This window comes from Tetrao urogallus (assembly GCF_951394365.1).
Source record: "Tetrao urogallus genome assembly, chromosome: 1".
NCBI lineage: Eukaryota > Metazoa > Chordata > Aves > Galliformes > Phasianidae > Tetrao > Tetrao urogallus.
Window position 1 is genome coordinate 140,441,610 of NC_136813.1, and position 122,940 is coordinate 140,564,549.

A 122,940-nucleotide genomic window follows, 5' to 3' on the forward strand; every position below is an offset into this window, starting at 1 on the left:
AGGTTTTGACAACATGCTTTCAAAGAAAAGGCACCATCTAGTCCCAGGGCTCTTATTTACCAGATGGAAACCAACCAACTCTCTCTCTCATAGCTAAAAGGATTCTCCTTCCTCACTAAACAGATTTAGCAGGCCTTTAGGTGTTTTTCAGTAGAAAATAACTTTAACTGGCAGCCTTCTAGCAAAATATTTTATTTCAGTTAAGAGTTCTGTACATTTGATAGAAATTGGTAGGATGCAGCTATGCCATCTGATAATAGCTCTGCTGTGTTCAACACTGACCCTGACCATGGAATTCACGTCACTCGGCAGCATTCTTGAGGGACTCACCCAACTATTCAGCCCAGAAGGTTATCTTCTCTTCATTTTCTTGGTTTCTCTTGAGCCCCATTACTTATAATTATCTTCCTTCCAGAAAGACATCCAGTGTTTTATGAGGGAAACTTCAAAAGTGAGGGCTTCATAGCTTTTAGAACAGTCTGCTTCAGTGGCTGATTATCTTGACTATTGTCACGGAGTTGACCAGATCAATCTATGTCCGTGACAGGGCGACAGGCCTCTGCCCTCCCCCCCCCCACCCCAGTCCCACAAAAAATGGGAAGGAAGGAAGGGAGGAAAAGAACAGCGGCAACAATCTATGGAGGAAAACTTATTTTACTATAATATCGGAATACAAAATAACACATTATATACAATTTAATTGAAATTGAGATTAATAAATCAGACAAGATAAGAGAGAGAGAGTTCCCGGGACCGATTCAAACCTGAAAAAGCTTGGAACGGCTAGGAAAGCACCCTCCAGCACCCACTGCAAGGCAGCAAGAGAGCGCCCCCCCCACCCGGAAGGGCCAGATCCCGTGACTGCTGTAATGGACAGGGATAGGTACTTGGAACTGGGGCAGTGACACTTTAATGCCCCGTACACTACATGATGTTTTGATGTGGAATACTGAAACCCAAAAACAAAAAACAAAAACAAAAAAAACATAGAACCATGACAACTATTAAGACACTAACCTTAATTTTTTAACAGAACTTGCCTGATATTAGTTTCCAGGCACACATTTTCTTGTGCCTTTATTTGACTTTATACCTAGTGTTTTCCCGTTCTTGAGCTTTCTATTGATGGACTGATGATGAACAACTTAAGCATCTGCCTGTCTGACAGGCTTTCCAGCCACTGTGTCATTCTATTTCTTGCACCTACTTTGAAATATTCAAGATTTTTTTTGGAGACCAACACGGTACAGCCCAGTGCAGTGATGGAATGGCAAGAGAAAGATTAAGGAAGATGAAGTAGCTTTATCTTTGTGAAGCTAAAGCAGCTAAGATAATCTGAAGTTTCCTTGTGACATTAGTTTTATGTCTTGGCCTCACCCAGAACTTTCTTAAGGAAGCCAAAACAAGGGAAGATGATGCCTTTGCTATTTATGTGAAGTGCCCTAAAATCTGGTCAGTAAGGTCCTATGTTTGAGCTCACACTTGGCCCTCAAGACAGGTCAATCATAGCATCCAAAAGAAGAATTTGGACCTAAGGGAGCAATTGTATACTCCTAGTGCAAGGAATATACACAGTAATTATGTGCTCCTCAAGTGTACAATACTTGGTAATTATATACAGCAGACCCAAAAATATCATTTGACACGTGTGCTGGTTTTTAAGGCAAAAATAATCATGAATTTGCTTTGTGATTATATGGTCCTTACCACGTTCACTCTCTGCCAGTATTTGATTCTTACCATGTCACTAAATGTTCAGCAATTGCTTTGAATGCAAAGCATGCTTGGAAAATTTTTCCCTGCAAAATAAAGCACTATCTAGAAAACATTACCATTTTGCACCGTATTGTTTTTTTTAGTGGAAAATAAACAGGTCTTGCAGTGCAATTCTTGTCTACATTTTTCTGGAGATGTTTTGTGTCCCTGTTGATCTGAGCAAGCATAATGATGGTACTTTAAAACTCTTTCTCCTGGTTTTAATCACCGTTTCTCTCCATTCATTTTCTTCTCTGAGTCTTTCCCTCCCAGGCCAGAAATAATAACTGAAAGCTGATTGTGATTTTAAGCCAACAATATTCCAAATCTTCATGAAACCAAGTTCTGTTTTAAGGATCCTTGCTATGCAGATGGTGTAACTCCACTGAAATTAACAGTGTTGCAGAGAAAATGCTTGGGCACAACAGCAGCAGAATCCATCCCAGCAGGAGGAAGATCTCTTCCAATTTCTGCAGACCTGATCATGCCTACACATGCATGAACGTACGCCAGAGCAAAGCTCACAGACCTCAAACTCTCTTTAGCTTCATCAGCACATTATTTTGTTTGATTGCTGGACTCTGGCACAGAAACATGTAACAGCCTGACCTGGCATGAGTGCAAATTAAAGAAAAAAGTGGCCTGAAAGAAACAAAGAGACAGCTTTATTCAGCATACTTCATATCAAGGCATATAGGAGTTTAACCAGAGTACTGTTATGGCTCCTACTACAAGTACTGAATTCCTACTTTGCTCTTCTGCTTTTGCTTGAGTTTTCTTTTTATTTCAAGGATCAATGAAAACATTTTCATGGTGATTCATAATAATGTGACAGCAGTTCAGTTGTCAGACTGGAATTCACTCGTTTTCGGAAGATAACTGAATAGCTGTACGATACTGCATTATCCAAATCAGGTTTGTGGTTAGACCATGGGAATGGATGGACCTCATGCTGGGCTGCCTACATGGGTGAGAATTTTATCCCATTCTTTCACAGGTCTTTGCCAGCATGACAATCCTCAGGACAAAATGTACCAAACAGCAGCGTGTGTGTAGAAGACACAACTGTCCTTAGTTCCCCTTGGGCATCCCTAAGCCTGCAAACAGAATCTAATGGCTCCCACCACAGCTTGCTTTCAGGCCTGGTGAAAACAATGAGTAGCTCTTGAAAGCAAAACCGAAAAAGCTAATGAGCAGCTTGGGTGGAAAAAGAAGATATGAACATAGTACCTTAACCACAGAATGACTTGCTGATTGGTGGGTGCAAACGAGTGATTTTAATAGCTACAATGCTGGACCACATGTGATAGTTCAAATGATAAATGTCTGACTAGAAATATTTTGTGGACTGGATTCTTCAGTAACAATAAAGTGTTTCTCCTCTGAAAGCAGCATGCTTTCTTCAGACATTCTCCTTTTGAGGAAAACCACCCATTTTCAGATGTTTTTCAGTTGATGGATTGCCACATTGCCTTTCTTTTGAAACGGGTACATTTTGCCTGTCTTATTGACCATGTAATACCATAAACTATTTGCCCTGGAATCTGCTTTTTGATCACTCAGGAAAAGCACTTTTCTTGGAAACCCAGTGCAACCACTGAATGACTGCTCTCATATGTTTGTTAACAGCTGAGACAAGACCTAGGCTTTTGGGCACTCATATGTTTTAATATTGCTAAAAACACTGTGAGCATTAAGTTTCATCCTTTCCCTGATCATAACATCGTGATTCTTTTTGCTCTCCCACTGAGATCAAAGTCTACCTCTTGTTAACGAATGAGAAGCTCCAGAAAGCATCACTGAGAGCTTGGCTGGCAGCAAAGCCAGCAGATCTGCTCTGAAAATAGAAGCTGCAAAAAAGAAACAGGCGATGACTCATGGCTCAGCCCAGCTCTTGTTTATAGTGGCACCAAACAAGAGCAACTCCCTTGAAACTGGTGAATTTCGCACCCTTTTAAGTAGCCACACTTCTTGAGCAATCTTACTTCAGCCAACATTGGTCGGCATGATTCAGCTTTGATACTGGATCGAATCAGCTGGCTTACAACTCAGTGTGCAGCTCCAATGCCTCCAAATCAATTAAGAGTAATGAGTTCAACTGAGCAGAAGGGTAGTGGTGACAATTGGTGCCATGATTAGGGCCACACAGACTCGACGTAATGCAGACTGTCCCAGACAGAAGACCCCTGCAGTGAAAGGATATCTGCTTAAATCAGGCAGTTTAGAGTAGGAAGAGAGACTGACCAGGGAATGAGCAAGTGATTTCTTGTATTGCTTATACTTCCTTGCTGTTACACAACACAACTTTTACTAGGGTAAGAGTCGGTGGGGACTTGCTGAGCACAGGATGGGGAGAGGGTTTTGTGTGCTTATTTGTTTTCCTAAGAAAAGTGGAAGGTTTCTCATTAAGAATTTATGGGAAATTCAATTATAATAAAGATGTTTCCGTTTTAGTGGAAAAATTCACTAGGGGAAAAAAACATTTCTCAGCCATCTGTACTTCATGCTTTCAGTTCTCAGAAAGAGAAAAGGAAGGTGCCTGAGGTCCTGTGGGAAGTCCCAGGAGAGGACTATATAGCATATGCAAAAAAACTCTAAAAAGTTTGGCAAACAGACCCAGGGCAATTAGAAGCACATAAAAAGCTCTAAACAATACCCAAATTACTGAGCTATCCACTGTCATTAGCAGCATAAATACCGATGGAGGTATTCTGCTGATTCAGGAGCCTATGGTGTTCTGGCCAGACCCCCCACTTAGATTCTGGGCCACCTCATAGCCAGCAAGAGAAGTTATCAGACATTGTTGATTGTCCGCTGAGGAGTGGAAATGAAAACATCTGCTATTCTTCACGGCAGCATTACAGCTCAGCTAATGCAATTCACCTAGCTAGCTTTTAGGCAAACAAAACAGTATGCCAGCATTTCCAATAATATAAATCAAGGATACAACCTGAAATGCTGTTAGAAATGCTATAAATAAAGATAAGTATATGCAGGGTGGGGGGCAAACTAATAAAAAAGATCCCACGTCTGTGGGGATTTGTGCTGTTGCTCAAACAAAGGGATGGGATTCAACAAGCACAGCTGTTCCTTGCCTGTTGTTGCCTCCGCCCTTGCATTTTAAACAGCATTCATATTTAATTGAGCATTGAGCATGATATTTTCCCAAGTGCTTTTGAAAGGTCTCTTTGCTGCATTTTTCAACGGCATCTTTATCTTCCAGATGCTAATTTCCTCATTACTGAGGTCTCCGTCATTCACAGAAGGTCTAGATCCCAACTGCTTTCACTAGATTTTAAGATTAATATGGCAGGATACTATGTATGGAGATATGATGGAGGAGAAAGGGTAATTTTTAAAAGTAATTAAAGACATATCATGACTTTAAAGATATATCCAGAGAAAGTCAATGCCTGATTTTGTCCTCATTTTAGCAGCATCGAGTAGCATGTGAGTGGCATGCTATGCTTTCTCTTAGACTCATCAGTGTAGTTATCTGCTGCCAGCAGAAGGCCGCAGCTTATGACCCTCCCTGCATTTAGCCATTGCATCGTGAATCTCAAGCCTTCAGAATGTGGATACGTGGACTTCCACAATGGCACACAGGGTGAGGTGAGGATGCTGAAGCTGGTGTCTTGGTGTTGGCCCCAGACCTGGGGACAGAGGTGCAGCTCATAACCCCAATGGAGAGCCCTAGGTATGTCTTCAGCATGGTCCATCCTGATGCTTGACTACATCACATGGAGATGTGCTGATGTCTCTATGGAATTCCAGTAGGGAGGAAGGCATCTCAGAGAATTAAACCCTGATGTGCCTACACAGTTTTGATCACTGTTATTGCATGTACATTTCAGCTGGATCCAAAGTCTCACTGCTAAAACACTGTAAAGCCAGATACATAGGGTGCATGAAAGGCAAAGGAGACCAACAACACTTTGGCAAATTAGACTACTTTCACAAATGTTGAATTGCCTTCATTTTTGCTATAACTCCATCCTGCTGTCTCAGGCCTGTCCCTGCACCATATGACTGCAGTTCTGAGCATTGGGCCACCTGGAGATGCCCCAGGGCAGGCATCACTCTGCAGCATGATCTCACCCCAGTTCTCATAGGAGAGATGAAGATGGCGGGGCTACAGCTGGGATATCACAGAAAAGTGAAAAGCTGTCATCCAAGCAGTGCAGCACATAGGCACCCCAGTGTCTTTGCAAGAAGTCAGCCTTGGCTTCTGGCAGGTCATTCACATTTGGGGCCATCTGAGCCTGAATAACAAGTGCCTGCCCAGAGGGTCCTGGCCCAGGGCAGTTGCACAATACAGCAAATGCCTTGCATTAAGTGTGATATCAATGAAAGCATAGGAGAGGGTCTAGTTCTCCTGAGAGGTGCTATGTCTGTATTAAAGTCAAAGAAATTTTGCTTGGCAAACTGCACAGTTTCAGGACCTGTGCTTGGATGACTGAATACCTTCAAACATTAAATTAAAAGGAAAGGTTGAAAGGAATGAAGTGGCAGATGCAGACAAAGTCACTTCAGAGGTAACAGGCATTTTTTATGCCTTTAGCCTTCTGTATGGCTCTTTCCATCACTTTCAAAGTGGTAAACATCCCTTTGAAATACAGCGGTGTTAGAGGGCATGATTGGGCTGCGGATGAATGGTAGGATCTCATTTTACAGGGGATGGAGACACAAAGCAGGGGTAAGAAGTTATTCAGTCTGCTCTGCTTCATACATTTCTGCAGTCAATGGATGTAGCTGACACATCAGAGGTAAGACAAACATTTTAAAGATGTAAAATGTATATTAAGATAGGTATGCATATATATCTTAAGGCGTATAATCAAGAAAAGTGTTTGCTGAAATGTATGGTTAGCACAGCTTAGATGCAATAGCTGTGATCCATGTTATGCTGTGCTTGCAATATCATTACAATCCATGTAGTTGCCCAAGGGAGACTTGAGTAGGAATTTAGTGCTATCCGGATGAATGCAGGGGAAGGGTTTGCCCTCCTGAGATGGATATTTTTTGTTCCCGAGACTGAACTGTCACTGTCATTAACTTTGAAATGCCACATACTGGGAAATTGCAAGCACAGAGAAAGATACCTGGTAGATAATGTATATGCCTGCAAAAGAGGTCTCTTTCTGTTTTTAATGAAGCAAAACACTAAAACTAGTTCATAATCCCAAAATGGATTTGCATTTTTAATCTAATTATCCACTAGACTCTGGAAAACCCTGGGAGTTTTCTGTTCACACTGCCTGTCTTTATCACTTCAAGGCTCTGTGACACCACAGATCTGATTCAGCAGAACGCTAAAGCACACACTGAGCCCAAGCACTCTGAGAACCTGCCTTCTTATTAGCCAATACTTTCAACCACCTACAGAATGTTGAGCGTGCACTTCCATCCCTTCAATTTCACTGAAGCATAAGATCTACTTAAAAGCATTGTTTAATGAGAGCATACAGAATGAAAATATCATCAATGCAATTTGGTTTACTTTGCTAGCTTCTTTCCAAGTAGCCCAGCTTGTAGATCTATTTGTTTGTATTAGTTTTAAATTCAGAGCTGGGGGAGCTCTACAATCAAATTCTCGGTTCTGTTCCTTTGGTTTTCTCTGCAGATGTGGGGGTTCCAGGCCCTTTTGGGAAGTGTGGAGCTGCAAAGGATTTATCACAACACTGAAGTTAAATATGGCTACGAATCAGATTCACTGCATTTTTTTTTTGACAGAAGCAGATGAGTAAGCTAAGCTCTGTTTCAGTGTTCTTGGGTAAGATTCTTGCATCTAGTCATTTATCTTTGGCTCTAATCTTGCTAGCAATACATCAACAAATACTCTTCATCCACTCAAATATATCTTTTTTGTCTGTGGAAGTAACTGCAGAAAGTTTGCAGGCACGGATCATTATATAAGAAGCATAAGCAGTGGAAACCCAATCAAAAAGAGATCACGTCCATCTGCCACTGAAATCAATGTCGATTTCCATCTGGTTTCATAAGAAGCAGACGTGGTGCCAGAGCAGGACCTCTGTTCTCTCTGCAGTGCGTATTAGCAAGCAGAAAGATTGCTTTTCTCAGACTACTGTCACATGAAACAAATGAGCTTGGGCAAGGCCATCTACAAATCCTCTCCTCTGCAATCTTTTTTATAAGGCTGGATAATTATATGGGAACTAGTTCTCAGCCTGAATTTTCTCATATAAGACAAGGAACGTAGGCATGGTAGAGAACAATAAAGCTGACTTTGAATGAGCAGTTATTAGGAGTTTCAGCTCTCTTGTTAATCTGCAAAGTCCTTACAGATGGACTCCATGGGGAAAAGGTTCCTGGAGACAGCAGAAGATGGTGGAGCCGGGGCGGCTTGCTGTAAATCTCGCCGTGTATCATGTTCTCACTGTGCTGGCCGGTGGCTACACGGACTGACTCAGGGCTTTGTTCTCAGTGCCAGCTCGATCCCTGCATTTTCTTCTGGAAAAGAAAGGAGTCATAAAATTTCAATTGGCCTGAAGAGAAGAGATAACAAAAGGAACGGGAACAGAGAAAGGCTGTTATTGCCAAGTTTTGAATGTATTAATACAATAGCACCTGAATAATACAAGGAAGAAGTTTGGCTCTGTCAGAAAACAAGTTTTTTTTTTTTTTAATTGCAAAACTGTTGTGTTATGTCTGTGGTCCAGGCTGCACAGCCTGTGTGTGAAAGCATCTCCAGGAGTCTTTCCCCTTAGTGGAGGACTCTATACTAATTTCTTCCTGACAAAAAGGCACAGCTTGATTCCTAAAGCTGTAGGATGATGTGCCAGCTGCCGGAAAATCTGGCAACTGTGATGAAGCAGGAGGGGTTTTGGCACTGGACCATGCCCCACAGGAGAGCAATTTCACCCTGCAGCTTGACCAGAGGGAGTTTTAAAGAGGTATCCTTTCTCAGGGCTTACTTAAGAGAAAGGCCATCCTACGGGATGTAAAGACAAGTGGTAAAACTCTACTGGGTTCAATAAACTATGCTGACAGAGACATCGGTCTCGGTAACAAAATGAAAAGAAGATTAATCTAGCTTTGGTGATGCTAATTCGCTAGAGAATCAATTAGTACAAAGGGACTGCAGAAAGCCCTGAAAATCTCAGGATACCAAATTGTTGTCAGCAGGTTCTTTTAGAAAAGACCAAGATATCCTGGCAACAAGAATCTTTTATATGGATAGAGATATATACAGACAGAAATCAGCCACAGAGAGATAAACATAAATACAGCTTTTACTCTTTGCTTTAAAGAGTTTTACCCTTGAGCAGATCTAAGCAAGAGTACCAAAAAAACATCTCTAAGGGGAAAGGTGGCTTAACACAGAACCGCCATCAAGGACGTACCAATTCTACACCCATCCTCTTAGCTAGAATTCATCTCAAAACTAATCCCAGGTATGTTGAATCAGTTTTCTGAAACATCCATATAAAGTGTTCCGTTGCTCTATGATTCAGCTCATATCTTCTCCATGCAGAGCCTTGGGTGGTGGGTGAGGAAGTCCCATTGGTGAAGGGGCTGTTAGGCTTGAGGCTGTTAAGTCAAGGTTGTTTCCCTGTCTTCCATTCTTCACAAAGAACCCACTCCTGAACCCACTCTTTTTCCAATTTTTCTACTTAATTATGGAGTCCTCTGCATGTCTGTTTACACAGAGGTAAAAGAGGACCTAAAACACCACATGATGAGAGCAAACAAACAGAGAGTTTTCTGCATGGAAAGATACGGAAAACACAGGCCTGCAGTGCTGACCCACATTTTGGCAGAGCTATCAGCCTCTGGCTTGGTGTGGTCCAGCTGATGGGCATTCATGAGGTGCTCCATGAAGCCCTGAGCAGTCTGATTTTGAAAAGGGGAGGTTTTTCATGAGATACAGATCACAAGTCAAACTCCATAAATGCCAGCACTGCAACAGCTCAACTCTGCATTGCATTGGGGCACCCCATAGACATCTCACACCACACCAAGCGCCTGATGGAGGAACCAGCAATAAATAAAAAGTCCCGGGGCTGTGCTTTTGCCTCCCTGGCACTGTCACCCTGGACTGGATGGCACACCCCCTTGAGCCAAAAGCCAAGGCCTTGTGCAGGGCACCCGGCAGCCATCAGCGCTGCGGCAGAGTACCTCATTTAACCTTGGTGAGGGAAACACCAGCGCTTTTCCCTCTCAGCATTTGTTTTCAGTTGCTAATCCAGGAAACACACGTCCTTTCTATTTACTTAGAAAAGAAAGAATAATAACCATGTTTCTGCTCGGCTCCTTCCCCCTCCCCGGCCCTCTCCTCGCTCCCCCCTAGCTTGCTATTAAAATGGAAACCCCTGTGTTACAGGCATTGCTGGGCTGCTAGAGCACTTAAGCAGCGCACTGCGAGCTGCAGCCATTTACTATGTGCGATTGTTTCTGCGAGACCTAATAATTCTGCCATTGTTATTATAACACTGTGCACTAATACAAATGAGCTTGTAAATAGGGGTCCAACTAAAATAAAACCATTATAATCACAGGCCAGGCTGTAAATCACAGACTGGTGTGTTCTGCTGTGGTTTGACCAAGAGCCAGGCAATAGTCAAATAATCAAACTGCAGATGTTGGGATAGCAAATCTGCTTAAATTTAAACAGTGGCAAAGGTCCAAACGATGGGGGGAGCAGAAAAGCGTCCTTTGCAGAATGGAGGAATTTTCCCCCCCTTTTCTTGTTAACTGGGTCTATAAAGCAACCAGACATCTTACCCAATAATCACACTGTTTCTCAGCAGATTGCTCGCACCAGTGCCAGCTCAGAGGCACAGGAGCCATGCGAAATATCTGCACAGCAACTGATTGTTAGCACTGGCTGCCCGGCTTGCCGTTGTGTCCCTACTGCCGTCCCCAGAGCCACTACCAATGGAAAGTTCAAACCCTCCAGGACTATCCAGGAGGGTAAGTACCCAATAATGTCCTGTACCACAAACTTAACAAAACTCAACGATATAGGGGAAGGACATGACCCTCCTTAATTTCTTGAGTTTTTCCTACGACTTACCTTACCTCCACCTCCATTTTACACGTGAACAATCCTATTTCTCCATGATGCAGCCCTGGACATAGCTGCAATTTGGCCTTCTTGCTGAGGGAATCTCATGATGGGCACTACTGCCATAAGGGATCCATAAGGATCATCAAGTCCAGCTCCTACCTCAAAGCATCCTCACAAAGATACTTGCCTTCCTACAAGTCTTACGAGAAGGGTCTGAAGCAACAGGGATTATTTAGTCTGGAGGAGAGTTAGGGGAGACTTCCTTGCTCTCTGCAGTGACATGAAAGGAAATTTGGCATCTTTTCCCAAGTAACAGTGATAGGATAAGAGGTAACAGCTTTAATATGCACCAGGGGAGGTTCAGGTTCAGTATTAGGAAAAATTTGGTCTCAGAAAGAGTGGTGCTGCTCTGGAACAGGCTGCCCAGGGAGGTGGTGGAGTCACTTTTCCTGGAGGTGTACAAGAAAAGTGACATGGTCTAGAATGGTCATGGGCATGGGTTGACAGTTGGACTAGCTGATCTTATTAGTCTTTCCAGTCTTAATGATTCTATTTTTCAAAGAAGAGGACAAGCCACTGCTGCAGAGGAGCTCAGAGGAGAGGTTTGCTCAGTATCTAAGTTTTGCCATTAGAATCTGCTGGCTGTTTCCACAGCTGTGGTAGAAGTAATGTGCTTGTTTCTCCTCCTAGCCAGGACTCAGGATCAGTGTCAGTAGTGTACAAACGCAGACAGTATTCTCATTTGGAGAATACATGAGCTTTGGCTGTTGCTCTGTGACATTTGAAATGGTGTTATAAGCTTCTTTAGGGAAAGTATATGGTCATTTGTTTCTCTGACAGCTCAAGGCAAACAAATTGGATGGGTCCTGTTTCTCAGCACGTTGTCACATGTGGTCACAGGAGGGCTGTTAAATGTGAGAACCTCCTTCATGTAGCTTTAACTTACCATGAAGGATATTTTTTACTGATTTTTTAAATGTAATATTTAAGTGGCTGCTGGGCAACAAGACATAAAAGAAATCAATCACATAACCAAATGCCTTGTAGATAATTGTCTTGAGCAAGTTGCTCAAGAAATTGCTGAGGGGATCAAGCAGCCGTCTCTCTGAGGGAAAGTCAGCAAAATGAGCTTGCCAGCCTTGGATGGGATACAAATCAGTCATCCTCCTGAAGCTGCTTCTTCTCTGTGGCAGTGACACAAGTTGTGAATAGTAATGTTATTTTCCCTAAAAGCTTGTGACTCAATTCCACCAGCAGGACAATTTGCCTTTCTTGCTCAGGAAACATTTGCTGTTAAAATGACTCGAAGGAAACACGAACCAAGTGTGTTCCAGTCCAAAACTGTAGGGACCCCAGGAGAAGGGGATGGTTATGAAAAGCTCATTCACTGATTAAAAATCTTTTACCTTGAATTCTTCATGCACTGAACTTGCAAGAACATCCTCTGCCCTCCTTTTTTCCACTCTTGGGTCTTTTTAAGGCACACCATAGCTCCTGGAGGCAGAGAACTTTTTCTGCCTGTCTCCCTTCTGGAGGAAATAAATGTTAGAAGCTGAAAAATGTGCTGCTCCTAGCACACGCTGCTAAATTAGCACCTTGTCATGCACTCCTTGCATATCCATTCGGCTGGATCCAAATTTCCACAGGTTTTCCTGCTCATTTTGTCAAGGGCACCATTTTTTAAAAATGCTATTCATTTTGCTTGGGCTTTACGGTAAGCCTGTTGCTCAGAGGAAGCCTGCAGAGAAAGCTTGGTTTCCTTTGATACATTCCTAAGTGTCTTGGGGAGAGGAGTCATTCTGCTGTGTGAATCAGGCTGGCTTCCTCTGCTCACCAGAAAAACGGTGCAACCTTGCGTTGCTACATCGTGCCACGCTGCTCAGGATGTGGTTCGTCTCTACTGCTGCTGCTGCTCCGCTGAGATCTGCTTCGCAATGTGTGCAGTAAGCAGATTAAAATCAGTGCTGGAGGTTGTTGTGAACACCAAGCATTAAATAAACTCCAACATGGTACCGTAATTCCGCATGAATGATTAGATCATCCTGCTGGGAGTGCTACCATTATACAGAAGGCAAATGTCACTGGTTGTCTCATAAATTTAGCATGCGAGTATTAAACTTATTAGGTCTGATTCACTGCTGCCTAACTTTGGTTTATCCTACTATGAGGCAGAGGAGTTTCATCAGCAGAAATGTGTGGTGAAACACTGGTTCTGTTCTCTTTTAAAGGGATCAGCTGTTTCCAGTGACTTTCGTAAGACCGACACTAAGTAGATTCACAGTAGCTCTGCTCAAACTATAAGTGTCAGATCATGCAGGGGAGCTAGTCCCAGGAAAAAAATATAGGCTGGTATTTCTGGCATATAGCTTGCACCCCTTCATAGTGAAGGTAGGTCTAGACTGCAAAACAATGATGTGCTTTGGAGCTACACTGACAAAATCAAATTAGCTGCTTGGCTTCAGGCACAGGATAGCTACCCAACCACGAGCTCACCACGTTGAGTTGGAGCTGAGGATGTGATTCAAAACCCAGACTGTCCCCATTGCCCTGGCACTTCTACCAGAGCACCCTGTCACACTGCTCACACTATCACTCTCCAGAGGAAGGGAAACAAAAAGGCATGACACCATCGGAGTGGGCTGCAGCCCCAGATACAAATATGGTGACATTCTCTTGATAGTTCAGATTTCTCATCAAGAGAGTCACTTTGCTCAAAAAGAGCTTCCCTCCAGCTCCTGCTTGTCAGAGTGGAGGTAAAAATCTCAGGACATAAAAACATTGTTGGGAAAACCTTTGACATCACATCCTACTGACAGCAGCCCAGATACGAGAGCAGAATGTGACCTCTGGAGCTCAACATCCTTGACTTTCTGAGTGAAGGATTGTTCCCCAAAGTCCCTCCTGATGCATGTTGTCCGAGGTATTTTTAATGAGGTGCTGACTAATTCCCTCGGGAAACTTTTCCGCAGTCTGACAGGTCTCATTGTTAGCCTTCTAACCAGCCTGAATTTCGCTTTACCAGACTTCAGCTCAAATTATTTCCCTCTTTCCTTGGTGTATTTTGCATCTTTCAAATATTTGTAGGCAGTTATCATATCCCCATTTTAGCTGTCTGGCAGCCAAGTTAAACATAATTAGCTTTTCTAATCTTCCTCCATAAATCCAGCTTGCTTTCTTGAAATCCAGTGCCTTTCTCCTGCTTACGTGTCTTTTTGGTATGATGAAGCTACATACTTTGTGGTTGTTTTTCACACGCCATCACTGATACCAGTAGGAAGAGACATCACAAAATCAGACAGTACATTGGGAATGGTTTCTATTCTAGGTTTGCTTTTTGCTCTTTGTAATATAAACTTAGCTTTACTGTCAAATAATTTAGGGTTTCCTTTGAATATTTATATCAGTGAGCATTTACAAAACTCAATCCTTGTTCAGTATTTTCAAAGTGAATTTCTGTTAGAGATAGATTAAGAGCTTTGTACTCATTTTATGTGCACAAGTAGACATCAGGGAAAACTAATTTACCTATAATGAAAATTTGTTAACTTGATGAAGGAAAGTGATGTTTTGTCAAAAGTGTGCTACACGAATGGTGCAGAAAATGTTATCCCAGACTGGTTTTTGTTCAGCGCAAGTCAATTGAGCACCTGTATGTTTCAGCTCTGGGCATGGTGAACATTGGCCACAGAATGCCCATACCCCATTTTTCAGATCCAGGTAAGTGAGAAGGAAACATTTCAAAACATATTTCCTATGGGAATTGATGGAAGTTTAACCTGAGAAATGTTTTGTGCACCCATTGGCTTTGGCCACGAGCAACACCTATTGCTCTTTATGACCCCTGAAAGGAGATGGCGGCCAGATAGAGGTCAGTCTCTTTTCCCAGGTAACAGCAATGAAATGAAAGATGATGGCCTTAGGTTGCACCAGGGGAGGTGCAGATTGGATATTGGGAAAAAAATTCCTCTCAGAAAGAGTGGTGCTGCAGTGGCACGGGCTGCCCAGGGAGGTGGTGCAGTCACCATCCCTGGAGGTGCTCCAGAACCATGTGGATGTGGCACTGAGGGATGTGGTTATGGGCATGGTGGGGATGGACTGATGGTTGGACCAGGTGATCTTAAAGGTCTTTTCAGTCATTATGATTCTGTGATTCTATTTACTCATTTAATCATTATTTAGTATATAGCCAGATCTTTGGAGGGAAAAAAGCGCACACACTGGGTGTGTTGTGTATTCATATTCTCCAACCATTTTTAAACTTCTCTTTGAGATCAAAAGACTTCAGGACTTAATAACACTTTCCATTTCAGATACGTTGCGTAGGGACACTGCTGACATGCTACAGAAATTTGTCTGTATGGAGATTTTAAAGGTGAGCTGCTTTCAGAACTTGAGCTGCTCCACTCTCAAAGTGACTCTGAAAATCTCAGTTTCGTCTATTAGAAAGAGATGTCTGAAATGATTTCCTAAGGAATGCGATTGATTCTTCATCCATTGGAATGCTTGTATCAGAGTTTGTTAGTTTCTATGTGATAAGCTGTAACTTAAACAGATGCAAGTAATGTCTGGTAAATCTCTGTAACTTCTGTTTAGCAAAAAGGCCAGATTAGAAGCTAATCCTTTGTTTGCCTTTAAGCATATACTCACAGCTCTTTCCTCCATTGTATATGTACAGATCTGTAGAATTTCATTTTGTCTCTCTCAAATATCATAGCTATGGCAAAAAAAAAGTGTAAAGAAGTCAAAATGCCTTCAGGAAAAATAGCAAATGAAGCAGGAAAATCCCTGCTGCAAAAAAATCCCCCGAAGCAGGGTAGAAGCATGCTCAAGTACATGCCTCCTTCAGCTTTAATATCCTTCCTGAGGACAGAAGTCTTTGTTCTTCAGGCTCTTACTTACAGATTCCACAGTCCCCTCTGAATAAGCTGCAGTGTGAATGATCAGCATGGCTGCTTAGAGCTTTGGAAATTTTGAAACATGCTAAATGCTTTAATTACAATTTTAAGAGAAGCTGGAAAAAATATCTAATTTTTCTCACTTTTTTCTTTTTCTTCTTTTTTTTTTTTTTTTTCTTTTTGGCAGATTATATTGTTTTTACAACCCTTCCTGTGGGAATTATTCTATGATTCTATCTTTAGCAGGGTATGCTTTGATGGGACAAGGGGAAATGGTTTCAAGCTACAAGAGGAGAGATTAAATTGGATCTAAGGAAGAAGTTCTTAACAATAAGGGTGATGAGGCACTGGCACATGTTGCCCAGAGAGGTGGTAGATGCTTCATCCCTGGAGATACCCAAGGTCAGGCTGGAGGAGCTCTGAGCATCCTGATCTAGCCACAGGTGTCCCTGTTCATTGCAGGAGAGTTGGACTAGCCAGCCTTCAAGGGTCCCTTCCAACTCAAACAATTCTATGATTCTATGAACATGTCTGTGCCCAAAACTGCTTGGAAGGAAATTGTGGTGTGCTTCTTTGGTTTAGCTCAAAGTTCACAAGGAACACAAGTGTGGAAAGGCTATGAAAAATACTGAAGTAAATGAAAATCAGAAGAGAAGGAACTGCATTTGTTATTACGAAAGCTCAAAATGCCCTGGACAGCTGATTTCACACACTGACAGAAGCAAAATCAGAGCTACTTTCTGCAAGATCTGCACAGAGCCTCTCCCACAATCACTGTGAAAAGTAGAACAAAAGCTGAAGCAGTCAGGGCCCTGGGCACAACTGTACACAGCCAAAGGCTGCGGTAAAAACGAGCATAAATATGGCACAGCTAGATTTGTGTTACTGTACCTTCACAAGGAGTTCACAACCTGCATTGTTCCAGCAATGATAAAAACATAGCAGGGTGCATCTTCTGCATCTACAGTTTTATTTCTTAGTTTACCTTTCGGGAATTTAAAAAAAAGTGTTTTGTTATTACTTATTTTTATGAATAGGGAAAAAAGCTAGATGAGCAGACAGGAGCAGGCGCTTGACTGAAAGAAATGCATATGGATGAGGGCAGACTGCCATTGTCACCTGTCGTAGCTGCCATCTCAGCATGTTGCTGCAGGCCTGAGCATCCCACCACGACTTGCCATCCCTGCTTTTCAGCTCAGCAAACAAGATGGCCTTCCTTCAGCCAGATGGGGATTGCCAGCAGAGAACCAACTATTTTGTTCCCTCCAGTCCTTCCTTCTTTCCTGTACTTGGTGATATGTTTTTAAAGGAAATTGTTCACCCCAGCAGAAGGAATACATTATAGAATCAGAGTCATAGAAACATTTGAGTTGGAAGGGACCCTTAAGGGCCATCTAATTCAATCCCCTGGAATGAACAAGGACACTTAGAGCTATCAGGGTACTTAGAGCCAGTCTGGCCTGACTTTGGATGTTTCCAGGAATTAATCCTGTCTTAGGGAACACAATGAGACTAAACCATGAGGTGTGATGTCCTGCTAAGATTTGGATTCTGTCGTGGTCTGTGGCTCATGCCAGCCCCCAGTTCAAAATAGCAGAGGACAACTGGGAAAGTCAACTCAACAAGGGTCCAGGAGGTTTCCTGGTTGTGATGGCACTTTGGAAAGAGAAGGTCTGGGCTTGCATAGAGGCAAGATGTGCCAGTGGGGACCTGTGCTGGAACAGTGGGTGCAGACATCAATGAATGGTGGACAAAGCTGGGGAGAAGCTCTGAAATATCCATGTATTTGAGCCCTGGCTTTGCCTCCTTTTTTTCATTCAAAGACTGTTTACTTTGGCACTTAAGAAGAAATTAAATGCGGTAAAGGTCAGCTTTATTATTTTTGTTGGTTTTTTAAGAAGTTTAAACCATGGCCATAGGAGATTTCCTTTGACATTTGGGAAAGAAATGTCTGCATATAAAATCATTCATTTTAGACATAAGTGATGATGCCCCATTCACCACAGCAGGGAAGATTTTATGGATACAAAGTAAAAAGAAGACAGGGACTCTGGAATAAACTCTTTAGCATTTTTCTCTACCATTATACTTGTTGAGTTGTTTATGAATTCTTACACATACAGTATGTATGCGTAAAAAGATCAGGATTGCCCTTATAAACTTGACAAAATGTTCATTCTGTATGTAATAATTCCTATACAGATCCCACATGAGATGTGAAAAGTTTATTCTTGTGCAGAGGCATAGGAAAGGCTTTTGCAGGACTATCTGCAGAAAAAGAAAAAAAAAATCACTGGAGTTTTGCCAGTGGCTTGAACAGGAACAGAGCTGGGCTTATGTCAAATGTTTTTGAAAATCTCAGCTTTGATTTTTTAATGACCACTTGTATGATGGACTACTGCAAACCATTTATCTGCAGAAATAAATGCTCAAAATAAAAGAAAACAGGACATGGTCAGGCAAGCTGTGGTTTGTACCAAAGCTTCAGATTTGCTGAAAGACAGATATATAATATTCCTCCGTTTTTTTTTTTTTTCCTTCTAGAAAACCACTACTGAAGAAGTTTTGCCAGCCTCTTCAAGTTCATGTCAAAAAATAGTACTGAAAACTGACCTTTGGGGATTTTCCTGGATAGCATTTCACCATCAGATATAAAGCCATAGCCCTGAGTCAGCAAGGAACAGGCAGGCCTACCTTTAAACATGTGAAAGTTATTTATAGGAGTAATTTACTGAATCAGGCCCCATAAGAGAGAGATAAGGGGGAAGATTTCATAAAAAGACTGAGCTACAGGAAATCCTGTCAAGGTCATGTTTGAAACATCACATGTGTGCCCTCCCAGCCCATCCTCTAAAAAGAATTTATAGCAAAACCCATCTTTACAAAAGCAGTGGTTTACTGGAAGATGAACTTGGTGTGCCAGCCTGATGGTGGACTTACACGAAGCTGGAGTATGAATTCCAAGGAAAGCCTCCGAATACCATTGCAGGACAGATGCTGGAAATCTTTGCTGTTCTAGTAGCAAGTTGGGCTTATAATTTTTGGTCAAAGAAGCCAAGATCAAGACTTGCAAGAGCACCTACATTTGTTGTTTCCTCTCTAAGAATTGACCCTTGTCAAGGTGTCTCAAGAGGGACACTAAGGAACTGCAGTACCTCAGACCACTAGACATCATAGAAAACCCTAGTCTGAACCTACAGTGCATTAGTCCCCCACCAGAACTGATCCCTGTAACAAAAACTTCCTTGTTCTGCTGAAAGACAATATCTGTAACCACTGGTAAGAAGACCACATTTGGTTATTTTTTGTAATTCTTCCCCACCCCTTGAAGCAAGCTGAGATGACCTTCCGATAATGGTTTATTTCTTCTTGGCTTGATCCGAACAAAAGCTTTCTATTCACATGCGTGTGAAAGAGAGTGTGGATGTTTTTGTGGTGAAAGATCAAATCTCTCTTCTGAACTTTGCAGTGGATAGGCTAAACCTGTGGCATCTCTGGGGCTTTTAGTGGCCTTTCAGAAAGCAGACAACCAAATGCTTCTTTGGAGTGTTTGCCTGAAGTAAGCAGCATATATGACAGATATGGGGAATAAATTAGAGTCCTCCAGAGCATCTGTGAGCTCAGATCAGCAAAATGCACTTCCTACCAATAGCTGATGTGGCCTTATGGTGCATCAAGGAATTTGCTGCTGGCTGTGCAATGCTCAGTGCAAACTGCATCATAGAACCAAAGAATATCCTAAATTGGAAGAAACCCATAAGGACCATTGAGTCCAGCTCCTGTGGACAAGCAGTGTCATAAATCATGTATAACCCTGTTTCAATTCTCAGACTCAACAAAATATTTTTTCCTGTAACTGCAGCACCTTGCTTCAGCTTTTAACCAGGGTGTCTTCAAGACAAGAAATGGTTTAAGGGGTGATAAAGCATTTAAATTAGACGAGGGAATTCCTTTCTCAGCAGTATCAACTTTGCAAGAGAGAAAGAAAGAAAGAGAGAAAGAGAGGGCGAGCTCTTTGGTGGAATGGGTACCATTTAAATTAAGGTTTAGTGCATGTGACAACAAAAATGGCTTTTCTACCTTTTGAAGCAATCTGGTTTTCTCAAAACACTCTCTTTTTTAAAGCATTTTTTGTCGTGGCCTCTGTGGCAAGGGTGATTTTGCAGGTGTTGAGGGGCGTGTTTCTGTCAGAGGGGAAAATATGCAAATCTTCCTTTCTTTGCATGGCGGAATTTTAACAAAAGCTGCCCCTGACGGCCCCATTCAGGCATGTGATGGATTCTGACCCTTCCTGCTGCTGTTGTCTTTGTACCAGGGCTCCCAGGAGGGGCTCTAAGAGTTCTCCCTCTGCCCTTATCACACAAGATGCTAACCTATCCTTCAAGTGCTATTGGAAGTGGTCACAATGTGCCAACTTGCAACTCTTGTGAACAAACCTAGCTGCTTGTGTTCACCATAGATAAAGGAAGGAGGAAGTCTCCAGTAGATCTGCTGCAATATTACGATGGAATGTTTGGAAATTGTTTATTCATTTATCTATCCTGTACGAAAAGACTGTCCCTCTGCTCTTGCACCAAGATGAAACGCAGTCTCCACTATGTCTCACTTTCGTTGTTAATTGCCAATAGTTCTGTTTCTTCCAGAGGTATCTATATGAATCATTGCCAGATTATGGCCACAATTTGGAACTTTTCTGGTGAAAAGGAGCTACGATAATGGATCTGGACACCACAATCTTTACTATTTGTTTGTTTGTTTGTTTGTTTGTTTGTTTGTTTGTAGATTGGGTGACATCATTTATATACGATCTGAACCGTATTTGAATCTTCTCTAATAATTGTAGAATCATTTAACCTGGAAAAGATCCTTAAGATCATTGAGTCCAATCATCCACCTAGTTACCAAGTCCAGCACTAAACAGAAAGTAAATTTATACGTCCATTTAGATACAGACTGATTTGCATGCAATTGCCTCGGATGTGTTGGGATGCTCTGGGTTAAGACCAGGTTAGAAACTTGACAAAATGTATGGCAGATTGTTTGGACTATAGCAAAAGGTGTGAGCTGTTGGGAGCTTTGCCCATGTTTCATCTGCAGCAGGCTGAGGTTCTCCATCCTCTGAACTGTACTACAACTCATCCTGTCCCAAGAAATGAACAACATTTTGATTTCCTGGAAAAAAAAGCCAGTAACGATCAATCCGTTTCAGCTGCAGAACTGTGTAATTTCCCCAAAATCTTGGAAGCAGAGACTTATCTACACAACACCCTGGCATGTCCATAATTTGAAAGGCCCTTGCCTGCTCAGGCAAAGCTGATAATTTCAGAGGAGCTCTGTTGCTTAGAGTTTCTCCATTTTGAAGCATCCAATCTGAGGTACAGTAAGTCTTATCCTGTGAGCACATAGTGATCATGGCTCAAGCTGAAGTTACAGCGAGCAGAAAACAGCCATCAGTTTCAAAAACTCAGGTGTGAACAGCTCAAACAGATGTTTCTAAAATATCATTTTGAAAATCTGGAACTCACTGCACAGAAGAATAGAACGGTCATCACACAGGACACAAAGTTATTCCCACACAGTCCAACCAGAATCTCACAGTGATGCAAATTTATTTTCTAAGTCTGGGTGCTCATCCAAGTTGGGTCAGCATCAGTTTGCACAATCTGGGGATCTACTACTTGACCAGTAGGCATTGCCTCTTTCCACTCTGACACATTTTTTTCCTGGGAGGACAAGGGGATTTACTACCTCAGGGTTTCTGAGGACTGGAGCTGGCTGAACATTCCTCACAGCCCAGAGTTGTATGAGAATTTAGCAAGCCTCTCTTCTCAGGCAGCAGATTCCTCATCTCAAGAAATCTTTTGATTAAACTGTCAAGCTCTGGGACGTGCAGCTGAAGGGAACAACAGATTTTGAAGAAACATTTAAAGAAATATTTTTGATAATTCCCAGCACAGACAGAACGATGACATACTGTGGGTCTAGCAAACTTGCCTGGCAGGCAGTTGTGGCTTTGTATGTAAATATAAACATATATTTACATATTTCCTAACATCTGTTTTGAATTTGTGTTCCCTTTAGTTCTATTTAAAGTACGTCTTGTCCCATTATCTCTGAGGCTGAAATTTGGAGGGCTTTGCTAATAAACTCTAACTCTGCAAAGCAACAAGACACACTCTCCTCCTCCCTGTCTTTCCAGCCAGTTCTTTTACAGCTGTTCCTCACTTGTATTCCAAAGTGCAACAGCATCACCCAGCCTGTGGAAGGAGCACGGTTTCCTAAGTAGATTCAAATCTGGGTGTGTATTGTGAGAAATGGTCAGTGGTCAGTGTCAAAAGACCCCAAGTGTGATCCAACAGTGGGGCTGTTTTGAGCAACAAAGGTGTGGAGTGATGGCCCAAACTGCCAGTGCACCAATGGCCAACAACTGCAGCTGATGTTCTTACTTTGATGGCAATCATCTATTTAAACCTGCTGTGGCCTTGTGTCACATCTCAGTAGCTTTTACAAAATGCTTTTCGAAGGAATAATTAAGCACTAGGACAAATACAGACCTTAAAAGCACAAAGTTCTGTGTCACCAGATGATGTACAAATCAAAGGCTTTTCTGTGCTGATGAAATTCCAGGAAATGCAGGGTGGGGGAGAAGAGCTATGGAGAGATAGCCAGAAACAAGATGCTCAGATCAGCCATCCAAAAAAGTTGCTTCTTCCGCCAAATTGCTGAGTTTTTTTTATGAGAAAGATGTCTTGGTTTGGCAGGGAAGAAGAGACTGCTCCACTAGACAATAAATAAAAAAAAAGCCCTAGTTGAATGCTAAATACCATTATTCCAGGGGAAACATGACTTGTTCTCTGCTGTGGCAAAACTTGCAGCTGAAACCCTGAAACCAGCAACCCTGGAACAGGAGCCAGAGAGCTTGGGCTGATGCTAGCAAACCCCTAAGTTTCTATTGGCTCAGTAAATGCATTTCTGCTGCTTTGTCTCCAGAAGCATCTCATTAAAACGAGATGCGAATCACGAAGATAAATGCCTAAGTAAATGGATAAGCCTCTCATATACATCATATTTACATGAGTACAGGCCTTCTCCCTTCATTGGATGAGTTACGGCTTACCCTGTAGCTATAACTGAGGCTCTGGTGGTACAGAGTTTATTATTACACACACTTAAGGCATCATTAACAAACACATATTTGTCCACAATAACTGAATGTGCCACCTCTGCCTCAGTGCAGTCCTTGAAGCCTCCGAATGAAAGCCAGACAGAGCTGTGAGAAATCACAGCTGTAATTAACACGGTGGCTTCTCTGGCTGGGAAAGGTGCTCTACCACCCCACTCTGAGTATCGCTCATCCTGCCAGCGCTATGGGTGGTTGTGGGCACGGCATCAAAGGCTGTGACACTGCTGGAGGAGAGCTCCCTCCTGGGGTGTTGGCACCGATCCTTCCCACTGAAGCAGTGGGTTGGGGCTGGTGAGCTCTGAGGAGCAGTGCCACGCTGGCCTGTGAGCGTTGAGAGCCTCGCTCCCAAGGCTCCTGCATCGCTTCCTTGCTCAACCCAGAAAACTTCAGCAATTCCTGAGAAGCCCCGAATCCCCATGAAGTGAGTAGGCTATAAAGAAGACCAAGTTCGGCTACAGACTTACCGTATAACTTCAGCAAAGGCATATCACTCTGCACTTATTTCCTTTAATAAATAGGAAAATGAGACCTCCCCACCACACCCCAGCATGGTTAGCTCGCAGAGCTGCACAAACATGTGTGTAATTACTCCTCAGTGCTCGCCACCGAGGCGCACCATACCCAGCCGTTCCGAATTTTCTTTCCGAATGTCATTATTTTTAAAAGAAAACAAATGGCTTGTCTTCAATTTCTTTTTTTTTTTTTTCCCCTACCATGTTAAAAAAAAAAAGAAGTTTCATAATTGCTATTGCAGAAGAGACTTGCATTACACTTTCCACCATCCAGCACCCACACAGCGAGACCTTATTCACCTCAGGTGCAAGAACATGTGCTGACTTGAATATGTACCTCTCACGTTCTGATTTAATTAGCATACGGCAGCTTACCATTCCCTTTGCAATATATTAAGGGCTATTTGCTTTTCTGCATCGTTGGGTTTTTCTCCTTTATTCCCACTGGTTATTAAGTGGTGATGATAAATAAATCTTGCACCTACAGTCATGACTTTTTGCTTTAAAAAGCTCAAGAGAGAATGAATTAGAAAAATGCAAGTCTCTTCTGCATGAGATCCAAACCTTGGTTCCAAATCCGGACTTCCCATAATTTAAAAAGCAGAAGAACACACACCACAGGTATCTTGGCTGGCTACATCACGGGTGCAGTTTAATGATGTCTTGCTCAGAGCCAGCTTCAAGACGGTGCCAACCATTTCCTTTATTTTAGTAAGTCACCAGCACACACAGCATACCTAACACCCAGTTTCCCTTATGACAACCACCTGCTTTCCAAGAAAAACAATCTGAAGCCTTTTGGTTATCGAGGAGTCTCCAAAAACCGAAAGCAGATTCAGTTTCTGCTTCTCACCAGCTGACTGCTCTTCCTGTTCAAAGCCATCTTACACTCATCATCAGCAGCAGCCCACAAGTCTTCAGCCAGAACAACTATTAAATTACACCAACAATGACTAGAAATGCTAACAAACCATCCTCTCCACCAGAGAGGGGAAGAGACTGTGACTAGGTGTCTTTAGGCTATAAATGAGCCATGCTGTGACTCAAGAGCCAACCTGCTCTGCCTTACGTGCATCACACCTGGCCCACAGACCTTCTTGCCTCCAGCAGAGAAAGCCCACTCATCTGCCCTTCTCTACCTTACACTTCTCTAGCCAAAAGCTCTGGGTGTTTTGTGGTGCAAAATCGTTCACAGCAGGAGCCTCTGTGGCCACCCACATTACACTCAAACGTGCAAATGAGTCAAGAAGCTCTACATAAACAACTTGGTACAATGTGCTGTGATGCTGCTGTATTTCTGCATGGTAATCAAAGAATCATAGAATAACCCAAACTGGAAGGGACCCATAAGGATCACCAAGTCCAACTCCTGGGATAAGTTCATCAAGGTCTTGGCTTGTGCTGATGTTCAGTGAAAAAGAAAAGAGAGGGAAACTCTTCACAGTTACATTAATTCCATTTTATTTAATAAAAAACAGTATCAGATTAAAAATACACTTTGGGTGATTATCCAGCGTTTTCCCCTGTGTGTCTCCTAGAGCTCAAACCAACTGAGGATAGGGAGAAAAAAACAATAAAACAAAACAAAAAACACCAAACGATTTTGGCCGGAGCTGTAAAATAATGTTGCACCAATTAAATTACACCAAATATATTATTATACCTTTGAAATGGCTTTCAGACCAATAAATAAAAAAAAAAAAAGAGACAAATTCAAATAAAAAAAGTCAACTTTGTATTACAAAAAAATTAAATAAAAATCACAACACTAATAATAACAATGTGCAGTCAAGTGTTTTGGTTTTTTTTTCTTCTCTAGGAATGATAACATGCCAGTAAACATGTAACATGCCAGTAACATGCCAGTAAATCCCTATGTAACATTTCCAGTTTGGCAGCAAGCAGTCACTCACTCATTCACATTTGTACACAAGGAAGCAGGCCTGGGCAAAAGCCTAGGTAGATTCAAGCCTTCAGGGCACTCCTCATTCCCTGCTGCAGCTGGTCAAGTGCCCTTCCCTTCATCCTAAAACCCCTGTAAATCCACTCAGGATTCAGCAGGAAACCCATAGGGAAGGCATCACTCAGCACAACCCCACCGAAGTGCTGCTCCATCACATCAACACGACAGCACTGAGGTGTGCCGGCTGAGGAGCCGACTCTTCTGCTCCAGGGCCACTGTGCTGCCTGTTAATCAAATACGCTGCAAAACAGGGTGTTGGCTTTGGGTGGGCTGTAGGAGCAAATGCAGGGCCTGTGAGAAGACGGTATCTCTAAGCATCACACCAAAAGCATCCTACATCTACAGAGAAATGCCCTGGAATTCCCGTTCCTGAGCAAATGAGCAGTGAGCCACATTTCACTTGACTGCCTGAGAGCACATCTCTCTTAGACTTCGTGGGTGTTGATGGCATTGACTCCAGGGCCAAATTTGGTCCAGTGTTTTATAATAAAGAAAAGGTTCTCCACAGAAACAGATTAATTGACTTAGGAAATTCGAGCTCATTCATCTTTATGCTGGTTGGTTTTTAGGAGGAACCAGCAGACTGAAGTACCGTGACACACCGAATAAACAATTTGCAAGTGAAACTGCTCCCTGCCCCAGATGCCAATGTTTGTGGGGTTATCCCTGATACTCAAAGATTAATCAGAGGATCTCTATTCCATTTCTGCATAGTCTCTAGGATTTTGAGCACAGTGGGCCAAAGTCTGCTTTCAGTTCCAGTTCCAGGGGAGAAGTGAGAACAGAGTTTGCCCCATGCTTCTCTCTTCCGAGTATGTCTGTATACATGGATTTTACAGCTGTGGCTCTTTGATATCGTAGGCTGAAACCTGCCATGTATTCACACCAGTGCACCTCCAAGAAAGCTAGGGGCTATGTGCTCATGTAAATGAGAGTGAAATGGGCCTTATGATTCCAGTTTGCCCAGGCCTGTCAAACACACAGTGCCTTTCTGACATAGGCTTACATTCAGATAATCCAGTAGACCCATGTGGTACCTTTATGGGAGTTGAAGCCTTTAGTCTGGATATTTAGGTATATGTGAGAATACACACACATACTCTTCTCGTTTATTCAAGCTGGCATCACTGCATATGCAGTACCAGCTATGCTATCAATATAGAGGCCTGCATTATGCTAACTCTGTTATCAAATCTACCGTTATCACTTCATTGCTCAATTCTTTCTGCTCCATTCCTACCTACTTAGAAATATTTTCACTTGGAGAAAGGCATATTCCCACCAACTTTCTGGCCTCTATCCGTTTCCTACATGCTACAACCTTTTCCCTAACATTCTGGTCTCAAACTACCTGTCACCCTCAGATACTACAAGCTAATAGCAAGGTGGAACCATTTGCTGACAGTGACTGAACTCAAGGCTAGAGGATCTGTTAGCCCTTAGGACCTATCTCTGGGCATCCATCTGGCTGACCTCTTTCAAAAAGTCACAAGTAGAACAACGCTTTGAAGAGTCACTGCTTACAACACCAATTACTTCCAGCTCCCTTTCTCATTTCTCTGACTCTGTTTTTGCTGGTAGGAGTGGTATTGGAAACAATTTTAGGGCCTCCTGCTCTCTGAAGAGCAACAGCTGTAGAAAGGGCCAGATCTGGATGCCTACTCCAATCCCTGTATACATACAGCTGTGTGAAGTTATACACTCACAAATTATCTGTTACAGAACGGGTTCAGGAATCTCTCAGTTCACCCTAATGGAAGGAAACAGGGTGACCATCCAGCCTGGCCTCCTGCATAATGCAAGATGAAAACTCTTGAATGAAAACATTAGATGTCTGTATCCTGATGAATAACTTCAAGGGATAATAAAGGTTCTCTTTCTGAAAGGCATCCAAAATTGACTTGAAGAATTCAGCTTATCTCTTGATATAGCTAATTTAATATGAATTAGAAACCTCTCAAAATGTGTGTGTCTTGTTTCCAGTTTTAATTCTGCCTAGCTTTCACTCCAAGCCATTAAATCTCAATGCTTTTGTCTGCTAGATCCTAACACACTTTCATCACGTATATAAAGACCAAAGGTTTTGCTCTGGTCAGATAGGTAATATTCTGAAGACACAAAATTAGAGAAGTGTAAGATGACTTTGTGACTTTGGGGCTATTCAAGACTTTGCTAGGAGTTCAGTTAAGTAGGTACAGTCAGATCCTTTGAAGGAAAACCTACCATTCTCAGCAAATAGTAACTTGGCTAACTCCACCATAAAGGTACCCAGAACAACTCCTTTCCCTCCCTTTCCATCTTCCTGCTGCTAGTTGAGCTTGTTGCAGATCTCTAGGGCTTTCTTGTAGACCTGAGTCACATCATCCATGTCTGTGAGAAGGGAAAAACTGCTGTCCCCCAGACGGTTGCGATACCGTTTTAGGTACTGTGGCCGTGGGTGGTTCTGAAGTCCTTCGAAGTCTTGGATCTGTAGGAAATTTTCAGCAGAGACACAGCTCCGTATCCTCTGTCTGTTTGGCCTGTTCTCTTGCAAATCCAGAAAATCAAAGGAGTCACTGGACAAAATACTGTCATCACTAATCACGCTGGAAGGGCGACTGTAACTTCGAGGTAATGCATCTCCAGGCAGGACTACTTCTTCCATGGCCTCCAGAGTTGGTGTATCAGGGCTAATTAGAGCAGATTCAGTGCTGCTGGTAGAATACTTGCCATTATGTTTCAAGATACCCTTACGCCTGCAGGAATGGCTGTAAGACCCATTTCTGGATGGTTCTGTGACCCCTGGAGAGGTGTCACTGTTCACTGTTTCATCATTATTGTCCAAGAGCTCCGAAGATTCGCTTCGTTCTGGAGAGGAGTAATAGCCGGACTCCCTCTGCTGAGTCTTCTTTAAGATTCCTTTTTTTGGCATTAGTGAAGACTGCTTAGTGCCATATTTGCCAGCTACCTCTCCCTCCACAACAGTTTTAATGGCTACACCAGTCCTACACAACTCCTGCTCCAACTTAAAAGCAGAAGGTAACACTGGGCTGACCACACCTTCAATGAACCCTGCACTGTGAGATCGATGTTCACTGTTGCTCCTTTTCTTCAGGATGCCTTTGGGTCTTTTGGAAGTGGGTTTGGATGTATTTTCAGCTCCTCCTTCCTGGATGGACTGTGCAATGTCATTTTCCTTTTTTGATTTTTTCAGAGACCTTTGTCTTTCTAGTGTGACTTCTGGACCTTTGGGCTTAGAAAGGCACTTCATTTTTGTATCAGTCTCTGGTTGGAGGCCAGTAGAGCGGTGATGCCAATCAATGAACCTTGCTAGCAATGGGGACTCAGAGTCCCTCATGGCATCACAGTCACAAACACTACTCTTGTAGCCCCAGTTAACCCACCAGTGGTTGGCAATGTCTTCAATGGTTGCTCGGCGTTCAGGGTTCACCATCAACATCCATCTGATGAGACCACGAGCATCTACAGACAAAGAATAGAACATAAAGTTTAATATACTGGCGTTTCTAATTTCCTCCTTCAGTTTCAAACTGAAATGTGAAGCTAATCAAATAAGCAAAAATAATGGTTCTTACAACAGAAGCGAAAGGGGGCAAGGCTTAGTGCATCAGTCAATGTTAGAAATTGAATTTGAGGATTACTTCCGATCAGCAGAAAATGATTCACCCTGGCAATTGTACACTGGGTTATAAAAGAAATTAATATTTGTATTGTATGAATGTCAATGTCCCATATCACTGAATGTTGCACACTACTAAAGAAGTCAGCGACCTGTCAATTCTAATGACTACAAAAATTAAGAGGAAAACAAAGGGGCATTGGGATATTTTAAACAATTATTACTGATCCTGTATTTACTTTTTCCACAAAAGTGTATTCTTCCGTGTACCTTAAAGGAGTATTTTTATAAAGAGAGGATTGTGGCAGCAGGAAATTGAAAGAATGGCAAACAAATGATGAAAGAAAAATATTTAGTTAAATATAACAATATATACACATATTTCTTAAGTCTGGAAAGAGCCCTAGACTTAGCTGATGCTTTTCTGCCTGGTGACAGCTTAATCTGTTACCCTCGGAATAAACACATTTAATTCAAATTTTGGCCTTGCTTCTCAGATAAGAGACCTCTTCACTCGGACCATTCATCTTCTCTCAGCATAGTCAGAGGACTGATCTTTACCAGTGTGTTGTATTGGTTTACAGCTTGTCTGAACAATTCCACTCGCAATAGCTAACAGACCTTCCACTGTCATAGATTTAGTTAAAAGAGCTTGCTGAAGCTTCCCCAAGGCAATAAAATCTATATGCTATAACATTTTCATTTCAAAAGGACTTTTGGTAAATGCTGTACCCAAATAGGAATGGACTGCAGATGAAGTTAGTAGAGGAATGAGAGATTTTTTTCTTTGTCATTCTAATATAACACAAAAACAGGCTGGAAGGGCAAATCCTCCATTCTGAACTCCTGTCAGCTCAATACATTGCCCTTGCACCTTTTTTATACCTGAGGTCTGCGTTGGTTCACGATATTCTCCACTGCTGATCTGCCTGATGAGATTTTTGTGATCAAAGCCATCAAAGGGCATGGTTCCATAAACCAGAGTGTAAAGCAATACACCAAGGGCCCAGCTGTCAACCTGAAATACAGAGACAATGTGCATGAAGGTCTGGAAAGCTGACCGCCATAATTCTCCCTGCCATTACCACCACAAGAGTGGCATCGTGTCCAGCTATGCCTACTGATGGACAAACTGGTATCTAACATTTGACAAACACAGACAAAGCAAATGGAAGCAAACTTTCAAGATGGGAGACACTCACTCACACCCACACATGCAATAGCATTGGCACTAAGACTAACTCTTAAGACTATTATCATAAAAGACATCCCCATATCACCACTGAAAAACTGACCCTTCTTACCTCTGGGCCTCTGTAAGGTCGTCCATTAACAATTTCAGGGGAAGCATACAGTGGGCTTCCACAAAAGGTCTGCAAAAATTTGTCTTTGTGATAAAGGTTGGAGAGTCCAAAATCAGCAATCTGCAAAGACAATTGTACAAGGCTTCTGTAGCATTAACAATACCTTAACATACCAGAAAATTCTTTATCAGGAAAGACTAAACTATACTTGACCCTGCTATAGGGCAGAGATCTTGACATGGATAACTTCTCAAGTTCACCTGCCAACCAATTATTTTGTGATTTCATGATTTCTTTAAAGGCCTTCTAGAGAAGCAGATAAGACCCCAAGATAAATCCTCTGGATGAGGAACAAAGATGCTTTGGTTCCACTTATAGACATGTCATGGCTCCACAACCATCAGTCAGTAATTCTATCCTAGATTAATTGCATGTGATTGCAAAGACAATTTCATACTGGGAGGCACTGGGCTATTGTCCACTGATTGCTCTTCATCTTGTATAATCATTAACACCAAAAGCACACAGAAAGTACTCCTGTTCTTATCTTGCAGATGCAAGCCCAAAGTCAGGACCTTTAATCCAACAGGAGGAATGATGTTGGCATATCATGAGAAACCAAGTGTTAGCTGTCGGATACAAGTGATTTTTGAAATCATCTGGAATGTCTCTTGTTGAAAACAGGGGAAAGTGAGGCACCCACTGACTGCTCCAGATTCAGGGACTTCAAGATGAGGAATCTGAGCCACTAAGTAAACGAGATGTCTATCACGAGATAATAAACACAAGTCTGGTTCCTAAGTGGAAACAATGGGCCCAAATCCGGCTTTCCCAACACAAACAAAACACCCCTGGGGACTATTGGGAATTTTGCCCATGTAGAAATTGTAGGATCAGGTCCAAATAATTTGTTTACTTCAATTCTCTGTTCTTGTTCTTACAAAACAAAGGCTGAGGACAGCAACACTAAATACTCCCACAACCTTTGCATTTCCTTTGTTTCTGTAGCAGAAAGCAACACATCTCGTTTTTTTTATCTTATTTAAAACCTAAATGTTTCCGTTTCCCAGAGATATTTTTATGACTGCCAACGATTGACATAGGACATATATAAAAGACAAAGCACAGGCATAAAAAAGGTATTATCAGTTTATAGCTTTAAGAGATATAAGCTTTCTTTGGGCTTTCTTTACCTCATTCAGATCCTTTCTACCAGAAAGGAATTAAACCCCAGAAAGAAGCAGTGATTATCTGATATTACAAGAGAAAATTTGAGAAAACGCAAAGTGACCAGAAAAGAAAGGGATTTACCAGCAGCATCATTCACTCCTGGCTTTCTAAAACATGTATAACCATTGCTGCTATTATCTGTTTCAACTGCAATGTCTAGTGAACTCTTGGGAGACATAAAGGCTTTGTCCCTATTAACTACCATGTCTCAGTTGAGACCAAAGTAACAAAGCTGGTGAAGTGTGGACAGAAGTTCCCAATTTTCACTCTTTACCCCCAAATATACAAACACAGATATATATTCTCTTTATCCATAAATACCTATCTATCTATATATGACAGATATATACTTTTATAACAAAAATATAAACTTATTTTATGAAGTATCATTTTTACAACATGTTTTACGTCAAGGAACAAATATGAGGTTTCACACTTCATCCTCTCCTGTTTTGATGCTCTGCTTGTGCAGGTGTTCCACTAACAATTTGGACTCAGAGTATCTTGTTCAAAGAGCAGCTGATTCCCATTCACTAATGTTAATTCATTGCACCAAGTCCATTCATAGCTTGAATTTGCTCAGTCCCCCAAACAGCATATCATCAACCCATAGCAGAAAATGCAACCCTTAAATAAATGCGGTTTGTAAAATCTTCATTGTATGGCTGGAATGTCATTGAAAACATCTGGTGTACAATTGCAGTCTGCAAACATATTCTCATGGCTCAGATTGCACTTAATTGCCCTAAATTCCACTTTCTTATCAAGTCACCCTGACTGGCAGGAAGTTGGTTTTAAGCCCTATGAAGTGTGCCCTGTCAATCAGGGGAAGAATAGGATCATTTCAGCATTACAGCTTCGTGCTGGCCACTGAGTTTTATTTTAGCTCAGGATGCAGCTAAGACAAGGACAGACACTGCACAGTGTGATTCCTTAAGAAAATACATTCCCTTAACACCATGGAATGTATAAAATGCATGTAGATGTGCATGAACATACATAGAGGGATAGACATACCATTGCTCACACTAACAAACTCTCAAACTTGGGCATTTATGTTTCCATTTTGATAATTCGGGAAAGAAGTATTTATGCTGCAGTCCACTCCCATACTTACCAACTGATGTTTACCAGCTTTTCCCATTAAAACTGTCATGCCCTCCCCTCAAAACAAGATTAATAGAAGCCCAACGTTACTTCATGTTCATGGCACTTGAATGGAAGTCAAAAAACTTCCTAAACTGGGAGGAGCTGGGAAGTGGGCTTTATTCCCTTCACTTCAGGAGGTGGATGTTTCATATTTACCGTTACTATGACCAACCAGATGCAATTTATTGTTTAAGCGTGGACTATAAATTCCACAAAGTTTGCACTCATGGAAATCATCAGGTTCTCCCCACTTCAGAATTCTTGTCTTTGTACTGCAGACATAGAAATAATTACGTCTCTTAAAGCAAATGAAACATATGTGCAGTGGGTGAGACTCCCAGCAAGGTAAATCCCAATTACATACACTTACTCTGTATATATGAAACCCCCATGGGCTCTCAGTGGTTAGTCAGATTGGTGTTCCCTTACCAGCAAAAGAGAAAGTGTAGTAAGTAGAATTGTGTAGCTATTAGACGTGCATTTTTGTCTCCTATCACTTTGGGGCTGATCATTCAGTTTGCGTCAAGGCCCGCCAGACATCTATTTTAGGTGCAATTCCCAGTCCAGGAGCCATCACAGCCCTCTCTCCATCGCGCCAGGGCTGCATGACAGAGGCACCCTGGGGGTAACTCGTGGCATAGGGCATTGGCACAGCATTTGGATAGCAAGTGGCACTGATTCCCTGGCTGCTGCATTGTGAAACAGTGTCTCTCCAGCTCACTGCATGCAATTTGGGGGTTTTAGGCGCTGGGGAGGAGCTGCAATGCTGCACATGGACATGTGGTCCTCATCACATTGAAGTGCAGGAGTAATGGGCTAATGGAGGCAGCTACACCTTCTCCCCATTGCTAATTCTTCCAGTAAAAGTCACCCCCAGGGTGACTCAAAGGCTAGCATCTGAGTCCCTTCAGGATGAATTGAGAAAATCACCCTCCAGATTTGGCTTGTGGACCTGCAAGATTTATCAGCCTTCAGAGACTGGCCTTTCCTAGTTGCTATACTTCCAAGTGATTGCTTCCAGAGACTTTCATTCACTATTTTAGCTTTTTTAAAAAAAAAAAAAAAAAAAGCTCATTATGTCTCCTAACAGCACCACTTCATGACCTTCATTTGTATCACTAAAATTTACAAATGGAGCCCAAGTTAGTGCGGTATCATGTAAAATAGGTCGGGGCCCTTTCAGCCCGGATAATATTTTCTAGTGGATTAATTGTTCTCTTTATTTCCTGTTCTGCAAGAACTGCTTGAGTCGTGATGCATGGATCTATTTTTGCAGTATCTTGCTAATTTTATCCTCTTGTCACTGTGACACATTTGTATATACCACAGCGTATAGATCACTGGCTTCTTCAGAGGCGTGTTTCCTATGGCACACGGCGCCCAGGAACAAAGGGATTCCTCTCATTTTGCCATTCTTAAAACCAAACTGCCAACTTTGTAAGCGCCTTGTAATCCACTGAATGAAATGTAAATACGGGGAAGTACAGACACGATTATCTCTCCCACTTCCAAAAAATGCCTTCCACTGAGCATTTGAGGCCATCAGACAATGCTGCATATTTTTCTTTTCCTGCCTGAATAAACCATACAGAAATAATCTCAGAATTAGGACCTGATAGATTTGCTCCTAATAAATAATTTACAGCTCCATATGTGTTTCCTTGCCAACGGTTACTGTTTAGTAAAACAAAGAAAAAGTGGGAAGTTAAATTTTGCACAAGTAACCCAGAAACCACAGTTAATGTATTCAAGGCTTCAGCATCAGGGAAATAGCAGCAATATGTTTAACACTGCGTATTCAAGGCTGATCTTGGTCTCAAAGTAGGAAAGGTGTCAAAAATGAGCCAGAAGAGAGAGAAAGGAAGGAACTGAGGAAGGGCTGGACGCAAAACACCCACGAGGCAGCCTAAACACAGCTTAGTTCAGGAAAGAGAAGCCTTCCCGAAAAAGATGAGGCCAAATTTTTGGAGATGCAGCTCCCCATGCAGTGCCCAACTCTACAGCAGCTGAAATACATCTGTGGTTCTGCAGTCCTGCAAGGTCTGGAGAGCAATCCCGAGCCCCATCCTCCCAGCAGGAAGGCCGTGGCGGCTGCTGAGCCTTTGGACAAAGTGCAGCTCCCCGGAGACTTGGGAAAGTGATTGGTTTTGCATATGAGGACTACAGCTCCAGGATCCAGGCCACCGCAGCTAGCAAATTCCACAAATTCCTCTTTTCTCTCAAGAATTCCCTGATTAGCTGGGAAGATAGCTTGGCGTGTATTGTGGAAAGAAAGGTCATCCTGCCTGCGGAAGCCTGTTTCGTATACAATGTCCTAGAAAGGCAACTTTTTGGTTTCAAAAAACCCAGGTCTACAGCAAGGAGCAATGCTGCATGAGAAGTTTGCTTTGCCACAGGATGTTAACAGCACACTGCCCGAGCGCTGCCTCAGATGGATCCTCTGAAAAGCCTACTTTTAGGAGCTGCATATTGACATGTCTTTAATCCACTGGTTGATTCAAGTGAGTTTCTGTCATCAGTGCTACACAGATGGCAGCTACCATATGCTACTTTCCATTTCCATTGCACATCAGCTTACAGTAAAGAAGATCTCTTTAGCGCAACACAATGCGTGCAGCCTTGTGATGTTCAGCAGAAATAAAATGAAAACCCAAGCAACTCGGATAGCTGGCTACACAGAAAGCAACTTGATTGCCTTGTCTTGCTAATTAAGGAAGGATGCCGAAGAGTCAGCAGAACCTCTTTGGCATCTCTGCCACTGTCTGTTTGCAGATCGGCACACCCAGCCGCTCTCACACCCAGCTCGCCAGGCAGCAAAAAAGCTGAAAGTGAAACAGATTCAGCCACCTACAATCTTCATTAGTCCCTGCATTATCTACCTTTGTGTTGCAGCTTCTCGGGAAAGAAAGAAGAAGGGAAAAAAAAGGTCATTCCCATGCTTTCACTGGGGAGAAATGACATGGAAATGACATCACTATCCAAAGTATATGTTTGTGTCTGGAGTTCCAAGGCCATTTCCTAATGAAGCACATGTGCTTTACTCGGTTTATTTTGAAACTCTATTTGCTTATTTTCCAGCCATGATCAAAAGGACATTCAGAGTGTTCTGTTTGAGGCACTTGAACCCTGCAGACCAGGCGAGGTTTTCTCCTAGCCCCAGAAGCAGCCAGCAATAATATTGTTCATAAAATAAACTCATTTGCACAAAATGCTCTGCTGTTTCCTACCAGTAAATAGATACTGCTTTGGGAATCGTGGTCTTGGGGCAGAAGGACGCGGCCTTCTCCCTTGTATCATGCACAGCTTCATTTAGCTTGTATGACTCGTCACCAGTGGTGCTCCCTCCCCAGCCTCCAAACCCTGGAGCCTCTTGCCAGATGCTGTTGCTTAGTAGCTGTTGCCATAACACTGGCTCTTCTAACACCTTGGATAAAAATGTTACAAAACATGCAAATCCATTCAGAGAAACTGAGAGAAAGAATCTTACCTTAATATTAAAATTGTCATCAAGAAGGATGTTTTCCAATTTTAGGTCCCTGTGGACCACGCCATTCTGAAATAAAGAAGGAAAAAGAGAATATAAGAAAATGTGCAAATGAAAGGTGAGCTGGCAGGGTGGTCTTTGCATCTGCATTTCAGGGCTGATTTCACTGTCATAACACTCACGGCCCAGTGACTAGTGACAGGCGATGTATTAGTCACTTGGTGTGTGGTTAAGGGAAGAATGACTGGAATCTGTCCTCCCACAAAGCCTGTAAAACAGCGGAGGGGGCAAGGGGGGTCTTTTCAGAACTTAATTCTAGCCCAGATCCTGCCCCCACTGTGTGAAAGCAATATATTCTTCCCAGGCACCAGAAAATATCTGTCAATGACGTTAGTCCCTACAAAAGCCCTCATTCCTCCAATACGCAGCCGTGTGGATGTAGGGAGCTAAAATCCTAAAAGACCCTAAATGTTCAGAATGGAAATGAAAAAGTTGGGTTTGGGTCAGAGCCTTCTTTAAAGAAATTTGGGGAAAACTAACAGTGCCAGGAAGGCTGCTGCAGCTTTTCAGCACTGTGCAGTGATGACTTTGAAAACTTGCCTTGTTTATCAGAATTCAGATGGAGATCAAAACGTGCAAGAATTCAAACAAAACACTGTGTTTGGTGCTTGTTGCCTTTAGCTTGATGCAAGTTTTGGCTCTGTGCAGCTGGTTCAAGTAGAGATAAAAGATCTATGATGACAGCCAGTCCATCACCCGGGGTTTGACTGTTTGAATTGTCATTCGAGTGGGGACCTTGATGGATAAAGTCATTAGCAAAGAGTATCTTTCTAGTGCTCCTACAACATCTGGAGAAGTTATTTTTGACTATCCAGAGTAAGTACATGCTAAGGCTGAACAGTCATACTTTTCTCCAGCTCTTTTTTTGGTTTTATATTTTCTATCTTCTATTTCAAAGTTGTTCACTTGCATATTGAACTTGCAAGCTATCATTCGTTTGAATATATTAATACAAACAATCTAAAATTTCCAGTTAATGTTGTTAATTACTTTCTTTATGTCAGAAGAATTATTTCCAAGGGGAAAACGGGAGGTATGGCTAACAGTAAGGGAGTGACAAGTAGTATGCTGCAGCACAGGAAAACATCCTTAGACTATAAAAACAGGCAGTGAACTACTGTAGAACTTTCACACAAGATCTCCCGGTGTACTGATATAATCACATGCTGTCATACTTAATAATGAATGCTGTTGCCTCAGACGTGCTTTGAAATACAATCACTACGCAGCCTTCAAATAGCATTTATTAATATCAAATTCCTTGCTTACCTTGTGGCAGTAATGTACAGCAGAGACTATTTGCCGGAAGAAGTGTCTTGTTTCTCTTTCGCTCAGTCGTCGCCTCTCACTGATATAATCATACAACTCTCCCTTACTTGCGTACTCCATGATGATCACAATCTTATCTTTATTTTCAAACACTGCACAAGACATAAGAAAAAAAGAAACCCACCGCTTACTGAAAACATTTTTAAAATGACACTTTAAAGGGAGAAGAAGGCTTAGGATGACTGAACACAACCTGGTATCATCACTATAGCCTGGAAAGTGACACTTCCAAAAGCAAGTTTCAAAGCTACATTTTCCAGAGAAAGGCAACAACATTTCAGACCAAGAGAAGGAAGGCTTTGAGGAGCTGCTGACTTTCACACGGCTCAATGAAAGAAGGCCTTTGTCTCTATAACATGGGGTCACAGGGTAACAGTGTCAACTTGATCCTCATGAGGTGAGGTAGGAACTTGTGCCTGTGCCATCCGAATTCTAATCCTGGCTCCTCTTACCAGCAGTCCTCATGGGGCCAGATGACAGAAGGAATCAGGAGCTATCATCATCCAGAAAGGTTAAAAAATGGACAATTGACTGTGCCTTCAATTAATGCTTGATACAGAATAGCAGCCTGGCTTATAATGACTGTTGGCTTTTACCTACCATCAAAACCCAACAAACAAACTGATGCATGCATCCTCTTCCAGCCCAACTCTGCAGCAACATGGTGGGCACAAACACCTGAGCGAGCAGTAGCTGCAGTGTCTCCAGAGCTCTACCACTCCTGTCACAGTCCCTCTGCAGCCTATCTCATGCACCCAGCCCATCGTTGAGCTCAGTTGTCTCCAGCCTCTGCTGCATGACCCCTAGCCTGCTGGAGATATGACCTTTGTCACTTCTGCAGAGCTAGCAGGGACACGCAAGTCCCACGTAAGTAGGAAGAGGAACATTCATCTGACCTATGTCACATTGATGCTGTTCCTTCAGAGCTCAGGATACTTTGTGCCACGTGCTGTCAAGGACTTCATTGGGAACTGCAGATAACTAAACACTTAATCTAGTAAAGCAGGCAATGAGAAGTCTCGAATTGCCACCGTGTCCTGGCTGCCAACGAGTTTTTCCCCTCTGACACCAAAAATCTTCCACAACCCAATGGAAACATCCTGCACCTGCCTCACATTAAAACATAGTGACTTTCTGTTTTATCCTCTGGTGGCAGCCTGCTGTCACACTAGCAGCAAAACATCTTCAGATGAAAGAGGTTATAGGGGTCATTGCAAGCGGATGCTAGTTTTGACCAGCCCTGCTGGAACGACGCCTTCTTCTATCAGAGCAAAGCCCTGCCAGTAGTCTTTAGTGTTTAAAAGAAGAAGGAAAAACACACAAAAAAACTTCAGCTTTTGCAGCAAAATGCAAAGCTGCCTCTCTCAATGCATGTGTATTTGCTGCTCTTAGGCTTTGCCTCATATCCTCTCACACCTTGTCACTCAACTCCACAAGCCAAAACCTCTGCAGCTCCCTCTAACACCCCTGAACCCCAGCCAAACAGCTCTGATAAAAGGCAGAGGGAGCAGCCAGATAAAATTGGCCGCTGACTTGTCTGCTGGCCTCACTGCACCCCGAAGCAGAGGTTCCTGCCAGTGATTACATCCTATGTGCATCCTCATTAACAATAAACTTCGGAAACTGGAAGAGCCGACTCTAGATGGATTGTGTTTATGGCATCCTCTCCAAGAATGACAGACTGATATGTTTGGGAAAAACTGAACAAATGCCGTGTCATATATGGAAGTGCTGTGGTGTGTTACCATTAATGCGCAGACTTGCCTCTCTAAGCTTGGAAAGGGTTGCTATACAGTTACGCAGGAAGGTGAAATGTAGTTTTGATAAGTCAAGACAAACCAATAAAAAAAAAGCAGTTTGCTTTTTAAAAAATAACAATCAAATAGCAGATTCATTGTGCTCGGGATTATACGATGCACACACAGGTGGAGCTGCCCCAGGGCACCATGAATCTCACTCAATGACTCTCATCAGCATAACAGCAATGACAGTCCTACTACAATGTGACACTCTAGCAACTTAAGTTTTGACTAAAATTTTGCCTTCATCACTCAGCTCTAAGGGCTGAACCCTCCTTGCTTGTCCGAAGTATGAAATTCTAAAATCTAATTCTTCTGAACCAAAATTTGCCATATTAATAAAAGCCCTTATCCAGGCATATTTTCGTACATTTATACAAAAATGATGCAGAGAGCACTGAGTCAGGAGTGCATTTAAAGATACTTTCCACTACCCTTGGACTTAGAATCATAGACTGGTTTGGGTTGGAAGGGGCCTTTAAGATCATGTAGCTCCAATTATAGCTCCTGCTATAGGCAGGGACACCACCCTCTAGACCAGATTGCTCAGAGCCCCATCCAGCCTGGCCTTGAATGCTTCCAGGGAGAGGGCATTCGCAACCTCACTGGGCAACCTGTTCCACTGTCTCACCACCCTAAGTTTGCAGAGGCTTGTTCAGTATGATTGTAGCTGAGTGACTACAGGATTGCGCAGCAATTTATTTCTTCACCATGCAGTAGAGGCAAATGGAGAATCTTTTGTTTCAGGGAGGTAGGAGGAATTTTTTTTACAATTCTCAGCCCATCAGCCATGCACACCACGAATTTTCACAGCAGCAGTTAGGATGCCAGGCAGACTTCATACAGACACTTCTAAATTTCCCTTCTGAGCATAGTCTGCAGTTCTATAAACATATGCTCCAAGAAAGCATTGTGGCCAACGGCTGGGGGGAAAGAGGAGGGCATTAATTAAAGGCTGGATCGACTTACTGCAAATAATAATGAGGTAATAAATATACTGCCCTGTTAACACCTGGGTTGTAACCTGCAGGCTGATGACGGACGGATTGCCTCCATATAGCTTCTGGGACGGCTCGGTTCACTCTTTGTTTTTGCTCCGTATGATTTATTATCTGCCATCCTACTGCATATTCATTCCAAAACTCACCCCCTCTTCTCAGTGTGCCTGCAATCTGGCTGCAGCTCCTGCCAATGGAGAAGCAGGGCTCTGGTGGGATCCCACACGCCACGAGCATCCCATTTCTCCCACTGAGGTATTGCCATGTCACATTCAGCCAATACCCCTCAACCCTAACCAAGGTCAAGGGAGGGAGAGAGGTTGTGTATGGGTGAGGTAGGGCTACTCCTTCTTCTTTCAAAGCACTGGTACTCTACAAACAGAGCTGCACAAATAAGATAAGTGGAAAGTCAGTGGTATCAGCACTCAGACAGGTGGTAGCAGGAGGGATGGCCTGCCAATCACATATCAAGAAACCATGGTTTCTCAGATACAAGACATGAGCTCCACAGATTTAAGGAGAAAGCAGCAGGAGGAACGCTTGCTACAATTTGTATGTCATATATTTTTGAGCAGCTATGTTTATTTCTACTGCTCTGCAAGCTGAATGATGCCAAGAGAGCTGCAGCAAGGCCTCAGTGCTGTGGGAGGCCTGCTGCATCACCTCAGCCATTGCGGTCAGGCAGTGCAGGGCAGTGGTTGCAATATCTTTGTAGATAGAGCCTAAAGGACTAAAGGTTGACTTCTGAGACTCCTGCACTTCCATCTGGCCGTGGGGTAGAAGGGAGAACAGTACCATGAGAGCACAGCAGGAATCGGGATCAGGGAGTGGTAATGAGATGTGCCACACGGTACATGGAACAGCATGACTGCACCCCTAGGAGACGAGCAAGACAGCTGTGTTAATGTATGAAGGCAAGGCATATGGCAACATGGAGAAATAGCATCTTCCAGTGAGCTACAAGATTGCTTGCTCTGCCCATCACTGAGAGCCTTAGTGGAGGCTAAGAGGAGTGCTCTGCACAAGCAGCGAAGAGTGCTTAAGTTCCAGTGGTCAAGGATAGATTTCTTACAGCTTTTCTCTAAACTCTTAACTCTAATATGTTTATTTGTTTATTTTATTTTTTTTTTAATGAGAAGAAAAAAAGAAGAAGAAAAAAAGAAGAAAATGCTATACTTCTCAGCTGATAATTGAAACCAAATCTGTTGGCTTCAAAACTCATTGAAGAATAAAAATGTGAAACTGGGAAAGAATTTCACTTCTCACTACCAAAGACATATCTGAGACAAAGTACATTTTGTAACATCAACAATCTGTCTCTTTCACAGGCTGTTCTACTACAGCAGTAATTCTTGGATATAATCTCTCTGCATATTTATATTTAGAGGCCATGAAATGATGAACTCAGCTTCTATCTACAGCTTTCTATCTTCTAAATAGCACTGGTAGGGTAGGAACCTCTTCCTGATAAGCACTCTTCTTTTATTTTCAATCTACTGCTAAGTTCTGCCTTTAGCTCCACAGCCATCAACTCTGCTGAAACTGCTTGGGACAAGTCTGTCATTGGATGAACATACTGTCCAACTTAGGCGTCGCCAAAGATGGACTTTGCCCCAAAGGTGCTGAAAGTCCACACAGACCCAGTTTTGCAAACGTCAGTCAGAAAGATTTCAGAGTACAAGTACACTGGACATCTCTCTGCTTCAGACTTATTTGAAACTAAATATAAAAAGCAAAACGAAGCAGAATGCTTTTGCCCTTTCTTAAGCTTCCAGGATGCTGAAGGCTGTTTGAGTGCTGAGGGGGGAGGATTTCTTCCCCCTTAATGGACTACCTCCTTGTGGGCTGATTCCATTTGGTTTACATGTAACCCTGGGGTAAGGATTTCAGTTTGTTAGTTTAAGAGGGGCAGCCAATCTCTTTGCACTGGAACCATTTGAATTCTCCTCATGCCTTTGCTCTCTATCAGAGCAATCTCCTAAATTAGTTCCAGTATGTTGACATTCCTTCCATCTGGTGTCTTTCCATTCAGCGGTATTTTTATTACTCTCCTAACAGCCGCAGACAGAAGTACCTTTCCACTGCTACAAAATGCTCTTTTATTAAAGGTCAGCCAAATCAAAAGAACAAGCGAGTTTGTTTTTAATTTTAGAGATGCAGACGAGAATAACCTTTTCATTGAGAAAAGTCATGTATGACCCAATTACCTCACTCATGTAATAAGGCACGAACTTTTCTTCAAAAGATAAGTGAATACTGAAGCATTTTTTACCTTAGAAATTCTGCCCTGTGTGTCTTTTGTGCTCTTGACTGCTCGGAAAGGTTTACAGCTGCTTGATGTAAAGATATGTGAAAACAATATTCTTTATTTTATTATTTTAGTAGTTTATGGCTGGCTGTGAACAGCACATATAGCAGCCATGAAAAAATCCAAGGTTTAATTGAGTAAACCGCTATATATATGTGTTTAAATTTATGCATATGCTCCATTATGATGGAAGATAATAACACAGAAGTATGCGTTTTAAAGATATGCATGTGCTAAATTGCTTTTCTGAATTATGGCTTTATTGCATCTCTTCTTAAATTAAAGGAATGCAGTTAAGATCCTGCAATAATCATTTTAAATCAGACAGCATGCTACAGTTTACTTTCCAGTGGGGATTAAATCAAAATGAGAACCATTATCCTTGGCAAGGTTGTTTCTCAGAGCATGATACTTAGGATATGCAGATTTTGACTATATACTATTTAAAAAAGGAAGGGGAGGAAAAATGAGAGCTGCTAATTCAGCCACAATACTACATATTACACTAATTGTCTTTTGTTTCAGCGAAGAATACAAGAGTTAATTTCCCTTTTCTTCTTAATTATGATTACAAACTGCTGAGGAACCTCAGACAAGCAAACATTTACACTGCAGTGGGAGGCCTGTGTAAGTGGAAAGATAGAAATAAATTTCAGTGCTGCTCGCCATCACTTTAATGTCCAAATTGAACTTGCCAGTGATCTCATGCGTTTGGGTCAATGTCAAGTCAAACAAAGTGGTGTTTGGGCAGTCATCCTGAATGAGAGGAAATTCATAAAGGTGGGGTATGAAAACCGAAGAGTTAAGTTTGTTTATATTTGCTTCATTACTATCGCCAGACTTTAGAAATATTACTTTGTGTTCTTGGATGTTATCAACTGAAAACAATGGAAATAAAGCACTCTAAGGTCAAAAGCCTACATAGTTAGAGGAAACCAATTAGAAATGTGCTTAAATACTGTCACAGCTGAAGTACTTTCTGTTGGCAGAATTAAAAAAAAAGCCATTCCAGCTTTCCAGCTTTCATCATTCTTGTTAAAAGCCCTGCCATCCCCATGACATTTCAAGGGATTTGTATTGACATTTTTAGGTGTTTCGCACACAGAAGGGTTCAAGTAATTAGGCACTGAGGTTTGTTTTGGTTATGTCTGAAAAACATGAGAGACTGGGACGGCCTGCACAGCACTGTCAGACTGAGATACAGCATCAGGCTGCTTTCCGTACAGACAGATCTACAGACAACGGGTGCCACCACTGTTCTGCAGGGCCTCCATCCTGCAGGGATACACACGGACAGTTTGGAAGCACCTGCCTGAAGCAGTGCTGCTGCAGAGATGCAGCCTGTCTCCAAAGGTGCCAGTTTCCTGGAGATGTTGAAGAATCATGTAGATGTGGCACTGAGGGACATGGTTAGCAGGCATGGTGGGGGCTGATGTTTGGATGAAGTGATCTTAGAGGTCTTTTCCAGTCGTAATGATTCTGGGATTCTGTGTCTTGCCAGCTGCTACTGGACAGCTGTTTTGCAACGTGTCTGCTCTTGCTGATGTGGTTTGACTGACACGACTCAAGCAGCATGCACAGAAGAGAGACCTTTGTGCTTCTGAAACACCTAATGTTTGTTTTCATTTTCTCGTACAGAAGTCTGTTACCAAGTGTGAGGTTGAACACGTACTTGGCAAGTAAAATTAGCACCATGAAATGCTATGCCACCACCAGTACACACCATCAGATTTCCTTCCGTTGTCTATGGTATTTCAAAGTACAGAAAAGCTGAACTGATTTTCTGATGAACCAAAGCATGCTACCTCACTCGAGTCATTATAGTTGGAACACCTTTCTGCTTTTTTGCATTTTTTTTTTTACCAATACGAAAAATACAATGTAAAACAAAGAAAGAAGTCTGCCTTACATGGGAAATATTCTTTTTTTTTTTTTTTTTTTGTGCCTTGTTGCTTTAAAAGGTCCAGCACTCCTCTAAGCATCCTGGCCCCAATCCAGCAAAGCACTTAAGCACGTGCTTTCCTTTGGCTACTTGTTCATGTTAATGCCATCGTGTTCCACTGGCACTGAATTGCGATCCTAATATTTATTCATTCTTCAGGGAGAATCTTCGTTAAATTATTTCTATGAACCTGTTAGCAAATAATCTATTTATTTTCAAGTGTCATTTGCAAATGGATAGACATTTCTATATGGTTATGCCTACCAAGGACAACTCTTCCAGCATAGAAATACATAGGTGCTGTATTTCATACTACAGACACTCAAGAGCTCACTTCTGACTGTCCCGAGCATAACTTCATTCTTGTGATTGGTCTAACACATATTTAAATGTTTACAGAATCAGGCCCTGTGTTCTTCCCCAGCTTTAACTTTTATAAAGCATTGCCAGATGGAAGCGATTTTGCACTCAGACTACTCCTGAAAAAATACGCTAGCTCTGAAAGGCTTTATTATCAAATCCTGGAGTTTTCAAGGCAAAGAAAGAAATAGGGCAGGGGAAGGTGGGGTAAAGGGGAGACAGACAGAGGTATTATTCTATAAATTAAAATTTATGTCCTGAAATCAGAACACTGATAGCAAAGCTAGCTTCATTTATCCAGTCCCTTTCAAGGAGTTTAAAGTCACTTGAAAGAGCACTTTCCTTGCAGCCGCACTCAACCGATTGCCAATTACAGCCCTGCTGAGAGGCTGGAATTTCTTTGGACTCAGAACTGTACAGCTACTCTCATGGTAACAGGCAAGATACGTTCCTTTTCATTAGGTTACAAAAAAAATATATCATTAAACTGAAAAGCTTTGTTTCCACCCATTTGGATTTGCTTGATATTAAAAAAAAAAAAAAAAAAAAAAAAAAAAGATAAGCTCTTGTTTACATCAAGTTGACAAATTCAGAGGTTAATTGCTTTCAAGCAGGCAGGTCAAAAGGATACCTAAACAAGGATCCTACTTAAGGAAAACACATGTTTGTCAATGTTGTACAAAGAGTTTTCAAAGATGCTACAGAGAGATGTAGCATTGTCCATGCTAGGTAGAGTCAGTGTTACGAGATATGCAGAGGTGGTTTGAATACCTACAGTGAGCTCAAAAAGGTTCCCACAAGATAGGTCCAGTCCACAAGTTAAGCATCTGACTTAAGTTAGTCTGTTAGACTCCATCCATCACCAAAAGCATGCCATTTACCCCACCTAGCTGAAAAAAGTTCTCCTAGGAGAGAGCAAACCATCAAGTATAGATGTTGATCTGTCCTGACTAAAGAGAGGGAAATAAGACTTCCGGTGTAGCTCAACTGCCTAAATACTGGATGGCTCCAATTTAGTGAGTCAAAGCCCAACATTTTGAGTCAGTGAATGGCAATATTATCATTCTTTATGCCTCACTCAAGAGGAACACACACATGTGTTTAAAATCCACTTCAACAGGACAAAAATACTTGAGTCCTAGATGTAGTCCCATAAGCTTACTAGAAGTATACTCTTAGGCTTGAAATGAAGCACAGCTTAAGGGTCACTGAACTCACAGCCTGATCTTTGGGCAGTACATGACCATGCTTCTGGACCCCGCTGCTCACCCACACATCTTCCCAGTACTATGACATCCAATGTTCCAGTGTTGGCTGCTAAGGCTGAATACTGACCCTGACTGCTTGCAAAGGCTGGACAAGCTCTACAAAATTCCATCATCCAATGGGCTGCATTCAAACCAAGTGGCTGTCTTCCGCTGTCCACCCCTCCAGGGCATGAGTTAAACACAAGAGGCCATGAAAAGCTGCTCTGCTTTCTAGAAAACTAAAAGGAAACAAACGAGCAACAGAATGGAAAACTTCCCAAAAATGAGAGAAAAACTGCTTCCAGGTTTGTCTCCACAAAGGGCTGCTGTTGGCTGATGGAGCACAACAGCAGGGAGATGCAGAGGGAAGTAACATCACCCACCACAGGCCACCCACCACTTGTCCTCCTGGAGATGGGATGAACCTGCCTGATTCTCTACAGCAATGACACTCCTCACTCCATGGAGAGGAAAGGTTTGCTCCCACAGGTCTTTATCATCTGCTTCTTAAAAATACTGTAATGCTTTTAACTTCTATAAATGTTTTAACTCAGGAAAAACTATTCAAACTAAGGATAAGAAGGGCAGTTGGTCAAAGCACTGCAGCATGCTTAATCTTTCTTTCTTTCAGAGTTCCTGTGCACATTTGAAATAAGTTTTATTCCATTTGCAACCCACATGCTGACACAGCATCCCTCCTCTTTTCTGTTCCCAGATCCTGTTATGAGTTTATTCAATAAAAAGACAGATATTCATCTCTTTTCAAGTAAAAGAACATGCTTTTGAATAACTCAATATGTGATACCATAACAGTACTCCAAGCCAGCCCTTCTTTTAATCACTTGTATTGACTGGATTGTATTCCAATCAATTGTATTGATTGGAGTGGACCTGCCATACACATATCATCACCTTGCACATTTACCTCATGGGTATGTAAATGCAAAGGGCTAAATTTGGGCTTCCTGCTATGTGTATGGAAGAGGTGAACCCCTGGAAGAAGTCCACCCAATCCAAGCCCCTCTAAGCCTTCAGAGACCACAGACCAGGTCCATGGATGCTGCCCTTCTTGTAGGGCCTGGCAGCGAACCTCTTAGCTGGTGTCTTTCTGCACATATCCCCCTCCCCCTAAAGCTATTTAGCTCTATCTGGGATGTTGTAGACTTTAGGAAGGAAGGAAGGAGGAGGATATTCTCCTGCAGAGTAATACTCTATAAATATATGAACAAATAAGCGAAAAAAGGAAGAATGCTCCAGCTTCCTGATCCTTGCTCTGGACAAGGGAGCAGTTCTAGGAGCCAGGAATTATCAGGCTTCACTTCTGTGTCCCAGAAAGAAAGGAGTTAGAGAGAAACAACAGGAATACGGAACATGAGTGATAGGCCAGTGACCAGAACAACAGGAAACTGCAGAGGTTGGTCGGAAGTGGATACCGGGATTCATGGTAAAAAAGCAGCAATCACAGAACCAGCAAGACTAATCTGTAGGTAAAGGAGGACCACACTTAAGGAGAACATGTTTATAAATAAAATGGAGAGCGTATTCAAAATCATACAGACAGACACAGCATTGTCCATGATAAGCAGAGCAAACAAAACCAGTCTTCTGCAGCCCAGGGAAGAAAAGTCTGTAAGGACTGGCAGAGGGGTTGGGGACACAAAGTGACATGGAGCTGCTGTGTGAGGGGGGGTGAAATTAAATTGAATTTTCCAGTGGGAGAATAAATGATACATGCAATGATATCCACCCACCGTAGACGTAACACTTAAGTAACACATGAAGAAGTTCCTCTGGACAAAGGGATACAAGTCTGAGAAACACTGATTGTTCAGAGGGAAAGCAGCACTCAGAACAGTCTGTTTGTTAAGAGATGGATTATGCCATGAGTGAGAGTTTGGGGCACGACCTCAAGAAGCATGAATATCAGGTCCAAGAAAATAACTGAGTGGTTGGAGAGGAGAATCACGTTCACTAACCTTCATATATGGTGATGATATGAGGGTGGCTGAGGGATGACATGATCTCAATCTCCCGTCTGATGTGAACCATATCTTGCTCATCCTTAATTTTGTCCTTACGAATGGATTTTATTGCAACCTATAAATTCAGGAAATCAAGCATTATTCTTGGAACTGAACAGATGCATATAATCCATTAAGGAGAGTTCAGAAAATAAATACAGATGTTAGATGTTGGCAGAACACAAAATCACCAAAACAATGTTTTAAAATACAAACCTCCACATCCCAGCTCCTTCATTTGAGAGCAATACACTCTCACTATGGCAAAGCATGACATGAAGCTTCATGATCTTCAGGACTTCTCTGAGAGGGAGCACAGCACTTTGTGGAAGGACCTCTGTGTTAGTCTAAGCAGTCTGAGGCAAACAGTAAAACTCCCCAAAGCCTTTGATGGGAACAACTTTCAGTTGGACACGATCACTTCTGACTATTTCAAACAGAAGCTTTGGAGACAACTTCTCTGAAACAAGACTGAGATCTCTGATGGAAAGGAGGCAGAGAATCCATGGTGCTGATTACAAAACAGATATTAGTCCTTGCTAATACACTGTAGACCGCATCCACACGAGTTCTATGGTCCTCCAAAACAGCTGAACTGCTCGTGACTTATTTCAAAATCAGAAAAAATAAATCTTTGAAATTCACATCTTAACTCGTCCTCATATAAACCCATGGCTTTCAGACCCTGCAAAGCACTTATGCAATCACTGCAAAACCATATCCTTCCTGCATCCTTCCTCAATCAGCAACCTTTTTACAAGCACATCATGTGACTGGGTATCTTTCCAAAAGGCAGGGTGGGAACAGAGGAAGCGACAGCTGAACCCGTGGTATAAATTCAAATTATAACAGCCCTTGTGAGTGTGTGAGCGTTGCCTGTGAAAAAGGGCTTATCTGAACAACTCCATAAATAATTGCAGAGGTCAGCTTGTGCCCTTTGAGAAATGCCCATACCAACAATGGAGAGACGCTGGTGTGAAGGAAGGTGAGGGCACTGTGCAGCCTGAATGGCAGCATAGCCTTTATTACACTCAATATTTAACTGGGTTTTATTTTCATAAGGCAGAGTTCAAGGAATAAATTATCGGCTGGCTTAAAATCAAACCAAGAAGCCTTTGAAATGCATCGCTGACCTGCTGAGATGACCACCCCTTAATGGGTAAACAACACTTCTGCCATTCAATGCTGCCAACTGCTATGGATTTCTCCTGCAAAAACATGTGTAAATCTGCGATTTATGTGATTTCCCTGGTTCCCTTGGAAAAGTACTTTCACTGCCTACTTTAGTAATTGCAAGTAGCCTGACCAGTATTGTTTTTATTACATGATGTAGCATCGAGGATGCTAAAGAAAGAAGGGAAAAACCTTACAATATTAAAAAAAAAAAAAAAAAAAGGAAATGCATATAAGCAGGAGCTACTTTAAAGGATCAGGTTTCCTATAAGGCCTCCAACTCTGAAAAGCAACGTTGTTCACAAAAGCAATAAGCATATGCTCCATTCCTTTGAATTCCCAAGGATTTCAGCATGTGTTTAAAATCAAGCACGTGCTCGAGTGCTACCCTACTTAGGGACAGAGGAACAGAAAGCAGAAGTCAAATGACTAACTGATCAGCATGCAGAAAACAAAACAGCTCTTTTCTTCCTCATTACCTAAATGTTTGGTACAGAGATTTTAAAGGTAATAACACAACTACGGTCTTATCTACGCTATGGGTATTTCTAGTAAAGGTAATGCAATGGATCCCAATTGTATGAGTGACCCAGGTAATCTGCTAGTGACTCTAGAGATAGAGAGGCCAACCAACAGTACAGAGGAGGCTGCATTTTCCCCCCTTCTCATGTTTGCAGTGAGACAGGCTGCAAATGCAAATACACCCTGTATACAAGAAGGATGTGGGTGGCTCTTGGAGCAATATGTGCATTCCTGTAAGAAATAAATATAGACATGGGTAAAAACACGTGTTGTTTTTTTTTTTATATTATTAAAAGACAGCCTTGTACTTGGCTCTGAGGAAGAATTTAAGAAGGGTTCCATTGTCAAATATACAACGGGAAGCAAATTCTTCATCATTCATGGCTGGTAGAGAAATAATGGCACCCCAGAGGGCCTGCCAATCTCCCACCAACTCGACTCTGTGCTTCACATACAGCACTTTTGTAAGTCTACACGCAATTACTGTAAATAGCCTCTCAGGAATAACTGCACATGTGAAAACATATATTTTTAGATACAGAAATGCAAATACAATGCAAAAGAGTGGCAGCACTCAGTAAATATATGTATAGATTAATCTTCAAATGCAAACAGATGTGTTTCCTGGGAACATATATTATTCTACAGGACCAGAGAATGTACAGTTTCACAGCCCTTGTTAAGACTGGTTAATGCACCTAGCACCCTTAATTTTTAAAGGTTGTTTCTAAAGATGTAACTGAATTTTGAAAAGGGTACATGAGCACTCCTGGAAACATCATTCACCTTTTAAGTGGTTGAATCCAGCTGAAGTACTTGGGGTTTTCTCAGTGACGTCCAGGCTGCAAGTCCTCATCCCAGCATCGGGAAAGAATGCGTGCCAAACACATGCCTCAGCTTTTACTGTTTGGGGCTTTCTCTTCCCTCCCTCAGCCACTTCAGATCTGTGACAGTGACTGGCATTTAGAAATGGGGAAAGACAAGAGGCAGGTGTTCCCTCTCTCGACAGCATTGACATCAATGGCTCACACAGGATGGCTGGCTCACCCCTAGCACGTACCCACACTCAGACGTATCTGACCACCTGGACAAACAGCAGGAGCACTGCAAGGAAGACGATGTCCCTTTGCAGAGGGAGAGGACATACCAGGATGAGTACTGCATTCTGAGCAAGGATTGAAGCACTCACACCTACCGATGCAATGCTATCACTGGGTATTGGCATAGAACACAAAGATGCTCAAAGTGCAGTGTGGCCATTTATTATTTAAGCTTTGGGAGGCAAGTGGTGATTTTACACTACACACTTGCTTGGAGGAGATGAGAAAATCAAAACAGATAGCTTGTGTGACTCCTAAAGGAAAGGAAAAGCCAGTAGCAGCTCAGAAGTGCCGTTTGTGTCTTCTCCCAAACTTCAGCATACCACGGTAGCATCTGTCCCAACAAGCCACAGGAACATTACAGGCTAATTTCCAATACCTCTCCTCATGTTTCAGTGGCTACTTTTCCCCTCTGAAACAGCCCCAGGGAGGCAAGCCGCTCGATAAACACCTTCTACTCCATGCTGTCTGCCTGGTGGCCTGCATAGGCCCTTCCCCAACGGATGGGCTCAAGGAATCACTGAATCACAGAATGTGTTGGGTTGGAAGGGACCTTAAAGTCCTTCCAGTCCCACTTCCTGCCATGGGCAGGGCTGCCACCCACCAGGTCAGGCTGCCCAGGGCCTCATCCAACCTGGCCTTGAATATCTCCAAGGATGGGGCATCAAAGGACTATCAAGAGTACCTGGTGACCTGTCCCAAAAGACCAGCGAGCAAATGGCCGCTGTCAGCGGGCTTCCACAGACCAAATGGCATCCTGAAACAGGATCAACGGTGAAGCAGGACAGTGTACATTCACATGGGTGCTGCTTCCAGCTCCTCTCCTTTACATATGGGATCTCTGCCGACTGAGTGTATCTCCCACCTCCATCAGTCTGCTCAGATCGCACCAGCAAGGGTGTATGGACTCACCTTCCCTGATGTGAAGACATCAACACAAACGAGAATGCAGCCCACAGTATTTTTCAGTAGTTCATAAAAAAGCCACGAGTCATGATAACATTTTCTTTATTTATAATATATTTCATAGTTTCCATCTTTCTGAGCAAAATAAGATCTCTATCTGTGTTCGTTGTTGTTTGGTTGTAAAGCAAATATCAATAACAGAATTTCTTTTATGAAATGCATTTTGCTCAGATGTGTATTCTGAAAAATATATTTCCAAAGTGTGCGTATGCTTTTAACACCCAACAGAGCTGGTTTCATTTTTTAAAACCTCACTGGACTGGTGCCAGATATGGTACACGACAAACCCGAACAACTTAAGCCTAGTAAGAAATAATCTCAGTTGAGAAATACCTTATGAAAGGATTTGTTTGTCCATTCTTTAGGTCCTTTTCTTGCTTGCTTATTTGCCTTCATTTCTCTGCAACAGCTCTAGTGTGTGCACCATCAAAATTTATTAAGGGTCACAGTGTATGAATCAAGAGCAGAACAAATGCAATATGCATTTTCACATCAACTACATTAACTGCTCAAAATATTCCAGATCCGCAGAGAAAGTGCTATTAGTCCCTTTGGTGCTCTCACAGCACTGTACTTATACCTCTACCACATTTCCTCGATACATTTTACTGGTTTTAAGTCTTAGATAATTTAATTATAGTATTTTTAGTAACTTTACTAGTGGAGGAATTTGTACTTTTCCTAGCTTCTTGTCTTAATGAGAATTTCAGATAACTCCAAGACCTTGAGTTCATACAGAGAAACATATCAGGTTCTTAATAATGAAATCTAAAGCCTCTTACCCCAACAAAACAGGTTCAAGAGCACCCAAAGCCCCTGTAACCACAGCACACAGTCTGGCAGAACACTTTAACACATACCTAACTTCACACATGTGACTTTTGTGGGAGAGCTCACACATGTAAAACTAAAGACGTGCATAAGCATCAAGGTCAGAGCTCAAAACTAGAGCATGTGATGGTCCCTGTGGGGATTAGTACTGAGCGATTTGATGGCCTTAATCTAGCTGCTGGAGTTTATTGCTTATGTGCATGCGTGCAAGTACACGCATACACATTTCCCATTAGGAGAACCTTTGTGAGATAAATATCCTTGACCTACAAATCAAAACAACCGTGTCACCATCCCTCACTGGCCGTATGCAGCAGGAGCATCTTCTACAGCCTTCAGGAGCACCTCCTCTGCTGCCCTGATGGCAACAAAGTCCCACGGCCACAGGGGGTGATGGGACAAGGGTGCACCAGGGATGGACCAAAACCACCTTCACCTGCACAACCAGTTTGAGTACCAGCCCCTGCAGGTAGAGGGAATATCCTCCTCAAAACGTATGGCAGAAGGGACAGAAATCAAGGGGCTCCAGCACAGTCACACATTTCCAAAGGGCTCTGCATGAGCATGGCTCCTGCTTGGCCGCTCCTCTGTCCTTAAGAAACAGATAAGAAAGAGGGAGCACAGCTTTTGGCTTCCTACCTCTCTGTGAGTCAGCTTGCAGAGCCTGCTGGGCAGGAAGCATGGAGAAATAAGCTGCTCTCTTCAAGGCTGTAATAAATTGCCTGTCTCCGTTTGCTGGAAAGAGGATTTATACTCACTCTCTGAACAGTGCAGAGAGATTATGAAGTATTTTCCAATATGCTTCATGCTTCTTTGCTTTTGTTTGGTATGAATAACTTGAACTGAGCCATAAATACTTCAAAAATATGATGGTTGCAAAGGTTTCTGTACATTCAGTCCTATCAGTAAGAGAAACGTCTCTTCCTCTATTTGCTTCTCAGCTGCTGAGCAGAACACAACAGGTGGAATTTTCTTTTACAGATTCAGACCATTGTGTACAGCAAAATATCTCAAAGCTTGAACATCTGGTAAAGGACAGAGCAGGCAGTAGGTGCCCATTTCCATATCACATCTCCATACCTGCTGAGTCACTGCTGCCTCATAGGGTGAGCACAAAGGTATGTTTTTATCAGAACACTGAATATTTCTCTTGATTTCAGGAGGTTGGTTCACTCACGTTTGCCTCATTTCCAGCTAAGATGCACAAACACAAAGGTGCAATTAGCCACACTGCATAAAGTCCCAGATTCAAGTCTGCTGCTGCTGCTGCTGAAACCCAGGCTGAGCACATGAATGACACGAGCGGCTGAGCCTTCCCCAGCAGCCTCTGCATGCAGTACATTCAGTCCCATTGAAAACTATCCTCCACTCTCATTATTTACCACGGTTATTTTTAGGGCTGTGGCAAGATATGAACAAACTGCTTTTCTCCACCGGGGAGGCTGTGAATTGTAAGCTGGGTCCAGCCTCTGTGCATACCACCCGAGCTCCGGACCAAATTCCGATGGGCTATTGCAATAGCCTTGCAGAGAGTTGGGAAAATGACATCAGGAAAGAAAGAGCAGTCTCCTGAGGAAGGGAAAATGGCTTGTTGTCATGGGGAGATATGTCAGAAATGCAGCTTAGCAAACAGTATTAAAAACAATTTTCTCTGGGTGCAGTGGGAAGGGAGGGTTATGCAGCCACAAACCTCTATCTTCCCAAAGCTGCGAAGCGAGGCCAGCCCCAGCTAGCAATGGGAAATGGGTGAGTCCAGCCTGTTTCACAGCTCCACTTCCTTTCCTTGAGACTCTTAGGTGGGAAGTGCAACGTGGTGAGTGCCAGCAAGGGTGGGGAAGTAAAGAATAGGTGAATCGAGACGGGGAAGAGAGAGGCAGAGCAGAGGATGTCTGGGGGTGGAGAGAGAAAAGGCACATTGTTCTTTCTCCAGCCCCACGGCGCTTAGCAAGAAAGAATAAGTCTGGCACCGTGCAATGTTTTTCCAGGGGAGTCTGGAAATGCCTATGGCTCTTTTTCCAGGGGAATCTGAAAATGCCTATGGCTCTTGGCCCAGACATCACCAACACAAGAGGAAGAGAAACAAAGCTATGAAATAGGGTGGCCCCCAAGGCTCTGAAATCCAATGATAAGGAGGGGAATGCTGATAACGCAGCTGCATTGAAATGGCATTTCCAGGACTTGCGCAAGGAAGAGAAAGGAAAGGCATGGGATGGGCTGGGTAACTGTCTGGCCGCCAGATCTTCCAGGTGAGAAGAAGCCAGGAGTGAGTATCTCTGCAGGGAAGCCAAGTACTCAACAGGTTCTGCAAAGGCATCCTTGTGCAGACTACTTCTTGTAAGCTGCCTTGCCCACAAGTATTTATTTGCTGTGCTCCCTGATATGCAAGAAAAGAGATATCTTGAGAATCCAATCCCAGACCCAACACAGGAGTGAAGAGCATCATGTAGGATGTGCTTCTGCACTGCCATCAGAACACTTCATGAACTAACTGAGAAGATGGACAGAAGGCCACTGGGAGCTGAAGCAAAATCAGCAGCTGGCATCGTGTGTTTTGTTTTACCACCTCTGAGAGTTTTCTTTGGAGAAAAAGAGTAAGGTTGATACAGTGCCATTGTTTTGGAGATTGACACTTTTCAGATCCTAAAAGTCAGATCATCTCTGTGGTGATACTGCCTGGGAGACAAGTATACAACCAAACCCTAATTAATAGCTCAACCCTACTGCTTGGTAGGTTGGCCAACTAGACAATAATTGAGGAAGCTGCTCAAAGAGGAAGACAGTGCACCTGCACCCAACAGGACACTGGTGTTCCAAATCTCAAGGCCTCTGTCCATTGCTCTGTTCTGCAGCATGTTTTCTCCTGCCATTATATAGATGTTAACAAAGACAAAATGCTGTTGTTATTTGTAAAGTGCCTTTCATGAGAACCAGGGTAATTTCACCATTATTTTCATTTTTCTTTCCCAGTTCTGCTGGACATATTTGCTCTTACTATATATAAATGGAGATTCAGCAAGTGAAGAGGAACTAACTAATCACAAATACTAGGAAAAAGGTTATATCTCTTCCTAGTTCCCCCATCATTCACACAGAAATATGCCCACGGAACCAAGTTTTAATGAACAGGAGAAAGCACCAGGTTAGCACATTTGTGCTGTACATAGAGAAGGTGGATGCCAGAAGGAACATGTGCAACGCCCTTCCTCCACTTCTTTTCTCACCCCAGCATAGCGCCTGTTAACAGGATTGGTGTGCACATTTCCTGAGCAGCTACTGCCCTACTGCAAAATTCATAACCCTTCCCTGCCTTGTACCTGCTGCCCTTGGCTCAGTACATGAAGACTGACATATTTACACCATGAATTCTCTGAAAAATTTTTCACTGAATGCTGAGAAACCTGGCCTTGGGCTGTCCTTGCTGCCTTGGATCTTATAGCTGTGTGTGAATCATTTCAGGACTGACACTCCATCAGGAGTGAAAAGAAAACCATTCATCATTTCCAATAGCGTTTAAAAACAAAGGTTAACAATGTGGTTATTGATTTTCCACTTTGAAGCAATTAGTTTTCAAAACAAAGAGAAGGGAGGGCTGCAGATTTCAGAAATGGGCAGGCTACTGAGGCAAGTTAGAAACGTATTGAAAAATCTTTCCCTTCCCAAAATAAAAGATTTCATACTGCATTAATGATGTCCTGCCTGTGCTAGTAGCAGCAGAGGGTTACAAAGCATTTGATGAAAAGTGGAGGTTGGACAAGACGAGGTTATAGGAGATGTTTGCAGCTGGGACTGCCAGGACCGGAGCCCAATACTGGCAAGTTGGAAGTCTCCGCCACATGCAGAGTTCAGCTGCCTGGAGAGAAGAGTCATCATGCTTAATCTTTCTTGACAAGATCCTTCTGAATATCCAAAGATGCAATATTCAATACTTTGAAATGCTTGCATAAAACCTACCCTGCACAAAGCAGACTTCTGATCTAATTCTGAAGGACTAAGGAAAAGTGGGGGAAAATATGGCCAAATTTAAGTTTTACAGTTGTCATGACCAGACCAATGGAGGACCATCTCTTTTCCAAAGTCTAAGAACGTACAGATACTCCATCCAGCTGCCTTCAGGCTTCCAAGGAAAGCTCATGTTTTGGCACATGAGGAATTATATCTGGAAAGTAAATGGGGTAAGGGATTTCCCTTAGGCAGTGGAGGTTCATAGCAGTAATTAAAAGGAAAAAAAATGCTTTAAAACCTCAGCTATGGATCATTCCTTAATAGATATCAACCAGCAATGAATGCCACATTCACTGAAAAGATGAAAACTGCATTTATAGTTAACTTCTGGTGGAGTTGCCAAGCAGATGTTTATTTTTGGCTCCCACATTTACAAAAGCCAAATGCTATACTGAATTGGGATTACACAAAGTCTGACTGCTTTTCTTCCAGGTTATGATTTTGTTTGAAAAAAAAGAAAAGCTGACCACTTATAAGTAGGAAAAAACCTGGTAGCATCCGTTTCTATCATGTCTGTTTATATCATAGTTTAAATAAGGTTAGAATTGTGCAATCATTACTGACCAACTTCCAAATACAGCACAGCTTCATCCAGCACATGTGTATAAAACAGGAAAAGTCATTGGAAGTGAATCATGTGTCGGTCTTTTAACTTCTGCAAGTCTATGTGCAGACTGTTTAGCACTAATTAAATCACTGGCAAGTCAGGTTAAAGAGGAGTGAAAGAACTCACAAGCCCCAAGTTTACTGTTCTCAGTGTTACATGGATATTACAGATTCCCTCTCCAAAAACTGGAAGATAGATCTCACATTCATTTCGAGGTTTGATCTCACAGCTACCAAAGCTGCTGATGTAATGCAAATTGCTAACCTGGGGCAGCAGAGAGGGACTTTAATACAGTGTTGTTTTTTTCGTTGTGAATAAGCAGTGAACCACACTGAAGTAATCCTCCACTGCAGGAGTGCACGCTGTTCAAGGCACTGATTTGGGGATGAAATGTAAAACCAAGATCCTGGCTACTTCATTATAAAGCCCCAGTGCCTGGATCTAGTTCCAGATTGCAAATGATAGTCTCTTACAATTCCTCCCAGTAATTTAAGTTGGAAATGGGGATATTCGCACCCTTTAAGAAACTGCTGCTAAGTATTGTGATGTTCTGCTAAATAATTGCTAAATAATGGTAACCTGAGCAGCTACCAGAGTCTCCAAAGTGATTCTGCATATGTTTAGGTGAAAGGTGCTATATCAGTGGAAGGCTGTAATTCACATTAAAGAATGGAGGGGGGTGGACATCGTCTAAACACTTTCTTGCGTCGGGTTTTTTTCCAAGAAGCCACCTGACAGTGCATTTTCATTCACTGGAAAGCTCTGCTGAAGGAAGCTGTGGGTAAACAAATGTAACTCAGCCTATTCTCTCTTTCCCTGAGGAACCTGTGGGTTCAGAACCACTAAGAGCTTTGCACATCTTTACAGTGTCCCCTCCATCACAAATGCTGTCACCTGGCTTTGTGCAAATCCTTTAATTCCACTCTCCCAGTTCTGCAGTCCTTCAACAAAGGCTACAAGTTCATTGAAAGGAGAAAGTTACTGCACCACCAGAGATAGAACAGAACCTGAAAAACCTGAGAAGGTTCCTTCTTCAGTAATTGTCCTTCAGACCCCACAGTGCTAAGGAAAACCCAATACCGTATTGCTTGACCACTTCAAACTCCTAATTAACTCAGCAGAATTTTAAAGCATGAGGAGGCATTAGAAGAGTTTAGAGTTTAGGCTTTGGATTAATATTAATGAGCAGGACGAGTGTGGATGGTGGGCCACTCAGGCTGTATTGCAGAACATGGTGGCTTGTAAATAGTCAGAAGGGTTAATCATAGAATCACAGAATCATTAAGGTTGGAAGAAACCACTAAGATCACCTAATCCAACTGCCAGCCCATGCCCATTGACCAGGTCCCTCAGGCCACATCCACAAGGTTCTGGAACACCTCCAGGGACGCTGAACGGTGAGTGCACCACCTCCCTGCGCAGCCTGTGCCACTGCAGCACCACTCTTTCTGAAAAGAAGTTGTTCCTAATGCCACTGTCCTAATGTGTAATTTTTCCTAATGACTATCCACTCAGAAGCACCTATACATACGACAATTTTCTAAATCAAAGATTGACTAAAATATAAACAGCACTTCCTGGTGGGAGCCATAGACCCACATCCTATCTGGAAAAATACTCTTGGAAAACAAAAAGATTGGCAACTGTGTATATCAAGCCTCACCCAGGTTATTTTGTTCCAAGACTTGCAGATCACGTTGCAGTATTAAATTTATTTTTGTAAAAGCATTGCTTCAGTACTGCATTGGCTAGGCTGGATGTTACCTATTTAATGGTCCTTTTCTGGAAGGGACCCTCCTAGAATTTATGACAGAGAGTGGTGGAATTGCTACAGGGGGAGGAAAGGACTTTATTCTCCATCCGTCTCTGATTTCTAAGAAATATTTATACCTCTGAAGGTAGAGGAACCTCCTGTTGTTCCCTTTTATTTATCAAAAGTAAATTACCAGGGCCACCCTAATGGCTCAGTGGAGAGAATAACACAGAAACAGGAACACTCCTGCTCCCCACAGCCAGTCAAGCTTGGAACGGACATGATGGGGAGGAATGAATTACACTTTCCTACAGTGCAGTGGCTGGCTACCATGCAATTTTACAGCCTAAAAAGCACAGTTCTAGTTTGCTACAAGAGAAGTGCAAAACTACAGGCAGTCGTTATAAGCGGTTCTGGGGAAAGTCAACTTGGAGGGGAGAAACGGCGAACTGTTACGTGCTTCTTTTTAAAGAAAGAGATGGAAAGCTTTTGGCAGAGCTCCCCTGGACTGCGTGATCTCGAGGACTGTTGCCCCCTTCTTCAACACACACAGACACCTTCCTTAGCCTGCACTTTGGCCAGGGTCGGTTGAATGAAGGAGAGTCAGCACTCAGATTTCTTGAGTCCCAGTGCCAAAAGTGAAGTTGTTAGGTAGTGCAGAAGCAGCAGCACAGGCTTCCTCTTCACCCTGCCAGCGACCTTCACACAGACTTGGATGTACCACCTTCCTCCGAGTGAGCAGTAATTCCCTCTCATGCTGCTCGGTCCAGAATCTCATCTTAGCAAATCCCACAAATCATGTCATACCAAGCAAAACTATTAAAGCAGTGCTGCGCAACGCGAATTGCTGTCCACAAGGGACTGGAACAAGAGTCTGCCTAACCCACTTTGTTTAAGTTTTTGCTTAAACAATCCTGAAAGGGGAAGCTGCGTTGCTACTTTGGAAATCACAGTTTTCATCTCATTTGAGCCACGCATTCCTCAGCTGAACTGCAGAAATAGTAATAAGAACAGACTACCAAATAAAACTTTTCTCTACATTTCCTACATTTCCTGGAAATATAGCACTTCTGATGTTGCAAAATAAAACCAGGCTTATTAATTTAATCCGGTTCAAGTTCTTCCAGTAGCCCCACCAAACTCCAACATCAGGCTAATCACATGGATTTACTGGTTTTGCATTTCCCCATTCCTCAAAGCAACGACATGCAACAGCACCGTGACATCGATCATTTCCCACTCAGCCCTCTGCACCATTTGCACAGGCTGCATTCATCACTCACTTGCACTGCACCATCTGTGGCAGGGATCGATAGCGCTTCACTGGAAGCAGAGCGAGCTGAGCTCCCCCTTCACACTAACTGCTTGCTCCAGCTTGCTCAGAGGTGCCAACATTTACTGTGCTGTTTAAACATCATGTAGAGTTTTGCTGGGGAGATAAGAAGAATAACTTGGGTGTACAGTAAAACAAAGATAGAGCTATTTGTGCCAAACATTCGGTTTATGGCAATACTTCATAGGAATTATTCCCTGCAACAACTGAACTGTCATATCCTACAACTACGTCCCAGGCAGCCTCCCAGCTGAGCTCACCAAAGCTGCTGTCTGATGCGCTCTACATACAAACACCCAGCACTTCCCAGATGTTCTCTATGTAAAACATTTGGTTTCAAACACGCAGCACTTCTTTCCAAAAAGCCATTACATTTGTTTAATGGACTCACACAGTTCAACTCAAATATCCTGGAGCAGACATTTGACTGCAACACTACTCTACAAGCCCCATCTGCAAAAAGAAAAAAGAAAGAAAAAGTAAATGAGAATGCTTTACATGATTTATTGCTGTCTTTATGATCAGCCAGTTCATAAAATACAAGCTCTGCTCTACAGACAATAACACAAATTGCTTTCAAGTGTATTGTTTAGCCCTCGCCTGTGTTAAACAAATATTTCAATTGAAACAAAGGGCCAAATTCTACTCCTCGATTTACAACAGTGTTAATGTAACCGAGAGCAGAGCTACACCCACGGACATCACAGGGGATGTGATTTTTTTGTTTTATGCTCAAAGTGAGTGAGTAACGATATCCAATAATGATAACCAGTTACATTCACCACTGCAGAGTTTTCTCTACATCTGAGAAAGGCTGGAAGAAGGCTCAAGTACAGAATGAAATTCCTTTCCCCAATGAATTCCTCACAAGCAATACGCAACCCACAGTGCAGTTTCATGGGTCCCATTAGACTGCATTTTCCCAAGGAGATGCCAAACTAGATGAACTGGGAGAATACACTCGCTTCACTGGGCTGAAAACTTGCAGCCTATATGCAGAAAGAGTGTTGGTGAAAAAGAGGACTGGTCCCTGGCCTAGATGTAAACACTGCAGTCACAGGCTCTGATCCTCCCAGGCCTAAAGGACTTACTGCAGCACCCAGCAGTGACCAAACATTACTAAGATCCAATGGCCGGCAGGCTTTGGAAAATGCCACCATCCTCCTGCAGCACTACTGCAGCTATGAGGAGGGCCTTCGTTTACAAACTGCCCACCCAAATGAGGCGGGTACAGAAGTAAAAGCCAGGCCCAGCCAACACTGAAGCTGTGGTGTACTTTGTTTCTCTCCATGGGTCTGCCAGAGACCTGCTGGGTAACCTTAAGGAGACCACTTCATGCCTTCAGTGCTCAAAGCATCAGGCTATACTTCCTCATATCACCCCATTTCAACACCAGAGGAAAGTAAACTGCCTGTGGTTGGCAGAACTGCACCAACAGTGCATTGCTAGGCTGGCTCACCAACTCTTCCACCTGGTCCCATAAGCTGGTAAAACAGCGAAAGGCAAATACTGACCCATTTCCTTTCTGGAAAAAAATGAGAGTGACTCTATATACCAAACAGAATAACTGTGAGGCTACAGCAGTTTGTGAGGTGCTTTGACAGCAGGGTGATGAGTGACAGGCAAAAGCCCTGCAACAAACAGAGATGAGAGAAAGGTCAACCGTATCAAAGGAAAAGTCAGCATAAAGGACACTGCATGACTCATGTAGAAAGCTCTGGCTGAAAATGAGAGGGCAATATGGATGCCTCTCAACTGTATCTCTATGTAGGTCAGCTAAGCCCAAGCCAAATTTATCAGTATCAGAGCCAAGAGAATTACAAAAAATGCTAAAAAGTCCAGCTAAGCTCCTCCAAAAATCTAACCAACTGTAAGTATCACAAGTCAAGTGTCAACTACAGACATCAGCCCAAGTATCCTGCTTATTAATGAATGCTAAGTACTTGTTTGCTCAGCAGCATTGCCTTCCAGCAGGCATTTCTGCAGGCACTTTTGTGCAGCTCTCCCATACTCCAGGCTGTGCAGTGTAGGAGGGCTCAACACCCAAAAGGCTGCACCCTCCCGCACTCTTTCACCAAACACTTGTTTTTGCTGTGCTGAACCACCTAAGTAGGCTCCTTTGCCCCAGCCTCAGCTAAACACCCTATCAGCATTGTCCAGGTTGGGTCCGTGCAGTGCACAGTGACAAAAATTAGCAAGGATATGGCAATCCAAGCTCATGAGCTGATTTGCAACAAATGACACGCCATATTTTCCTGCTAAACCTGTGCAAAAGATTGTTTTTTGTACTGATGACAACAAAATGCTGTTTCCTCTGCCAAACGTTCATCTCTTAAAAAAAAGGAAAATTTGTTTAGTACCAGGAGGTTCAAAGAGGTATTTTTATCCAGTCTCTTGTGATCAATACCACGAGCAGTATTCACTTTTTAAATAACGCCTTCCTCTCAAATAAAGGGAGGCATCATTCAGGAGTCTAACAAATTGTAACAGAGATGAAATGTCTTTTGGTGTACAGGAAATGAGTTATGGAGGCTCTGTGATTTCCATCTACAGCAGGGCCCAAATCTTTCTGATCTTTTCATGAGCAGCTAAATTTAGTCTCCAAGTCTGCAGCGGTATCTTTTCACAAGAACAACGAATTTTTATTTTATTTTTAAGTCTAATATCCCTTAACTACTGTCTTTATTCCAAGGCAGTAGTGCTGAAACCCAAACACGCTGACTCAGCTCTCTGACACAGCGAGACATTAGCATAATTGCAAGCCCCTCAAGCAGCCAGACCTCAGAAAAAAGACATTTGGCTCCTCCAGCATTTCTGCTTAAGTCGTCCCATATGCCAGCAGCAGGGCCAGGGCAGCCTAGGGGTTCTGGGTTTAGTAGAGTATCTCAGGCTTACCACAGGCAATGGGGACAGAGTGGACTATAGAGCGTGCAGAGGGATGGAGAGAGCAGCTGGGATGAAGGTGAGGATGGTGTGAGCAGGGCAAAGAAGAGGACAAGGAGAGGGCTGTGTTACTGGTGTGGCTGACGTGAGCTGGGGATGGAGCGAGGGAGATGGGAAGGTTGAGGAGGCACACCGAGACACAGTTATGGGGCCTGTATGATAACCAGAGCAGCCTGTGCTGTCTTCTGAGTGAAGTTTCTGGCTGCGCTGCTAAGAGCTGCTGGAGTGGGTTCTGTAGCATTGAATTAATTTAAGCAAATTCGCATGCACCTACAGATGGCCAGAACTATTCTGAATGCACCAGCCATGCCAACCACCCTTCCCATAACTGCTGTGCTGCTGGCTTTTCTTTCATTCATTTTTTAATTTTTTTTTTTAAATAAAATGAAAGGAAACACCCATTAAAAAATTTTATTATATTCCGCTGTCTGCAAGAACAGAGCCTGACAAAAATCACACTTGAGCAAGATCCAGAGCTTGCCTCCAGCCATGGACCAGTGACAGTTTTAAGGGCTGATGTCTTGTAAACCACCAAAACTAGTAGCAAATCCCACCTGCCCTGGGAGAACTAAGACACTGAAAGTATTAATACTATGTATTCCTTTGACAGGGTTGGTTAATGGTGTTCGGTTCAAAATATAAAAACTACAAGAACATTAAAACAGTGTCAGAGCAATGGATGGCTACGATCTCATCCCCTCCATGCATCCCCCACTGCAGCACACAGCAAAGGTTACAGGAGGGCCCCCACATCTATGGAACATCTGGCATTTTTGGTGTGGGTCCAGGATGTTTGATCAGGATGGCCAGACACCGCCGGCTCATGGAATATCTCACCCAGCCCCCTAGTGTTCAGAGGTCTAGGATCCTCTAATTTATACAATGTACCACGTTGCCTGTGAAGACATGGTGATAAATACATTCTGTTTAAAAGCAGATACTTCTCAAATCATAACTTGCAGATGCTCAAAGTCTTTCATGTGGGTAAGACAAATGAGAGCCATAGAGACTGATTTTGTAGCCAGGGAGTACAGGAAGCAACAGCAGGAGAACACTATTGAAAGCCTGGATACACTTATGGCTTTAATGAATTGGTCATCAAATATAACAGCACACATATGCAGTTTTACCTTGCTTTGTAGTTTGCTCCCCACCCCCTACTTTTCCCCATATAGCTAGTAAAGTGGAAATTATTTCGAGTTTAGTTTATTAAGCGAACACACATGGTACCCACATCTGTTGGAAGATATTTGAAGGAAACACTGACAAATATCATTTGCATATTTAGCAAGAGACCTTTTCATCCGAGAGGTTTCCTCTGACATACCAGCTATGCCAACTACATTGACCCACCACAGCCAATAACAGGAGTATTTTCTACAAAATACTCCTGGGCAATTTAGGAACAAATCCTCAGGCAGAAGGCAAGCAAGAGAGAAGACCAATACTCTGCAGGCTGCAGATCCCCACATTAACACACATCACAATAGCACGCAAACAAAAGGTGAGGTTCGGGTTGGATGTTAGTAAAAATTTATTCTCAGGAAGAGCACGGATGCATTGGAAACAGGCTGCATAGGGAGGTGTTCCAGAACCCTGTGGATGTGGCACTGAAGGACACGGTCAGTGGGCATGGTGATGGGGATGGGCTGGTGGTTGGACCAGATGATCTTAGACGTCTTTTCCAATTTTAATGATAGTATGGAAACTGCATGTTAGAGCAGCACCCTCAACCCCTGCACACATTGGGAGTCCCATTCTACCTCAAGCCCCAAGGCACTTCTTCAGTGATACTGACTAGTACCAAAGCAGAAGACGTGTTTGATCTCACTTTGCATCGGTAGGGCATAGAAGACAACAGTAAAGAGAACAGCAGTGTCCCACTGCATGGAACACAGCTCTGAAGAAAGGAGAAGGCTTGGCATCAGCATGCAGGTTCATGCAGGCAGAGAGGTTCCCAAGCATGGTACAGGAGCCTGAGACTTAAGCCAGGAAGATGCCTTCACCAAAGCCACAGTTACAGCCAATCCCTGGCATATGCATGATGGAACTGTGTCACATGCACTCTGCACTGCAATCAGTATGGCTTTACACACACTGATCTCTCTGTGCTTAAGACTGATATACCTACAACAGTCCTCTTCCTTGGCACTGATGTGGCCACCACGTTCACCCTCCTGATTCCTCTGGCCAGCAAAAGAATTTCTCTCTAGTTATTTATTTACCAGACAAAACACAGACTAACTACGATTACAGTACTGCAAAGAATAAACAATTGCTCGCAAGAACTCCACATTCCACACGGTTTTATTCAACATGTATGACCCCAAACTACAATATATACAATAATTGCCTCCACATGGCAAATCCACATTGTGGTTCTTAAAAAATAATAGTAATTTTTAAAACACATGCCACCAAAAGACACAGTATATTTTATCCATATCTAATGAAAGACTTTGTTCAAGCCATTTCCATTCTGCAGCATATGGTGCTTTGAAATCATCTGCACTAATGCTTAAGCATTTTACAGTGTTTCGAGCTGAAGTCTGCATTATAAACATGGACTCAAATTCTGTTGCGAATTTCACAACAGAATTTGGTTAGTGGGATTAAAATAGGCCAAAATGTGCCCCAGTAGTCAACTTGAGTAGTATCCCTCCCCAGTGGGATATAATGGCACAGGAAAGCTAATTGACCTGAGCAAAGTTGTGCAACCTAGCCAGAAGGAAAAAAAAGAAGTAGCAACAGTTTCTTTTAACTTGGTAACTCATTCACCTGTAAGGCAGCCCAAAATCTTCCAAAGAATGTTACTGGATGCCCAAAGAACGTGATGTTCTTTAATTTAGTAACAGATTCGACAAAGTAACGTTGACCTTACTGGCTGGTCAGACTTCTCACTGAACTCCTCTGAACAAAACTGCTTCTGCAGCAAGGGCTGGAGGTGCCTTCCACAGCCTGCATGCTGTGATCAGTTGCTTCCCTTTGCAGCCCTTCAAGTTCAAGTTGTCTTTGACATCTCAGTTACACAAGTGTTTATGTAAAGACTGCAGTCACTTAATACAACTAGGTGGTAGTTCCTATTGTGAGAAGCACACAAGCATCCACAGTAAATCACATTAGATTAAATTTGGTGGGTTTTGGGGTTTTGTTTTTCCTTTTTAATCATTCTCAGAACACAGATAATAACTAAGAGTGGAACAAGTAAATTAACAACAAAACCATTTGCAAGCCTTTTTACTGTGTGTATACTCTTTCCAACTTGCATTCATTCCAGATCTAGAATTTCCATGCTTTGGTACAATTTCTTATTATTTTTTGTTTGTTGTTTGTTTGTTTGTTTACCCGGGTTTCACTAGCATGCCTTCAGCACCATGAAACCACGTCCAGATTCGGTCACATTCTGAGTCCCAAGCAGCACACATTTTGCACACCTTCAAGAAAGAAGAAAACCATGAAGTTCTGGCACCAGGTTTTGCAAGGAGCCTGCCTTGCAGTGAGCGCAGAGTGGCTGGAACAGTGCCTGCAGCAGGCTGCACACATGCTGCTGGCAGCTCCCAGCTCCAAAGCAGTGAGCACGGCTGCACTCTCAGCACGGGTCATGATGCTGGCATGCAGAACAAAGCGAGAAGCAGCAGCAAGTGAGTGCAAAAGGGTCGGGATTGAAGGCTGACACCAAATGTCACACTGGGACAAAACTTTGGGCAGTCCAGAAGGAAGGCGCAATTCAGCTCTGCAGGAGGAGGCTGTTATCTGTAGGGCCCCGATGACACATATTCCGTATAGCTGGAAAAAATCAGGTGTTAGGCTGTACACTCAAGGCTAGCTGATACTTCTGATGGTTTTGGCTTTAATCTGTAAGTTTTCTTTCTCTTTTTCTTGTATCATGAGATACAAGCCATTGTTACCATTATCCAAGTGTATTATCATAGCTGTAGAAGCCACATACATGAATCGGGATCCTGCTGTGCAAAGTACTGTACAAGCACTTCACATCACAGCAGTGTTGTGTAGATACTTCCACCAGTATCTGCAATAAAGTAAGATATCTTCATAAGAACAACAAAGAATCTCAAAAAAAAAAAAAAAAAAAAAAAAAAAAGAATAAATAAACAGTTCTGCCTCAGATCTGGACATGATTCTGCAGAGGATGAGCACTGAAGGATCAAGATAAAAATCAGCATGAGGTAGTGACACAGGTGCTGAATGAAGCAGGAGTGCTCAGGATAAAATAGAAGTACACCATGTCATGATAAAGATAGCATGATAATTCACACACATAAGAGTTAAGAGGGGAATACTTGCATTTTCTGCTTGTGGAATCCTTGATGTTAACATAGGCATTTTATTAATTGGGTAACGCCAGTTCTTGAAAGACACCCGAATCCTTTTAGCTCCTTGTATGGAAGATTTGCTGAGAAAACAAAGGGAATGTGTCCAGGCAGTCAGTGAGGAGCCACTGAACCGCAGCACTGACAGCTAACTGGACCCAGGGTCCTGACTGGGCTGTCTGAGGGCAGCAGACAGCCGCTATCCTCACAGTATCAACAAAGCAGGAAAGAGAACTGGGACAAACGTTCTGCCTGGCTTTCACCAGCCCTGGTGACCCATAAGCATGCTTCTACCTTGGTATTCAGAACACTTAAAAGCCACACTGCCAACACACAGATGGCTGTGTAACATGCAAGTTCTTCATTACTGACATGGCAGGGCTGTTGTTGGTGCTCACATTTTGTTTTATTATGCAGTAATACATAGAAATATAATCAGCAAAGCAGAGGTCTTCCTTTTATGTAATCTGCTCTTGTTTTGGGGTTTCAAAACCCTGCGTGACTCTCCACAATCTCCACAGAGCACAGCTGTTTCAAAGCAAAGATGTTCACTCACACTGCAACAGAACCTATTTCTGTTGATTTAAAATTTAGGGTTTTTATAAGCTTTGAATTTGGAAACCAATGCAATTTGGCAGCATCCTTCTACCTGCACTTCCTTGCAAAAGAAACAGCACACGCAACTAACGGGAACCCGCCTGCACAAGTATGTGCCGCACGCCTGCTCTTCGTGCCAAGTGCAGCCTGTCATCAATTCCCCACATAACTGGCGTGCTGGAGGAAGGCTGGAGAAGAATACTGCTTCCTCCACCTGCTGGCGAGGAGGAAAAACAGAGGTCCTGACTGAGCAGAAAGGAGAGACGAGGCTTCTGCAGCTGCTCCCCAATAGAAGCGAGGGAGAAAAGCTCCTGGCTCTTGCAAAGGGGAAAATCAGGCTTCTGGACAGGAGGCACCCAGCAGGAAGGGCAGAGAAGCCTTCACACGAGAGTGTAAGGAACAATGAGCAATGCATGAGAGCTGCAGAACCAGCCAGAGGAACAAATGCCTGCCCACGCTGTAAGGAGCCATCCAGTCGCTGAGGACCGAGTGTCTTGGCCTTCCCCAGGCACCGCACACAGGCTGGGCTGGAGGTGGTCAGCACACAGCTTATCTACTGCTGACATAAGTGTAGCTGGAGATTTCTTGGCTAACACATACTGACTATATAACACAAACAAAAGCTCAGTTCTTTGCTCTAACATGTGCAAGATGACAAGTGGAGAAAACACCCACAGAAACGTCAACATGAGTGTTACTTCACAGGCCCGCAATATCATCTCTTCATCCTTACACTCACTAACAGGTGCATTAATTTAAAATATCTTAAGTTACACTGAGTATGCTGAGAGAGTACTAATGAAGGAGATCTTGCTGGGAAAATTGGGCAGCCTATACATCACGCAGCGGGTGTTATTTAACGGCCTGCAGTCACTGTGGTAACCCATACACAAATTCACCTAAGTTGTTTCCAATAACAAACTACATGCATCACACAAGCTACCCTGGAGCTTTATGGCAGGAAACCTTATGATCACGTATCACTGAGCTAAGAGGAAAGACAAGGAAACTACAGCAACCTGAATAAACCTGTAGCCTGTTAGCAACTGCCAAATACTACTTTCATTTAGTCAACAAAAACCCTGCTAGGGCAAGAGACCAAGGATGTACACACCTCAGACTGAGCGTCTTTACACCTTGTTTTTACTTCATTAACTCAAACTTGCCAATTTCTGCTTCAATCATGAGCTGTTTATTGTTGCCATATGGATGACAAGAAATCCAATGTTCGTGTTTCACATTAAAAGCATGGAAGATATCTTCATGAAATGCCACAGAGTGAAAGAGATTGCTAAAGGATGGGAAAAGCAGAAAGGCCAAACAGGAGAAGAGCCCAGTGAGGACAGCTGGCTGGGGACACAGTGTGACTTCCAAGGTCCAGCCTTGCAATCTGTTACCATACAGACTCAAATACCTGCTAACCACTGAGTAAAGAAAAGGCGATTAGCTAAACCAGCAGCAGAATAGGAAGCAAACAGAGCAGACCAGAGCGACCTTGGGACTCGGCTACCTGGCTGCTGGTTGTCAGACAATTTGCATGGGAAGCAGTGCCAGGAACAGAGCCGGCTCTCTCCTGCATCCCCTGCTGGACATTTGGCCACAGCCAGGCCAACTGTTGGGCCTGCTGCACATGCTAGATATGACAAGGACGTGAGAAAGAGATGGGAAGAGGGGAACTGGAGGGAAGCACTGTGCCTCTCTGAGCAACCATTCCTGCATTGAGAGCAACCGGCCGGTTGGGGAGACCCTCAGAAAGCAAGAAGTGAGCTTTCTGTTTATTTGGACTGGGCTCCTGGCAGCTTGCTTTTATTCTGTGCACAGACAAAACGTGGGTATTTTACATATGCTCACAGATGTTAAGTTCAAACACTCACGCAGCACCACAACTTGCCTCTAGACTAGTTAATAATTATGAAGTGCCACACGCCGAGGTTTATGTTACCGCAGTATAAAACTAACACCCCTGCGAGGATTTGTTTAGCTTCTACATACCAGCTGCTAGAGCCCGTGTAACAATTTTACTGCACTTAAGATCACACAGGTATTTTGATTTTCACTCTCCATCTCAAGATGGGATCAACGAAATATATATATTTATATATATTTATATATATATAAAAATTCATACAAATTCAGCTCAGGCCATATTACTGCGTATCCTGAGCTGCTGGTAGAGCAGAAGTGTACGACAGATGCAAGCAGCAAAAGGACCGGGTGTGTTGTTAATGCGGATGTGCATCTTTGCTACATCCTTTCCACAGAGAGTCCTTCCCAAATACAAATCTCAGTTACAGCACAGTCCAATTTTTCTCTTGCTGATTATCCAAGAATTTTAAAAAGTCTTCAATATATTCTCTTATTTACTGCATCATGTATTCAACTCCAAAATAATCTTCTTACAAAATAATAGTAAATAGTACAGCCTAAATAATATAGCCCTGGAGCTTTTGTTAGCCTGAAATTGTGAGACGGCCAAAATAGCAAACTTTAAAAACCCTACATTTGGAGTGAGCATGTGCAGAGATGTCCATCTCTGGTTTCTCTTCAGCCAGCCTCCAAATGAGCTAATAAACTGAAAGCATACATGATCTGACTCCACGGCTTGGCTGAAACCTCAGTTTCACTGTCGGCACAAAGATATTTGGTTGCAAAGTAAATGTCTCTTATTAAAGCCAGCGCATCTACAATTTCTTTTGCTGTTTTACAGTTGCCTCTGGGTGCATGCTGAGCTCCCAGACAAGTGAAACGGGAAAATAAATGAAACAAAACCTGTAGTGTGACTGGGGAGATGCCTTGCTTTTAGATGAAGCCTGGTGAAAACTCGATTAGTCTGCTTCACAAAAAGAGCTGGGCTAAGACCTCTTTGAAAAACCATCTCCGGGCAGCCAATGCCTGCTTCTCGCTCGCCGGTCCTCTGAAACCGAGAATGACACGAACTCTGGCTAATGCGTGCACTTCTCCAGCCGCACTTCTGTGCTCCGGTACCGGCGGGGACACGCCGAGTTCGGGCAGGACTCGGGGCTCGAGCACCGGCGCTGCCGAGCAGTGACACGGATCGGGGAAGCCAATGGCGCTGCGGTTTTTTTTTAGGTGTCAGCAACGTTCAGGTCACAAAAGTATGACCGAATGACGGCGTTTAGAGCTGCAGAAGCGATGCCTGCCATTCTGACAGCGCTTTGTAAGCGGTGTCGGCTGGCTGGGGAACGTGACAGGTTTCCAGTTGGGAAAGAATAACTATCCACGGGAGACCCGTGTGTCAGAGTCAAACAAGCACAGCAAGCCACCCTCTTTTTCCAGTAACATCATTTCTAAACGCACCGATGAGCTGCCAGCCACCCAGCCACCCCACCCCCCAAAAAGGGGAGCTCCTGCGTAAAACCGCGCTGCGCGGAGCCCCTCGGACCCGACCGGCGCTGCTAGGAACGCCAAGCGGCGGAACCCCGGGGCAGCCCCTCCGCCCGCCTCACTCACCACTCTGCCGGAGAACCGCTCGATGGCCCGCTTGACTTTGCCGTAGGTGCCTTTGCCCAAGGTCTCCTGCAGCTCGTAGCGATGCTTCAGGTTGTGCTTGTGGTGATGCCGTTTCACCCCCTGCTGCTTCCTCGGCCCCGCCGCCGCCGCCGCCGCCGCTACCCCCGGGGACGCAGCCTCCCCGAGCGGCTCCTCCATGGCCGCTGCCGCCGCCTCTCCGCCGCCGGCCGGCGCGGAGCCGCAGGAGGAGCAGCGGGGCTGCGCGGGGCTGCTGCTGCAGCTGCCGCGGGCGGCCGCCTCGGCGCCCTCCATGCCCGGCGGCGGCGGGCGCTGGTGTGATCGCCCCGCCGGCCTCGCAGCCTCTGCCTCAGCCCCGCGCCCGCGCCGGCACCATGGGGCGCGGCGGGGCGGGGCGGCGGCGCCCCGACATCCCCTCCCCTTCCCCGCCGGCCCCTCCGCCCCGCCCGTGCCGGCCGCACCGCCCCCTCGGCGGAGAGAAGGCGGGGAGAGAGCCGTGTCCCCCCGCGCTGGGGGTAGAAGCTGCGTTGGCGGGGCCGAGGGTGCGCGGGAACTCCGCGGTGGGGCGTGGGCACCTGTGGAGCGGGTGTGCGGCCACGGGCTGTGTGGAGAGGCGAAGCCGTGCCAAATCTGGGTCTGGAAAGTGTATTTTTTTTTTCCAGAAAACACTTTAATTTTCCCCAGTAGCCGAACGGGCGACGGTTTCCTGTAGGGTTTCCATGTAATTGGAACGCACAGAAAAACACGGGCACACCCAGCCCCTGCTTGGCAGGGCTCACATTGTCAGGGCTGCCAGGGCTGTTTGCCATATGGAGCCCACTGTGCCCCAGTGCTGCTGTGGTCCCTATTCAGGCAGTGCAGCCTCACAAACACAAGCTGAGCAGGCTTTCACAACGATCTTTGGAAACCCTGAAATCATAGAATCACAAAACTGTTTGTGTTGGAAGGGACCTTTAACGGCCATCTAATGTAGCTGTGCTGCAATTAATAGGGACACCCTCAACTAGATCAGGGTGCTCAGAGCCCCTCCAGCCTGACCTTGGATTTCTCCAGGGTTGGGGCATCTACTGCCTGTCTGGGCAACCTGTGCCAGTGCCTCTCAGCACTTAGTGTAAAAGTCTTCCTTACATCCAGCCTGAATTTCCCCTTTTAGTTTGAAACTGTTTCCACTTGTCCTATCACAACAGACCCTGCTAAACAGTCTGTCCCTGTCTTTCTCACAGCCTCCCTATCGATACTGAAAGGCTCAGGCCTCCCCAGAGCCTTCTCTTCTCTGGGCTGAACAGCCCGAGCTCTCTCAGTCTGTCCTCATAGGAGAGGTGTTCCATCCCTTGATCACTTTAGTGGCCTCTGGATGCACTCCAACTGCGTCTCTCCCGTACTGAGGACTCCAGATCTGGACACAGTACTCCAGGCGAGGTCTCACAGCACAGAATAGAGAGGCAGGATCACCTCCCTTGCCCTGCTGTCTGCAAACTTCCCTTGATGCAGCCTAGAACATAGTTGGCTTTCTTGGCTGTGAGGGCACACTGCTGGCCCACATCCAGCTTCCCATCCATCAGTATCCCCATAAATGCCAAAATGCCCACCAATACCCTTATCTTGCCTCCCACGCTTGATTCTAGATCATTGGGAGACAGGTTATCAGCTTGAGCCCCAGAGCCTGAAATGCAGCATCCCTCACAGAATGCACTGCAAACTGTCTGGCCCAAAGCAGAAAGAGCAAGAGAAGCCTGCTTCTCTGTTACCATACAGAAAGAGAGCTGTGTCCTCCTGCAGCCCCTTCCTTTACTTTAATCATGGAAAGGATGAAATCTTGTCAGAGAACTGGCAGCACGGAATGGTGCCTTTGTCTGCCACAAGGAGTGACAAACTGTCTTGGCGCATGTTCACCTCAACACAACTTCACTTAAATAGATTAAATCTCACCAAGTGCCAAAGGTGCAGCAGTCTGTCCAGATGAAAGTCCTGCCTGGCTCCTGCAGCACCCAAGGCAGCTGGCTGTGCCCTGGGTGCCCCCCTGGGGCAGGAGGGAAGCATGTCTGGCTGTGGTTGGCCTGGGAGCTCCCTCTAAGCCGAGCTTGGTGTAGCCTCCTGTGCAGCTCTTGGATAATCCCAGCTATTAAAATACATTTCATTATGTTGCATGCATGAGTATTGTTAATATTCCTGAGATTAGTCTCTTTTAACTACCTGGAGACCTACAGCACCAATTCCACAAGGAAGTCTGTCACAAGAATCGTTGGGGCATACTGTGATTGATATAAGGCATAGTAAATAGCAGAAGCTCCAAAATGAAAAATGCCATTTTTATAATGGAATAAGCACAGTGCTCTGTAGCATGCAAATGCCATGGTTCCTTTCAAATCTCCACACTCGTCAATGTGAAGCCAGAGGGCATTAAGCAAATTAAGTGTACAAATTAAAACTGGGCACAGGAGCATCTCTGTGCTCACATGAAATAATGGAAATGGAAAATAATGATAATTAGAGAAGTATACGTAAGATGAAGTGTATCGCTGGTATGTGGAAATGTTTCCTTTTCAGTTGTAACATACTGTCACCTTTGTAATCTATATTGTCATTACAGGAATAAAAATCATGAGAGCAAATAGTCAAGCAGTGCCCTTTACAATATCTACAAGAATACCAAGAAGTAAAAACCACAGAAGAAATGAGAGGCAATGATAGAATGGAGGTGGACAGTCTTAAATATGGCTTTTTCAAGATATTTTGCATCACTCTAGCTGTTCTGCGTCACTGTAAGAAATGCAGTGTCTCCTTGTTTCTGCCGTGAACAGTTGGTGAGGATTTCAGTGCTCTGAGTTTGCAGGCACCACCAGGGGATTCTTCATTTCTGACATTGTTATTTTATGTAAATGTTTTCTTTATTCACAGAAGGAATTATCCTCCCATTGAAACCAGTAGATCTCTGCTAACCAGCTTCAAAGGAAATAGGATTAGGCTTTAATTTGCAAAATAGCATCGCAGAATATGTTGTACCAAATCTGAACTATATCAGTGATCAGAATAACAACAATAAAACCATTGATTTCAGTGGGCTTATCTTCCTTAAGTCAGTGTGAATTGAAGAAAAATCTTAAGATGGCAACATGTCAGCAATATAAGTTTATCACAAAACTCAGTACATTTTTAGGATTAATTTTTGCTGTGAACTTTCAAGCAGCACAGTTTCTTTGGTATTTGACATAGAGACATCCTTGCCATTTAATATTTTCAAGCAAAGTGCAGCTTGCTGGATCAAGTTGAAGTGCTCAGCACTGTTCAGCCTTCAAATCTAAAGATTGCATAACTGCAAATATTTGGAAGATGCTGGCAGGCAAATCCAGAGGACATTCCCTCAACTGAACTTTCTCCTCTCTATGAGCTCACACTGATAGGGAGCTTTTTGGCCGGATGAAGTGAAAGCAAGCTAATGTGCTTCACTCAATGATAGGGATTATCCTGTAGAAGGAGATGCGCCTGGCATCCATCTGCTTCCTGCAGCAGGTATCTGCATATTATCTGCCCTGCCAGACCACATCCAATCCTTGAAATTGCGTGTGCTATGGAAATTACAGCAGTCACGCCAGTTCAGGATTAAGGCTGTAACGCTCATTTTCTCTGTACTGATTCCTGTAAATCTTTACCTTGACAAGCAGTCATCTTTTGAGGTGTAGCTCAACCAGGCAGTTATATGTCCATGAAGCATATTCTAAAATTCCATTTAGAAGCCTCGACCTTTCTTCAATGGATTTAACGAGGAATTTAGGCAATGACTACGTTATCATCTTTTCCTTCACACTCATTGCTTTTTTCTGCTAGTTGATGTGAAGCACAGAGGATACCAACCAGCTGGATTTACATCTCCAGGTTTGAAATTCATTTACATATTTACATATGCATGTATGTGCCTGCATGCTTATGTCACACACACATACAGATTTTTAATCCATTTCACATCTGCTTTTCCATACTCAGCCATTATGCACAGTTCCCAAAACCTCTGCAGTGCCTACATTGGGGCACTCAGTGTGGCTGACCAACAGGGAGAAGGTATCCAAAATTTACCAGTGAGAAAACTAACATGTAGATGCTGAGGCCCAGTGTTTCTCCTATTGCAGTGTACAGGATTTCCAGAGAGATTAAGCACGTGCATTTCCTTCTGCTTTCAAATTTCTTGTTTGGCTTAGGTACTCCTTCAGTAAATATTGGTGATGGTATAAGTGTTTATTGTGTTATTTATATACTACTTTTATTAAATAAATTATAAAGGCTTCCCTTCAGCCCCCTGAACATAAATCCTTTCCACATTAAAGTCCACTCACATCAGCAGGCTGTAAAAAGGAAGCCCAACATTACAGCTTTCAGCACCGTTGGCAGGAAGGTGGGCTGGGGGTTGCTGGCTTGCACATGTCACCAATGAAAAGCGCAAAAAAAGAAGTGACAAAAGTCACTAAGTCACTCAACAGCATGCTGCCCTCCTCTCATCACTTCCCCTCCTTGCCCTTGGTTGCCTCCCTTCCGCCACAGCTGTTTTTTTGCCGATTCTTTGAGAAATAAGCTGGCTGCATCACCTCAACCATCAGCACATCAAGCCATGTGTGCACTGCTGGATCTCAGCTGGGGTCACTGTGCCCGCACCCTGACCTCGCATGTGGAACGACATCAGCATCTCTTATAGCACACCGATTCTCCAAAGGACCACCACAAGCAGTTGTCCCCCCAGCACCATTATCACAGTGCCTCTGTCACCAACTTCCCCAGCGCAGCAGTGCGTGCGGTGAAGCGAGTAAACCATCTCAGCCTCGCTTGTTGGTATTGCAACCCCGAGCTCAGACCACAGCGGTGCCTGTGGGTTGCGGCGGAAAAGGGTGGAGGCGTGTGGCCAGGAGGCAGCTGAAGCGGTGAAAGGGGAAGCAGTAACCAAAATGCACCCGAGGCGCTCCCCAACTTGGGGGCATCCTGCAACCGATCCCCAGCCCACGCCATAGGAGCCTTCACCCAGAGACATTTGTACAGGAACATAATGGAGAGCCATGAACTTTTGCCATTTTGACCTCTTCGTCCTGGATGACTCACGGATGAGATGGGGCAGATACATCCCTCCAGGACTTTGGGATTTCCTGCCCAGTCTGATCACCACCCGGCAGATCCTACGAGAAGCGGCATGTTAGCTTTAGATGTGGCTTCTGTGTGGTGTTCTTTGCTCTGTGCCTGCGATGAGGAAAACCAAATGCATGTTTTGCACCAGATGTTTGTTCTGATATTGAGGTCTTGGGGGTCTGTGTCTGGATTGTAGATCTTTTCACGCTGTTCTTAGATGCACAAATAGTTTCTTTGGAAACACAAGGATAAGGCTATTCTAATAATGCGTGGAGTAAAAAAGTACAGATTTCTTTTTGTCTTTCAAATATACACATACATTTTAGATTGAAGAAGCTTAAGCATAAGATGTTATGCTAAATGTAGCATCAATCAGCTTTTTGGATGATAGCACCCTTGGATGCACTCATTCAAACAAGCTTTTCCAAAGACTGGGATAATGACAGCAAATCCTGCCCTATTGCTGAAAATCAACCCCACAGCACCTAAAACATATTATCTGCTGTGGTATGGGGGATGCATACCATACCTTCAGAAAGAACAGCATCAGTTGATAACACATATCACTTTCCGGTTAATGTGTGTACCTTCCCCAGGCAAAGCCTTTCTTCTTCATTGGGATGTTTCAGATGGCAGCACAGAACTGCTCCCCTCACCACCATCTCCATGCTAGGAACGTTGAGAAACCACCTCCCTGTCTTTTCATTCCTCAAAATTCCCACTGACATGCTGGAATTCAGCACTAGGCCTGCATCATGGCTCCCCTTTGTAGCTGTGATTCTGTCCCTGTTTTTTTATTCACTGAAAATTATTTTGTTAAAGTTGAGACAATACTAAACTAGAAAATACACTCAGTACAGGGGCTGCCAGCTTCCTTTGGTTTTATTTTGTTTACTTTTCATTTGTCTGCAGCCACTTCCTGGCTTTGGAGAACAGTGTTGTCTATGACTTGTAAATAAAATTAGGTCAAATAATAAAAGCCATTAATGGCAGACTAATCATTTTATGGTAAGCAATTACAAAGATGAAAACAGAATATTACAACTTTAGGATGTATACCAATGATATAACATGATTTCCACAGGAAAAGACATACCCAGAAATCTGGGGCAGCAAAGCACAGAGCACAGTTAAATGGAAAATGATTCTGTTCGTGCATAGATGCACAAGGATCTAATATGATCTTCCATTAGATCTTTTTAAAAGCACATTCTCTTTGTCTATTTTCTAGCAGAGACAGCTCTTTAAATCAATAGCAAATTGGCTAAGTGACAAACATGATCAAAGACTTATTATGCATGAAAATTTCATTATGCTGACTAGGGAATTGCGAGGGGGAAGGTTTCATTGCTTCCTGCGCATCTTTTGTGCTTCTAAGGCAGTATAAAAGGAATAGCAAATGGCAAAATGGCAAACAGGGGGATGCCACCTTTCACGTCTTTGTGCCCAGGAGGGCAGCAGTGACTCCAGCACCATCCCTACCACTGAGCCTACAGCAGGGCATGCAGAGGGCTGGGCTGGGCCTCAGGGCGGGGAAGAGCTGTGCTTGCTCTGCTGAGATGCCAGCAGTTTTTACATGGTGCTAGCTCCTCCACTCTGCACCCTTCTCCAACACATCAGCTAGGGCACCGACAGGCACAGTGAACAACCCTAAGATGAGAGGTAACGGCCACAGTTCGTTTCAGATTAGGTATTGGGAAAAAATTTCTTCTCAGAAAGCGTGGATGTGTTGGATCAGACTGCCCAGGGAGGTGGTGGAGTCACTGCCCCGGAGGTGTTCCAGAACCATGTGGATGTGGCACTGAGGGATGTGGTCAGTGGACATGGTGAGGGTGGATTGGTGGCTGGACCAGGTGATCTTAGAGATCTTTTCCAACCTTAATGATTCTGTGATTCTAAGACAACACAAGTCTTAGGAGAACTACAGGAGGAATCCTACAGGAAGAATCAAAGCAACATATGGATGCCACCAGCTCTTCTACATCAATTCAGAGCACATGACATTCTAGAAAATGCTGATAGAAGGGAAGAGCTACCTTCCCCATCACGTCTGTAGAGACTTGGAGAGATTCCTCTCTGTCCTCCATCAGCCATGGTGAAAACCTGGCCCAGTGCCTAAAAACACTTTTAAGCTTGTGTCTCCTTATCTCTCCTGCAGAACTGGAATACTCTTTCCTGCCTCCCAAGAATTATACAAAAATAAATCTCCTCGGATCTGCAGAATGCTTTGCTGACATTAATTGTGTTATAAGAAAGAAACATTTATTTTTAATGGAATAGGACACTTATTTCTAAAGAACATTCTTAAAGGCCTGTTACCAAGATGAAAAAAGCATCCGATTTTAATAAGAGGAGCAATGTGACCTCCGCATACTTCCCATTGCTTTAGCAAGGCTGGATCCTTCTCACTTTACCTCAGCTTGCACTAATCTCTGTGAGGGCTCCACATACAGGAGGCTTTTCTGGCACTGAAGCCTACAAAGATTTTGCACACCACTTCGACTGCTTGGAATCAACAGATGCTTCCGCAAAACCTCTGGAAATGATGGACCTTCTCCCTGCACACTCATCTCCCATCAGCATGATGACACCTGAATTCTACCTGCCTCTGCTCCCTTCTCACTGTGGGCAGATGAGTCAGCTTTGCTTTAGGCTTTCCCCCTTAGGACCTGGATTGGAAGCTTCAGAACTCACTGCCTCAGGGCTTCTCATCACCCTCCTGCCATTGTTTGAAGGAAGATTGTTACCTTTCATCCCCTCGTGCCAGCTGACACCCACAGGGTGCGACAGGATATTCCAGAGAACAGGGGTTGTTTGTGACCATCTCTTACTGACTTTGTGCCAAGCAAAGGTGCATCCTCTGTTCCGAGAGCTCTTTTTGCTTGTGCAATCCAAAAGCTTTCTGTGAGCAATGCTGCCAAAGAAAAATAAACACTGGTTCTGGATCATCGGGGAAAGCAAGCAAACGGTGGCATGGAACACGTTCATGTTCAGATGGGACAGTTCTCCTGTGGTGTCCCTGCAATATTCAGCCCCAATGGCAATGTGTAGATCAAATACCTGACAGTTAGAGATTATTTAAACTAGCATTTAATAGAGAAATGAGATAGCTAGATTTCTAAAATTTCAACTTGAACAATGCAAAGGCGATACTGGTACTGGAGACGTGAAGGGAAAAAGGGTGTTTCTCATCACCACTTTATCTAACGATAGATGTCTCTGGATAGCGATCGTTGCGAAAGAAACCTGCTTTGCTCTAGAAAGCGGAGCATCCCTTTCTGTAGCACCACCCAGTGGCTGTAGAAAAATGCGTCTGCAAAACAGAATCACCCAGCGGTGCTACCCAGCAACACTTTTCAACTACTTTTTAGCGGTAAATATAATTTTTGGCATGCAAACCTGGGTGTAAGTTGGGCTTAGCATCACTAAAGCCAGACAGAGTGTGGGTGAGGATAGTATTAGGCATACTGCACTCAAAGCAGTCATGAAGAGACTGATCAAATCTGAATGCTTATGTGTTGGTATTGTGGCTGCACTTTTGGGAACGCAGCGGAGGACCCATCATTCCTGATGACAGACAGATACTGTCAAAAACACACATTTTTGCAGGAAAGGTAAAGCTCAAAGCAGCTTTTTCAGTCTGAGGCAAAGCTTTAGAGTCACATTTTAAGATCAGCAGCTGCCAGAGGTGCTCTGGTGGGACACAACCTCCAGTGTTTGAAGATACTGCAGAAGTCTAATGCACATATATTTACTTGAAGCTACAACAGAAGCAGACCATTGCAAGCAAGCTCGTGAGAGCAAAATAGGATTTTCAGAGGAGGAGATTATGCATGACTGCCACAGTGCTTGGTGGGAGCAGTGGGTATGCAGGACTGCTCAAAAGAAGGCTACACTGACCATGAGGGAAAGGAGTCAAAATACACAGCAGTGTCTGATTTCCAAGAGATTGTTGTAATCAATAAAAACTGCATGTGTATGTGCAGGTGTGAGTCTATGTTATAGCCAGCAGCAGCAAACATATATATGAGTGTGTGTATAAATAATACCTCTGTGTACATATGTGTGATTGTATTGCTTAAATGGCCACATAAGAAATCCTGTCAGCATTAAACATCCTTTTATGCTTGCTTTGATGCCTGAGGGTCTGCAAACCATCCCCAAGCTGAAGGTGACAAGGAGCTGAAATATTGCTCACTGATAGCTCCAAATGCAATCATGGCTGAGCGCGTCACTGTGCTCAAGCCGACGTCAAGCTGCCTGCTGTAATACAAAGCCATGCAGCCCATTGTAGTCCCAGCCATCTGCGTGTGTGCTATATTTAAAATGGAAAAAGGCCTCTGGGGAAAACGAACCAAATTCACCATGGGTACAAGCAGGCAGGGCACCTTTGAGGTCTGTGAAATGCATTTGTGTACGCCAGCAATTTCATCCAGGGGCTTTGTTCTTTGTGAGACCTTGTTGCTCTCTGTGCTTATGCTAGTGTAACCCCACTCACTTTGGTAGAAATAATATTAATATATGCCAGCGTAAATCACAGGGAATTTTTATTTTTCTTTTTAAAACACAGGTGCAAGATAACAACATCCATAGCTGGTTTCTTTTCCTGCTTTGTTCTAATTTTTCTGGAGGTGCAGTTTCTCTGATTTTCTACATTTACTTATATATTATAGTTCAGCCCAACAAGAAAGCAGTTGGGCCCTCAGCCCTCACCTGACACCTGCTCTGTAGCAGAGATGTTTATTCCCATTGCACAGACCATCAATGGTGTTAGGGATTGCCCTGTTCCCTTCACAGGCATTGTGCTCCCTCAGCCACCACCAGGGGCTGCATCCTTCAGTCATTCATCAGTGCTACTTGCTAACTGCCCAAAGACTGGAGGCAGAGGGGTCATGCACATAGGGCGTTCCTTTTCTTCCTTGTGAGTTGTTCGGACAGCCTAATTTTCCCCAAGGAAGTAGCTTGCCGTTGGTAGCCCAGGCTGCATCAATAAGATCGGGTAGGAAATGAGAGCGTGCAAAATAGCAGGTGCATTGTGGAGCATCAGAGCCAACCAAATGAATGAATATTTAGTGGTCTGGAGAGCAGACCAGAAGGAAGATAGCCTTAGCTGCCCTGTGATGCAGCCAGCAAGAAGCATACATGTGTCTCTGCCCCTTTTACTGTTGGACTCGGCCTTGCTGGACCCAGCTTTGCATTGAATTCCACCAAAAACAATTTCCCATTTTTTAAGTTTTGCATTCCTGAAAACCATTGCCAGAACAGGTAACACCATTTCAACTGGCAGCTTTACACAGGCTTCTAAAAGAGGCCACAGCAGAAGAGGCTACATAATAACCACACCCAGGACATGGTAGGGAAGTCCCCACTGTCTTCCTTGGATAGCTGTCTCCCCACTGTCTGATGCTGTTTTCCCCAGTGTCCCCAGCATTGCCCCCTCTTTGGCTGTCAGACGAGGCCCTGCATTGAAGACACCCATACCGAAGATCAGGGCCCAACTTTGGAAGTGGTGCCAGGGCCAGCATCAATCCATCACTCTGCTCCACTGGGCAGCCTGAGGGCAGAGCCAGAGGATTTGGTTTGGATTTACATGGCCAGAATCTGGCACCAAGTTTAAAGGAGAAAAATGAAGATTTGCACTGAAAAGGAGCAGTGGCAAGCAGCATATATAGGCTATATAGTCCCAAGTTTTGAAAGGAAAAGAAACATAAAGCTAATGGAAAATCTTTATGGCTACTGAATGCATTTTATTTCTGAATGCCCTGTGGAACCAAGGAGTCCCTCATCTTATAAAAATAGACTCAAAAAGTGCTAGTGTGAAGACTTTTTGCCTCATATTAAGGAGACTAATTGGAAGTTTATGGGCAGTGAAACTCAAAAGAGAAAGATTCATAGAAGCAAAGCTCAGCCCCACTGGATTAGAGATCCTCTGGAGCAGAAAAACCATTGGCCAAAGGGATTTAAATCTACACCTCAAAAGCCTCACATGCCCGGTCATCCTTTATATTAGCACTAGATGGTCTCTTGCTGGTAGCTTGACTCAGTGGGTGGCTGCTCCTTCCACTCTCAGCACCCAATTCATTTCTTCAAGAGGCACAAAGAACCTGGTTAACAGCAGCCTGTCTCTCCATGCATCACTGGGACAGCAAATGGGAAACTCTGCCCAGCTTGAGAATGTTACAGGATTTAGGGCAGCAGCAGACAGCAGATCAGTCAACCCGGAGATGGGCACTACCAGATTTATTCTGCATAACACGTGAAGTAAGGCATATTCTCGACGGATTATGGATTTATTTTTTTATAACTTTAGAATACATTCACACTGCCAGGGTGATGAGGAAGGGCTCTCACATCTCCACAGATGAAACTGTTGCACTGGGGATTTTCAGTACAACAACCTATCCTAGGGACACACAGCACAACATCCCATCCTAAGGACACTGTTCTCCTCTTTTGCACAGGGGCAAACAGGCACTGCTGCAGCTCTGCACCCAGCTGCTCCAGATGTGCTTGTGTGGCCTCCCACACAGCTCCTTGCTCTTGATGTTTTACATCTTTAGACCATCATAACAAAGTGCTGCTTTCCTCTTGTTAACAGGTATGGATGGGATAACAAATCTGCTTAGTTTAGTCCTTGAAAAGAGTGAATTGAGTGAACTGCCTTGAAGTGCAGCATTTGCAATGAAAACACCCAAAGAAAGGAGCAGAAGGAGGCACGGAATGAACAGATAGACCTTATACTTCCTTACTAGGTGCTTAATACAACAGCATAAGATTCCCTACAACATCAAGACTCACTAGTTGTACTGAATAAACTTAGTGGTAGAAGCCAATGTCTGCCAACACACCCAACCCTTTTCTTTGTTAGCTGCAAAGGAGACTCAAAATGCAGCCAGCAAGAGAAATGTGCTTATGGTGACTAAGACCAAAAGGCACAAAAAGAATTTCAGCTGTACTTTAAATGCTGCTGTTAGTTTTGAAGACAAGCTAACTGCTGGCCTTGAGTCTCTCACTGCTCTCCGGGGTTTTCCCCAGGAGTTTCCCTTCACTGCAACTTTCTCTGCTTTATTTACTGAAGATAATGTGGAAAGAGGATTTCTCCTGCAGTAAAATCATTTCAGCAGGTGAATTAGTGAGGAATGCTCAGGACTTAAATGCAGGGAAACATATAACCAGCAGGCTGGAGCAGAGGGAGGTGTAAGGGGTGAACCTCAAGAAAAAAGAAAGGGAGTGGTCCGGTGGCAGTGACTGATGGACAGCCTGTGTCCAAAGCTCCAGGCTGCATCTCACATATCATCTATAGAGATGAGTTCCTCATCTGCAGTGGGGAATTCCTCTTTCCAGTGAGGCCTGAATATCAAAGCCACCCCTACGATGCTAGCAGAGCACTGCAGCATGTGTCTTGTCATTAGAGGGTACAGCCTTCAGAGGGGTGCAGGCCCTGTGAATTGAGGTGTTGGGAGGGACCTCTGGAGATCATCCAGTCCAGGCCCAGGCTAAAGCAGGTTCCCTACAGTAGGTTCCACAGGAAAGTGTTCAGGCTGGTTTTGAATTTCTCCATAGAAGGACACTCCATCACTTCTCCGGGCAGCCTGTTCCACTGTTCTGTCACCCTCGCAGTAAAAAAGTTCTTCCTCATGTGTCTATGGAGCTTTGTGTTCCAGTCTGTGTCCTTTGCCCTGTGCTCTGTCACTGGGCACCACTGAAAAGAGCCTGTCCCCATGCTCCTGACTCCAACCCGTGAGATATTTACAAGCACTGATGAGATGCCCCCTCAGCCTTCTCCTGGCTGAGTAGTCCCACGGCTCTCAGCCATTCCTCATAAGGGAGGTGCTCCAGGCCCCTCATCATCTAAGTGGCCCTCCATAGGGTTCTCTCTAGAAGTTCCCTGTCTTTCTTAAACCCAGACCTGAACACAGCACTCCAGATGTGGCCTCTGCAGGGCAGAGGAGAGCAAGAGGATCACCCCCCTCGATCTGATAGCCACTCACTTATGACCAACCTATTGCCCACCAGGACACCCAGTTCCTTCTCTGTAGATCTTGGATGTGTCTTATTGCTCTTCAGGATCAGGGTTTTTGTTACTGTGAGATGAGAGTACTCAAGAAGAACAATAAGCAATGCTCAAAAAAGGCTTTTTAACAGTTGTGCTTCTCTTTAAATACTTTCATTAATAGGGGTTTAGCCCTGTACCATTATTTGAAACAGCAGCTCTGTTATTGAATTAATTTCATAGGTAAAGCGATAAACTATATCTTTTCTAACGACTGCTAAATAGCAAGCCTACAGAAAAGCTTTATGTAGGCAAATAAAGGCAAACTAGGATCTAAACAAAAGCTAATGTAATGGGACTCTTGGATAGATGAAGCTTTTTCTGCAAGTTTAATGCTTGGATACTACTCCACATCCATAAGAGCTGCATTACCCAGACATGCTCAGCAGGCAGTCAGCACTTGTGCTTCAAGGCCCAGGGACCATAGGCATAGCTGCAACACACATATTTCTCTTCCAGAACTATTTGCAGAACTTCTACTAAAACAGCAAGGTTATATACGAGTAGTGATTCTGCAAACTGGATGAATAGATAAATGAAACCTAAAAGCAAACCTCCTGCCAATCCTCAGTGATTTCTGTGGTGGACTTTGTGTGTGGACTTTGGTGAATAGGGACTGATTCCTGAAAGTTCAAACACAAGATTTCTCTTGCTGTGTAATGCAGCTGCCCAGCATTTCTGGAGCATTTCATTGCAACACTTGCCCTTGATCCTTGCATATGTCCTGAACCAAAAACTACTTTTGAGGATGATATTTATGAAATAATACTGGAGTTCCACTATCTAATGCCAACTGTATTTTTAAGTATGCCCTGTCCATACTGAGAGGTGGACTGAAGAAACAGAAGACTCTTTGTTCTGGAAAAAAAGAAACTAATAAGAAAGCTCCCCAAACACTGGAAAATATGTAGTGGGGCTGGAGGCTGTAAAGCAGGTATCCATCCTATTCAGCCCTTGCAAATTTTTCTTTGTCACTGAATTCTTCACCTTTCTCTGTCCACTTCGTAGAATCATAGAACCATTAAAGTTGGAAAAGACCTCTAAGATCACCTAGTGCAAATGCCAGCCCATCCCCACCGTGCCCACTAACCACATCCCTCAGTCCCACATCCACGTGGTTCCGGAACACCTCCAGGGATGGTGATTCCACCACTTCCCTGGGAAGCCCGTGCCACCAGTCTTTCTGAAAATAATTTTTTCACAATATCCTGCACCTCCAGAAAGTATGGAAATCAACAGAAAACAATTCCTCAATGTCCATGGGCTTTGGGTCGTGTTGCATGAGAGGTAAGACCCCAAAAAAGGAAGGGAGAGAATGGTAGTCTTCATCTTGAAGGCTTCAAGATACTTTATCCTTGCCTTGAGCAGAGGAGGCTGCCCTGCACCCAAATGGGCTGTGAGCCGTCAGGCTGCTACACCCTACAGCTGCTGTGGCTGCAAACACCCAATGGCTGAGGGTTGAAGAGGTCAGGGCTTTCTCCAATCCTGCTACCACCCTGCCTGCAGTCACTGAAAGGCTGCGACACACTTCTGAGATGCTGTAATACTACTTGAGCACTGAATGCATTCAAGTACAGGGGAATTTTTCGAGGGTCTAGGAGGTTATTTTCACCTCAGTTAAGGGTTAACAGTTAATCTCTCTAATCTCAGTTAATCTCTCTAAGGATTCAGACTCCAGCAAATGTTATGAAAATGTCCATCAATCTCATGTTCATGAAAGCTTAGTAAGGACTATCTGTACAACTATCTCCTTCCTGAATGGAAAAGTTGTTCTTCCTCTTGCACATCTTATTTTTAAATGTTAAGCACATTAGACAAAACTGAGTTTCTTTTCTTTCTCAGAAACCATCCCAAGAATGTACAACACTTAATGAAATCGCTAAGAACAAAACCATCTTCAGACCTGAATATATGATGTTAGAAATCTGGAATGAGGATGAGACTAAGACGATCATAGCAGGGTGCTTGAAGTCCACGTTTAATCCTACAAAATATGCCACTAAGAGAGTTGTTTGGTGCCCAGAGCATTCCAGCAGACAGGTGCCCCTAAATAAGCCTTCTCAACCAGGGCTGTTGGGAGAGGGCTGAACCCTCTGGGGTGGAAGTAACAATAGCTCCATTCATTTGGGGCAATACCTGTGATGCCTCAGTGTCACTTTTGTTCCTAGTAATGGGATCTCTGAACTCACAGCTGAATGGTGCCAGTGTAACATGCGCTGCTCACAGCTCCAGGCAGCCGGTGAGATATTAGTACAGGCTTCCCAGGGAGGTGGTGGAGTCACCATCCCTGGAGGTACCATCCAGAACTGTATGGATGTGGCACTGAGGGACGGACACGGTTAGTGGGCATGGTGGGGATAGACAAACGGACTACACGGTCTTAGAGGTCTTTTCTAACCTTAATGATTCTGTGATTCTGTGAAACAACAGTGCAGAAAAGGCTCACTCTCAGTGAGTTATTTACTCTGGAGTGTAATAATGAGCATTGGACCATCTCTATTGCTTATATTTGCAATCTTTTGAACACAAATAGTTAGTAATTGTGCCCTGGGGCCCAGTCTGCTTCCCTAATAGCATAAACCATATTTGTTTAAACCATAAATCATAGAAATCTGTATTCCACACTTTGATAATCTTCTACGTATATGTCCAGACATGGAGAAGCAGACTTAAGAAAGGAAAGCCTCGCTCAGTATGAGACGTTCTGGTAACTATTAGGTGTTTTGGTAAACTGCTCTGACACACTCGTAGGGGAAGAGAGGATTTTTGGAGTTTTAGGTACTGGAAATCATTGCTAGGTTTATTACACATTTTCTGTGTGGCTTTGGGCAAAGTGCTTTGGCCTTAATTTTATACCAGAGAAGGAAGTGGAGTATAGCTATTGACTTCAGAGGGATCTGGACTGGGACCCTTCCTTGTCCCTTGACTGGGACCAGAACTTGTAAGTTTCTCATTTGTATGTAGGAACTATAAAGGAGTGGTTTGCAAATCTTCATTGAAGGCCTGCAGCTTTCCATTTAGAGACCTTGAGCAACAAAGTCATCCAGGTGAGGCAGCTTGGGCAACACAGCTCAGGTGCATACTGCTGCCTAGCCTGGGACTCTGGCTCCCAGGCAGATCACTTGCAGGCTGGGACCTGTTTCCTTTTGCAGAGCATTTGGGGTTTCCAGGGCTGGGAAACTCTTGGCATGATTTTATTTTTATTTTTTGCCTGAGTGACACCAAAATGAGAAATATCCTGGGAACTGCATTCTTTCCTTTTCATCTGCCATTAACAGCTGTCAATTCATTTGTCTAGATAATGCCTTTTGCAGTGCTCTCCATAAAAGTGAAAGTCTGTGGTGGCTGACATTTAAAGAGCTAATCTAGCTTGAAGCTTCAAATTATTACTGCAGAGCAAATAACATTTAAACATTATATTCTGTATCTCTTGGCACATATATATTTATGGGAATTTTGGTCAAAAGAGAAAGGAAAAAAAAAAACCCACAAAATTATTGGAACCTTGTTTGAAAGCCAGAGCACTAAAAATTTGCGAGAGAGTTTCAAGTCTGATTTTTTCTGTGCTTGTTATGTTTTCCATCCTTACTCATCACTGCAGGACTCCATCCCAGCCCCAACCTAGGCAGTATTGACAGGAAAGGATTATCCACAGGAATCTGACATATTTACATCTAGAGAGTGCCAAGGGAAAATCTTCCTGAGTGGAACAAAGCCGGCCTTATTAGAACCAGCTTCTTCCTCTGCAACCGTGATGGACATCAGGGCAGGGCACAGGAGTTAACTGGCTAATTAATATTTCATACACTAATTTCTTCTCAAGAGGATATAAGAAAATGAGAAAATTCTTCGTTGGTTTTTATTCCTCTCAAAATGAAACTGGAATCGCTTGACAAAAGATTTGTGGCAAAATGCTGAGCTGAGCTCCTAGGCAACACCACTGTGGAAAAGATTTTGGGATGCATCATTGTCAGCCAAAGGAACACCTGTTTCATATGTTCTCATACTTAAAAAACAGCTCTGGGATCTCTTTGTCTTAGGTCTAGCAGGCTAAAACTGTGATGCTGCATTAACTTCAAATACCTCTGGGTTTTAGCACTTGCATTATAAATGTCAGAATCATCAAATTCTGCTCTTATGAACAGATTCCTGAGTTTCCTCTCTCAGTGTGTGAGCAAGCTCCAACTACTGAAAATACATTATTTTAAGAGCTGGCAAAATGATTTATACCAAGAGATTCTGGAGAGGTTTTGTTATGTGAGCCAACAGAAAATACACTTGTTGCTTTGGTGTGCGGGATGGAATTATTTTAAGCATCTCTGGTCACCATTGGAGCAAGGGGACTGTTTGAAAAAGGAATGGATTTGCATGTTCTTTGAGCATTTCCTACCAGGATTTGGAAATAAATGTTGTGTAAATATTGCGACCCCGCACCTCTGATGTCCGTGAACACCTGCTCACTGCTGGCAGAGGATGGCAAGGGCTAACATGCATGCAGGAAGGGCAGGATAGCAGCAACACAGGGTACTTTGTGAACCAACAGCGATGAGCATCTTGCAGTGCTAAATATCACATTCTGGTTAACATTACAAGCAAAATGACTACAGGTTTCCCATCCTGAAACACCTATAAACAAAGCAGCTGAGGGCACAACAAATACATCAGGGACCAGTTATTAGCAAAATGGGCAGAATAAGTACCAGTGGGGAGAGTACTGCAGACCACAGGGGAAGAGAAACACACTGCACATCTGCCTTGTGCTATTCCCAGCATGAGCCCTCGAAGTTGCAGCCTGGGAAGGTTCACCAGAAAGTAGTGATGGCCCTGAAGCTCTCTGCTGCCCCTGTAATGTCCTTATCTTTGCTTTGCTGCATTTCAGCTCAATCTCACCCTCTCCACAATAAGCAAACGGGCCCTTTCTTTCTTCAGAACTACCTCTTACATATTTGAGAACTGTACTATTTGTTTCCTCCCTTCTTTCCCTTCAGCCCCTCCACTGTTTTCAAGTCTAAATGAGCACAGCTGTTCAATCTTTTTTTCACAAAACATTTTACCTCTGATCATCACTATCTTTCTCTGCCAGAGCCTCTCCAGCTGAGCTACACCTTTCCTCAGTCTCTGCTAAGGATATCCTTAGCAGTGCCGAGCAGAACAGAGGGCCCACACTGCAAGTTTTTAGGCAGTTGTGGTGTTTGCACATCTCAGTAAGCCTTTTTTTCCTGTAGCTGTTTAACTTTTCTACAACTTTGTTTATACTACCAGCTGAGTTATGTCAAATAAAACGGTGAAAAGATTAAACCACTAATCTGTGTTTCAACAAAACCTCTAACATACACATCCATGCCACCAGCAATTCTTTTTGCTGCTATAGGTTATTTCACTTGAGACAGTGGTCTAATCCCCACTGGGAGATGTTCAAGCACCAGTAAGTGCCAGGTTTACCTCCACCCAGTTTGCCAGGCAGAATACAGGTAAGCCCTTTCAAGTGTAACCAAGTCCTCAGTGCCCAAGTCTAATGGCTTCCCCATTTGTAAGATCAGAGATGAAAATAAAGACAAACGTTAGTGAGCCGACTTGATCAATAATACCTCATCAATCAGCTGGACAGTTTCAGCTGAAATTTGTTACTGAAACAGCAGTTTATTCACGAACAACTATTAATGTAAAATAACATTGGCGATTGACTATGGAACTGCTTGAGGCCATCTCTTCTCTTTCATTGGAAAGTGTAAAAATGATGGTAAAGCAGTGCTAAGACGCAGTGTGCTCTGAGCATTTATTAGGACATTAGGAAGTGCTTGTGCTGCGTGAAGCTGTCAAGCCAAATACAAAAGCTGGGCTTGAGGTATACAAAGGGATCTTTGCAGCTGTGCCTGCCTCCAGCCACATTATTTTTATGAACAATTATTCTTTCTGAGTGAAGTAATTTCAAAAGTTTGCCACAGAATTGAAGTTATTAGACATATAACTAGTTGTTTTACATTTAACCTCTGAGGTCCAATGTGGCCTGGCCATGCGGCTGGCTTTAAAGTGTCATTACGCTCCCTTGTTATGAGGATACTACCCTTCAAAGCCATTACATGGACTTGAGTGCCTTCCTGTCAACAGGCTGTGCTGATTCTCCTTTAGCAGGAAGGGTTTGGGTGCTCCACTGTTTAGACTACACACATGTAGTCTAATAACATGCATTACCTGTCTCTGTGAAATGGGCCTTGGAACTATCAGGACATGATGATGCCCACACTGATAGAATCATCGTGGAATCATCTGACTTGGAAAGGACCATTAAAAGCCATCTAGTCAAATGGCTTTGACTCCCACAGGGAGATCAGGGTGATCAGAGCCTCTCCAGCCTGACCTTGGGTGTCTCCATGGATAGGGGATCCACCTCCTCACTGAGCAACCTGGGCCAGTGCCTCACCAACTTGATTGTAAAAATCATCTCCCTTATGTCCAATCTAAATTTTCCCTCTTGTAGTTTGAAACCATTTCCCCTTGTCTTCTCACAACAGACCTTGCTAAACAGTCTGTCCCTCACCTTCTTACAGCCCCCTTTTAGATACTCTCTCAGACCACTCTCAGGTCTCCCCGGCTCCTTCTCTTCTCTGGGCTGAACAGCCCCAACTCTATAGCCTATCCTCATAGGAGAGGTGTTCCATCCCTTGGATCATTTTTGTGGCCCTCTGGATGGACTCCAACAGGTCCATGGCTCTCCTGTACTGAGGATTCCACATCTGAACTCAGTACTCCAGGCAAGGTCTCACCAGCACAGAGTTGGAGGGCAGGATCACCTCCCTCACTCTGTTGGCCATGCTTCCTTCAATGCCGACAAGGATACAGTTGGCTTTCTGGGCTTTGAAGGCACATTACCGGCTCATGTCCAGCTTGCTGTCCACCAGTGCCCACAAGCCTTTTTTGGCAGGGTTGCGATCAATCAATCCTTTCATCCCCCAGCTCGTACTGGTAACAGGGGTTACCATGACCCAGCTGCAGATCTTGCGCTTGGATTTGTTGAACCTCATGAGGTTCTCCCCTGCTCACTGTCTAGGTCTCTCTGAATGGCATTCCATTCCTCATGCATGTCCATCATAGCATACAGCTTGGTGTCATCTGCAAACTTGTCTACTGCTGATGTCATTGATGAAGATACTAAAGAGCACTGGTCCCAGTGCTGACCCCTGAGGGACACCATCTGTCACTGGTCTCCATCTGGACATTGAGCCATTCATCACTACTTTCCAGGTATGATTTTGCAACCAGATTCTTGTCATCAAACAGTCCACTTGTCAAATCCATGTCTTTTCATCCATGGAGAGAAGAATATTATGTGAGACTGTATCAAATGTCTTACTGAAGTCCAGACAGATGACATCAGTGGCTCCTCCCTTGTCCACTGGTGCAGTTACATCATCATGGGCCAAATTCTTTGCCAACACTGTAAGCAGAACAGGAGAAATAAGCTTTGGCCCTTACCGTACCAAAGCTACTTACGCAGCAGGCTTGTATTCATCTTCAGGGTAATCAAAATGATATCCGCCTTTCCTAAACTTTTTCAAGTCAGGCACCCTTCATGGAGATGTTGCCAGCTTCAGACCTTGCAGTCCAGTGTTCAAAGCTACCCACAAAATGCAGAATTTCACAAAGGTTATGTAGGTCCTTTCTGTACATTATTTCTGTTCTACATACTTTGGGCATTGAGAAAGTCTCACCAATGGCATTGCTAGTGGCATCTAGCCTCACACGCATTCACTGCATTCATCACATATTTCTCACCTCGCAACTATCATCCTAAGCTCCTGAGCATTCTAGACAACGCTGCAGCACTGATGAGGCTCAAAATCCATCAAGAGTTCCTCTGTAAGCACAGCAGCTAAACTACCTCCAGTGAAAGCTAAAAAGTCAAGGGCTGTACCTCCTCAGTATAAAGCTCTGGTCCTTCCCTCAGGCCCTTTCCTCTACCCAATGGGAACCTCTACATTAAGTAGAGGCAACACTACAGCAAACAAACAAAAAAAAAGGTGCAAAGAATATTCCGAACATTTATTATGCATTAAAAATACTGCAAACAAGCCATACAGTTCATTTCACAGTAACCTAAACAACATTGTTCAAGAACTTGAGAAGAAGAACAGTGCAGTTCAAACAGTGACAACAGTTATCTTAATGCCATGGGTCCCTTTCTTTGCCAGCAGTTCTTTCCTGTTTACAGTGTGAACAACACAAGATACAGTTTGCTATCTTATTTAACTAAGAGAACTCCCTTTTACCTGTGCTGTTCCCACCAACACACCACTTTAGACAAGTGCTATTTCCAGGAATGATTTTCCTAATGTAGCCAAAGTGCAGGCTGAGGTGGGCACAATGCACAAAAGCCAGCGGTGGTCCCTATTTTCAAGATATCTATGTGCAGAACCCTGTACCAAATCTTCAAAGTTCAAAAGTAAACTTGAAACAGAGGGATATCCTTTCAGGCAGAAAACCAAAAAAGTTCAGTATGAAAGTGATTTTGAAATGAACATAAACACCTGGAGCACTGTGACGCATTTTCCTCTCTTTCAACCAGTCACAGGAAGAATCCTTCACTAGTGGTGCCCCAGGCAGATACAAAGGGAAACCAGTCATAAGGAATTGTCTCTAAGTTCAGGTCAATGTCAGCTGTGTGAAAAGTTGGAAATGTATATACCTTAGAAGCAATTCTGCTGATTTCATGCTGATTTCCCCCCTTCTGTGTTGTGAAGTGTATTATTATTATTATTATTAACATGACTGCTATACAGGAAACATGACTGCTGCAATTTTAGTCCTCTTTTCTCATTTGTGATCATTTTTACAGAAAATTCTGTATCATGGAGTCTTAGGTCTCTATGAAAAAGAAACAGCCTTGTCATGTAAACAGCCCAAAAATACAACAGGAATTACTGTACCCACTTTGCAGACATTCCTTCTGAGCACCAGTCTTTTGCACCAGCAGCTAAAGTTGCCGGTACAGAAACCCACAAGCAATTGACCTCTCCAGCCATATGGTGGAGCACCTCTCTTAGGTCTCATGCCCAAGCAATACCACTTCAAACCTCTCCCTACTGGAGGTCCAGCTTTCCCATTAGTTCCACGGTACAGTTTAAGGGCACAAAGAAATGGACTATAACTCAGCTGGTAGCTGGTAAACTGACCCCATGGCTGAGCCACAACTGCAGAAATGGGTGATTTGCTTCAAAGCTGATCAGGGTGATAGGTCTCTTCATTTGACAGGGTGACGGGTTTGTTCATCTGCTTTTTAAACCACACTCACAAGTAAAATCCTCAGTGCATGTGGCAGTACACTTTTCATACCAGAATAGCTGTGGTCCTTTGGTGTGGGATTTCTAAAGTCATAGTGTGAAACACCTTCATACCGTTAAATATGTGCCCATGCTGATGAGGCTGTAGTGCCTTAGTTACACCACTACAGTTGCAGTGGTACAACTTTACAGAGAACAGAAGCGCTTAGAAACTCAACCCATAATTAAACTCATGTTTTCTCAAAATAAAATAGAAAAAAAAAAAAAAAAAAGAAAAAACCAACTACACAAAAAGAGAAATAAAGGAAATAAGCAGAACTGTCTCTATTATTAAAGTATTCTCTTTGGAGGTATCAAATTGCTTTTAAAAAGAGTAAAAAACTGGGCATACAAAAGCTATTTTCTTTAATCCAATATATGCACAGGGAGCAATGCTGCCTAAACTTTTTCATGTATTTTTTCAACTTTCACAAACAATCTTTCCAGATCATTCCTCAGGTCCTCTATGGAGCTCTTGACAGACTCCAAGTTGTTCTCATTATTCTCGATTTTCACAGAGTAGGAGACTAAACTATCCACTGCAGTTCTGATCATTTTCAAATCAGAATCAACTTGGCTGACAGAAGATCTCAGTTCATCTACAGAGCCTTCCACAGAATTAAATTTTTCAAGATATCCTTGAGAATGTGCTTGACCCATCTGAAGACTTCCTTGATCCAACAAAATACTAATTTGCTTCTGGACATCCTGAAGGACACCCGAGGATGGCAAGTCACTGATACTTCTTCTTAAGTCCTCTACATCATTGTACAGTGAAGTCTGTGATTCACCAAGATTTTTCAGAACGTCTGAGACTGAAGTTATGTCTATATCTGTGATTCCCTGAAGACCACTCATGCTTTGTTCTAGAGTACTGAGCTTGTTGTCATACTCTGCCTCCTTAGAAAGGAATGACTGTAACTTTTCGTCATGCTGAGAAGCAACAGAGCTTACAGACTTCAAGCTCTCCTCTATGTGCCTCAATCGAGACTCTAGTCCTTCGCTGTTATTTTCAAAAGTTTCTAATGCTTTTCTAAAGAGTTCATTTTCTTCCCATTTGCTGAGCTCAGCTTTAATACGCAGTAAATCTTCATCAAGTCTTTTAACGTCATCAGGGAGCTGCATAATAGACTCCTCTGCTCTCAGAACTTTATCTTGTAAAGCTTTTAATGAGAGGTGCTCAGTGTCTGCAGCCTCTTTGAATTTCTCATGCTCCTGTTTGAGATTGACTAACTCTTTCACTTCAGTATAAACATCAGACTCCATGGAGTTTATTGTATTCTTCAAGGTCTCTATGTCTTTTTCTTTGGTTTTCATGGATGCTTGCATCTCGCCAAATGCATCCTTTAGCACCTTTATTTCATGCTTATACTCATCCGATTTTTCTAGTGAATCAACTTTTGCTTTCATGTTTTTTATTTCATCTTGGCTCCTTTGCTGGACTTCAGTGAATACAGCAATGTTATCATTGATAGACTTGGTTAGCTCCGTTAGTCTCTCTTCCACTGTGTTTTCCAGTGATGTAAAGTCTCGTTCCCTTGCATCCTTCACCATGTGGATGCCATCAGACAAGTCTTTCAAAATTTCATTTTGCAGCTTCTGAAGCACTTCGCTGATCCGATTAATTTCATTCTCCCCTTGTTTAACCGCCTTCTCAGTAACCTCCTGCTTCTGCTGAGCAATTTTCATCATGGATTCAAAATCTCCAAATGTGGCTTGAAGGGAACGCACCTAAAACAAAAGTCCAGATGGTTAACACAATTTTATCCTTACCTGCATCCTTACCAAGATCCTGATGGCCCTTGTTCCCTCATGTAGTCCCCTCATGCTCCCTACCTGAAATCACCCTATGGCACACAGATACATCATTCAAGCCTTACAGATCTATATACATACCCTCCAGTGAGGACCCTTGACCTCACTGACCTGCCTTAGATTATCCAGGAAATCCATGGCAGTGAAAAATCAAGCTCAAGCCTCCAGAGTTTGCATCTGTAACCCTGAGCCACTCCTACTCTATATGATTCCTGTGGGCTGCAAGTCTTTACTAAGGAAGAAAACAAAACAAAGAACAAACACTATCCTGCATGCACTTCTGAATACAGAACATGTAAGATTACACTCTACCAGGAGATTAAACCTGAGGTCAGCACCTGAACATGAAGTATAACTGAGAAAAACTAGGGGAAAAGGGGAGCTGGGAATGGCTGGGGAATGGAAGCATTAATCATGACATTTTGCTGTTCCTGAAGACCAGTTTTTCTTCTTAACTAGTTTTTAACATAAAAACAGAGAAAGGCTTCATTGTTCTAAATTAGCAGTACCTGATTACGCATATACAAACACACTGTTAGTGAGCAGGGGTGCATGCATGCACATGGGCTGAGAACAAAGCTGTAGCAGCAGTCAAAGGGACTGACTGACTTGTCTCAAGCTAACACAGGTTATTACCATAGCTCAGGTGTGCTATTAAGCTTCTCACTACAAAAACTGTCTTTATTGGGGTTCTGATGGCAGCAACAGGGAAAAGGGCAAGGGGTGAGTAGCCATCAAGCTCATCTGCTCTCATATTTGCCCAGGCACACCAACAGGAAAGAATGTGTTACTTAATTTTGGGGCCAAGTAGAATACTGGTCTCAAGATTGCTGAGAAGTTTTTGGGTTTTCTTTTTGTGCATGTGTGGGTTGTACTTTTTTAGTTTGTAAAGTAGAGTAAGCACTCCCACTGGCTGCAACAGGAACTCATCATGAACAAAATACCTCAAGGCTTTGGCAGGATGGCAAGTGCTGAGTAATGTGTGCAGCCTTGCCTCATGCCTATTGCTGAAGGGTATATTAATCAGTCATGCCACATGTGCTGCCACGTTTACTGATTAGATACACAGCTGGAAAGGTGGTTTTATTTTATGTGTTAGAAAGAAATACATATATTAGAAAGAAAATTTTCTTTTCAACTGAGAATGGCTCTAGCAGTTCCTTGTCAGCCTCTGAGCCTAGAAATTCATCTCAAAACACTTAATAGACTTACTAACAAGAAAATAAGTTATTCATTTGTATTTTTGCAAAACTAAACCCCTTGCCAAGATTTTAAGGGAAGTCTGCACAAAGAAGGGACTGTAGGCTTCAGCCATGTAACCTGGCCTTGCTCCAAAGGATCCCTGAAGTTTTAAGAACACCCATAAAGATTACTTCCTTTATCCTCTCCTCTGTAAAAACATTTGCAACAACTTTACATTCCTCACACTTGTACTGTCTCATGCTCATACATGAAACAAGAAATGAATGAAAGAGGGGGAAAAATGCAGGTGATACTGCCACACTTATTGCAGCTAGGCAAGAGCCATTCCTCTGACTCACCAACCTCACTTTCATTATGTCTTGACTGTCATTCATTCTGACTTTTTTCCACACAGAGAGTGTTTTCCAAATCACTATATTCAGAAATTCAGAAATCTGGGAGGAAAGTATACCAAAGTTCTCCTCCCCATCTTATGAGGGAATGTGCCAAACTGCCAAACTCATATTTTTAATTAACCATCTTCACACGTCAGCCTGAGAAAAGCCATCAGAAAAAGGCAGGGGACGTCTCTCTGAAAACTGTGCTATATTAGTCCAGACTTCCACATCATTTCCTTTTTCCTCCTCCTGCTGATTTGTAAAGCAGATGAGTTTATATAACACTCCTGACAAAAGCCTTCTGCAGTAGAAGACTGAAGAGGAGATAGCTCCACCCAGCACCCTCTAAGTACAGTGCGGGACCCCACACGTATGCAATGGCAAAATAAAAGTCTGGGCTCCTCTCCTTCAAGTACACTCTTTGGTAAGTGCAGTACAAAGCCACAGAGCTTTCAAGGGTTACACCGAAACTCTGTGTTACCTTCATTTCCCACCTCTTACTCTTGTATTAGAGTGTCTCACCTCAGCCATCTGTTAGGGACAGGCAAGCGAAGTTTTGGTTCTCTTTCAAAGCAACTATTTATAAACTAACTCTACATACCTATCTCACAGAATATGCAAAAGATATCTGAGGTTATCTGCAACAATGCAGAGACAGAGGCAGCAAACAGCACCCTTTCGTGAATTTGACGGGCTTACTTACAGTCTGCTTCCGAAACGCTGCTAAGGCCCTGCATTCTTACATCCCTTTCCCCTCTCACGGGAATCTTCTGTTCCCTTCCTGTGACAGAGCTATGGCTGAGGCTCATCCTACAAGCTCTTGGCCCACAGGGAGCCGGGCACCCGCAGGAGGCAGCTCCCAGCAATTAAGCTGAGACAGGAATTTCCCCGCCTTGATCTTGGCCCTAACTTCAAACACTGCCTGCAAGCCCACTGCACTACACCCCAGATGGAAGACTGATATATACTTTGATTATATGCTTTCACATTCACCGTGTTATTAAGGTTTTAAGCACCCAGGGACATATCCAGATGGGCAGTGCATTTGTGAAGCTCTGGCTCGAGGGCTAGTAATGCTCAAGTGAAAAAACTCAGGAGTGTTTCCTCTGTGTCCCTCGAGCCACACCCTTTGTCAACCACTCCACATCTCTGCTGTGATGCTGGTCATCCTGGCCCCGCTCTCCGTGCTACAGACAGCAGGAGCCGGGCAGGCTCTGCAGCTCCACTGTCGACCTAGGGTCTGTGCGCAGCATCACAGCAGCTCCTGCCACGTCCACATCCACGCTCAGCTGTACTACTGACACCTCCGGCCTCGGCGCACATCGGTCGTGTCCAGAAGGCTCCCTTTTAACTTCGCGATGGTGGAAATCCCGGCGGCACGGTCTGCTCTCCCACCACCACGTCAGCGTGCCGGCCGCTTTACATAAAATGGCTTCGCACCGAGCGAGCCCAGCTGGGCGGACTCCTCAGGAGGCCCCGCGGTCCACGACAGCATCCTCACTGACGCGGCCCGGCGGCGCACCCCCTTCCCCCACGCCCGACGTCCGCCTCGGGGCGCTCTCCCCCCGACCGCCGCCCCCGCTACCTTCTGCACCACGGCGTCCAGCGTGGCGGCCAGCTCTTGCCGCTGCCGCCCCGAGGCCTCCCTCTCGCGGGCGCTCCGCCCGACCTCCTCCCGCAGCTGCCGCACGTACCAGCCGGCGGGCAGCGCGGCACCCAGCACCACGGCGGCGCCCAGCAGCAGCGCCCAGCCGCGCCGCGGGCCGGCTCCGGAACGGCCCCCTCCGCCCCCCGCCCCGGACCGGCCGCCCCGGCCGTGAGACGCTGCCGCCGCCGCCGGCTTCTTGGCCGCCGCCTCCTCGGAGCCGCCGGGCTGCGCGCCCCGCTCGTTGGCGGCGGCGGGCGGGCTGCCCCCCTTGGGGCCCCGGTGCTTGGCGGCCGACATGGCGGGACGGGGCCGACCCCGTGCGCCGAGCGGGAGCGGCGGGAGCGAAGGAGGCAGGAGGGGAGCGAAGGCGGGAGGAAAGGAGGGAGGGAGGAAAGGAAGGAGGGAAGCCGCCGCCGCCGTGCGATGGGGCGGGGGCGCCGGCCCGGGCAGCGCCCGCTCCCCGCCACGCCCCGCTCCGCGAAACCGCCACGCACGCGGGGCCGGGCCTGGGCCCCCGCGGGGCAGCCCGCCGCCACGCAGACGGGGACAGAGCCGTCCCCAGCGCCAAGGGGAACGCGGCGCTGCACTGCGCGGCACCGAAGCCCTGTGCGGGCTATAGGACAGACCGTGCTGCAGGAAAATTTAGGCGTGTCAAAAACACGCCTTCAATTCATCAGCATCGTACCTCTTTTTAATTTCTTTTGCGCTGGTGGCAGCAGTTAGCATAGTGACTGTTGGCTGATAGGCACCCAACTTCTCTGCCAGCTCACTGAAAGATGTAAGGATGTTCTGGGCATAGACCTTTCAGTGTACTCCCTTAGTCAGTGATGGATTAAGGGATGGGGGATTGGTGACCTTTCAGGTAACAATGCCCCTTAACATAAAAGTGTCCACACATCAGGTTGGATATTAGGAAAAAATTCTCGGTAAGAGTGGCACTGCACTGGCACAGTCTGCCCAGGGAGGTGGTGGATGCCCCATCCCTGGAGGCATTCAAAGCCAGGCTGGATGTGGCTCTGGGCAGCCTGGTCTGGTCATTGGTGACCCTGCACAGAGCAGTGGGGTTGAAACTAGGTGATCATTGTGGTCCTTTTCAGCCCAGGCCATTCTATGATTCCATCAGTGACATGGGCTAAAGCAGTCACAGACATGGGCTGATGGTTGGACTAGATGAGCGTAGTGGTCTTTCCAACCTTAATGATTCTATGATTGCGCACAGGGGCAAGGCAAAGGTGGTCACAGCATCTGACTTTTTTAACTGTGGGCTATAGTTCTGGAAGTGAGTCCTAACTGACAAAAAGCAACTAAGGGATGCTTTCTTTTAACCTCAACATCCAGGCAGCAGCAATACAGACTTCTTTGTTTATGCTGATGGAATACATTGCACTTGCAGTTTGCTTGCCTTTCCTCAGTTCTTGAACCCCCTGTGCTGAACAGTACTTCACTGTTCCCTCTGAAAGTGAAAGCAAAGTTTGTTCTGTCCACAGAATCACAGAATCATCTGAGTTGGAAGGGACCCCCAAAGGCCATCTAATCCAACTCCCCTGCAATGAACCAGGACACCCACAGCTAGACCAGGGTGCTCAGAACCCCTCCACTCTGACCTTAGATGTCTCCCGGAATGGGGGTCCACCACCTCTCTGGACAACCTGTGCCAGTGTCTCACCATTGCTACCAAAAAAACTTTTTTTCTGTTAAGTGAGGTGCCTGAAGATTCAGAGCAAAATGCATATTGGAGATGATATTCCAAAGCTGGTTAGGGACAGTTTGCAGTCAGGTGGTGCCTGCATAAAGCTGGCAGCTTCCAATCCTTGGAGCCAGCATTCTCGACTTGGAACAGTGTTGTGATAAAGCATCCAATATGACAGAGTTTGTAACTGGAGAATCCTAAATGGCAAAACATGCAAAAATGTCTTCTCTGCTGCTTTGTCCCAGTGCTTACCTTTACTTCAGACAGAAATGAGGCCGCTCAGTTTTTAATGCCGCCTCCTTTTTTCCTGATAGACGTGCTGAGCAAGTAGGTCACCAGGATGGACTATCAAGGATTCTTTTTCATTTTATCATTTAATCACCAGATGGTGAACAATGTAAGCTGATTCTTTATTGCCCCTTTCTTTCACAGCTATTAGGGAAGAGGCTTACCTGGTAGACTTGTATCAATGCTTTTGCCTTGAGTTTTCTCAGGAGGTTCATAAGGAGTAACATGCAAAGCAATCATGGAGTTAGACCTGGGCTAAGAGCAAACAACTATCAAACAATAAATTGTACTGGTGTTGATTTCAAAACGATTTGCTGGTTTGTTTTTAAGGAACAATGCAACAAAAAGCTCTTGGCAGTTGGTTACTCCCTCAGACCTTGCTTTTTTTCCCTGCATTTTAGTATGTATCTTTCTATGTAAAGCTAACTTTGAAAAAGTCTGTGTTCATGTTTGTATCTGTTATTTGCCTGTATTAAAGAAATGCGTGGGATGAAAGTGAAGAGCAATTCTGTGCAAGACATACAATCAATGAAAATAATCCTTCAAAGCTCTACTCAGACTTCTGGGCAGAGATCTTTCATACATAGTTTTGGGTCTTGAAGACATAACAAAATGTTACAAGCAAGAAGCTCTTTCCAGTTCTGTACCTAGGCTGCTGAACTACTAGTGCAAATTTGATTTATTTCCTTCGTGTGCTTTTGTGTTATGCTGAAATGCATTTGTTTGCCAGGAATCATTCCATGAGTGGAAGTTCTTTACGCATACATGCAAGCTGTAACTCCTTACAAGAAAAAAGCTTGCGGTGCTAATGTATCTATTCCACTATTTGATTACAGCAAGAAATTCGACCAAGTCTTGTCTTGGAAGACATTTTCTTGTCTGTTTTCACTTTGATTTCCAGAACATTCTTCTCTTTTTTTTTAAATAAAGTTTGGATTGAGTATTCCTCAGGGACAGTGAGTCCTAAACCTAGGCAGGATCACACAGCCCCATATTTCAGCCATCTGATCTTTATGCCAAGGATTTGTATGAACCAAAGTATTCAGCCTATACATGATATTCCACTTAGTAACTACTGGCATGGGTCATGAAAGGAAAACACAGCAGTTAAATGTCTTGGGCATGTATCACCATAATTCTGTCACACACACAGATATGAGGTCAAAAGCCTCTCACTGGAAAGGATGCTGGAGTGACTCCAGATTACAGATGCCACAGCAGAACTTGGTTAGCTGACCGCCCTGACCCTAGTGAGGAACTCAGCACTCACATAGGGTCAGTTTTGCCTGTATTAAATTTGAATAGTCAGTGGGAAAAAGCAGCAGTCTTGTTTCCTTCTCACAGGACTGACTTATCCCTGGAATACCTAATTGAAGCACAGGTGGATATAGCATTTTTACACCTGTTTTGCAGACTTTTTGTCTTGCCCTTGAGCCTATTATGAAATCTGGGCCTGATGGTCTCAGGCAACTCAAAGTCTTAACATCCATCTGTTAGTGGTAAAGCCAGTCTGCCTGGCTCAGTTATTAGGATTAGGGCGAAATATCTTGTGACTTCAAGATATGTTCTCAACTTTGTTGTCATGAGCCCTGGTGTAAACAACAACATGCCTTGCCCTTTCCCTTTCCTCCCACTGTAGCCATCAGTCAGTCACACACTGGGACATTTCTGACCTGCAGGGCCAGATGCAGCTGCACTTATCATTCAGTAGCCACGTTGCCTTGGGGAGGATAAAACAGTGCGTTAAATGTAAGCCTTATTGTCTCTGCCAGTTTTACTGATAAGGAAAAGTTATGAGCTAGCTTGCTGCAAAGGCTGAGCACAAATTATTATTTCATTTCAGTTAACAGCGGTTCTCTAATGAAAGGCCAATAATGAAGGCCAACCTGAGACACCAGTCAAACTTAAATTGTGCCTGTATGTCCTTATGAGACAAGGACATTGATCTTCTTGATTGACTAGAACAAATGTAAAGGTTGTACAATTATTTTCCTGGCTAACATTGCAGAAGACACAGGTGATGAGAAATGAACGACATTTCTCCGTGGTGAAAATCTCTACAGTAAATAATTTTCCCCAAGATCTGCAGAGTGGACTATAGCTTCACGTTCTCTGGACAATGAGGAACTGAAACTAAAAAAGTGGTTAAGTGCTAAGTACTACAGTGTGTAGGCCTGTACACTGGAATCCTCAAGCAAGAATTTGGTGCCTCATTGCCTTGGTCTCTCTCTAGAGCAATAAAGAAAGCTGGGTACTATAGATGGCTTTCAATCAGCCAGTGTGCTATGGGGAAGGGCAGTGCTGTAAATAAAAAGAAAATACTGTTTTAAAGCCATTCTTTTCAGGAGTACTTTTATAAGTTTGTTTACTTGGCGGGGCATCCCTTTCCCCTGTCTAAGCTAGTCCTGAGCACCAGAGGCTTCTGCAGTTGCTGGCCTGTGCAGAAAGCACACCAAATGGTCCCTGAGCCACTGCCCCTGGTGCTTGTTCCAAGCACTGTTTGTGCAAGTTTATATGATACAGCTGTTTAATTAACAAAGGACAACAGCAGCCATCACAGCAAAGACCAGAGTTTGTGTTTTCTTCACTCCCATCCAAAATGTACGAAATATATAGTAAATAATGTATTTGTAAGTAAAAACAGTCCTGTACATGGCAGTCCACCTGTAGCCTGTCAGTCTTCTCCAAAGCTCTTACAAGCTTCTCTGAGATGATCGCCGCCATGCGTCATGCAAAAACTAGGACAAAGTAGTACAAACATAGTTATTTAAAATGCTGTCTTCTTTATGGACGCAAGCAGATTAGGCTGTTGCATTTAATCTCATTTAATGTCTCCAAAGGCTGGACTGGAGCATCAGGGCTGACAGGTGTTCTCTTCTCTGGGAGCCACTACTGCTGCCTGAACAGGACCCTTGGCTCTTGCAAGGGCAAACAGTGCACCCTGCATTCATCAGAGGCTGCATTCATAGAACCTACAGCAGGCTTTGGTCTTTGAGAATGCAACAACTGTCCACACGGTTCTTGTTGTAAGTGTCGTTGTCCACAGGAAGAGGAGCTCTCTGTCTCCCTAAGCAGCAGGGCTTGGTTTCATCTCTGAGGCAGCTACTAATGACTGCCAGCGTTCTGCCCTCCGTGCTTCCTGGGAGGCAGGGTGAGGGCAGCACACAGCTCCTGTGGCAGGAAGCGATGGCAGCCCTGTCAGGCATTGCTGCCCAGCAGGTGTGTGAGCCTGCTCGTTGGTAAAGCCACTCAGCAATGAGCAAGGCATCGGTAACAACTGCTTCAGCGCTGCGTTCCTCAGCAGGTGCTAACCGGGCCTCGTAATGCCACAGGTACTCAATGCCTCATACTTGCCCTGAGGCCAAGATGGCGGCGGGGGGCAGTGGGGGAGGCAAGATGGCGGCGGGGGGAGTCCTCACCCTTGTCACTGAGCAGGGTACCGGGGCTAGGAGCAAATTTAAAGCTTCCTCAGCAGCAGAACGAACAAAAGACTGGCCCGCCGTGATATGCTGCCTTTACCCACCTCACTTGCTCCCATCCAACCCCCCCCCCCGGAAGCCCCACACACCGCCCAGCCTTAGGGGCGGCTCGGGGGCAGGGCTTTGTGAGGAGGCCGCGCCCATCGCCGTGGATGGGTGGGGGGTCAGCCCGGCTCGACGCCGCTCTTCCGTAAACACCACCCAGCCCTCTGGCCGGCCTTCCCCCGGTCGGGCCCATTCCGCACGGGGGGGGGGGGGAGGCGCGACGGAGTTTTTCCTCCGTCACCTCCTCTTGCTTATCGCTTAGTGCTCGGCTTCGGGGGACACACATTGTTTCTGTGGGGATGAGGAGGAGATGACCTGAATCTCTCAGGATAGCCGACAGCTGACGGGCAGGAGTTACTTCCCCCCCACACTCCTTTCCCCGTTCCCGTCAGAGATGGGCGCGCCCGAGGTAGGCACTCATAGTCCGGGCTGCTACATAAACCCGGGGGGGTGTTTAAAACCCCGGCGAGCGTCGCACGGGGAGCTAGGCTGCTCGTGCTGCGGGGCTGCGGTAAGTGAGCAGGAACGGGCAGCTGTGCCGTGTGATGGCTCTAGGGCGGGGGGCTGCGGGGCGAGTCCTGCTCCGAGGGTCGCTGCCCTCCGGTGTGGTGCGGGGGGCGGCTGTCCCGCTGTCCGTCGGGGGTATCCCCTATCACGGGCACAGCCGCGGAGTTCCGTGGGCAGCGAGCAACGAGGGCACCCGGGGACGGACGCTGAGGTCAGGACAGCCGGGCTGGCGGAGCGGCTCGCCCTTCCCCGTCTTTCCTCCTTCCCCCCCGGGCCCGTCCTTGGTAACGCTGTTTGTTTTGGTCGAGCAGTGCCAAACTGTTAAAAACATGGGGCCGGGGGAGGAGACAGGCCGGGGAGGAAGAGGAGGAGCCGGTGGCGGGAGCAGAGCCGCTGTCTGAGGCCCCTCGGCTTTGCGGTGCGGAGGGCTCTGATCCGTCCTGCGTGCAGCCCTCGGGATGAAGGGAGAGCTCCGCGGGCGGAGAGTCGAAGCTGTCCGGAGTAACGCTCAACAAAGGCGCTTTTCTGCTCCTGTGTCCTGCGGCAGAGGGCTGACAGGCAGTGAGAAGGGAAACCCGAGCCGATGCCGCCTCGCTGATAGAGCATCAGCCCGGCGGAATGAGCGAGATAAAATCCTGTGCAGCGGTCCAGCTGGACAGAGCACTGAGAGGGGAGTGCGTATGGATGAAGGGCTCTGTTGAACAAAGCTGCACTGTGGAAAGGTGGTCTGTGAAGCTGTTATCTGAAGGAAAAAAAAGCTTTCTGAACTTTTTTCCCCAGGTGCCTCCTAAGATAACGGCTAAAGGAAGCCCTCGGGAATAAAAAGTGTGTTCTTGAGAACTAATCACACCTTGTGATCTTGGGCATTTCCACAGCGGTCAGGTGGGGTGAAGGGTAACTGCAGGAGCACAGCTATACAATACCTCTGTACAGTGCACTTCTTTCCTATATGGAGTGATCCAGAGCTGCCTCAACAGCAGGGCCATCTGTGCAAGGGACGGTTGGACTAGATTATCTTGTAGGTAGTTTCCAACGTTGTGATTCTATGATTCCTTGTTACGTTAGCTGGAAACTTGCAGGTAGAAAAATAGACTAAAGCTTTATATGTGTAGAAGGTATTTTTAACTTGACATCACATTTAGGCTACAGTAGATTCCCCTACTGTAGGGAACATGTTTTAGCAGTGGGTTGGGCAGGTGATCTGCAGAGTTCCTTTCCAACCCCTCAGATTGCGTGGGGAGGGGTAAATAAAAGTAACAAACAAAATGGGACTGATCAAAAGAAAGCACTCTATAGTAAAATCCACTGCCAAACATATCATACCTAAAGTAAAACATTGCTTTTGAAAGCAGGAGGAGCAGAGCAAGTTGTAAGCACAGACAGAGCCTTTGATAGAAAGGTTGTGTGTTAAAACAAGATCCTAATATATAAAGCTTAACAAACATATTAAAAACTAGAAGATGGTGTTGTTTATTCAGGATAGAGAGTTAAAAAGCTCCTGGAAGGCTAAAGGGTTTTTTTTTTAAATATGTAGGTCACTCTGAAAGCAATGCCTCCTGTTTATTTCTAAGGAAACTACAACAGCTACGAAGAGCACAATAAAATCAGTGAACAGAGTGCATTCTCAATAACAAAACACTATTTCTGAGAGTGTTTGCTGTCATTAACTGTGTCTCCATCAGCAATAAAAAGCGTGCTGACTTTGTAATATTCTGTCCTCTGTAGAGGATGCACAGTATTTTACTATCCACCACCTTACTGTGCTTGTATCCACTGCTTGGTCTCTGTAAACGTTCAGGAAATGTTGATGAATGTCAATGGGTGCCATTTCTGTGCATGGAGGAATTCACTGACACACCTTTGCTTCACGCATACTTCTGTGTCAGGTGCTGTTCTGTCAGACTGCCCCTCTGCTGCCATCTGTCACATGGCAACAAAATGTAATGGTATATTAGTGGGAAGGTTTGACCTCTTGTGCCATACCACCAACAGCCACCTCTGGTGTTGTGAGCCAACATAAAACAGGAGGCATTTCTTTCAGAGCAGCCATTGTATTTCTTACTTGGAAACTGCATTAATAGTAACTTAAAATTACTTGTGAACTTGGCCCTTAGTAACTTCTGAGAAGCATTAGGACAAGAAGCTCTTGCAGTGTATGTTATAAAGAATGGACTAGGTAGCTTGATCCTTTATTGTGACTAATTAAAAAAGCCCTTTTTGGTTTGTATTTTGATGTTCTCAATGAGTGTTCTTTCCTTTATCTTTAGCTGTTGGGTAACATTAAAACCTAGATGGCATTTCTGGATCCTGCTTGCGTATTCATTTGTTTTCTTTGATGTGCTGCTGCCTTCTCTGTCTTATAAACTTCAAGTTTAGCAGTAATGTTCTGAATGTGCAGAGTACACCCATTTTCTTCCTCACCACTTGAGGCATTCTACTAGGAAATATACTTATTACAGCAAAAATTGCAGTGCTTTTTTTAATGTGCCATCTTGTGTTAGTTTGTTGGGACTTAAGTCTCCTAAAACACTCTTAACAGCTTCTCTGCTGTGTGTGTGTTTGTAAGCATGAATTGTAGGAGCAGGTACATTCTCAGTGCATCAAAATAAGTCATGGCTGTCTTTCAGATGCAACTATTTGTTGCTGAAAGATCCTTTGCTTTGGAGTACTGTGTAAGTACTTAACATTTATAGAAATCTAATTTTTGCCTTAACTATTTGAATTATTTTGAGCATACGATTGTGATAGAAAATGCTGTCTTGCTTCTGTGGATGGTTTGGTACTGCGTACTGTTAGAAATGCTTTGCAAGTCTGAATATTTGATTATTTGAATATGTTATTAAAACTATCATACGGCTAAGGGGAAGTCCTTGATGTATAAATGCTGTGATATTTAATTTCTTTCCTTTTTAATATCTATTTGATCTCTTTCCTGTTCTTTTAATATCTAGACTGAAACAGTAGGCACACTGTGAAGGCAAAGGATTTACAAGACCTCTTGGGCCAGTACACATCCAACAACACACAGCAGTTTTTTCCATGGACCACATGCAACATTGACCTTCTGGAGGTTAGTTATTTGAATATGAATAAAGAGGGTTTAGGCGTGATTCTAGCTAGGAATTTCAGTTCTGTGTTGATGCAGAAGCAATAGATGGGTGAGTAACACATGCTTTGAAGTTACTGTAAGCAAGCGGTTCCACATCAGGAACCTGCTGTGTATGTCTACAGTGAGGTTACATGTCACAGCTGGTTTCTAGTCAGGTTTAGCTTTGAGATGTGTAACACAAGTACAGTAGAGGGGTTCTACTTCTGCATGACGCAAACGAGTGACTCATTTCTAATTGTAACTTAAATGAGTGCCATTTCCACTGAAAATATTTCTGAGGCTTTTGGCTTGCCAAGTTTCCTCGCAACTCTTTATTTTGCTTAGACAGTACTAGAAATATATGTTTCAGTTTAAGTATGATAAAATCACTGTTTTATTAAAAGACTTCTAATATTATGTACCACAGCTAGAGGCTTTGAAGTGACCTGATATTGATCTATGAGTATGTAAAGGGGAGCTGCAGGAAAGAAGGGTACAGACTCTTCAATGGGGTCTGTGGTGATAGAACAAAGAGAAATGGCCTCAAGCTTAAAGTGGGGAGATTCAGGTTACATATAAGGAAAAAATCTTTTACAGTGAGGGTGGTGAGGCTCTACAGCAGAGTTGTGGTGAATGCCCTGTCCCTGGAAACTTCCAAGGCAAGGCTGGATCAGGCTCTGGGCACCTGATCTATCTGTGGTGTCCCTGTTCAGGGAGTTGAACTAGATGGCCTTCAGAAGTCCTTTCCAATTGTAAGGATTCTATGGTTGTATGAACTCTAGAGCTGAAAGCCTTGAACCTATGACCTTCTATACACTGATGTAAAGCTGTCCTTGTTGATGTGATCCCCTTGAAAAACAGAGCAGAAAGGCACTCAAATGCATCATCTTTCCTCTTGGGGGCGGAGGAGGAAAGAAACACCAAACAACTATTAATCAACACAATTAACATGGGAGTATTCATCAGTGGAATAACTCAAGTTGTAAAGGTCTCTTCAGCATGAGCTGGTACCCAAGAAATCACTCTAAGCTGTAATTAAGAGCTAACAGAAGAGATCATAATCCTCGTCCTCTTTTGTCTACCTCACAACCCCACAATAATTGATTCGTATAACTACATACAATGGTCATCCTTTTGCTGCCATAAGTGGCTTTTTCCAGGTTTAGTGGAGTTGCAAAGTGCAGTATCCTTTGCCTGCTTATGCTGATGCTGTTTAATTGTAAGTGAAGTCATGTTACTTGCTGGCTGTGTCTTTTCATAAAGTCTACTACAGGGTACTACAGGGTACTTCATCAATGATGGTCCGCTCCTTTTGGTATCTGGGCCAAATTCCTCTGGGAGTAGTTATGACTGTCTTCCAATTTCGCATTTTAATGCGATGATTAACATATTTTTACTTCCTGACTTAGAACTATTAATCATCTTCATTGAACAGTGCAACTGTCCAAGTTCTGTGTAGTTGCACATTATCTGCCTGGGAGGCAGTTGCCTTATGAAGACAGCACAATGAAGCATGAAACTTCATAGGATGTTATTTGTCACGTACACTGAAGGTAGTGCTAGAGACTTAGTGTTACTGTTTAAATTAAAGCATAAAGACCTACCTGCCTTCTCACCCCTAGAGCAGTATTTCTGGGGTCTCTGCCATTTTCAGTCTGATTTTGAGCAAGGTCTCACCCTAAAGCATCAGGCTGGGCTTCTTGAGGCATCATGTCAGAAATTTAGCACTCTGAACTACTTGCCCATTCTTCCCCAGCAACATCTCTGCTTGCTTCAGTTCTTGCTCTCAGTGTCAGTCTGTGGCAGGAAGCTAATTGCTAAACATCACTTGATGGTGAAGTCAGCTGGGGGATGGTAACACCCCAATAAATGTCTTCATATTTTGAGATTGAGAGCTTCCAAAATTCTGACAGTGAGCAATCAGGGGAGTTGCTATCAGTAGTTGAGTTTTTTGTTTTTTGTTTTCAATTTAATCAATTTAAAGATCGATTATGTTAGAAATGGTAAAATATGGAATGGCAAAAGTATATAAATTTTGTACAGGACAGATACAATTTATTAATAACTGCATGGTGCTGCATATGTTGAGCCAGGTTGCTTTTGTAGCACTTTTTATAAGGAAGACAACTACTTGTTCCTTGTACACCGTAATCTGTACTCAACTTTCAAAACCAAAAAACATAGGAAGTGTGTTTGTCTTTCCAGATCTTGTTTAATTCACCAGCTAAAGGGAAGCACAATGCCTCTCAACGATGACCAGAACAGTGATTCAGATTCTTCTCGCCATTCTGAAAGTACAGCTTCTTCTAGTGACTCTGAATATTCAAGACAGAGCTTTAACAGCGATTCTTCAAGCAAACCCAGTTCCCCAGCTTGTAAGCCTATTTCAACCTTACCTGTGCTGTACATTGACACTTAAGGATAACCTGTCCTCTGTCTCTTTCATGTAGTGATCAAAGCCTGGGAGTCTGAATTTGTGTTTAAGGGTATTAAACGTAATGTGTGATATTGTCATGGCCATAGAGCAGCACATTTCTTTTTGTGTGGAGTATCACTGATAGCTGTGTCTGTGGAGGTGTCTCTGTTGGCTTCTTCCCTTTAGAAAATGCAAGGCAAGTGTGCCACTACTGGTATCCTAGTCTAGAGTTAATCTTGGTGTTGGTAGCAATCTCTCACTCAACCAAACTCACTTTGCCCTTTACGTGCAAAGAGTGGATTTGGGGCCACACTGTTTGAAATTAAATCTTTTACAGCATAAAATTAACTCAGTGTTACCTGAAGTTGCATGAGTTTTATCTGTGATTTTAATATTTATCTGGTAAGCACTAGAATTGAACACTCACTTGCACAAGGAAGATATTTCAGTACTGCGTCCAGGCCTGGGGCCCCCAGCACAAGAAAGATGCAGAGCTCTTGGAGTGGGTCCAGAGGAGGGCCACTAAGACGATCAGAGGGCTGGAGCACCTCTTCTATGAGGAAAGGTTGAGGGAACTGGGCTTCTTTAGCTTGGAGAAGAGAAGGCTCTAGGGAGACCTCATTGTGGCCTTCCAGTGCTTGAAGGGAGTACATGAACAGGAAGGGGAATGGCTGTTTATGAAGGTGGATAGTGATGGGACAAGGGGGAATGGTTTTAAACTGAGAAAGGGAAGGTTTAAGTTAGATATTAGGAGGAAGTTTTTCACTCCCAGGGTGGTGACGCACTGGAACAGGTTGCCCAAGGAGGCTGTGGATGCCCCATCCCTGCAGGCATTCAGGGCCAGGCTGGATGTGGCTCTGGGCAGCCTGGTCTGGTGGTTGGCAACCCTGCACACAGCAGGGGGGCTGAAACTCAATGATCATTGTGGTCCTTTTCAACCCAGACCTTTCTATGATATTTCCTGATTGAGTACTGATAAATAACACCTTAATTAAATGTGCTTAGTATTGGTGTCTGTAAGCATTCTCAAACCATGCATACCTGGTTAGTGTCCAAATAAGTGAAATCTTGCATTAAAACAGGCTTATTAGTGGAGCAATTGGCAATTAGCTCTAGACTCCTAAAGAGTAATAATGACAGAACAATAATCACAGATATTAAATGGGAGAACTTGGCATTTAAAAGCAGGGATCTTAGAAATACTCCTGCTTTCAAATAAACTTCAGACATGTTTACATTCTTAATTCCGATTTGTTTAAGAAAGGGACTAACTTATGATGCATTCGCTATGGTTCTTTAGTAGGGGGTTATTAAATGGGTAACGTTAGAAGCTTCTCTGCAGGCAAGAGAAGCATTATCGTGTGCTCCAGATTACAGTGCAAGTGTGATATCTGTTATTGCCTGTGCTTTTCTTCTGGTGAGTCCTATAGAACAACTGGCAGGAAGTCTGGGGACTATAAGGAAAGAAAACTATCCCCGTTAAGATGCAAAAATATAGAACTGCTTTTAAAAATGTGATGTTACCCACCCATCCACACACACACACACACACACACACACACACACACACACACACACACACACACACACACACACACACACACACACACACACACACACACACAAACCCGATAAGCTGGGAGTTTCCTGAGTTAGTGTTTTAAGAAGATATAAAGGTCTGGTAATCCTAGCTTCTTTCTTCCAAAGCACTAGAGTCCAATTAGCAAGAAGCAAAATTTCTTGCCTTGTTACTTGTGTGCAAGGCTGCTAATTTTTAATTTAATACTTTGAATTGCACTTACCTACCATAGTGCTTTGTCTTGATTTTGTTTGATCCAGCAGCAAGTCCTCCCAAGATGGTTACATTTGATGAACTGATGGCAGCTGCGAGAAATTTATCCAACTTGACATTAGCTCATGAAATTGCTGTAAATGCAAATTTCTGTATAAAACACGAAGACCACCCACAGAACAGGTAAGGGCATGAATTTTGCACAAAGCAAGATGGAGATTAAAAAGAGAGGCAGCATTAAAGTAGCATTAAAGCAAACAAACAACACTACATTTTTAAAGGCTACGGATGTTTCTAACGCAGCTCCAAGAGTCGCTTCAAAGCTGTCTTGCTCAGAGCAAGTATTGCCATCCAACTGGCTTGATACAAATAGAGCATCTTATGCTCTGTCTTATATGTCATGTGGAAGGTAAAAGGCTAATGTCACATGAATTAACATAGTGAAAATAACAAGTATAGGTTTGTTCTGTGTAGTTTAAGTCCTGTGGAGAAGGTGAAATAGTGAGCTTCTGTGTAGCTGCTTGTAGTAGCAATTTGGTCTCATGACAATATGGAAGATAAGGCTCATCGTTAATTTATCTCCAATACTACACCGAAGGAGGTGTAAAAGGATCTGGAGATCTAGAGGAAGTGAGAAATACTTTCCTCATTGTAGGTGATTAAAATGTTCTTGATTACAGATGACTTTTTAACTTAAAAACCTCATCTGTTGAGAAAATTAACATGACAGAAAATAAAATTTTTAGTTGCAGAAATCCCTTAAGTGATAATTATATGATGGATGCATTTTTTGAGAAAGCTTAGCACATAACACACAAGGTTAGGACTAACAGAATAAATTTGGTAAGGAAAAAGGAAAGGCAGTATCTCTATAACTGCGTTTGAATTACCTGCAGCACTTTCTAACACAGTGTTTTGGGAAAGACTTCTTGGTGTAGGTCATGCTTTAGGAGCTGATGGTCTACAGCACAAGGAAAGTATTTTTTCAGGTCATGTGGCAGCTGGCAATGCGTTGCATGTTTCCAGCTAGTCACTGGGTTAACCCTAAAATACTTCTGCCGAGAATGAAGGCTCTTTAGTGGTCTTTTTCTCTGTCTGTAATTGACTTCTTCCACAGCTTAGCAGGCACAGTGAAACAAATAGTACACAAGGCATTTTGGGATCACCTGGAATCGGAGCTGAATGAAGACCCTCCAGAATATGAACATGCTATCAAGCTCTTTGAGGAAATTAAGGAGGTAACTTTTTTTTCCCTTTCCAGTATTTTTGTCAGGTCTGAGTCTAGTAATTCACTGAAGGTTCTGTTAATTCATGGTGAAGCCAACGTTTTGAGTTCCTGCTTTTAAAATGAAGCCATGATTATACAGAATATTAATAATAAATTTATATTAATTGTGACTATGGCTGCATATCCAATCAGCTTTCAGTGCAGGATGGTTAGCTGCAAGTCAAAACTCTTCTCAAAGCTTAACATTTCCACTGGTTTCTGTCTGATTACACAGCCTTTTTCTTGCTACCTTAGATTGTGTCCAGTCTTAATCTGTCCTGTTACAGCTAAATACACTTGACACTAATACTAATCTTATTTTAACATGTTTACAAAGTGCTTTGTTTTTTATTGATAAGCTTTTCATGTTTTTTTTTCCCCCTACTTTAGATTCTTCTTTCCTTCCTGGCTCCAGGAGCAAACAGGATTCAAAATCAAATTTGTGAAGTTCTGGACACAGATCTTATAAGGCAGCAGGCAGAACACAATGCTGTTGATATTCATGGGCTAGCTAACTATATCATCAACACTATGGGAAAATTATGTGCTCCAATAAGAGACAACGATATAAAACAGTTAAAAGCAACTGAAAATATTGTAGAATTACTGAGGTTGGTATTTGGGTGGTTTTTACACAGGAAAAAAATATCTGTAGTCTCATAGAGCATCTGGGCAGAGAAAGATGGTGGGGAAGGTCTTAAATAGTGGCATTTTTTAATTGTTCTCATACTGTAAGAAAACTTGTGCAGCAGAAGCATTAAAGGCAAGAGGCAATTGCTGTAACATTCTGTGACTGGGATGTAATGTCCATCCTAATGCAGTGAGTAGAGTGCCTGAATTAAAACTACTGACCCTGAGTAGTTAAACACTGAACGCCAACAACACCACTTGAAATAATATGTTTCTGAGACTGCTGTTTCAGTCTTGCTCATTCTTTCAAAATTCAGAGGGCATATTCATTCTACCTTGAACTTTTGCTTCCTGCAAGTATTCAGACAAAAAAAAAAAAGTAACAGTTGGGACTGCTGCATTTAAATAACAAAGAAGGAGAGTCCTTCACCAAAATGGGAATTAAAGTGCTAATGAAGGCGTGCTTCACTTCTACTTATGAAAATCAATGGACTGTTCTAGCTTTCTTATTTTAAAATCTCTCTTCTTTCAGGCAAATTTTCCATGTCCTGGACCTGATGAAAATGGATGTAGCAAATTACACAATTCAAAGCCTTAGACCATACCTTCGGCGTAATTTGGTGGACTATGAAAGAACAAAATTCCAGGAAATTCTTGAAGAAACACCAAGTAGGTGTCCTTGAAGCTGTATTTCATTTAAATCTCTAATACATATATATTTAAGGATGCGTTAGAGAATCTCTCTCTAGTTAACTTAGAGGGAAAAACTCCAGTAAGTAAATGCTGATTTATTGTTAAGCATCTTTTGTCTATTGGGTGTTTTCTGACTAATTTGTATTTGTCTAATTGAGTAGTATGTGAAAAACAAACAGCCACTCTTAGTGTCTGGAGACAAAGAGGCCTGGTGTTATATATTGAAAGATGAGACTTATTTTCTACCCAGCAAGTCTGTTAGTCTGAAGTATATGTGGAAAACCAGTTAGTGTGCTTGAAAAGTCAGAGGGGCAGAAGTTCTGAAATTTTTTTTTTAATGCAAACTTTGAGAAAGGTTCTTTAGGTCACCTTGATCCACCAGTACGCATTTTGCTTAATCACAAGAATCACAAGGTTGGAAACGACCTATAAGATCATCCAGTCCAACCGTCTCCTCATCACCATTGCCACCACTAGTACTAAACCATATCACGCAGCACGTCATCCAGATGCGTCTTGAACACTGCCAGGGACGGTGACTCCACCACCTCCCTGGGCAGGCCATTCCAGTGCCTGACTACTCTCTGAGAGAAGAAGTTCTTCCTTATGTCCAACCTGAACCTCCTCTGATATAACTTGCGGCCATTGCCCCGTGTCCTGCTCGTTGCCTGGGAGAAGAGGCCAAATCCCTCTTCACCACAACCTCCCTTCAGGAGGTTGTACAGTGCAATGAGGTCTCCCCTGAGCCTCCTCTTCTCCAGACTAAACAATCCCAGCTCCCTCAGCCGCTCCTCATAAGGTTTGTGCTCCAGACCCTTCACCAGTTTTGTTGCCCTTCTCTGAACACGCTCCAGGATCTCAACATCTTTCCTGTAGTGAGGGGCCCAAAACTGAACACAGTACTCGAGGTGCGGCCTCACCAGAGCTGAGTACAGGTGGATGATCACCTCCCTGCTTCTGCTGGCCACACTATTTATGATGCAGGCCAGTATGCTGTTGGCCCTCTTGGCCACCTGAGCACACTGTCGGCTCATGTTCAGCCGAGCATCAACCAACACCCCCAGGTCCTTCTCTTCTTCACACTCATCCAGCCACTCATCCCCAAGCCTGTAACACTGCATGGGGTTGTTATGGCCAAAATGGAGGACCCGACACTTGGCCTTGTTGAACCTCATCCCATTCACCTCAGCCCAGCGGTTCAGCCTGTCTAAATCCCTCTGAAGGGCCTCCCTACCCTCAGGCGGATCAACACCACCTCCCAGCTTGGTATCATCTGCAAACTTGCTGAGGGTACACTCAATCCCCTCATCCAGGTCATCAATAAAGATATTAAATTAAAGATATTAATGTTGCAGAGCAGCCTTTAAGAGAACATTTTTAAAAGGAGAGGAAAAAAGTAAACTTGCTTCTTAAGTGTTGGCTTCTAAAATGGGAACCCTAAGCCGTTGATACAGCCGGCTGTGTTTATAAATGCAGCCTGTCAAGTAACTTAAAAGGGATTGATTTGCTGTTAATGCAGTTTCTCCTTTCACCTCTTCTTTCCAATCCTGTGACCCAACTACTTAGTGGCCTCCCTGAAAGAGGAAAAAGTGAATTGGGTCCTTGGAGTTTGAGGGTTTTTATCATTAATCTTGGCTGAAGTCCAACAGTTTCTTACTGGGTTTGTGCAAAGATGATCAGCTGAGATGGTCGTGAAAAAAGCAAGGGAAAGATTGGCTTCTCTGAGGGCACAGTGTCCACCACGTTTTCTCAGTATTCAGAAGTATATATTAACCTTGCTTACGTTATTCAGCTTTCTGCCTCAAGTTGCTGCTTTGATGGAAGTATATGATAAATCTGTGCTGATTTGCAATGCTTAGGTGCTCTGGATCTCACAACAGAATGGATAAAGGAATCCATAGAAGATGAATTGTCATCCATTTCCAATGAATCATCCTCATCCCCTGGTGCTGATCATAGTTCTAAATCAAGTATTAGTCCTACACTGGTGCTAAACAATGGCTACTTGAAACTACTACAGTGGGACTACCACAAAACAATTCCAGAGGTCAGTGTGTTCCGGTGTCTTCAGCTTTCTAGCTGTATGAAAATATTGATGCAGTATGATAATCACGCTATTAATGACAACGAGTGAAACATTTCTCTTGTGGTTCTTAATCTTCTGAGTAGTAAATTTGGAAATTTACTAGTTTTGTTTTCTGAACTGAGATGGGGCAAGTTCAATAACCAGAAAAGCTTGTTTTCTCTCTCCATATAGCTCACTAGTTCCACCCTAAGAGCAGTCATGCCTGTGGTCAAAAGCTGGACCTTGTACTGATGATGCTTGGCTTTCTTTATTTATATCTACATACATATACTTTTTTTGAGAGAGAGAGAGAGAGATCTGTCTGTAGTACCTTGTTTTCCCAAACAAATGGCAGAAACTGGAATTGGTGGGATTGGGTTGTGAATCTCTTACTCTATGACAGAGTCATTAAGAAATTAAAGCTCACTATAGTGGATATTCATAGTTTCTCTATGCATGTAAGCTATTGCTTCAAGAATCACTGGTATTTCCCTCCAACTCCTGATTACCAACTCTGCCACTTTAAATTAAGCCAGTGTGAAATTGTCTATCAGTCAAGGATAAAATTAGCAACTGCAGCAAGCATCTTAGCTGCTATTCTTAGTGGCTTGGCAGAGAATTCCTGGACTACATGGGGGTGCTCTTAGCGCTCCGAGTCAATAGAAGAAAAGGAAAATATCTTACCATTCTTCTACTGAGTCTGAATAAGAGCTCCACACAGGCATCTTCTGGTGAATCTAGACTGTTGAAGTATGAGATTACTATTGAGCAGTTGAATATTAATGCCCAGCTCATCAGTGGGGAGATTTGGTTATCGTGAGCTTTTAAACTTAAAACTGATTTTTAACGAACTACATTTAGCTGTAGTAATTACATTCTTGGTGTGATCTGCTGGCTTTTTGCCTGCAGCATTATAGGTGACTCACAGAACCTGCTCAGGTGGTTGAACTGCTGTTTGTTATGCACAGTTTGTCATGCGCTGTCCATCAACTGCAGATGATGGCATTTTTCCAAAGACAGCTGATTCCAGAAGACTGTTCTGTCTAATCCTAATTGCTGCTGTATTTTGGATCTCAGAAACATGCCACATCATGGCCTGAATTGTTGTCTGCAGATAACTGTCAGCAACAAAGAGAAATAAAATGCAGTTTCTTCGGTGCTCTGTTCACTGGAGGCCTTATCTTTCTTCCCTACCACAGTCTGACTTTGGTACTCGTGCATAATGCCATTTTGTGCAGTGCTGCATGTTCAAAATGTTTTAACTGCTGTCTTGTCTGACTTTGCATATTTGTTGGTTAAAAGCGTTCATGTTTCATGATTAAATCCTATTTGTCCTCCTCCCTGCTTTTCTCCCTCTGTATCCCTAAACTGGTGTTATTGTTTTGTTTCTAGACTCTAATAACAGATGAAGTTCGTCTTCAGGAGTTGAGAGAAAAGCTGAATCAATTAAAAATCATAGCTTGTGTTTGTCTCATAACAAACAATATGGTGGGTGCAGCGATTGCAAATGTGCCTGATTTTGCCAACCTACTGAAAAGAATCTCTGTTCCCCTTCTTGAAGGCATGAGCAAGAAGTAAGGCCTCGTTTATCCCTCTTCATACTTACTTTTTAACAGGGAATACCAAGCAGGTCTAAAAACTCAGGGGAAAACAGTTTAAATGTTAGAGCCACCATTTGTTGATTGTGAATGGCAAAAGGAGGCGTTTGGATGGTGCGCTTAAGTGGTACTGCACTTTAACTTCTGGTTAGTCCTGAAGTCAGGCAGGCAGTTGGGCTTTGGTGTTTGTAGATCCCTTTGAAGTGAACTGTTCCAATACTAGGAGGGCTGCAGCAGTATATTCCCCAAGTCATTTTTGCCAGTTGATTCAAATTTACTTTAGGAAGCCGAAGTTATACGGCCTCTGATGTTGCTACAGCTTGTGCTACAAGCAAGTATGATGTGATCTCAGAGTGTCTCAAAAAAACAAAAAAAAAAAAAACAAAAAAAACCCAACAAAAAAAAAAACCCAACAACTTCCATTTTACTTTTTCCTTGTGAAATGCTGTGAATTGAGCCCCAAGGAATGCATAAGCTCCAGGTCAGTGTGAGTCTGTCATTGCTGCATGCTAAAAATGACTTTTTTTTCCAATTGACATCCTTATCTTACAGATGCTGACTTGTCTTATATCTGTAGAAGTGCAGAAATCTGCTGATAATGTTTTTATATTGTACCATTGCAGAGAGCAGGTTGAAAATGAAGGGGAAAAGAGATAGTAAATTCACTTTAAACTGGTGCAGAAACTGTAAATCTTGTTAATGCTTTTGTTTTTTTTTTTTAATCTTCCAGAACTTTTGATTTGAAAGAAGCTCTAAATGCTATTGGTGTTCAGATTTGCATCAAAGTGAATGAGTCTCTCACTGCAAGAGATCTTCCCACTCTTAATGCAGAAATGCAGAATAATTTAATGGGTCAAATCACAAGTATTGTTGAGGAGAATAACCCCGTCAGTTCCTTGATTGGTTAGTAAGAAAATACATCATTGTCTTACTGTATGTGTCCATATAGAAGCTCTTAGATAAATTTTAAAACTTACTTCCAGCAAGCTTAATTAGCTGTTTTAAAAGCACTTTCTTAGTGCAGTAAAATACTGGATTAGCTAAGAGTAAAGAAATATTGCTTACCTGGAGTCTGTGCTCTGGGTATGCTGCAAGGTGTGGTTTGGTGTAGTGAGGAAAAATTCTAAACGTGTCCTTAAAGGCCAAGAGATAGCAGAGCTTTGAAGGATACTCAATCTCTCCTCTGTCATTTTTGGGTTTAAACCCAGAGGGTTTTTGATTAGTATCTACTACCTTTTAGTGAAAGTACTTTATTGCAACAGGGTAATGCTCTGTCTGCCTCTCAGGAGCCAGCTGCAAAAGGCTTCTCATATTGCTTCCTTCTGAAAGATGAGGCTTAGGAAAGTGTAGTTACCTCTATTATTGAATTTCTTGTACTGATGTACAGAGCACTTGGGAAGTGAGTGTGTGTTCATCTTGGATTTACATTGTTCTGAGCATACTTGATATTATGTTTCAGATAAACGGATCCAGTTGTTCATGAAAAGCTTGCTTGCTCTTCCAAGTTTTCGGAAATGTATGCCTGCACTGCCAGGAGGCCTTTCTGTGATTCAACCAGAGATGGAACTTGTTGGATCTCAATTTGCAAGCATTGTAGAATTTAATAAACAAGTGTATGGACCATTCTATGCGAACATACTTAAAAAACTACTTTTTCCTGAGGCAGCAATAGGGAAAGCAGGAATAGAAGCACCCAGTAACTGAAAAAAAACCCACCAAACTATTTCTGTACCCCTTTCTTTTACCTTTTATCTTTTTTTAATATAGAGATTGTGTTCTGGCTCCCCCACTAAGAACTCCAGTGACTATTAACGAGAGCAATCTCGTAAATTGTAAATGGATAATTTCTGAAATCCACTGGAAGAAAATTAATTTCTATTACATATATATTTTATTGAACTAAGTCTGCTCAATGGATTGTGGCACTTGTATTTCACTTTTTGAGATGAGCAATTATTTGTATTTGTGGTGGGTAGAAGGTGGTGAAGTACTTACTGTTTTGCCACCATTAAAGCATAATATTTTAAAAAAATATATATTTACATATATTTACATATGCTATTTTGAGATGACAGAATAATTGTAGATAAAATGCATTATGCTTACATTGTATTTTTTAGAGCAGCGTCTAATTAAAAAAAAAAAATCATGATTCTGAAAAGACTTTGAAGTATAAAAAGAAATGTAGCATAACTGCTTTTGTAACCAAATCCAGGTTTATAGTAGGCCAACTTCTGGTGCTCCTGTGAATACTGGAACTAAACCTAGCCCCTGTTACGTTCAGGAATGCCAGTATTGCAAGTTGTTCTGGTACGGAAGTTGCAGAAGCGTTCATTATTTAAAATAAGAATAATTCAGTGGTTGTCAACTGGACAAGATAGAGAGATGAAACACTTCAGAAACATGATGCCAGGCATGGGGTGGGGTGGGAATGCAAATATCTGTATGATACCCATCTAGTGAATATCATACAGATCCCAAGTCTAACCTCTAATATATAAGCTTATATTGATCTTAATGGGTATTAAGTATTTTTGAGGTTGGGCTTTCTGACCTTTATTCTTGAAAGCACTTGACTTTGGGAGAGATCTTACAGAGTACAACAGAGAGCATTCACCTTCTATAATCTGTTGAATAAGGGTCTAGAATGTTCAAAATGTATTTTGGGTACTCTAGTGTCAGAAAGCAGACAACCAGATCCCTTGCAATTCTTGAAAATGTGATCATGTTCACTCTCAGTAGGTGTCAGAGAGAAGTACGTCTTCATTTTAGATTTATATTGTTCTGAATTTGCTTTTCTCAAAATCCCTGCAGATTCAGCCCCAATACTTGGTTCCCATTTAATACAGCCAGAATCTTACATACAGAAATAGAATAGGCTTGGAACTGAGAGATACGGAAGTAAACTTCTATAAGTTTACATGTTTTATTTTGCATATTTCAGATTACTGGGAATAGATACTCTGCAATACTTGATATACATGTGTTCTTATCTATGGAAATGAATCATAATTTACTTGAAAATGATCCTTTAGTATATTATCATACAATGGTCCTTTTAAAGTGTCAGGTATATATAAATTCCATGTGGTACAAGTTAAATAGCTTGTTTTTAATATTTTATACTACGATATATTCTTATTGATGTGAAAAGTTGCCCATAAAAGCTTAATGTGCCACACGTATTATATATATTACTATGTCTATCATAACAAAACTGGGCATTATTAGCACTGTGGTTTTGTAGTCCATTTTTACAGAATTGTGTACTCTTTTTAATAAGGGAAATGACTTCTTGTCAGCTGTTCCTCAGTGTCTGAGGACTTTGGCCACATGTACATGGTATGAAAATCATTTTTTGAAAGGCCTTTTAGAAAACAAATGGCTGTACTGCACTTCTGTTCTATCCTTTGTTTTAAAAAAATAAAAAAGGTGTAAAAACTGAATATGTATTCTAAAGGGAACTTCTGTGGAAGCCTGAGAAAGGAACTCTTAGAATACAGTAACAGTGTCAGGAGGTAAAATGGATTGATTCAAACAGATAGAGAACTTCGACATGCAATTCAAAGTCAGCCAGAGAAGAATGCATTTCAAAAGCACTTACGGGAAATGAATTCTCTGTGATTTGCTACACCCTTGGAAATACATACGTCAAGTTTCAGCCAAAAGATGGTTTTTTTAATGGGTATTGGAAGAACATTTATAATGTAACTATGAACTTTAATACAAGATATACATTCAGCTGTTCAAAGGAAAAAAAAAAAATTTGGTGATTTGAAAAGGGCGTTTTATAGCATGGCCTATGTTTCAAGTGCTTGTTTAATGTATCTTAATTTTTATTTGATGTTTCAACCATCGGGATTGCATCTGTTTAATGTCATGTTACTGCATGCTGTTGACGCTACCCTGGCTGAAAAGCACTTGCCTCTGCTCTGAAACTGTCCTTGTGAAACAAGATGCCATTCTGTTACAGCTTCTTTTATTGAAATATGAATTTTTGAAGTTTTGTATGCATTCAGTTGTTTGT

The 122,940-nt window shown here is 43.4% G+C and overlaps 3 protein-coding genes across 4 annotated transcripts; 1 reads left to right on the forward strand and 2 right to left on the reverse strand.

Annotated features, from left to right (window-relative positions):
• Window positions 1-27,647: 27,647 nt before the first annotated feature.
• NUAK1 (NUAK family kinase 1) lies at window positions 27,648-72,130 on the reverse strand (the record flags this gene model as incomplete). The annotated part of the gene is made up of 7 exons (XM_079535190.1): window positions 27,648-28,801; window positions 29,844-29,976; window positions 30,263-30,382; window positions 36,129-36,194; window positions 37,455-37,606; window positions 48,145-48,265; window positions 71,819-72,130. The coding sequence occupies 7 exons, from the start codon at window positions 72,128-72,130 to the stop codon at window positions 27,648-27,650; spliced, it is 2,058 nt and encodes a 685-aa protein (XP_079391316.1).
• Window positions 72,131-94,711: 22,581 nt separating this feature from the next.
• On the reverse strand, window positions 94,712-99,652 carry CKAP4 (cytoskeleton associated protein 4; the record flags this gene model as incomplete). The annotated part of the gene is made up of 2 exons (XM_079549634.1): window positions 94,712-96,043; window positions 99,293-99,652. The coding sequence occupies 2 exons, from the start codon at window positions 99,650-99,652 to the stop codon at window positions 94,712-94,714; spliced, it is 1,692 nt and encodes a 563-aa protein (XP_079405760.1).
• An 11,039-nt stretch (window positions 99,653-110,691) lies between these two features.
• On the forward strand, window positions 110,692-120,617 carry TCP11L2 (t-complex 11 like 2; the record flags this gene model as incomplete). Of its 2 annotated transcripts, none has more annotated exons than XM_079542703.1 (9): window positions 110,692-110,827; window positions 112,708-112,843; window positions 113,778-113,898; window positions 114,318-114,538; window positions 115,090-115,226; window positions 117,110-117,297; window positions 118,708-118,889; window positions 119,644-119,816; window positions 120,373-120,617. In XM_079542703.1, 9 exons carry the CDS (start codon window positions 110,692-110,694, stop codon window positions 120,615-120,617), a joined length of 1,539 nt encoding a protein of 512 aa, XP_079398829.1. The 2 variants fall into 2 exon arrangements, with proteins under 2 accessions (XP_079398829.1, XP_079398830.1); XM_079542704.1 differs by having other exon boundaries at window positions 112,711-112,843.
• Window positions 120,618-122,940: the final 2,323 nt, after the last annotated feature.